General features: G+C 37.2%; 1 protein-coding gene across 2 annotated transcripts; it reads right to left on the bottom strand.

Annotated features, from left to right (window-relative positions):
• Positions 1-3,971: 3,971 nt before the first annotated feature.
• On the bottom strand, positions 3,972-70,274 carry LOC131048350 (SAC3 family protein B). Of its 2 annotated transcripts, none has more exons than XM_057982278.2 (12): positions 70,167-70,274; positions 69,383-69,876; positions 69,085-69,290; positions 21,157-21,257; positions 20,857-21,072; positions 20,526-20,753; positions 20,349-20,440; positions 20,085-20,178; positions 7,796-7,888; positions 6,871-7,661; positions 6,666-6,780; positions 3,972-6,582 (listed from the first exon to the last, which is right to left on the bottom strand). In XM_057982278.2, exons 2-12 carry the CDS (start codon positions 69,631-69,633, stop codon positions 4,207-4,209), a joined length of 4,563 nt encoding a protein of 1,520 aa, XP_057838261.2. In that variant the 5' UTR covers positions 69,634-69,876; positions 70,167-70,274; the 3' UTR covers positions 3,972-4,206. The 2 variants fall into 2 exon arrangements, with proteins under 2 accessions (XP_057838261.2, XP_059065574.1); XM_059209591.1 differs by having other exon boundaries at positions 70,171-70,186.
• Positions 70,275-144,179: the final 73,905 nt, after the last annotated feature.

The raw sequence follows: 144,179 nt of genomic DNA on the forward strand, positions 1-144,179 counted from the left end.
TAGACTCCAGTAGTTTTTCTTTTAAAAGACATATTCATGAAGAGGAACGTTCCTTCAATTATGATATAATTTGTGCCATTTCTGAAATCGATTCAGGGTGATAGTTAGGCAGTCCATGTAAACAACTACAAAAAAGATCTTTCTGATTGAATCTGCTCCTCTCTATAAAGTGTTGTAAATTTATTCAGACTTGAACTCTCTTTGTGGTCAACCATCATGAATGGAAGATAACAGTATGCCTTTGACAAGGTTTTTAAAGAACAAAGAGAGGAAAGACTGAATCCTTTTGTAAAATGAGAATAGGTGAAGATGATTTGTGAGGGATTGAAAGAAGAATTCCTCAACGAAAACTAAGGTAATTCAGGTGTCCTTTGCACTGTCTATCATTGACCCAAAGAGAGAGAGAGACGAATCAACTTGCTCATTGAAAAAAAAATTAAAAAAAGATACATGTTTATCTCTGAGACAGGGTCATGCTTCTTTGTACTAAAGGTTGTGATTTTTCAAAGAAGGTCTTAATTTCATAGAATTTCATGGCATTTATAAGTGTTGCCATGCTCAAACTTAAAAAAAATGTGTCTTGTAACATTGAATAAGGATGATGAATTTAGAAACATATGGCAATGAAAGAGAAGGATTCATTTATAAGTCCTTTTATATTAGAATCGACATTTCAAATGTGAATTTTTTTTATCTTATTAAGCATTCAAATCCGAATTGGGAAGATCAAATGAGGAGGAACTATTGAGTCATATTTTATTATTAGTATTCTTATAAGATGATGTGGTGTTTATTGATATTTTGTTTTCTATTTTTTATTTAAAGATCAAGGTCATAATGATAAGATAAAAAGAATTATTAAGGTCACTTGAGAATTGGTAATGATGAATCAAAAAAAAATTAGGCTATAATTTCATTTATTTTGATGAAATTTCTATCTCAAACTTCTCTACTCCAAAAAGAAATGTAAATTAAAATTAATGTGTGATTTATTTCAAAATAAAAGGAAATTTATGATATCTATATAAAAATTCATTTTGTTTTCTTTATTTTCATAAGAATAAACAACATTCTTCACTTAGCAATCCAATAGATGTTAATATGAAAAAAAGTTAGGTATCACCTTAAAAAAGAATGATTAGAATTTTCTAACTTAGCCTTGATGAATTGATTTTAAAAATAATAGAGATGGCATACTAGATGCATTTCAAAAAAAAAGCCTTACATATGTGTTGATTTACCATAGAGAAATTTATCGTCAAATTATATACATCTAGTATAACCTGTAAAAATGATTAGTATAGCCTAATAGGCTCTGATACCATGTTAGACATTAGGATCTTAGGATACTAATCATTATAAACAAGATCATAAAGTAAATGAAATGAGAAACATGCATGCATAAATGTACACATTACACAAGATATACATGGGGAAAAACCTTTCGGGTAAAAATCCCCATAAAGCATCATTTAATTAAAACACTTACAAATATTGTCTATCATAAAATAGACATGAACCTCGGGATATTCCTCTAATAATTCTACATGGCCAATAATACCTCGTGTGCATAGTGATACAACTCACCATAAAGCTCCAAATTCACACAACTCTCAAATGAGAGAAAACCTCCTTAAATATAGGAGGAATGGTGGCTTCACTAGCCACACATTTTCAATAACCCCCACTCATAAATAATTAAGAATCTAATAGTTATAAGATTATAATTATTTCAAATGGGATATGCTTATAAAGCATATAATATATAAGGATTTATAACCTTATTTTAGAACATTATATATAAATGTTATAAGGATGTGATCCCTAATAACATTATGTTCTAACACCCACCTACCTCGCTACACATCTAGGTCATTTATGAGTAGATTTGACGCAACTACTACCTTAAAAAAAATCCTTGAAAAACACTATTCATAATTTGGGTGTAGATTTACAAGAAATTTCAAGTAATAATGAAGAAAACCACATAAGATTATATTAATGAGCCAATATATCTTTAAAACTATAAAATCAAATTTGATAGCACCCAAACATCATTTTTTTGTGCTAAAGCATATATATTCAAGTGGTAAACAAGGTAATGGACATGACTTAATTTTTTTTTATGATTAAAGAGTGTAGAGCCCAAACATTTATACCATTTCCTAAGGTTCTTTCCAACAAATTTTGGGGGTACTCTTCTACCCTATATACATAAATGTTGAGGTTTATAATGACCAACATGACGGAAAATCATAAGATCATTTTTTCATGTTTTTAGGTGCATTTTTTGTCTTGAGAGGATGATTTTAGTGGATGGGCATTGAAGATAATGATTTGACAAGCATGGTTGGTTGATTGCTACAAAATGAAGTGGTCATGTCTTTTCTTTTAGAACCATGTGCCCTGATTGTAGATTTATACATGGGTTTATATTTTTCACGTAAACGGTTGGTCTTTATCATAATTTAGGCAAGTTCTAAGTTGTGAAGACTCTTCAAGGCTATTTTCATAGACCATTAGTATAACAATGTTCTACGAATATAATCATAGTTTGGTTTCTATTTAAAGTTTTATTAACTTTATAAGATTCATTTTGTGTGTGTAGAGAGAGAGAGGGGACATCTTCTATGTCATTCGTGCATACCATCATCATTGTTGTTTAATTATTGTAGTGAATTCAAGTTCCTTAGTTTACATTTTTTACTTTTGGGAGGTCCATCTTTTTTATAGATTACACATTTATGTTATTTTGATTATTATTATGATGACAACCTTACATTACGACTTACTATTATGATGATTTAGACATCGGATTCAATATTAGATAATGATTTGATGATTGCTTACATGAGTAGAATAATTTTAATTATGTTTTAATTACATTCTATGCATGAAAGTTAATTAGAAATCATGTTTCCTAGGTGAATTTATATGAATTGCTTAATGATGCTTAATTCCTAAGATGGGTGAAGATTAATGATGCTTAATTCCTAAGATGGGTGAAGATAAATTTTGCTTAATTCCTAAGATGAGGATGAGTGAAGATTATGTATGAAATTAAGGTGTCTCAAACTTTGAAAGTACTATAATTTAATTTTGGTTATTTATTTTATCTTAATGTTTTATGTATACTATGTTGTACCACTTTGTGGGATCTATCGAGTGAGGGATCTATCGAGTGAGGTGGCATCCTACATATAGGTAACTTGTATGACATAGAAACACAAATTTGGAAGTAGGTGCCCCACTTATTGAAATTACGACAGACCATGCCAACCACTTTGATAGTGTAAGAGACATGACTAGTAATTTTGTGGCAAGTGGTAGTCTTGAATATGGCAGGCAACTTGTATGTCAAGTAGAACATCTTGCATGCATGGAAATACCTCAGGTGTTGAGATTGTTACAAAATTGCATAAAACGAAAAGACGAACACCTTGCATGTTGGGTTTGGTGACAATTTGCATAGTAGGCGAACTTTAATGCCTTGCATGTTCTCCTTTCTGTTTTACATGCATGTAGTGAAGAGGATGATGACACATGGTAATCTTGGGAGTCCAACTTAGTGGTCTATAAATATGTGATGATTTATGCTGATTTCTATTACTGATTGAAATTGCTCCAGAACCCTGTTGCTATGTGAAGTCTCTTGAAAGAGTACAGCTCTAGAATTGTATTGTAAACTGTTATTTACTATTAATACATTGTATTGTGATTTGGATTATAGAGGTTTTCTCTTGAAAGAGTTTTCCTATGTATACACTGTATTATGGTCCTTATTCTATTTTGAATATCTGTTTAAGTTGATTTGAATGTTCATTTGAAATCCTTTTCTTTTCCACTACTTGTATAAACTTCATGTTCGAATTTTTCTACTCAGTTATATTTAAAGTAATACAATAAACGTGGATTGTGGATGCACTACAAACAAATAAACTGTGTTCGCCATTGTGTCTGGGTAAAATGGATGAGAGAACCAAAAGACAATTGCCATTATGTGCTTTGTGGCCATACAGCAACATTTACATGCCACAATGCATACAATATTTGTCATCAACATTTTGTCATTTTCTTTCAAAAACGCTCCTTAATTTGTTATTACTTTTGTCGTGCTTACACTCACAACAAAGGGATCCATTTTCAAATCGGAAAAGCTCAGTTTGCATTCACATATATAGAGAATTCAAATTCAGCCCATAAATATTATTTTTCGCCAAAATGGCCTACTAATTTCTTGTCGAGAGAGATTTGAACAGCACTGCACTGCTCCAACAAGTTACTCAACTTATCCATGGCATTGCTGTTTGACCTAGGTGATAAAGAAACAGCCGACCTGCAATCGATGGCATTAGAGGATAGACATTCAAAACCCCAACCCTGTGATCTTCTGATCTCTTTATAAGCAGATTTCTCTTCTTTTGATATACATAGAGTAGGTGCTCGATTCAATTTAGGTGAACAATCTGCCATATTTGTCTCTTCTATTAGCGAAGCAATCCTCTGCTTTTGCTCATTTACCTTCTCACAGAAGTCAGTTAATACCTGATTAAGCTGAAGTTCTCCATCTGTCTGACCAAATTCTATCTGGTGCCGCACCTCATCACTATCTGGAATCTGGGATTCCACTTCCATTGCAATATGTTCCGCTGATTCAGAAAACTCCATTAGAGGATTGTTTTGTCTAGATGCAAACTTCTGTTGACCGTACGAATTATTGGCAAAATCTATGAAAGCATTTTTCACCATAGATTCTGGACTAGAGTTCTTTGCATGCTGCTGGTATTGGTCTTTCACAGTTTGCACACTAGACTCCGAGCTCGGACCTCTGGAGATAACCTTACAACTTGATTCTACCATTTCATTTGATGAAGAGGCCACTTGATATGCATGCTCAGAGGTCATAAAGATCTGATATACAGGAGAAGGAAGATGCTGCTTTTGACCATATGAGTTTTTGGCAAAATCTATGAAACTATTTTTCAACGTACACTCTGGAGTTGTATCCTTTGCATGCTGCTGGTATCGGACTTTCCCAGTTTGCACATTAGGCTCCAGGCCTTGAGCCCTGGAGATAACCTTGCAACTTGATTCCAACATTTCATTTAATGAAGGTGTAACTTGATATGCACGATCAGAGGTCATAAAGATTTGACGTACAGAAGAAAGAAGATGCTGCTTTAGTTCATCTACCAACAAGCCAATTTTTCGTGGACGAGAAACATAAACAATAGCAGCAGGTTCACTCTCTAATAGCATCAACTGCCAGTTGTAAATTCTGCGAAATATGGTAGCCCATTCGGGAACAATTACATGCCTTGAATTAATGCACTCACAGGCAGTATGGTTTTGTACCATTAAATCAGCTTCTTTTAATGTCAGTAAATCACCTTTGTTTGCAAAGCTTATCTGGCACAAATATTGATACAAGTACTTCTGAAGAGTGAGTTTTCGTTCTTGGATCTCATCTCCAAATTCTTGCGAACCAACTCCACAGAAAATGGGATTCAAGTCGAATGAAGAAAGCTCAGGGAGTCTACATAACCTAAGAGCATGAACAATAGCATCAATATTAAAACCCATGTTCCATCCAGATTTAGGCATATATGACTCTAGATATCCACCTTCTACTCTCACATCAAGATCCTTTATTTCAGGAGCAGGCCAGCCAGGAAGACTGTTCTGTGCTGCTAAAACAATATCGCTTTCAGTTTCATTCAGTGCCTGATTAAAAGCATGAATGCAATAGCCAGGTGTTACCTCTAAAGGATTTGCATTTAAGAGAATGTTCAAATAAGGTTCCAATGACTCCAGAACCAGATTCCGGACATCAGAGGGATAAACATTAGGTTGTTGTGGAGCATGATCAGCCAACCACAATAAACCCTTTCTTAAACAATCATCACTGAGGAATCCTTTGGCATTGTCATGTTCATTCTCTGTAACAAGGATGACAGACCAGCTACCGATCCTCATCCTATCCAACTTTTGAAGCTCTAACTGATTTTCTATGGTGCTTATTTCAACATTTACAGAGCTCAATATAAGGAGAGGCAAGCAAGAACCAGGTTTCACACTCCCTACAAGAGACTGCAGCCTGCCTCTCTCAAGATCCCAGTGAACTTTATCAACCAACAGAAACAGAAGGCCACTTGCTCCTAAGCTAGCTTCCTCATTTTCAAGTCTGTCAACATTGAAGGAAACGTCTCTTAATATAGACAAACAAAACAATCTATTAGAGTCTCTACGCTCAGTTGTAGCCACTTCTGAGATAGAGACAGATGACTGTTCCCTGTCTGTTTTATCATTACCCATCATTTTAAACCGCAACCATTGTCCGACAATTTGGCTGGAATTTGTACATGACTTGTCATCAATTCGAGAACATAAAACTAACTTCCAACAAAGACACATGGCCTGAGGATTTTTCTGACTCAGAATAGGTCCAATTACTTCTGGTACATCCAGTTTTGACCACATTCTAGTGTGCATGTTGTATCTTTCCCTTACAATCTGATCAATGTTAAGCTCTACCATTGATAAGTTCTGTATGCCTCCCAAACGCTCCTCATGGCACACAATCTGTCACAGCCAACTGAAATACATAAACGTAGAATAGTGTGGTAATTGTATCTTAATGAAAACTGAAGAGCATGTGTAAATACCTTTTTATTAGATCGAACAGGAGGGCCCACCAAGAGTGAATTCAAAGCTGCATTGGCCTTCAATCGTCGCATATGTCTACTCTCTGCAATTTTTGATGCCTGACGCTTCCACCTCCTGTTTACAAAGTGCAAAAGCTATCAGGAACAAGCAAGTATAAATACCTTATTACATAGAACAGAATCAAGATTCAGCCAAGCAGCTAACCTCAGAAGAAGCTTTAACTTTGCAACTTCAACCTCAGCCTTCCATATGGCCAGTTTTGCTTTCTCGTCTTGGTCATTTGGTTCTTCAACTGCAGTCCAATCCTTTACTGTCTCGATTCTATGCATTTCATTAATATCATGAACTATTGGTCCTCTTGCATCCTCCCTTTCAATGAAATTCCCAAAATGTTCCTTCAATGGAAAGAAACTCTTTTTGATTTCCAATTCTAGTTCAGGAACATTTCTACGTAATTTCTTTACTCGCTGCTCTTGCAGTGGCTTTGACTGATGTATGGTATGCTTTCTTGCTCCAGAACGGGGTATGACAGGTTCTCCACCAAAAATTGGTCTTGGGGACCTCATTTCCAGTTTATCTGCTTCCTCAAACTTTTTGGTTTGTTGACTTCCAAATGGTTCTTGCATCTCCCAATCTTTAAACTTCTCACCATCAATAGGCAGGACATCCTCCTCATAATCAGGCATCTCTTCTTCAGGAGGAACAGAGGAATTAAATGCAGGTATATTAGGATATATGGCCCTTTTCGATAATTTGTCAACTTGAGCATCCAAACTTCTAATTGTCTGCAAAGTGCCATCCATTTCTGGCACCTGACCTGGAGAAATCACATCATGGAGTATCTTATCAGACCTTTTCTGATGTACAAGCTGGGAACACTTTGTCTGAAAATCTACATCGCCATTCAAGAATGGGCCTTCTTTCACCATATATAAATCCTCAAACTGCTTAAGGGAAAACCCATGGTATTCAAAAAGGCCTTCAGTATCCTCTCCCTGTAGAAATTCATTATTTCAGCCCAGTGGGACAAAGGAGACCAGACATGACAATCTGGATTGTGAAATGAATAAAATTGATCAAAATAATCAGAAATTAAGAGAATTGAATAAAACTTCAAGATGAGAGTTACCTCCATGGCTAACCACTTCACAACCTGAGCAGCTGGAATACCTTGATTTTTCTGTAACCCACTGTGCAATGAAGCTAGTGCTTGAGTCCGCAACTGAGGAGGGAGATCATACTTCAGTCAAATGAATTTTTCTCCAATGCAAAAATAAAGAAAGTTAAATTTCCATGCATATTATCCATAATAATGCAATAAATATTAAATATTACAAATACACACTGTAGTTCACTTTTTGCTTCTTCAGAGAAACCTGTAAAAAGTGATCAATAAATCAATCCTCATCCACGTCAACTGATGTCTAAGGCACCATGAAACTTAATATCGAGAAAATATGATGGCAGGGCAAGGCATTATACTGCTCCTTTCAAGGGAAAATGAAACTTTTTCATCATGATTTTTGATTACTCTCAATTTTCATAATGGTTTCCTATTTTAATTAAATTTTTATCAAGACTCTAAAAGGCACTCAATTTCCATGATCGTCTGTGATTTTGGTTGAATTTTTCATTGGTAACACCTGTTGTCTGCAAATTGCTCTTCCTTACATGCAGGGAAGAACATTTTTACTTTAAAATGCCTTAGAAAAGAACACCTTTACATTTAAGATGTTTTATGAAGCCTTTATGCCGTGTTAGTAACAATTTCCTAATTACATTTTTTTTTTTTGTTCTTTTGTAATCCTTCAGGTCTACTTGTCATGGTTTGTGCTCTTTTGATTGGGTTCAAATCTTATTTATTATTTTGGGAGTGGCCCCTTGCCCCACATTGATAAATAAAAAAATAGTGTGCTTAAAAACATAGTTGGAACTTGTTATTCTAGGATAAGGAAGTCAATTTGCTTCCCATCTTACTCCTTATCATGCACCTTAATCAATTCAGCAATTTGGAACAAATTAGAAGACACGCCAAGCAAAATACAAATGCACATTTCAAAGGAAAGCCCCTTGATCAATTCAATGATTTGAAGACACACACCAAGCAAGAATGCAAATGCCTGTCTATCCTTAAGATGTATAGTTGTTCGTGCAATTAATGGTCTGAAATCTCTTGTGATCGAATCATGAGTAATGGCAAAGCTATACAAACATCTTTTGATCATCTAAAATGATCTAGGGCTTTGTCCTTTTATATAACACCCTACCATGCAAATTTACACATTTTGTGATTGAGTCAGCAGACAATGGCTAGTTAGAGGATGGCTAGTTAGAGGCAATAAGAAACATAATATTTCCACAATCATGATTAAATTCATATGAGTCAGCAGACAATGGCTAGTTAGAGGCAATAAGAAACATAATATTTCCACAATCATGATTAAGTTCAAAGAATATGAATTTGCAATTTTTATAATTTTTATAATTTTTACAATCTAAGAAATAAATTCACAAGATTGTCAAAACAGGTAAATATTATACTAAGTAGATTTGAAAATTATATCAAAGTTTCAAACTCAACTTGGCAAAATTCAAAAGACCCAATTTTGACTCAGACAATAAATTCACAAGATTGTCAAAACAGGTAAATATTATACTCAGTAGATTTGAAAATTATATCAAGGTTTAAAACTCACGACTGGGCAAAATTCAAAAGACCCAATTTTGACTCAGACTCAATAACTCAGCAAATTAAAAAAATAATCAATTTCATTATCTAAGCAAAAATTGGATAAAACTTAGCATAGGCAAGTAAATGGGTGAGTTGCTCAGCAATGATAGAATGGACCTTGTATACATGATTGTAACCTTGAACCTTTATGATGATGTTAAGAAAACAGGAACGATATGGACAATGAGATATTTTCTAATAAGAATTAGATGAATAGAAGGTTCCATGGTATGATTGATGCATTCCATCTTACACTTGTACCACTACAAAACTAAATGCTCTACGATGTGTATGCAGCCTATGTTTAGAATATTTTGTCTTAAACATTTTAAGTGATACCATGTAAGGGGTTATGTCCTTAGTGACTTCTAGGAGGAAGTCTAAGCTAAGGGGAGGGGGATGTGAGGCCTGTCCTCATCTGTGAATAATGCAATTCCACCTTCAGTATATATGTTACAATATTGCCAGTTAGTTAGGCCAAATTGACAATTAATTAAGATGTGCTCTCTCTCTCTCTCTCTCTCTCTCTCTCTCTCTCTCTCTCTCTCTTCAAACTTATATTGGAAATGTATCATAGAAATCAAGAAATCGCTTTTTTATGTTATAAAGCATTTAATGGGAAACTAAAAGTTTAGATATGTCACTACATGCGCAATGCACTCTTGATACACCAGATTTATATAATTGTGTGATGATCCTTCTAATGTCTTTAGCATATAGTATGTAAATGTAATATGAATTATCAAGTGGAACTGAAATCAAAATAGCCTCAAAAGAAATCAGGAATGATACTATATCTAGACCTACCATAAATGAATACTAATGTGCTTCAAAGAAATCAGGAATGATACTATATCTAGACCTACTATAAATGAATACTAATGTGCTTCATGTGTGTGAGATGGATGGTAGCTATAGAGAGGACTAGGACCTTCGACATCCTTCTAGTGGTTGAAATGGATGGATAGACAGGGGTGTGCAATTGCGAGTAACACCAACCAAGCTATTGAAGAAGCTATGGTAAGTGTTGTCACAAAAGTTTGCACCCTTGTTGAGCTATCAATTCAGCAACCTTGTGAAACATGGAAACAACTACGAAGTGTGGGACTTGTGCAAGGAGGTTGAATCTCCGGAGAAGGCCGGCTTCCTTCTCAATCCAATTGCAAGTGTTGAACCAACTCAACACTCCAAATTCTACTTCTATACCTATCCTAACAGCTTGCAGAGGAAAAGGGAAGAAGGAAGAATTTAATAATAAATAATAATAATAATAAAATTAAAAATAAAGATAAAATTAAAATTAAAATATATAAGAATAAAACGAAATATAATTAAAATGTAATTGAGTTAATGAAGGGTCAAAATACATGGAAGGAAAAGTTGTGACTCCCTCAAACTTATGTTACCCCAAGTTTCCGAGACGGGGGGACAGGGAAATGGGTTTCCAAGACCTCTTTTTTTCCCCGGAATAGGGGACGGCAGGGGATGGAGATAGATAGATAGATAGATATCTATATCTATATCTATATCTATATATCCATCCCCTGTCGTCCCCGGAATATAGATAGATAGATAGATAGATATCTCTATCTATATATCCATCCCATATATAGTTAGATAGATAGATATCTATATCTATATATCCATCCCCTGCTGTCCCCTATTCCGGGAAAAAAAAAGGTCTTGGAAACCCATTTCCCTGTCCCCCCGTCCCGGAAACTTGGGGTAACATAGGTTTGAGGGAGTCACAACTTTTCCTTCCATGTATTTTGATCCTTCATTAACTTAATTAAATTTTAATTATATTTCGTTATATGCAATATTACCACCTATTTTAATTTTAATTTTAGAGTCTTGATTCTAATTCTAATAACCCTTTCACTTCTGAGTCTCTGACTTCATGTTTTCACCAATATTTTTTTAATTTTCTTGAGCGCTATCATGAACTCCTCCCATCTGCCAAGCAATGTTCTTATTTTTTTTGTTTGGGAAAGCATTATGATATCGATATAGTATTTTATCGATATTATATATGATATCGATAATAGAAAAATAGACAAAGAAGCTTGCAGAATATTACACTCGAATATAGTGCTCGTTATCTTACTTTTCGTTCAATACAAATTACATACTTATTGGATTCCAAAATCTTATTTTATAGGAAACCTCTTATAACAACTCTACTAAATATATGACTTGATTTAACAACTCAGCTTCCTACAACTAAGTACGTACAACCAATATACTAACCTATTAACAAACCATGTGACTAATAATAATATTAAGTTGTTTCTCAACAACTTAATATTAATATGACATTTATTTACAACACTTATATCAACATCCCCCAAAATATTTAATGCTTAATTATTTATGCATCCTATGATGCAATATTACCACCTATGTGAACACTAATTCCCAACAATCGATATTATATTATATTATATTGAAATACAGTGAAACAGAAATGAAACTATTTTAAAAAAAAATTAAAAATTAATCACTTACTCAGTTTGACAGTTTATAAATTATTATACTATATATTATTTATTAATAATTATTAATTATTAAAAATAAAAAAAAATTTACTCGCTGCAATCAAGGATTTTCTTAAAAAAAATTAATTGCTTTCTTTAATAAAAAATTTTAATGGCAGTGTCTAAAAACTGAAAAATACTTTTTATAAAAAAAATTGTTTTTAATTGTCCCTACCGCCAGAAACGGCTATCCGTCCCCGGGACGGTTAGGGGACGCTTGGGTGTCCCAAGCCATCCCGGGGATGCTCAACAATCCCCCGAAAAAGAGTTGACCGTTTCCGAGTTTCTGGGACGGTTTCTGAAAATTTTTTGGGATCAGGGATGGCTTGGAAACGTTTCCAACTGTCCCTTAAACGGTTTCCGTTTCTAGAACGTGTGCCTAAGGCCGGAAACACGTTTCCGAGTAACACTGATATATATATATATATATATATATATATAGTTAGAAGCATATACATGTGTTCTTATGATCTATAACAAACAAGCAGTGTGCTTCAGAAACTTTTGTTATTCCCCTGTTTCAGGCAGCACAGATAAGCTTCACTATAATTTTAATCCTTCTACAAGCTATGATAAACAGTATTTATAATCTCATTGACACTAGAGGACCAATATTGTTTTATGTACTTTAATTTGCATATTTTAGGATAACTCTACTTGACCATACAAGAAATATCCCTGACCTATTTTTATCAAGGAATTTTTCTATTGTTGCTTTCAGAATTATACAGAATAGAATAATCACCAGGAAAATGCTTTCAGACATACGAATTCAGACTGCCGTTAGTTTACTCCCTCAATACAAGCAGCTAGAAACTTACACATTAATACAGTCTTCAATAATTGTCAGATTAATCAACAACCAATATTCCAACAATCCATAAAAGAGAGACAAGGCAAAATGTATTATTATCAATCCAGAGAATATCTTTATTAACCCTTAGTACTTGGTGACTTACAGATCAGAACAGCTCCTATGCAAATCGTTTGTCTGGCCTTAGAAAAAATGGCCTATAACGCCACACAGTTGCAATTCTGAGAATTATATGATCCAGATTCACAGCGATGATCCAACTATATGCAGCTGCCAGTCAACTGCTTAACTCTCCCAGTGAATTGTATGTGCCTGTTCACTTTTACGACCTGAGCCCTGTCAAAGACAAAGGCGAAGGCGGAAGTTTGATGCAAGGTGCTAGAGTTTCCAAATCATTTTGTTGTGAGGCATTCACACATCGCCCCTTTGCAAATGGGGACTCCCACTTTTTCCTGCTTTCTAGGATGGTGTTAGAGTTCTTAGCTATTAGCCCTTGCATTGAAGAGGTATACATTGTCAGGAAGCCGAGAATCAGGAGGATAGCTCTTCTTTTGGGGGTGAAATGAGGTCAAAATAAACATAAAAAGAAAGAGGTCTGATGGAGGAACTCTTCAAGATCAAGCTCAATCAAGCAATGCAAGGAAACTGTTATCACAAAAGCTTGCACCCTTGCTGAGCTATCAACTCAGCAACCTTGTGAAACATGGAAACAACCCCGAAGTGTGGGACCTTGTGCAAGGGGGTTGAATCTCCGGAGAAAGTCGGTTTCCTTCTCAATCCAAGTGCAAGTATTGAACCAACTCAACACTTCAAATCTTACTTCTAAACCTATCCTAACAGCTTGCAGAGGAAAAGGGAAGAGAGAAATGCTAAAAATGAAAGGAGGTGATGCACCAAAATAAGAGATGTTTCTCTCCCCACCCGAAATGGCACAAAGAATCGACTGAATGACCTTAACGCACGTATGGAGGTTAGGACTTGATGAATGTCAAGAGGAGAGAAGGTTTCCCACAAGTCACACCTAGAAACAGGTTAACACAGCATATATGTGAAAGAAAGCCACAAACATACACTTACAATGAAAGTAAGAACACATACACAACATAAATAAGTTGAAGTAAGGCAAGAATGATGATTTCAATTCATTGTAAAGACCAATGGCCAAACTTACAGTTGCAGAAATGCAAGATAAAGACAAGTCTTTAAGAGAAGTGAAAGAGCATAGAATAGCTCAAGCCAGCAGAGAGAGAACCCTTTACAATGAGGCATAACAGCCTTATATAGAAAACTGTTTGCAAGAGTTGTTGGAGCATTAAAAGCCTTGAGTGTTGATCACGCCATCTGGAAGTGTTGCGAACCGAAACGAAGTTGGGAAGACTTCAGAAACACAGGTTGCCCAAGTTGGGAAGATTTAGGCTTGGGATCTCAGAACTTCAGGATTCCAGAGTTCCAGGGAAAAGGAAAGGAGACTAAGGAAAGGAACTTCGGAACCTCGAGGTTCTGGAGTTCCAGGGAAGAGAAAGGAGACTTAGGAAAGGAACTTCGGAACCTCGAGGTTTCGGAGTTCCGGAGAAGAGAAAGGAGACTTAGCAAAGGAACTTCAGAACCTCAAGGTTCCGAAGTTCCGGTTCCGAAGTTCCGGGGAAGAGAAACTTAGGAACTTGGGAACCTGGGGGTTCCGGAGTTCTGAGGAAGAGAAGACTTAGCAACCTGGGAACTTCGGGGTTCCGGAGTTCCGGGGTTGAGGACTAGAAGACTTAGCAACCTGGGAACTTTAGCGTTCCGGAGTTCCGGGGTTGAGGACTTAGGAACTTAGGAACCTAGGGGTTCCGGAGTTCTGGGGTTGAGGACTTAGGATCTTGGAAACCTGGGGGTTCCGAAGTTCCGGCAAGACAACACTTCACACTTCATGATTCCATTGTTTCCTCTTTGATCAAACTGGGGCAGCGCTGGTCCACAGAACATATCTCTAATCGGTTCTCACTGATGGACCAAGGCTGTCATAAAATGACAACAGAAACATCAATTGGGTCAAGTACGTAGGCAACTTCAAGTGCCCCTCTCTCAGAGCAAATTTCACTCTTATTGCCTCAGGTTGAAGGTGAGATCATATGAAGGTGAGTTTTGAAATCTTATAGTATATAGAGGCATAAAGTAATAAGGTTCAACTCAAAAGTGCATTTTCAAGCTACTTCAAGTGCTTAAGGTTGAGGGCGAAAAACTTCAAGTGCTCCTCTTGAGGAGCGAAATTCACTTCAAGTACCCTTATTTGAGAGCAAAATTGTTCCTAGCACACACTATGCTCCTAGTTCAGCAAGCTTGAATTAATGGAATGGAGGAGGGCGAATGAGAAAACACTAAGTGCCAAATTTCAATTAACTTCATGAGACTCTCTCTCAGAGCAAAAGTTCATCCTAAGACCTCATGTTGAACATGGTATCACACATTAGAGTTGAGAGAGTGAGTGAAATAGAGCAAGGAAGAGTTACAATTCTGATTTGAAATCGCTTCATGACCATCACTTTTAGAGCAAATTTCCCCTAGGAGCCTTGTTTGAGTGTGAATTAGAGTGTATGAATGAGGCTAGTGAGTATGATTTCGATTTGAGATCACCTCAAGTACTCCTTCTTTAGAGCAAAGTTTACTTCATGTATCCTTTGATAGGAGCGAATTTTGCATTTTAGGCCTTCACAAGGAAAGTTTGACATGTTTTTGTAGATGAAGACTTGAAAAATCTAAGGATTGAGTTGATGAAACAATGAAGTGATTGAAGAAAAGTTTATTTGAAATTCACTTCATGTGCTTGCCTTGAACAACGAACTTCATGTGCTGAGGAAGGAGAGCGAACTTCATGTGCTTGCCTAATGGAGCAAACTTCATGAGAAAGGGTAATGGAGCGAATTTTCCTTCATGTACTCCTAAATGATAGTTAATTTCCTTCATTTGCCCAAGAGATGATGTGAGAGTATTTACCTTGAGCCGATTTGATCTTTAGAAAGAGTGATTTTGAGTTGAAAGTAACTTCATAAGCAAGGTGATTGGAGCGAACTTCATGAGCAAGGTGATTGGAGCAAACTTGATGTGCATAAGCCTTGGAGCGAATTTGTCTCATTTGCCCAAAATAAGATGCAAAACTGCTAATAGATCATTTCCTTGAGCTAAATTGACGTCTTAACATACTTAGGAGAGAATAATTTTGAATTTGAGATAATGAAGGGCAAGTTAGAGGGTTACTTCAAGTGCATGGATCATGGAGCGAGCTTCATGTGCATTGGTTTAGGAGCGAGCTTCATGTGCTCACCTTGGAGAGCGAACTTCACATGCTGGCCTTCAAGAGCGAATTTCAAGTGCAAAGGTTATGAGGCGAACTTCATGTGCATGGCATTTGGAGCAAATTTCCCTTTCACTACTCTTGGCTAGGAGCGAGATTGATTTTTAAGCCTTCCTCAAGGTTGATGTGACACTTTCATATGCATGGATGGCGAATTTCCCAAAAGATGACAAGGCAGATTTACCTAAGGCAAAATTTCAAGTCACAAAGATGAGAGTTGGAAGATGAAAGATGAAGCTTTCAAGTCACATGGATGAAGGTTGATATCAAAGTCAGATTGCAAAAGATGAAAGACATCGAATTACTAGGCCAGTGAGATCAAGAGAGGAAGCACACACTTGAAGGTTAAAAGAGACGAATTCCAACTTGGGCGGACATAAGCTAAAGAAATGCAAAATTGCAGAGATACCAACTGAGACATAAAGTAATGAGATTCAACTCAAAGGTGTATTTGCAAGCTACTTCACGTGCTCCTTATTGAGAGCGAATTTGTCCCAGACTGCACATTGAGTATATTTTGAAGCATTTGAATGGATGGATTGAATTGATGAAGCAATGAAAGTGATTGAGGGCGAGCTCAATTTTGGTTTGAAATTCACTTCATGTGGACGCCAAGAGGAGCGAACTTCATGTGCAAGCCCAGAGGAGCGAACTTCATGTGGAAGCCAAGAGGAGAGAACTTCATGAGCATGGGATCAAGAGTGAATTTGCAAGATTGTTTATAAGAACATTGTTTTGAGCCGATTTAATGCTTGGAAAGAGTGATTTTGGAGTCAAAGTGATGATGAAAGGCGAAATTTAAGACTAACTTCATGTGCCTTGGTCTAAGAGCGAACTTCATGTGCAAGCCAAGGCGAGCTTCATGTCCAAACCAAGGAGAGCGAACTTCATGTGATGGCTTCCAAGAGCGAACTTCATGTGCTGAGGTTGGAGAGTGAACTTCATGTTTTGAGGTTGGAGAGTGAACTTCATGTGCCAGCCAAGAAGAGTGAACTTCAAGTGAAAGGGCTTAGGAGCGAACTTCATGAAAACCCTCATGAGAGCGAAATCCTTTATATTTGAATGCACTTTAAAGATTAACCAAACATTACTTTGGCGCCAAAAACAAAATTCAAATTTGAATCAGAAGATGTAAGTCGGCCAATATTAAAAGATAATAATAAATTTTCTTTATGCTAAATCAGGTCAGCCTTCATAGGAAAAGATACAACTTTTGTCCTAAGCGCCTATAAGATCATTCAAACAATCATTCAAGCATCAAATCAAAACATTTTCTTCCTCTTTAATTAGCAAATTTCATCAGCAAGATAGCAAATTCAATCAGCATCAAGGGCGAATTTAAGCATTGAGTTTACAGATAAAGTAGAGAATTTCATCCTCCAACAGCAACATCCACCAAAGAATGAAAGCGAATTCAATCAATAAAGTGCAGATCCACTGATTTAGGAGGCGAAATTCATCAAGGGATAGCAGCAAACTTCATCACAAAGACAACGACCTTCTCTTATCAACCTGCAAATCACATAAAATCGGAGATTATATCAAATTAAGAGATTGTATAAGCTATGTATCATGTGTGCTTAATACCTTCTTTTGTTTTATTTTGCAAGAATAACTAATGAAAAGGATGGAGAAACAGACTGGAAGCAGCATCAAGAACACTTCAAAGGCACGGAGAATACTCAAAATGCTAGGACTTCAAACATTTCAATAGCTGCAAAATGAAGCAACCGCAATAACAAATGGAGTAGGATACCTTCTAAGTTCTCATTCTATCATGATGAAGAGATCAAAGGAGTGCGAAGGAGAAATCATACAATCACCCCAAGGCAAGCGGGCGAGGATGGAGGAATGACTCAACTACATCAATGCTTCCCATCAGCACTACTTTGAGCGAACTTGAAATGATGAGTGTCAAGACATATCTCTCAACGTCCCTTCATGATGATCTACCAAGTATACAAGTGCAAGTTAAAGTGGTATCCTAGCCATCATCCCAGTCACTACTCCACCAATCAAAGAAGTTCCACATCAACATGTCTAGATGCAATGTACCTGACTCGTCCATGATGGCACAAACTTCGAGGCACCTGCCCCCGTTATCCATTGGTCAAATATTCCAGAGATCACATGAGTCAAAGTGTTGTAATTATTTCATTGGCCAGAATTGAGTTTTTTGTAACAAACCCTAATTAGGGTTTTGATTGTAAAATCTCAGCCATTGATCTCAAATTGATCTAAGCCATTGAATTGTATTGAGAACATTATAAAAGGCTCAAGCTCTTCATTTGTAAAAGTTAAGAGAGAGATAATAATAGTAGTAGGAGAAGAATAGAATAGAAGATAGAAAAAAAGCTAGAATAGATTAGGAGGAGAAGAAATTGTTGTTAAAGACTTGTAAATGAGATACTCTTTTCACTGAAGTTATGGTGAAATGTATTATTTCAACAAGTCTCATGGTTTCTATTTCTCATTTGCTTTCATGTTGTTTAGATTGAATGGGAGAATTTGTTGAATGCATTTGTGTGGAATCCATTTAGTCCATACCACTAGCCTCTTGTTGATTGTAAGTGTGCCTTGCGTGGTCAACTAGAATGATATGAGCTTAACTTCAAATTGTTATATGTTTGTTGTTTATGCATTAACTTGGATGGTGATCAATGTTTGATGGTAATGATTTGAATATCTTTGAATTATCCCTTAGAAGATTGCATTGATCTTGTGTCAAATTGTTCAAATTGATGGTGAGACCTTGCCCAGTAGGATCACCTATCTTCTTACATTTTAGGTATTAGAATAGACTCTCTCAACCCTTCATCTTTTTTGCCTTTTTTTCAAATCAAGCTAGTTTAGGATAAAAAAGCATCACAAGATTGCAACATCAGATGATCTAGTTCCAATGATTCAAGCATTCAACAATTCAACGTAAGTCCCCTCATGATTCCAGCATAATCACATCAAACCACGAGCTTATCCACACGTTGTGACCCGACATACAAGAACCTTGGAGTTGTCTCAAGTGATCCTTAAGCTAATCTTCAGCATTTGAGTAACTTTGTTCAAGAGAGGATAAGATACTTTTGGGTATTTTATTATGTGTTCGCATGTGTATGAAAAACACATCAACACGATCCTTCTGTTGTTCGTGCCTCCCTCCCGGTCTTAGCTTCTTGGGGATTTCATCTCAGTTAGCATTCATGCGCTAAGGCAGAAATACGGTCATCCAAGCATATGAAAACAAATATCACTCATTCCATACAAAGTATTAAAGAGGTCTTCAATATATGCAATGATTTATATCAATAGAGCACGTTGACAATATAGACTAGCAATATATCTATCCTCATTCCAAAACCAACCATAAACCTCTATAAATTTGTCTTCGAATGAAGACTTCACAACTTTGGCTAGCCCTTCTTCGATCTCCTGAAGGTTTCTGCCTCCAGTAATCATAAACGTTTATCAATTCCAAAAGCATCCTTTGCTACAACCCCAAGACTTCCTTATAAAGCCCTCTAGGAAACATCTAGAAGGTCAGGCCGACTAGAGAACTTTATTAAATAAAGTGACCTTATAATAATATATTATTATTTTATTGTTTCTTTTAATTAAATTAATTAATATTAAGTCATCATATGAATATTTTATTTATACTTTGATAACTTAATAAAAATCAATTTAATTAAATGTCACCTTAAAATTGAGGACATTACAATACATCATAAAATATAGACAATGCATATGTCGCTATCAAAAGCATTCACATAATAATCTATAACAAAATACCTTGTAAATTGCTAGCACACACTATATATGACCAAAATAGAACTCAAACAGTTATCATAAAGTAATAAAGCTGGTGATCCAAAAATCCTACCAATATGTTTCCAAACATATAAGCATTTCTTGATGTTGAAATTTTCTGGGTACGTTCTCTTCTAAAGCTTATAAGTAAGCCATGGAAATGTCACACAGAAAAAATATTCTGGAATAAGTAAAACACACCTTAGCAAAATGAGCATGCATCAAGCATGCCTGCAAATAAGTTGCTCTTCTTGCAAGTCGGAAGAAAGCTATATAGTTTCCCGACCTAGAAGCTCTGAAATCACAGAAAGCAAACAGTTAAATTGCTGCCTTGTTATGAACATTGTTGAAACTTGGAATCCGTAAAACCTACTTAAAAAGCGAAATTTAGTAGAATGCAGAAAATCTAGTAACACTCAATATTAAAGCAATATGCATAGTTCCTCAAAAATAATTACCACCAACCTTGCTACCTCTCGGGCAAATAAAACTTCTTTTGTGTTCCTCATCTCAGAGGTCATCTTTGCCAGGTCAAGAGACAGCTCTGCAGGTTCGACCTAAGTAAATAAGCAAATGTGAATGAACACTACAATCAAAACTTTTGATTCCCTAAAATTGGGATAACATTAGGATGAGAATCACCTTGTATCCAGGATGTTTGTCTAGCTTTAGGAGTGCATAGTAGCCTCTAAATTCCTGCTCAGTAAGAATAGGATTTCCACGCTTTCTATGGTCATCATACATTTGAAACAACTCTACAGATGCTTTATTCATCTGTTCTATGTTGAGGTGTGCATCAAAGCCTTCAGAAAATCCTTCTCCTTTTGTATATTCACATAGCTCGTGCATAGCTACAATATGAAATCGTATCTAACATGGAACAGAAGCAACAATGTTAGCGATGACGTTGGATGATAAGTATGTTACAGTTTCTGAGGCACAGATGGCATTAGAAAAAAGTTTCAAGGCATACCATTTGTTCATGCATTGTTATAGCATCCTGGTTAAAAATGTGCTGAATTCTGAGGTCCATCCGAATTGCTCTCATTCGATCCCACAGGAAGTTGTAGATGCTCAAAAATTCATCATCATAGGACCGGTCAATGAGAGTAAGAATATGGTCCATGGTCATTTGCAAAACTGGCAATGGTCGTATCAATGAAGCTTCCCTTTCGGCTGTTCTATTGTACTGTGCAAAAAGGCAAATTGTGGTGAGCAATACAGCATTGACAAACAAAAATGAGAGAAATGCCAAAACAGAATAGAATTTTACCTTTTTCACAGCAAGGGATTTGTCTGTCAGGTTTCTATCTCCATGTAAGCGCTCAAATTTGTCAAGGTCACCTTTCCGTTCACGTTCTCCCCGTTCAGATTCTGTCAGATCAAAATGGCCAGAATCATGCTACAATTGAATGACCAAATAAATATTCTCACACCCTCTCAGGTTTAAACAAATGTGTTTATTGGACTTGTTACATATATGTTTCGAAGGCATCTGGAAATCTTTTGCTGTGTTCAGCAACAGCTGTAATGGAGTTGAATAGTGAAAATGGTAACTTATGGCAATTCATATGGACATTATCATACTACAATTGAATGTATGAATGGATCAACTAGCATCATCTTCAACCAGTTTCATTTACAGGATACATTAAAAATGTATTCTAGAGTATCCAAAAGGGTTATCTCATGTTCAAAAACCTCTGCCATGAACTTCACTGGCGAATGCATCAATTTGACATAATCAAAAAGGCCTGCTATGAACTTCACTGGCGAATGCATCAATTTGACATAATCAAAGAGGCCATGGCTGTGCCATGATTGAACAAATAAGTCAATTAATCATCATGGAGCCCCTTAAACAAATTCAGTCTTTCAGGTTAGATATATATTTGTATGGCCAAAATCCTTTGCAATGGAATTATTGTAAACATATTTACCTGTAATAATTGAAATACAGACAATAATACTACAACTGAATGAAAGAGAGTACAAACTATCTCACATCCTTATAAACCAGTTTAATCTATTGGGTTCACCCCAAATATGTTCTGGAGCATCTGATAGAATTTTCTAATGGAATACACTAGGGAATATATCAATTTGTGACTATTTTAAAGGGGAACAATTATCTACAATTCAATGAGTGAGTATTTAGGCAGGGGTCCCATTAGGGGGGCTTAAGCTCTATTTTTAAATAAGAGGTGGCCCCATGAAAAAAAAAAAATTGTGCTGTGGGATTATTTGGAATCTTTTCCAAAAAAAATGGAAGCCCCTACTTTTTAGGCCTACAAATTTGAGCGGGTGAAAAAGGGGTGGAGCTAGAAATTGCCCCACCAGCTTAGGGATGTTATCTGCCACTTGTCAAACATCTAAATTTAATTTCTATTAAAAAATAGTTTTGGAAGGAAATGAATTATTTCTACTTGTTTTTATTATGCACACACAAATATATATTCATGAGACCACCAGGTTCCTTAAATTTTGGAGCTTAATTTTTTAGCTGAACTACACTACAAAATTCATGGGACCACCAGCTTTAGAATTTTCCTAAAAAATCTCAGCAGCTCCAGCTCTATTTTTTAGGAAGCCCCCCTCCATGGGACCCCAGCCTTAGAAACCCTTGAAATGTATTGAATGTGTAACAGCAAAGCTTAAGGTGTCTTTAAAGTGTTGTGTGTTCAAAAATCTCTGCAATGGAATTCACTGACAGATATATCAAGTTGTAATAATCATAATAAAGACAAGTGCAGTAAAATTGAATGGGTCAATTACTTAATTATTTCATCACATCACTTTATACAGACTGGCTTGTCAGATTCCTTACAACTACAAGTATATTTTAAGGTATCTGAGAGGGTTCTTCTATGTTCAAGAGCTTACATAATGGAATTATCCAGTGGATATATCATGTTGCAACAATCAAAATGGACAAAATAATACAAACATGGAATAAATGAATTATGTAACATCCCCTCAAACAAGTTATGTCTACATTCAGTTTGAGTGAAGGCACAGTTTGACACACAAAGCCCTCTGGCCAGGGCATGTAAAGGAAAAATTTAATAAGTGATCATTTGCAGCGTTGAGACTATCCTTTTTGCAATTAGGTGTGATTATCAGCTCCCTAGAGTTGTCTAGACTGAGGTGATTGTTGTGTGGTCCCCGCTAGAGAATTTCTATTCAATTGAATTTTAAATTTAAGCCTCAAAACGAGTGTGGTTTAGCAGTTGAGCCCTAACTCTCACAATCTTAAAATCAAACAAATCAAACATTCATTACAAATAAGTTGTCAAGGCAAGCGAAAGGCATTCCTATGTTCAAAAAATTTTGTACTGGAATTTGCTGGTAAGCATATCAAATTGGGATAACACATATGAACACTTTCATGCTCAAACAAATGCATTATTGAATTATGAAGTGTTTGCTTCAACCAGTTTGGCCTATCAGGTTTATTTAAATGTAAGAGAATTCATTAAAAATATATAATTTTGTGATTAAAAAAAAAAAAGATAACCATACTGGAATTGAAAGAATGAATTATCTAATATATGATTAGATGAATCATGCCCATCAGATTCATTACAGATGTTCTTTTAATGCATTTGAAAGAATTTTCCTATTGTCAATTCACTGGTGAGCATATCATTTCCTGATTATCAAAATGGACACGATCATGCTACAGGTGAAGGAATGAATGAATTATCTAACATCTCCTTAAATCAGTTAGCCTTGTGGATTCATAAAAAACATGCTTCAAGATACTTGAAGGGGGATTTTCACATTTTCCATGCTTAGGATCTTTTGTAGTAAGTCTTCTTGGTTGGGCTGTGGCAGGAAGACAAGTCAGAAAACTTGCACTGTACTGCCCTAGATTCAACTGGCATGCTCCCTGTCACTATACCATAGTTATACTCAAATTGGATTGATATGTGGTGATATGGAGATAAGTAACCCATCAATTGTTCCAAAGGTGTAACTATGCAATAGTTGTACTTAATTTCAAGTGATATGTGTTGATATGGAGATAAGTAACCCATCCATTGTTCCAAAGGTGTAACTATACAGAAGTTGTACTCGAATTGGAGTAATATGCAGTGATATGGAGATATGTGCCCCATTCATTGCTCCAAATGTGTAATGGAGAAGCAGTACATCAGCAATCTATTGGAGAAGCAGTGCATTAGCAAGAGCAAAAGGTACAGCAACCAGTTCATCAACCACTAATGGTGATGACTGGAAGTGCAAAAGTTGCTCCCCCTCAAGCAAGATCAGCAAGAGATAATAATGGCACAACAGTAGAGAAGAGCGAAAAAGCAGAATAGTGAATTGGAGCAGAAATCTGAAGTTGCCCCTGAGTGGCTTGCACCCTGGGATGATACCAGAAGCAAATCATTGGACATAAATGTATAGGGATTGTCAATCGTAATGTGGCTGCTCTTCATCAGGCAGCTATAGTCAGAAGAGAGTTAGAAGGGTTTTCTGCAGAAAGGAAATTAGGCAATGGATCAAGAACATTTGGGATAATGCTGCCGAAATTTACTTTTTACCTAAACACTTCATTTTGGTGGATTTTGATCAAGAGAAGGGTAGAGATGCAATTTTGGATAAGGGGCAATGGCGCTTTAATGATCTCTTTGTGTTCACACAGAAATGGGCATTTAATTTCGTTCTAGAAGCGATGAGCCCATGAAATGGATCCTTATGGATTAAGCCATATAACCTATCATTTGAATACTGGTCTACGGAGGGTTTGAATCAAATTGGCAATCAACTCGATCAAACCCTAGACACCGATATGGGTGATGGAGATTCAACACTCTATGCCCGAATCCAACTTATTTCAACTGCAAAATTACCCCAAACAATTCAACTACACAACACCTCTACTGCTGTTTGGACTCAAAACTTTGAAATTGAAGAGAAGAAATTATATTGCCTCAGGTGCAGTAGCATGTCACATTCAGAAGTAGGGTGTATGCAACCCCCAGTTAAAAGATGGACTCCAAAAAAGAAACATGGTCTTGGAATCAGTGGATACCGCAAAGGAAGGGTGGAAACCTTCAGTGATCTGGATGAATCGAATACACAAAAGGATGAAGATGCATCTCCTGCCAATCCCGTAATGGAAAATGTTTTGGATACTATGAACACCAACAACCTTAATAAGGAAAATAACAATCCAAAGGTCTAAGCGAAAGAAATTGTGGCGATGGAGGACAAGGAAGAAGTAATGGCTAAGGATTCATCTTTAGATCAAGAAATTGAAGATGATGTGTTGGACATCATTGCCCAAGAAACATAAGCCAGTCTGCCACTAAATTGTTAGACTCTAGACCTGTCAAGTCAAAGAGAGGATGCTCTACTCCAAGAGCAAACCTCAATCAAATCTTATATGTCGAGATCCAAGGAAGGAGAGCCCTCCCTTAGAGGACAAAGAAGATCCTCACTTGGAATGTCAGGGGCTTAAATGACCTAACAAGCAGTGCATGATCAAGAGCCAATTGGACCAATCAATTGATCAACCTGGTTCTTATACAAGAATGCAAGCTTTCCTCAATAGAGGCAGAAATCTTCGTCAAAAACCGCAAAGGGTGGAAAGGCCTTTTCAATGATTCTATTGAGGCTTCCAATGGGATCGTAATAATGTGGAAACCCAATAAAAATTTACTAGATCTTTTGGCTATCAATCAAAATTGGATGAAGGTTAGTGTTAAAAGTTTATCTTCTAATGTGGTAGCATTTATAATATATATGGTCCAATAAAAACAGCAGACAAAAAACTCTTTGGGATGATCTTAGCTGTGATTTCCAATCGGCTGCAGACAAATTCATAGTGGCAAGGGACTTCAATGCAATTTTGGATCCAAGTGAAAAGATTGGAGGCTTAGGGAGAGTGGCTCAAAGACAAATAGATTTTCCTTCCTTCATGAACATGAACAAACTAATTGATGTTGTTTCAACTAATGGTAAATTCAAATGGAACAACAAGCGGGACGGCTTCACCAACATCGCAGAAAGATTAGATCGGTTTCTCAAACTGATCAATAGATGGGCACTTCCCTTCAACCGACATCTCATATTAAAATGATCCCCATTTCTGATCACTTCCTAGTTGATCTTAATATCAGTGAGGATTCTCTCCCGCCAAAATGTCAATTTCGATTTTAAAAAATGTGGTTCAAGAGGCAGGATCTGAAGGAGCTTATGATGAGATGGTGGGCCAAATTGAACATTTACTCTAGCACCAAGATGTTTGAATTCAGCAAGCAACTACAATTTTTGAAAGATAAACTAAAACATTGGAATAATGCATCCTTCAACATCTTTGAAGAAAAACAATGAATTGAAAAAGAAATGGAGGATCTAAGTGAATTTGTCATAAGCAAAGGCATGACACGTACAAAATATGAGAAAAAAAAGGAATTATTGGCTGATTATGGTGAAATATTGGCAAGAGAGGAATGCTATTGGAGGTCCAAATCAAGAGAAATATGGCTAAGGGAAGGACATCTCAACACGAAAAATTTCCACAACATGGCAAAAATGCAAAGGGATGGAATAAGATCACGCAACTACAGGGCTCAAATGGTTGAATTTTGAAGGAGCCCAAAGATCTACAACAGGAAGGAGTACACATTTTTGAAAATCTGTTGGGTGGTGTCGAGGATGCGAAGCCTCTTCAAAATGTCTTGGTAGAATGCATTCCACGGCTAGTCTCGCTTGAGGACAATGAATACTTGATTCCCCCAATTTCAGTGGATGAAGTTAAAGCGGCCACCTTTCAGTTGCACCCAGATAAAGCCTTGGGACCCGATGGAATCCCAACTCTAGTTTTCCAGACATGCTAGGATTTCATGGGGATGCACATATGGGGGGTTGTGGAGGAATCAAGGAGGAAGGGCAAGATTTTGAAGGATCTAAACAACACTAATATTGCACTAATTCCGAAGAAGTAAGATTGCTCCTCTACAGATTTTAGGCCCATTTCTCTATGCAATACCATTTACAAAATCATTGGCAAGGTGATGGCAAATAGACTAAAATCGATTTTACCAAAAAACCGATTTCCCATTAACAAAGTGGTTTTGTTCTAGAGAGGAACATCTTAGACAATATCATTGTTGCACGAGGTTTTGCACTTGATTAAGAAATAGAATTTGAAAGGAATGTTATTAAAATTGGATATTAGCAAGGCATACGATAGAGTTCGAATGTGCTTCCTCATTAAGACATTAGGGAGGTTCGATTTCTATGAAAAATGGATCAAATAGATTTTTGGCTACATTTCTTCCCCAAGATACTTAATAATGATCAATGGGATTCCCTGTCGATTCTTCGAAGGAGCATGTGGTCTCAGACAAGAGGATCCCCTATCCCCCTTTTTATTTGTTCTAATGGCAAATACGTTAAGCCAGAAGATTGCATTGGCACAGGGCGGTGTTGGTGTACGTTTTATCATATACCGAAAATTAGAATAAAATATCAAAGGATACTCTATCCTCTCCTGAACAAAATCACTACTTGTGCCAAGATTGCGAGAAAGACCACAAGGTCACTCCAAGGTCTATATGTGTGAACGGGCAACTTTATGTGGATAGATTCTTGGGTAGTGTGTGCTGAAATACAAGGGGGACTTACGCTTGACAACTAGTATCTTTCATAAGCTGGACTTAGGCGAATTTATCAATAAATGCTCTTTGTTTTTGGATTTTTTGATTTGGGATTTCAAAAAATAAGATAAAAGGATAAGGGTTTAGGAATTCTAACTATTGCTAAGAACTCAAGAGACGGTGTAGATTGGGTGAAACAAATAAACAACACTTTGTTTCGCCACACTTAGGACAACTCCACAAAGTGTGTGCAATCTTCTAAGGTTGTGCTCAAGATTTTCACACATGAATTATACGAACAATTGAACAATATTACTCAAAGTAGAAGTTAAGCATCCACATCAAAAGCTCAAGCTAACTTTACACATTGAATGAAAATCATCCATCCAAAAAAAGTACGAGCGAAATTTCACCAATCTAAACTATCAATCCTTCATTCATCTAACAACTTCAAAGCAAATTACTCAAAGCAAATCTATTCTAAGTGTTGAAGAAAATATGCAACCATGCAACCACTTGATAACAATAAGACTTCAAAACAATACTGATAATGAACTTTTTATTACACAAGTAGCTCTATGCAACAGTTTCATAAATCTCTCCACACTGAAATGAAATGAGAGAATGAGTTTATATAGAGTTTCTGAAAACAAATGAATGGCTGAGATCAATCTAAGATCAACGGTCGAGATTAAGACAACCTAACCTTAAATAGGGTTTCCCAAAATAAAACTAATATCCAGTGCATGCAAGACAAGTGGCACCAGGTGCTATCTTTTAGGATTGCACCCCCTTCTCCTGTTGAGAGGTAGAATGTTCAATGAACTTGGACACAATCTAATCAACCCCTTCCATCGTGACATGTGGCAGCACATTGACTTTGAATCCTAATCCTTCCATATCATCTGCACATACAGCAAAAGTGATTTCCCAATCTAATTCTTGTTTTTGGAAAACATCTCTAATGGACAAAGAGGTTTGATGCCTTAGCCAGATTCTGCTTCAAGACTGGTCCAGTGGTGAAGATCTCTTGCGTCTTAGTCTTTAGATTTTCCAACTTCATGTCCTTCTCTCAGATAGTTTCCTTTTCAAGTACCTCTGCAGCTACAAGGTAAACCTTGTCTTGAATTTCTTTTATCTACTCCTCTGCTCTGTCAGCATCTGCCTTCACTTTCTCCAAGACTTCACTGCGTGCAACCAATGTCCAGTGCCAACTGTTGAAGTCATATGTAGCTCCTGCTTCAATTATATTTCCATTAATTAGTTCTTGCTTCAAAACTCCTTTCAATTCTCTAAGGTATGGGACAATTTTGTCTTGAATATCCTGGAGATCAGCACATGCTTTTGCCATGCTTGCAATCCTAGAGAGTAAAGAGGAGGTTTGTCCATATGTTAGTGCTAACCTTTCCACAAATGTGTCTGCCTCTTTACTTGTGCTTTCCATCCATGCCTTGGTCTCTCTAGCTATTAATGCTTCTTCCTCAGAGCTTCTAACTGTTTCCTATGAATTCAAGAGAGGAGGAGCTTCTGGATTTGCTTGATCGAGCGGCTTAGTCAAATGCTGAATATAATGGCTTAGGCGCTCAACTTCTTTCTTATATTCCTTCTTCTTTTCTACTTCCTTGTCCAGTCTTGCCTTCATGGAAGCAACTGAATTATCCAAGTCTTCAGCTTCCTGCTTCTTGGTAGTTGGTCCTAAACTGATTGTAGTGATTTCATATTCATGGGGACCAATATCTCCCTTTGCCTTGTCCACTTTTGGCATAGCAATTTGCACTATCTTGCAGCTGGCTTCATCTCTCTAGATGGTGGAAAACCTTCTGGCTGGCTTCTTTGTGGCAACCTGTTCTAATTTGGCCAAGAATTCTGCCATATTATCCTCTTCTTGAACTTCTATTTCTTGTGTTTTTACTTTCAATCTTTCCTTCAACCAATCAGGAATAGTGGGCTCCTCAATGCCTTCCACTTCCTGATTGTCTTCTTCACATGTGATACCCCGAAGGGTGGAAATCATTTCTTCTTGAAATTCAGCCTCCTCAACATCCATTTCATTGTCCAACTCTAATACTTGTGTGCCGGTAGGAGACGGAGGCTGCTCATCTTCTTGATGGATTGACTCTACGTTTTCTTCATGAACTGGGGAAGGAATTTCCATCTCTGCCAATGACTCATCAATGGCCAATATGTCATTTATGTTTGTTGATGCGGCAGAACAAGATGGTTCTAGCCTTTGTTTCTTGTGAGCAGGTCCTTCATTCACAATTGCCTTCCCTTTCTTTTTAGCACTTTCAATTGGCCTAGCACTTTGAGATGCCTCAGAATTTGAAGAACATTCTTCTGCTTCACCCATCGGGTCATAAGTCAAGGTTATATTTCTCCATCTTAATCTATGACTCTGTTGATCAACCCACCACCTGGAATAGTTCATAATTGGTTGCATTAAGGTGGTCAAGTCTGCATGATCTGGTTCTGACCATTTGATAGGAGAAAAAGGCTCATGCTCATCAAAGCTAGGCTGAGTATATTCTGCATTGTCTTCCAGCTGATCCAACACAAGGAAAGGTTCAGTCGTTCTGATCAAGCTTACTGGCAGTCTGGACCATAGTCTTTTCCTGATGTCAAATTCATTTGTAGCATTTGCCCAAAAATCCTCTATGTCTGAATCTTTCTCCATTCACTGATCCAATATTGTTGTGAGGATCATAATTAGCTCTGGGTCGGTAGAATGTAAAGGGATACCACTGCATTTCTAGCCTAGCACTTTCAGCTGCTTGTGCTATTGGACAAGATTCCTCCATATTTCCAATAAACAATGGAAAGGATATAGTTGCCTTCTGTCTTATTCTTTTGAAGCTCTGATATGTTTCCAGTTGTCTGAGAACTTCAAGTAGAACCATCCTGTTGGTTGGATAGATCGGAAGTCGATAAGGATGACTGTCAAAACCTTGAATTCTTATGTATGTAAATTTCAGAAACTGGATAAACCAGGATCCATACATGTTGATTAAACTTTTGGCTTCAGGAGATAACCTTTGGTGAGTTCCTCCTTGTAATGTCCTTGTGATGTACATCAGGAATGCATCATTGACTTGCTTGAAGTGGCTCTTCTCCTTAAGTTGCAGCTGCGGGTAACAGTCATAAGACTTGAATTCATTTTCTCCATTCCCAACTACGCCTCTACAGATCAGTCCGGAATATCTAAAGTTTATGGCCAATGAGTAGATAATGTAGGAGCTCATGTAGAATGACTTTGTCTTCTCCAAATTTATCAACTGTTCATGAAGATCGTTGTTGATTATGCGGGACCAATTGAACATCTTGACTCCCAAGGTAATTTAATCTATGAAGTAGTACATCCACTCTCGAATGGTGCTCCCTGAGGGCTGCCCATTACTCTATTCAGCAGTAGGATGATATCACCATATTCTTCTTTGAAGTTGGGCGCAATAGATTCTTTGGCACTTTCCCTTGAGGTCTTTTCTTTTCCAACCATAACTTGTAAATATTTGCCGCATAGAGTTCAGACTGGTTATCATAGATCCTTTTGGTATCTTCTTTAGTCTTGTAGGAGGTTTTATTGTAGTTTGGAATTCCAAACGTCTCTTGAATGGCTAACTCTGATAGATTAGCTAAAACCCTTCCATCAGGTGCAATGATCTCTCTTGATTGTGCATTGTAGTAAAAAAGCACATTCAACTATTAGCTTAGCACATTCTTTAGCCGGAGGAAATCCAGTTGCCCGGATGATGCCATTTCTCATCATCCGGCAAGCAATGGGTGTCAATAGGTATCCATCATGCCCATACATTCTCTTTTTGAATTCATCTAAATCCACATGTCCAAGGTCAATGTCTGTGACATTCTTCCATTTAGATTTGATCTTTGATTTCGGTTGTACTCCTTTCCTGGCAAACTTCATTGGTGATTTTTTGGAAGGTGCTCCTTTGGTGGTCATTAACCTACATAACACATAAAAAATCAATATTATTTTCAAGACGACTTGCTGATTTGAATTCTGATTTTCAGACCCTTTTACTTGAAAATTTCACTTTTAGCTTGTCAAAAGGCTAAAATTCTGCAAAAAAGCAGACTGAAAGTGAAGAATTTGATCTAGAAATTGATAAATTTTGGGAGAAATGAGACAGAAAGGTGTAGAAGGATTGATTGTTGTGACTGAAATTCACCTTTAATTCTGATGATTATGTCTTAAAATCAGAAAAAAAACACTGTGTTCTTGTGTTTCAACACTTGGCAAATTTTACTCCTTCAAAATTCCTCTTCAAAAATCAATTTTCACAAAAATCTGAGAGAAAAATTCTTCTCAATTGCTCTCCAAATTTCCAACCTGAATAGTGAATTTTGAAAGTGACAAGTTCAAAATATATAGAGTTTAAGGATTTTAAACTTAGAAGCTTCATCTTTGTGTTTTTTTATTTTTTCTAATTTTTTATTAGTTTTTTGTGTTTTAATGTTTTAATCTTTCCAAAATAAAGAGTTTTATTTCTTTCTCAAATTCCATCCTTAGCTAAGTAATCTTCTAGAACTTTCTTTCAATTTCTAAAAAATAATTTAAAATATTCATGTGTCAAGTTTTATTTTCCAACCCATTCGTTTGATTGACCCTTGATTCCATGTGCTTATTTTCTCAAACTTATATTTCCTTTAGCCACTTTTCTATCTTCGTCATAGCGAGTTGATTGTCTTTGTGTCCAATCCATGGGCGAATTTTTTCATGCCTTGCTCAGGTATCTTCACATATTCCATTTATGCCTAGGTTGAGTGCTGAAGGTCTAAGTCTTATCTTTCTTGTGTTTCATCAAATTTTGTTTTTATGTCTAAAATTTGTAATTTCTTCTTCAAAGTGGACTTCCAAATTACTTGGACAATTCTCTTCTTATGCCTTTCATGTTTCCTCGGTCTTTGCCATGTCTTGGCAAACCTTTTTTTATCTTCTCCTTAGCCTAGGCGGACTTCATGAAGTTCCTGCCATGTTCATACTTCCATACCCCTTGAGCGGACTTCAAGTATACCTCGCCATCTTGCTTCTTTGATCATGTTAGGACATGGGCGGACTTTAAGGTTTGTTTGCCATATCTTGGCAAACTTTGCTTTCTTTTGACCATGTTCAAATCCATTGCTTTCTTCTTGTGATTGGCGGACTTCATGTGTCTTTAGCCATGTTAACTTTCATCTTTCCTTAATCATTGTTTTACGTTTTACCTCCTTGTCTTTGCCAACCCTCTCCCATCATGGGCGGACTACAAACTAGCTTGGACAATCCTCCCAAGGCAGACTTCATGCTCCATTAGCCAAGGCAGACTTTGAAACCTTTCTGACATGTTGCTTTATACATATGCTAACTTTGGAGGTCTCTTGCCAACTTCAACTTAATTTCTTTTCATGTGGCTAGGGTGGACTTTGGAGTGCATTAGCCAAGGGCGAACTTGGAATGTGCTTTGCCAATTTATGTTTTGCTTTAGTCTTTCTCATTGAGGGCGGACTTTGACAATCTCTTTCCAAACTTGCCTAGGCAGACTTTACCAACCTCTTGCCACTTTATCATGGGCGGACTTTGGAGGTTGTTTTCCATGTGCTTTAGGAGGGCAGAGTTAGAAGTTTGATTGCCATTTTTGTTTGCTTGACCTTAACCAAAGGTAGGAGTTTGATTAACCTCTGCCATGGGTTACTTAACTGAAGGTAGGAGTTTGACATGTGCCTGCCGAGTTCATTTGGACATGAGGCAGACTTGGAAGGTCATTGGACATGAATGCTTGAGCGGAGTTCATCTTTTCCTTGCCATGCCAACTTGGAAGACCTTACACCAAGGCGGACTTTGAAGCTTGTTGGACATGTCCAAGGCAGAGTTTGAGAGTCTCATGCCAAGGCGGACTTGGCTTACTTCACGCCATTCTTGAATGTGCTTATGCTAGGACATGATTCCAAGTTGATCAAACCTTCTTTTCTTGTTATAAGCGAATTTTAACCTTTATGCCACTTCTTCACACTCATCCAAACTGCCATATCCATTTTTGACTTGTCATGTTTATACCTGGACTATCTGGAATAAAAACCTAATTAGGGTTTCACCTCACTTTTTGCACTTAAAGACATAATTTTTCAATTATGAGGACATGGGTACTGATCATATGGCTTGAGGAATGATCTTCTAGAACAAAACCCTAATTAGGGTTTCCAACTGCTTTTTACACTTAGAGGCAAAATCCTTTAATTCTGACAACATAGGCAGTAATGATATGATCTGAGGATCAAAACCCTAATTCCACAAAAAAGCAAAAAAGACATAACCTTGCTTTTTGTACTTAGAGGCAAAAAAAATTGAATCTGAAGATATGGGCACTGACCAAATGACCTGAGAAACAAAACCCAGGTTCTAATTTCAAAAAAGCAAAAAAATGCAAAAAGCAATCCAAAAAAAGCTGCTTCTTGGATTGTGCCCAAAGTGCCAAAAATTAAACTTTCTAAATTTAGAAAAAAGCAAAAAAATCCTAAAAATAGAAAGTTGTCAGAAATGACCCAAAGCAATTGCGATCCTCGTCCTTCAAACCTTCTAAGCACTTTGACAACATTCAAACATGATTCTGCGAAAGATTTCACTACTTGGCTCAGAACGACTTCAGAAACTCTGACTCAAAACTCTTAAAGAAAATGGATTTATGAAACTGCAAGCTAGGACAAAACCCTAAAAAGTAAAAATAGGGGGGTCCCCATCTACGATGGGGCGATGTGTGAAATAGGTCTCAACAGGCGGCTATAGAGAAGTATTAACGTCATTCACAGCTTAACAATTTCACACACCAATTCTTTGTTGACAATACTCTATTATTTGAAAATTCTTCATTGGAGGAAGCCGAGACGATAAATAAAGTGCTAGAAGAATACACTCACACTATGGGCCAAATTATAAATAGAGACTAATCAAAAAAGAATTCTTTAACACCAAAAATGCCAATCAGCGAAGGATAGCTTATTTTCTTGGTTTTAACATTGAAATATTCCCTTCCTCATACCTAGGTGTCCCACTATTCAATGGAGCAATCAGAGACAATCTATGGAGCGAAATTGCAAATAAGTGTGGAAAAAAAATGGAATATTGGAAAGGGCAATGGCTCTCACTTGTTGGAAGGATAACTATGTTAAAAGGCTACAAGCCATGGTGGCTGCAACCCCAATATATATGCTCTCCTGCATTGAAATTACCAAAGGCATGGCATAGAAACTCTCATCTCAACTGAGGAACTTTTATGGGGAGGCTCAAATGACATGAAAAGAATTCCATTGATTGCATGGGAAGAAGTTAAAAAAATGTAGAGTGAATGGTGGGGTTGGCATCCATGATATTCAACTTCAAAACTTAGCTCTAGCAACCAAGCTTATTTGGCGATTGTACAAGAATCCTAATGCAATGTGGTGTAGAGTACTATAGAAGAAATATCTAGATGAGGATACACCCAATCGAATTTTGACAATTACAAATCTCTCACACAACTCTATTTGAAATTTTATGACAAAGTACAAGAGCCTAATTACAAATCATCTAGCATATAAAATTAGGAATGGATGCAAAGCTTCCTTTGGCTCGATTCGTGGAACAGCTATTGTCTACTATCTTCCATACCTAGGATGGAAGGTATAAATCACATCACCGTAACAGCATAAGACAACAAAGTACATGATCATATGGATATATTGTGGGACCGTGGTGTTGGATCCTTTAAATGGAAAGATTTTGAAATGATAAACCCGAACAGCTGAAAGATATAACAGGATGAATTGAAAAACCAACATGTGATACTCTCAAATGACGAAGATGAGATTATAGTGCGAGGCAAAGACAAGGGAATACTCAACAAAGCTCAAGTATGAAGTCACCTCAAGGGAACGCAAGTCATGTCCTTGGCCCACAAAATTATGTTGGGATCAAAATATTCTTCCTAAAGTGGGTGCATTTGCATGGACTGCCCTTCACAACCGAATATTAACTAGAGACAAATTAATGAAGTTGGGATTTTTTGGCCCATTTCGATGCCCATTGTGTAAATCCCATGATGAAACGATGGATCAATTATTCGTCCAATGTGAAATCGCCCAAGCTTGTTGGTTTAATTTTTGGGAAATGTTAGGATGGCAAGGTCCCTTCCCCAACAACATTTGGGGGATCTTTTCAAATTGGCCAATTTTACACAATGGATCCCTATGGGCCGCCATGTGGCTAGCGATCCCAACTATAATCATTTGGCAAATATAGAAGGAGAGGAATGCAAGGATTTTCAAAGAAATTGAGTCCCCAAGTGAAACAATACATAGTAAGATTGAAATCGAGATTTGTGAACACCAAAACACACAGTTAAATCAATAGAAAATGTAAGTACTTTACTGCTTGGGATGATCAAATAACAAATGTTTGGAAGCACCTTATTCTACCCAAAGGCGATTTTATCAAAACCAAGAAGGATCGAAGCTTGATAAGACAGGCACTTCCCCCATTGGGAAGGTTGAAACTTGTAGAGTCGTAAATTGTACACCTTAATTAGGGTGTCCAATTTCACACTCTCCTAGCACTCATTTTAGTATTTCCCATTCCTATATGCATTATAGGACCTTTTATTGTAATTAATTAATATTTAATTCAATATTATGAGTCCTATAATCCTATTCCACTTTAATACATCAACATTTTATTATTTGGGCCCTTAATTCTAGGTGTGCCCTTTATCTTTTGTTATCTTGATTTATCATAGATCCTGCCCCACTTCAAATCTCAAAATATGTTTCCCCATCTAAACATTATATATCTATATATATATATATATTGTCACACAAAACTATTTTCGGCATTAGAACCCTATTATCTCACATCCCTAAAAATTCAGGCTAAAACTGTCACGACTGAGATGCCCAACGCCCACACAGTTCCACACTTTTTGCCCTGAATTTCGAGAGGATAATAAGACAGTCTTATCTTATTCAAATCTAGCTCCATGTGAAAATATGACAATTCTAAGTTGGCCTAAAGGTAATTTTATTATGAAATCCCTATATAAGGCATCCTTCTCAATTCATTTCATCATCTATTATTATCTCATCCTTATCTCCTCATTATGCTATCATTCCAATTCAAGAGCAGATTTGATTCAAGGAGCAACAAACTACATCAAAGCATCTTCATTTATGTTTCAATTATGATTTCATGATGGATTTTATGTGATTTATCATGTTATTGCATCAACACATGGAGGACTTATCCTAAGAGAATGTCATCACCTATTGAAGGTATAATTAATTAAGTCAATCATTTCAATTCAAGCATTTCCAATTCAATTTCAGTTCAATTCAAGGGTTAATTCCAAACCCAGAGTTTGACTTAGGCAAACCCCTATTAACCACTCAAACACCATTTTTCTCCTCTTGTGTGCAGCTACAGGTTTACGGCGAAGACAAGAAGAACAAGGGAAATTCAATAGACAAATACAAGCCAGTACCCAAAACCAAGACAAGAAAACCCTAGACCAGGGCGCCCCTATCGAAGACCAAGGCACTCTGGGCATCCTGGTCCCCAAAAAATTGCATCAAATTTAAAGGGAGCAGATTACAACATCTCAAAAAGTCTCAATTAAGTTTGTGTGCAAAAGTTGAAAGACCATTACACTCTAGGCGCCCCCGATTCAGTAAAATCAGCTCCAAATTGCAATCACAAGTGCACCTCTGTGTTTTCTGTCCGATTTTGTACCTATTACTTAGTTCCTGTCTATGTATTAGTCTATTACAGTTTTCCAAGTTTTCAATTACATCGGACCTAGATCTTAGTTTGATATCATCTCAAATCCATGCACTTTCCAAAGCAGCAAAGGAATAGAAGCCCTATGGTACTATTTGACTCTCTTTGATAAGAGTTAGTCAAATTCAATTACATCTTTGTGGCTTTGTATTCCAATGTTTGTAAGAAAGCTCAATTACCGAGTTCGCCTGTTTGAGACCCCAAAAACGAACCGAGTTTGCGTGGGTCTTGGTTCGTGTCGGGTTCGTGTTGGGTTCGGCCAGGGTTCATCCCAGGAGCCTTGGGTTCTTTGTGGGTTTGTGGTCACGAACCCACAAGGAACCCAGGGCCCCTGGGGTGAACCCTCGCCGAACCCACACAAACCCGGGTGAACCCAAGCGACCAGCTAGGTTAAGTCACATCAAAGTGACTTTTACACATTAAAAATTTAATTTTTTTTGCCTTTTTAGATATTTCTTCAACTTTTTGCATATAATATATATATATACGGACGAACCCAACCCACAAACCCAAAAGGCAAAAAAAAATTTGCCCGAACCCTCGAACCCAAACCAGTAGCTTAGTGTAAAAGTGGATCTTGGCCCTAATCCTACCTTTCTCCATTTTTACACCAAACAAAATTATATTTTGATGTCGCTTCCAGGGGAGAACTTGGAGCATCAAGGGCCGGTTACATCATAAGGGATAGTCTTGGGAAGCTTGCCTAGGCGGGATCCACCAAATTGCCAAACTGAACCAACAACATCGTCAAGATTTTGGCACTTCTAGAAGGCCTTAAGAAGTGTAGAGAGCATAATCTAAATCACATTGATATTGAGGGAGACTCTTTTGTAGCAATCAAGGCAATTATCTCAAATCAGACCCCAGCTGGAAGTTTAAAATGTGGATCTAAGGTGCACGGGCTTTGTTGGAAGGGATTTCAGGTTATTCAATAAAACACATTTTCAAAGAAGTGAATTCGGCTGCTAATCTTCTCTAAAAGCTTGCCATCAACTAGAATGATGCTTATGTCGTTTCGGACAATTGTTTGTCTTGGGGTTCCCTCCAAGAAATCATAGACAAGGATGTTGGGGACAATATGGAAGAATTTTTGAGATCACAGCACAAACTAAAATCGCAATAAATTGAATTAGAATTGACATCTAGGGAAGAACGGATGAGAAGTTTGAATGACAATTCGACAGCATCCTTCCATCCGTTACTCTATCTTGAGCTCCATATTGCGTACTTGGCCATCATTTATCATGCATTGACAATGGACTCAGATATTAAACCTCTTGATGGCTCTTCTTGATGCATAGAGGGAGTATGGCGAGTTCATTGATGGCAGCTAGCTCAAGGGAAGAAGAGTATATTTCAATTGAGGACTGTGATGTAACTGCAACCAACGGTCTATAATTGATCTAATCAAAGGAATCTTTCCGATCAAAGATGATACAGAGGAAGGTGTGATGTGGCCTATAATAGGGGAGCAAATTCTGGCACAAGCTCACACCACAATGTTGAGCTTTTGGAGAGATTTATCTACAGTATCGCCCGTACCTCTAGTAACCATGAGTGGGCAAAGAGAGCAATTAACAGAATGGTGAATCCTGCTTTTCGTGCATCAACTATTACTACTCTTTGATGCCTTAGAAAGAAACTAACTATAGGGCTTGCTGGGGATGCAATATGCATTGCTATAGCTCTGAAAAATGATTTGTTGTGAGAGGCCATTGCCATGTTGTGTGATGGTTTGTCAAGGAACAACATGGAGACTTATGCCTATTTCATAAATTTCAATTAAAATCCTCTTTCTCCACCTCAAATTGAGAGAACCCAAGAAATCATAGAAGACAACATATATTGGTCTTCTCTCTCTACAACTAGGATACTGTTGTAATTTTCTTCTTTTTAATATAATGGGAGCTATCCCCACTGGTAGTAATTTGCCAAAAAAAAAAGAGCAGCAAGAGATAAATCAACCATTGGTTGACTATTCTATTACTAAGGAGATTGGGGAAAATGTGATTGAAATGGAAGAGGTACAACAAGCCATTGCCTCCCCTCAGAGAAAGGAGTTATATAATGCTCGTCTAGAAAGAATGTCGGTGGGCCTCGAAGAAGGAGGTGTAAACAATGTAAGGGCCTTGGCATGTACTGAATTCCTGTGAGATGACAAATTTGTCGAAGCTAAGGAATTCAAAAATCTCCTAATTAAAAAGAAGACAGAACTCTTCATGCAAAAATTGAATAAAGAGAAAGGAGAGGTAAATGATGAGGAGAAGACAGAAATGACAAGAAGGGTCATGGAAGAAGTTGATTTTGATGTCAACAAGATCACTCTTATAAAGGGGCGGAAGATAGTTAAAGAGAGTGGTTGCTTACTATTGTCTGGGTGGGATATAGTATCTGCCATTGCTTTAAATACAATCCAGTGACAAGATGCTAATGAGGATGTGCAAACTTCTGAAGACCGAGCAAAGGAGTTATACTTTGGTTTAGGATTTAGCACAAAATTCGGGACCTTGGCCATATGGGCAATAGCTCCTGAAAAATAAGAAAACCCAGGTGGCAAGGGATATAAATGAGCTTGCAAGAAATCTAATTGTCAGAAGGTTGAAAGACACTACTACAGGTAGCATCCTTAGCAGTAAGCACAGCCCTATTCAGTGATGCAGCGGCCAAGAAACTGCAAGCTGACTTTGAAAAATTGCAAAAGGACCACATCAAGCTACTGCAGGAGTACAACAAAATAAAGTCATTAACCCCTCCCCCTCAGAGCATAACATCAGAACCTGCAACTCCACAAACTAGCTCAAGAGACACATCCTAGCAGGACAGAGATACCTTTATGTTAAGGATTGCAAACTTGAATGAGAAACTCAAGCAAAGCCAGGAAGCACAAAAGGTGGCAAAAGAAGAGGGAGATAAAAATCTTATTGATTTAGTCAACAACCTTTTGGGTCATAGGTTACCTCGCATTTTGCACAAGCTGGATGATACATGTGTTAATTACGATAACTTGAAAAAAGCATACCTTAGCCATGTAAATACTGAAGCAGGTTTGAGAGATATCTTGAGTACTTGGATTCCATGTGCACCAATAATGGTAGGTGTAAATTTGATCCAAGTACCCATGTTGAGCTTTCAAGGACATACGAGGTGACAAGATTGTTGCATGGTATCTCTACTTGTTGGTGTTGGAAATAAGCCACACCTGGACCGACGATGGACTGTTCCAAGAGGGGCCAGTAGCTCAGTGGTAGAGCACTCCAGCAGCGTATGGAAGGTCCTAGGTTCGAGTCCTAGCTGGTCCATGTCTCAACATGGTATCAGAGCCAGGTCCATGCTAGGAGCCCCAAGCACACAAGAGGTGTGGCTTAAGGGGGTGTGTTGGTGTTGGAAATAAGCCACACCCGGACCGACGATGGACTGGTCCAAGAGGGGCCAGTAGCTCAGTGGTAGAACACTCCAGCAGCGTATGGAAGGTCCTAGGTTCGAGTCCTAGCTGGTCCATGTCTCAACACTACTTTCCAAAGCAAATTAGATATACTTTTAAAAGAGAACCTAAATTCTTTTGAGAATTGGGAAGAAATTTTGATGCCTGGGATTTTGGATGATAATGGTGAAATAAAGACATTGAATGATTGGAAAGCAGAATTCAATAATATTTTGTCCACTCTAAGTACATCTATATTTTCAAGTAATGAGGTGGACTTGATTTTGTGCATAGCTAGCCTGAATAAGTTTCTCAAGTTGGAACTAACCCTTGATAATCTTATCAAGGAAACTAAGGCACTTGTGGATGCAAGGTATGTAAACCACACACATAAGGTGGAAAAAGTTTTGACACACCAAAGGCCTTCAAAAGAGGTGTATGCAGCATGGTAAGTGAAATACAATCTGTGAAAGGGATCTTTCATGTCATTGAGGTATTGGAAAATTTTCCCGTCAGTCTTTGTGATGTCCCCATCCAGACAATCAAAACACGATGATGCCACTCTAGAATAGAATTTTAAAATTAAATAATAATACAATTAAAATATGAAATATTTATTTAACCAACAGAGAAGATTTAATATATAATTTATATTTTATTAAATATTAATATTAATTTCATACTTATTAAGAAATAATAATAAAAGTAATATAAATAAATGAATAGTAATAAAATAAATATCTAATGAGAACATTCGAGTAAAGACAACTATGATACATGGACGATTCACCATATGCTAAATAATATCATGACTGAGACAGCCATATAGAACACGTATCACCATATCCATATAGACGTTGCCAGATGTGTATCGTTAGGATTAATATCGATCAATGTTATACGATAGTCCTAGCCATTTATTAAAGCCGAGTCGAAGAACGGATGCTCCAAATACGATTCCATACAGAGGTCGATGGTCAGGAATGTATTCTCAGCAGCACGGCCATGATTACGAACATGAAGGAGATTACTTTTATCGCTGAAGACACCAAGCATTTTATGGTATGGCTCAGCAATCGATTAGGTATATACAATGAATTGAAACACGTATTGATGTATTGATCAATAATATTAAACAACGATTATGATTGTATCAATGGTGAGCAATACCAATGATGAATAGAGAGTCTCCTTATCCAGACAAAATAATATGTAAACCAAATATAATTTAAGGTAAACCAACTCCGGCATCCAAACCAGCTTCGATTAATGATAAAAATCAATATTAATTGGAAGATAGCAATTCGTAACGAGAAGACTAATTGGTGGTTTGAGATGATTATGTTGGCAATATGGAAAGGTGTGATTAGTTAAGTTTGACCAAATATAAGAAGAGATGCGATTCGTTTGTGTTGTGAAGAGATGTAATTAGGAAGGGATATGTTCTTTCATAACTCAAGAGGTGCATCCCTTCTATCTAGCAGGGTATAAGAGGAAGATCAAACTCGGTCATTTGGGGATCATCGAACATTTTCTTCTGATATACATATCCAAGGTTGATCTGCTCTTTGAGCATATTGCCTCTATGCAAATCAGTGGCAGACATTATTGTGAATCAGACACAGTCAGCCAATTACGTATACATCAAGATCAAATCAGACACAGCAGTTTTCTTGAATCTCAGTCCTATTAAAGGACAGTTATAGTATCAGACCCTCTTTGACAGAGAATTCAGATCAGTTATTAATCTCGCTATTTCTATTAAGATATAGATATGTGTTCAAATGTCAAACCATTACTAAAAGACTTATTTCTTTAAGCAAACTGGAAGTGATTTCCCTGTATCTGCAAGCTTTAGTATTGCCCAATCTAGGAATATTAATAAGGGGACATTACAGTCTTCAACATGAATACATGTTCATATCATTATTCCACTGCAACGGCAATGGCAAATTTGTCATCTTAAGTTGTTGAAGGCTCCCAATGGTTACAAGCTGTTGCACCCGTTCTGTTTCAACATAGTAAAGGTTTGTCAAATGTAAAAATGACAAGTGTCGTTTGTTCATGAGCTTGCATGCTCATTTGACCTTTAAAAGGGGGATTGCAATTCATTGTAAAAATGTTTTGAGAGGTTGGAAATTGGCGAGATGTAAGAGTCATTTTGGTCTGCTATAAGAAATGGTCTATTGTGTTTGTACAAATCCTCTATGGCAACATATAAAATGATTGAAGCTCATATGACTACATGCTTCAATGTGTAATCGTCTCCACTTTGCGATGAAACAGTTTCTTTGAAGAATATAATCAATGATTATAGAGCTCTTCATACACATTTGCTGCACTGAATTATTTTAATTGTTAGTTTTCTGTTCCAGGAATAATATAATTGCTTTCATGAAAATAATGGCAATATTTTTATCACAAATGGATCATTACGTAGGATCACATTGGAAGCCTTCTACAGGTCACATTATTATTAGGTAATAGTGTTCAAATGACCATCAGTATATGTTTAGATGATGTCACATTATGATGTATGACACTGTAACTCTGTAACCCTGAATAGGCACTAGTCTGTCTCTATGCATTTCCTCAATCTCAAAATTGGTTTCAAAATGAAAAATCTTAAACCAACCATAATTTAATTGTAATTATTTGCTTTCTTCATACTTAGATTTAACAAATTATAAGGAAATAACCAGTCTAGGGAATTGAATTACAAATCCTTGCTAATGTGTATGAAGTTTCACATCTGCTAGACACCATTCTATAATTCTGTCATATGATTGCATTGGTGAAGGTAAACCCACCTAGGTGTTGCAGAGCCTAAAGTGCAGAGAAGAACAATTAAAAAATCTGTATCCTATTTGTGACCAAGCTTTCAGTGTCTTTGAGAATACAACTTGGCGAATCTTTGTGAATTACTTTAAGAATGTACCTTGTATGAGTAAAGTAGAAATCTCATAAGTAGTTGGAAAACCCTATTTCCAAGGATCAATGCCTTAGTCTAAGATTACATCCTTCTAATTTTGCATCCTGTTGTGACCATTTCACACATCGCCCCATCAAGATGGGTACCCCCTCCTTTTTTCAAGTCCTAGCCTCTTAGTCTAGTCTCTCCCCTTTTTGCAAGTGAAATGAGTAAGTTTATAGGGTTTAGATGTCATGCCAGTCAATCAGGAGCTCAGCTAAAGAGTCTAAGAAGTTGCTAGTTAGCGACAATGCAAGAGTTCAAGGGTAAACTCCAATCACTTTAACTATCCTTGGCTGAAGTTGTTTCCAAGGGGCCTCATCTCGCAAGATTGAAGGCAGAAAATGAATCAAGGCGAGGTGCAAATAAGCAATTGTAGATTTCGATTCACTTCATTCTCCAAGCCCCAAAACCTTAGCTTCATGTTCGAGCGTAAGTGAGCACACTTCATGTTGAGAGGTAGATGAGCGAATTTCCCTTGAGTGCCTTGTTTGAGAGTATGTGTAAGTAAAAGTTTGAACGTTTGAGCGAGGTAGTCTAAGAATTGAGGTCATGTGCAACGAAATGATTGACAAGCTCATTTGCAATCTACTTCATCTCCAAGTCTTCCAGAGGTTTTAACTTCATGAGTTGGGAATTTGGAGCAAACTTCATGACTTAGCATTTTGGAGCGAACTTCTTGAGTTGGGAATTTGGAGTGAACTTAATGACTTGCACTTTTGGAGCGAACTTCATGACTTGCACTTTTGGAGCGAACTTCATGACTTAGCATTTTGGAGCAAACTTCATGACTTGCACTTTTGGAACGAACTTCATGACTTGCACTTTTGGAGGGAACTTCATGACTTAGCATTTTGGAGCGAACTTCATGAGTTGGGAATTTGGAGCGAACTTCATGACTTGCACTTTTGGAGAGAACTTCATGACTTCACAATTTGGAGCGAACTTCATCAATGAGCACACATGAGTGAGCCTACATGAGCGAAATTGCAAGAGAAGCGAAGGATGTTTGATAGCACTAGCCTTGAATGGATTCAATTTGAAATGAACTTCATGAGTTGATGATTTCAAACGAACTTCATGAGTTGATGATCAAGAGCGACTTCATGTGTTGAGAATTTGGGACGAATTTCATGTATTGAGAATTTGAGGCGAACTTCATGTTTGGGAAAAATGGACCGAATTTCACACAAACAAACTTCAAGAGTTGAGAAAGACAAGCAAATAAGCTAGGTGAGAAAAGCAAACTTCATGAGCATACACCCTTAAAGCGACTTTCATATTTAAGCTTGCATCAACGACTTTCAACATCACTTCATGAATTTGAAAATTGGAGCGAACTTAATGAATCAAGAAAATGGAGCGACTTTCATACAAGGCAAACTTCATGTGTTTTAAAATTGGAGCGAACTTCATGTTTGAGGAATTTGGAGCGACTTCATGAGTTAGAGATCAAGAGCGAACTTCATGGGTTGATAATTAGGAGCGAATTTCACACAAGCAAACTTCATGAGTTGAGAATTTGAGGCGAACTTCATGTTTAAGGAATTAAGAGCGAGCTTTTCATGAGTTGTAAATTTGGAGCGAAATTCATGATTAAAGGGAAAAGAGCAAACTTCATTTGCAATGCATTAAAATTAACCAAACATGACTTTAGCGCTCAAGATAAAATTTGAAATTAATCAAGAGGTAAGTCGGCTAAGGCAATTTGTTATTTTGTTTTAATTTAGCCAAGTCGGCCTTCATAGGAAAAAAGATAATTTTCAATTTAATCACCTATAAGAGGGAGTTAGAATCATTTCATTTTACCATCAAATCAATCAAATTATTCCTTCTTTCTTGAGCGAATTTCATCAGCAGGCAGCATAGCGAATTTCACCATCAGCAGTTAGCAGATTTCAAGTGCAGATCAGCAAAGTGCATTAGGAAAGGCGAATTCAATCATTAGCAAGACGAATTTACCCAAAGAAGCGGCAATTTCATCCTCTCAAGGGCGAATTTTAACAGATTGGAAGGCGAATTTCATCCTTCAGCAGCAAAGAATTAAAGAGACAGCGAACCCTTGAGCATTAACAGTCATATCATTAATTAGATTTTGAGCTCAAATATTAGAAATCAGAAGTAAGTGCATCATTTAGACTGATGTAAAGTCAGGAGCAGGTCTGATTTAGGTCTGATTGTGATTTTGTTAAAGCAAATTAGACCTTCCTAATGCATATAATGAGTAAATCAATCTTATTTAGCAATTGATTTCATATTTTAGATGCAAGATTCAGTTCATGCTTGAGTAAATAGGCTTTAATACATCGATATTTCACCACTACTCTAGCTTCCATATCTCTCATAGGTGAAAGATGGCAGCTCCTAAACCAAACAAGACTCTCCCCCACCAAGTGCTCATCAAGGAAGATTTTAAGGGAAGTGCATACGAAAGCAAGATCACGTCACATTGGAGCAAAGTAGGAGACACTAATCTCGGGAAGTTCGACACCAAGAAGTTCCGCCATTCATCATACATAAATGAACCTACTGCTACAGCCAAGAAGATGATTGAAAGCCGGATCATAAATGTAGTTGGTTTTCCTCCCGCGGTGCAATGCTACAAGCTAATTGTAGAATGTGCTCAACACTATGACTCTGCCTCTTGAAGAATTGTGGCGAAGGATGGGACAGTGCTTGCATAATTCTCAGAGACAGCAATCAGCGAGACATTTCATCTACCCGAGCCCAAGGGCATGACCTACATAAGCATAGAAGGAGCTAAATCCGCATATGATGATGATCCAGATGCTTGTGCGAAGATCACTGACAAGTTTTGGTTGAAGAAGAGTAGAGGTAGAAGGAGCAGATGGCCCGATAAGCTACATAGTATAGACTTCAATGATGAATTCAGATACTTCATCACCTTACTCCATCGATTGGTTGGTGCACCTGAAGCTTCATATTTTGAGGATTGGATGTTCTACTTCATGGAGACTGTTACTCATGGCAAGAACGCAGTCAACTGAGCGAGCCTCATCAGCAATAGCATTAATCTACATTTAAAGAGGTTGATGCGCACCAGAACATTCTATATGAGCTCCTACGTCATATACTCCATTGCAAGAAATTATGAATATCCAGGATCAGTACACGGGCGTAGTTGGAAGAAGACCCGGAGAGATTAAGGTGTATGATTGTTATCCACAGCTTAAGCATCCACCAAAAAAACACTACTGGAGAGTGAATGATGCTTTCACTATGCATATCACAAGGACACTTTGAGGTGGCTTGCAGCAAAGACTCTCTCCAGAAGCACACGCATTGATAGAACAACATGGTGCATGGTTCATCCAGTTCCCGAAGTTCTCATATATCAAAGTTCAAGGATCTCCTGTTCCTCCCTACATGTTGCCGCACTACCCAACGAATAGAGTGGTGCTACTTGAGGTGGTGAGACAGTTATTGGCGTATATCAAGGCATATAGGCATAAACATGGAGTCGATGTTTCTTTTCCTATCATACTTGGAGATTCCATTGAAGTATGCCCATCCACTCATGCAGCGGAAGATGCCGAGAAAGAGTTAGCATTACATTCATTCAAGCCATTCACAGCTAGAGATTGCCTCGATCCATATGGTAATGTGAAAGAAGTTCTGGGAAGAAAGCATGGACACCGGTGGCATCTTGAGGATTATTGGATGAACGTTCAAAATGATGTGGAAGTGAAGAAGAAGATGTATTCCAGGCTACCTCTTGATTTCATCCGAAAATGCAATTTGTTTCATGTTGCCGATCAAGTTCAAGATAGTGGCAAATATCTCCAAGCAGCCTATGCCAAAGAAGATAAAGAGATTGAATTCAAATGGGCAGATATGGAAGTTGATGACTTGAAGGAGTTAATGAAACCAGTTTTGGAATACACTCGCATATGGATAGCTATACAGCACCAGAAGTTGAAAGAGCAGAATATAACACCAACATTCCACTCAGAAGAAAGAGCAGAAGATGAAGATGAAGCAAGTGCAAGTGTGAGTGCACCTCAACCATCTCATTCAAGAGGATCGTGGAGAAAAGGAACCCTCAAGGAAGAAGCATAAATCAAGTACGAATCATCCTTCCTCCATACAAGAAGAACAAAGGAAAGAAAAAGAGTTGAGTCAAGGAGCCAATGAATCAGCAGAATCTACAGTCCACAGTGATAAAGGCAAAGAAAAAGCATCTCAAGAACAAGAAGATCTCACCCATCTCATTCAAAAGATCGAAAAAGGTGAAGAAGAGGAGAATGATGAGACTACCTCACCACCTAGAGATGAGCAAATGCACGAGGAAGCACAAATTCAAGAAGGAAGATCTTCTATTCCGGAGTGACTAAAAGAAAGACTAGCTCAAGAGGTAATAGTAGTTGAGGAAGAGCAAACATATGATATAGCGAGTCTTCTAAGCCAAACTCAAGAAGTTACCGAGAAGAGGAAAGCTACGAAGATGTCAAAAGTGATTAGAGATGATTTGGGATCAAGAAAGTTACAAATAGCTACTCTGAGGGTTGAGAACTATGAAGGTGAGATCACAGTTGATGAGTATGATATGGAGACTATTGATTTAGGTCCACTCACCTCCGAGCAAGCTATAGGTGATGCAACCGATTCATTGAAAGCAGTTAATGACATGTTGAGAGCTGAAGTAGAAAAGAATAGAAGGGTAGAGAAGGAGATAAGTGCATTGAGGAACTATGTCCAGCAATTTCAGCAACCATTGACACATCAGAGCCCAGCAGCCACGCCACCACCTTTGCTTCCTGCAGAGTCAATTGATCATATGGAGAAGATGAGGAACTCTGCACAGTTGATGGATGCATGGATAGAGGATTCATATACTAGAGTTAGCAAATTAATGAAGGACATAATGCAAACACTCGATAAAGTCATAAAAGTCCTTGGGAGAACTCATGTCCTCATAGAAGCCTCTGAAGCATTTGCTCATGCTAGAGATGTCATCATTCGAGTACTTCAAGTAATAAGGAAAACACCAAGGGAAGTCCTATCAAGAGAGAAGATAAGAAGAGAAGGAACTACGCCTAGCCTTCTACGATGGAGTAGCCTACTTCGCACAAAGAAGATCATTTTTGAGGAGATTGGAAACAAATGTAGTCAAGTTTAAGATGATATGCACCAAATCCATGATAAGATAGTGGAAGTAGCACAGATTGTTTTGGAAAAAAAGATTGATCTCAGAACAATTATAAAGGCTAAGGAGTTGGAGGAAAGGATAAGAGTCATTTTCCATGGGACTGATGGAATGATCACCAAGGAATAGTTGAATAATATGCTTGAGTTCGTAGTTTTAGCAAGCAAAACTCAAGAACTCAAACCTGAATGGGAGGATGCCATTGTCAAAGCTTTCGACAAGGTCATGCACATGGAGGAGCAACTGAAGTCTCTGCCTGAGATCCCGATGACAGAGATAGATGATATGGTGACCAGATTCATCGAATATGCCAGAAAGGAAAGTGAGAAAGGGAACCAGATTCTAGAAGACAGTTTGTTATGATTCCATTCGGCATTTTGTTTTCTTATTGGAAGATGCTTCCACGATTTCCGTGTCAGCACATGTTTTCTCATTGGTTGTTTCCATGATGATGATTATCTAGATAGGGTTTCATTTGTATCAAACCCTAATTAGGGTTTAGGTGACAAGATCTTGGCCCTTGATCTTCATTCGATCTCAGCCCTTCATTGTATTTGGGAGTCCTATATAAACTCCACTCATTTCATTTGTAAAGGTTAATAGAATAATAAGGGAGAATAGAAGAGAGAGTAATGATAGTGCTAGAATAGTAAGTAGAGATTTTGATTAGAAGTCAAAAGTGACAAGAGAAAGACTTGAAGAATTGTTGTTGTTTGGCTATTGGATCAATAAAACATTGAAGTTATGGTGTTTTTATTCGATCTTTGAAGCCTATTGCATGGTTCTTTATCTTCTCAAGTCAATCTTTGATATTAGTTTAAGTATTTAGATTGAATGATGGAATGTTGCACTTGATATATTGTGAAACTCATTATCCATCAAGAGAACCTGTATTGAGAATACAAGATCAAACCAATTTGTCTCAAACTCCATCACTCCGAGAGCAAGTTCAAGTTGCAATTCAAACAAGCATTCAAGAAGTCACACAATCAGTAAGTCAAGCAAGTTATACTTCGACAAACTCTCAATCAACATCACAAGCAAACTCTCAGTCAGCCACCCAATCAAGTTCACAAAGCGCAGGAAGTAGAATGGCTCATTTGAGACCACCTCCTCCTCCTTCTCTTCATGTGCTCAATGTAGCTACATGGATGGTCAGCAATCTATCCCCGCTGAAATTTGCAGTATATCATGAAATGCCCAAAAATCCGGAGAATTTCTGCCCTAAGTTCAATGCAAACGATTTCAATTGGACAGCAGAAGATCACATTAAGATGTTCGAAGATCTCCTACGCAACAAGCAAATTGAATATGGAGATGTAGCTTGTAGACTTTTCCCATACTCGCTAGGAGAGGAGGCATACTTTTGGTTCATTCATCTACCTACAGGATCAATATGAACATGGGATGCGATGAAAGATGCAATCATTGCAAAATTTGGCATTCCAACCACTCATGTTCAGCTATACAGACAATTCGTAGAGATCAAAAGAAGAGAACATGAGCCTATCACCTCTTTTAATAACCGATTCCATAGAGCTTACACAATGTTGCGAGCTTTGTATCTCATCGCGAATGCAAGAGAAATATACTATGGTGCCTTAGATCATTTGACTTCCACATTCATAAGAGCCTACCCCACACCAAACGATTTGAATACAGCATATACAAAGGCTATTGAAGTGAGCAAGAATATCGCACAAAACATCGTTGGACCACTGCTTCACATGGGACCTCCTGAGGCACCGAATCAAATTCAAGCCATAAGTCAAGCTTTGATGCATCAAACCCCAGTCCTGAATGCAATTCTGCAAGCAGCATATCCTAACATGCAGCCATCTAGCCAATTGGTTCTTCATCCATGAGTTGCACTCTCTCAAGCTCCACCAGTGCATCCCGTCTATCTACAAAATGCATCAACATCTACAAGAACACGGGAAGAAAAGGATGAAATGAAGGAACTAATTGAATAAGTCAAGAAGTTGTCTACCGAAGTAACATACTTGAGAAATCAAAATAATCAGTTGCAAAGCATGCAAAGGAGTAATCAGAACTATCAAGGAAACAATCAAAAATTATCAAGGAGGTAACAATCAAGGATTAAGGAGTAAATATCAAGGATTTCAAAGAAGAACATGGAATACAGCTCCTAACAATGGAAATGTAGTTTCACTACTGGATAACCCGCCTAGCTCACAAAATCAAGAAAATCGTCCAGCTGACAGAGCGTTCTTGGCAGAAGCAGCATTATCTACTTGGTGCAGATTACATAATACAAATCAACACTTGAAGCTCCAATGCCCCGAATTCAAAATAGCTGCTGACATATTTCAACAAGAAATGTGTAATACAGAGGCACTTGAAAATCCTCCAACAACAGGTTATGAAATGGTTCATCCAACGCGATATGATCAAGCACTAGTTGTTGAAATCTACAAGCTCCAATACAGAGGCACCTGAAAATCTAATGGTTGATGATCAATACCCAAAAGCTCCATGGTGCCACCAGGTTCTCCATTTCCACCCGCTTCTGCAAACGGACCTGTTGAAGACTCAGAATATGTTTTTCCACCTTTAAACAACAGCGTCCTAGTTGAAGATATAAAAGAAGTACATACATTGCAACAATCAGCAGGAAATCAAGGAACAAAAGTATATCAAAGGAATCATAGAAATCTAGATCCATTAACAACGTCGATTCCTCCGAACAATTTCTCTACCCCGCCAGATCCAAATGCCAGCAATGTCCCAAGCTATCCACAAGATGCATCAGAATATAGACAAAGGAACATCCCTTCTCCCCCCAAGGATGAATTGAAAAAACTCAGCTTGCACGTGCTCGAAGAGTTTAAGAAGGTCAAAGTCAGCTTGTCACTATCTAAGTTGATGAAGGTATCTAAGATCAGAGAAACATTAATTAACAGCTTGAGTGATGCTACAGCAGCAAGGCCGAACAGTCAAAATACTTCCAATATTTCAAGAGGAACAACCAACACTCCTCAAGCTAGCATAAATGTGATTCAAGAAGAAGTAAATGAAAAGGAACAACCAGCTAGCAACGAATGCATGGTCCAAATTTCATCCTTCTTGCCAAAGAAAGAAGATATGTTTGAAGGAAAGACATTGCTTAAAAGAGATAACAAAAGGACCCCGGAGACAATGAAAGTAGAAGAAAAGCCTACTTCGAGTGAGATTGTTCCAAGGAAAGAGACTACCACCAAAAGGGATCCAACTAAAGGGAAAACATCAAAGCAAGAAAACAATGTTGAGGGTGGAAGTTCAAAAAAACACGACAAAATTGATGAAAGTGAAGCAAGTCAACAAGAACAGAAAGATAAATCTACAGTTCTATGTCAAGGGAAGGATAAGCCAGCACCATTTCTACTTTCAATAAGAATCTTTGGGAAACTCCTACATAACTGTTTGTACGACTCAGGAGCCTCAAGTAATGTAATGCCATTAGCTATCTGCCAGAAGATAGGTATAACTCCTACACCTACTACAAAGAAGGTAACTCAACTAGACAAGACAGAAGTTCCAGTGGTAGGATAGCTCAACAATATCCACATGCAATTAGCAGCAGACCCAAGAGTTCAGCACTTCATTGATATTTCAGTTGTAGAGATCCCTGATACCTACGGTATGCTATTGAGTAGGGATTGGTCACGCAAATTGAATGGTTATGTTTCAATAGATTTTTCCCACATGTGGCTACAATGGAGAGGGGTTCCCAACCAAATCAAGATTGACAGCACTCCTAGACTGAAGCTGATTATAACAAAATATGGTGAGAGCAATGAAATTATATTCCTTGAGACAGATCTGGGGACCTATAAACCCAAAGTTGAAGAAGTCCTAATGCTACAAGGACCTGATGAAGAAGATAATGCACAAGAGATTATAGAGTCAATTGAGGCTATTGTAGAAAGTGACCATGACTCAGATAGTGAAGGAATGTTTGAGAATTTCAGGAAATTTGTACATAAGAACATTCAACAAGGGATTGAGCTTGGAAGTCTGGCATGTATCCAAGATCTACTATTGCCAAATTGGTGTAGGATACATAACGCCTTCCATTCCGAACTTTCATGTGCCATGTGCAAGATTGCTTTGGAGCAAGTTTACAAGAAGATTCCTGAGGCTGTAACATTAGAAGAAATCAAAATTCTAGAGACCAACAGTTCATCCAAAGAAGACACTCCATCCGATTCATCAGAGGAGAGCAACAACGAAAATCAAACTTTACCAGGAGAAGAAAAGAAAGATGAAGATCAAGCCTAGACTCTAAGATTTGATGGATCAAAATCAAGACAAGGATCAAGAGTCGGCTTTGAGCTAATCAGTCCCTCGAGAGAAACATATTTGGCTGCCCACAGATTACAATTCCCTTGTACAAATAATGTTGCCGAATATGAATCATTGATTCATGGGTTATTGCTCGCTATCAAGAAGAAAGCAAAGATCCTACATGTGTTTGGAGACTCAGAAATTGTCATAAGGCAAATAAAGAAACAATATGTGTGTCATGACAAGAGGTTAACAAGATACTGCAATCGAGTGTGGGATCTTATTGAAAGCTTCGATGCTTTCAACATCAAATCATTATACAGACACCAAAATCAAGTAGCTAATTCCCTTGCTCAAGCTGCCAACTCATTAGCTCCACTCACCATGGAAGGATTGAAGAAATTCATAGTAGAGTTGATGCCAGTGCCTTTAGTTCCAGATAATGTCACAAATTTTCAAGTATTTGAAGACGACAAACATATATTGGACTTTTTGACCAATACAAATGTCTTCTTAACTCAAATCATTGATGAAGAAGATATAGAAGGAGCAGAGTTTGATCCAGAAGGTATCTTGAATTTGAAAACAAACACTATTCCAAAGGGTATGATAGAATTGGAAAGAATTTTCGACCGAGATAAGTTGGAGGCAATCAAGAGTCATAATGTAGAAGGAAATGCATGTGAGACCGTCAACTTGGGCAATGAAGAACAAATCAAGAATGTATTCATAGGCAAAGCTTGCACTCCACAAGAAAAGGAGGGTATTTTGAAGAACATGAGAAACTTCCCAGACGTTATTGCATGGAGCTACGAAGATCTCAAGACATACGACACTTCAATCATCACCCATACAATACCTTTGAAGCCAAAAAGTAAACCATTCAAACAGCAGCAAAGACATGTCAACCCACTTTTGGAACCCTTAATATCCCAAGAAGTCAAGAAGCTACTATCAGCAAAAATCATTTTTCTAGTAAGACATTTGACGTGGGTCGCCAACTTGGTTCCTGTACGAAAGAAGAATGGAGAAATCAGACTATGTGTAGACTTCAGGAATCTCAATAGAGCATCAGAAAAGGATAATTACCCGCTACCATCGTTAGATGAAGTATTGCAAATAGTTAACAAGTCACAAATGATGTCCTTTTTAGATGGATATTTAGGATATAATCAAGTGATGGTTGAACCAGAAGACAGAATGAAGACAGCCCTTCACAACCAAATGGGGAACATTTGCTTACAGGAGAATGCCTTTTGGACTTATCAATGCAAGAGCCACTTTTCAAAGATCCATGGATATAGCATTCAGGGACTTGATAGGAAAATGTATCATCATTTACATGGATGATATCATAGTATTTTCAAGAAAAAGAGAGGAGCATGTAGAAGATCTCAGAAAGGTTTTTCAAAGATGCTGGAGATATGGTATATCATTAAATCCTAAGAAATGCATGTTCGGAATCTGTTGTGACGTATTCACACATCACCCCATTGCAAATGGGGACCCCTGCTTTTTGCTTTCTAGGGTTTGTTTTCTAGGTCTTTTAAGGTTTTGTCTGTTAGCCTTTGCGGGATGAGTGTCGTCGAGGGGATCGTTGGATTTCAAGCTTTGCTTGAGCCAAGGGAGTCAGCAGGTGCTCCAAGTTAGGGTTTCTTTGAGAGTCTTCCTTAGGGCCTGGTTTTGCTCTTGTTGCTAATTGTGTCTTGCTTTGTGAGTGAGTATCATCCTTGAAGGTCTAAGTTAGGTCAAGTTGGTGAGTGATAAAGTCTGGAATGTCATCCTAATCTTCAAATGCCCTGAAATTTGGCTAAGTCTGGAATGTCCTGATCCTGAAATTTGGCTAAGTCTGGAATGTCCTGATCCTGAAATTTGACTAAGTCCGGAAAACTGAAGAATCCTCCAAAAACTAGATTTTGCAATATAACTCCTGTAGGTCCGAAACCACTCTCAAACATCCTGAAAGTATATATAGAATATAACTTAAAGTATCACTTATACTTAAATGTTATATTCCATAAAATTATCCTGACGGAGAGTCCAAAATGTCAAATTTCACTCCTAACCCTTCCAAAGGGTCCAAAGCGAATTTCGCTCCTGACCCTTCCAAAGGGTCCAGAGCGAAATTCTCCATAAGACATTCTACTTTGACCAAAACCTAGAACTAATGCATTCCTAGGCTTGAATGAAGGCAAAAGCACTTGTTTGAATGAAGAAATGCGAAAAAATGAAGTCAGGATCATGGCCTAAGGTGATTTTCGGTCCTGACCCTTCCAAAGGGTCCAGAGCAAAATTCATATTTCCTCTATTTTTCTCCTTAGCTTGACCAAGTTTGTAGACTTTTGAGGCATAATTGAGAAGGTTTGATGCAACTTTGCCTTGGAGAAGAGATTTTAGACCTTGGGATGATGGATTCTAGCCTGGGAGAGGAATTTCGCTCCTGACCCTTCCAAAGGGTCCAGAGCGAAAATCCTTATAACCCTCATTTTCCTTCCTTGTTTTGGATGGGCGTTGGTTTATTAGGCATTGTGTGTGAGTCTTGATGTGTTCTTGCCTTGAGAAGTGTTTTGAAAAGTGAGGATCTTGTCCAAAAATAGGAATTTCGCTCCTGACCCTTCCAAAGGGTCCAGAGTGAAATTCTTCATAAGCCTCATTTGCTCCCTTGTTTTGGATACCAACCTTGTTCCATGGGCAAATTTGGGAAGGAAATAACATGTCTCTGCCTTTTGAGGTGATGGAACGTAAAAATGTGAAGGATTTTGGCCAAGATTAGGAATATCGCTCCTGACCCTTCCAAAGGGTCCAGAGCGAAATTCACTATAATCCTCATTTGCTACATTGAATGGGCTTAAAACCTGGTTCGTCAAGTGGAAAACAATCTATATTTGCCTCCAGGAGAAGATTGAAGTTTGAAAAATGAGCAATTAAAGCCTAAATCAAGATTTTCGCTCCTGACCCTTCCAAAGGGTCCAGAGCGAAGTTCACTATAAACCTCTTTTGCTACTTTGTTTGGGATCCAATCCTTGTTCCTTAGGTGGAGAATGATCTAAGTTTGCTTCTTGAGGTGGTTTGGAGTTGGAGAAATGGCGAATCAAGCTCAAATCATGATTTTCACTCCTGACCCTTCCAAAGGGTCCAGAGCGAAAATCTTCATGGACCTCATTGTCTTCCTTGTTAGGCCAAGTTCTTAGTGTCCAAGGCATGTTGGAGGAAGGATAAACATATTCTTGCCTTGAGGAATAATGGAAAGCAACAAAAGATGAAATTTCAAGCCTAGAGAGGGAATTTCGCTCCTGACCCTTCCAAAGGGTCCAGAGCAAAATTCCTTGTAAACCTAGTTTTTTGACCTTGCTTAGGCTTCAATCCTTGTTCTTTGGATGAAAAATGATGAAATATATCTTGTAAGGAAGAGTGGGATTGTAAAAATGAAGGATTTTAGCCAAGAAGGTGAATTTCGCTCCTGACCCTTCCAAAGGGTCCAGAGTGGAATTCCTAAAATCCCTTATTTTCCTAGCAAAGTCAAGTCAAACTTGGGTTTTTGTAGCTTGGATGGGTGAGGATAAGTGTTTTCTTGCCTTTGAAGGTGGATTCAAGTTGAAATGATGGAGGAATAAGCCTAAAACAAGATTTTCGCTCCTGACCCTTCCAAAGGGTCTAGAGCGAAAATCCTAAAACCCATCATTTTCTCCAAAATTTGTACCAAGCCATGCCTAGACCAAGGTGAGGGATGCCCTTGAGATTGTCCTTGAATTGATTGTTGTCTCAAAAAAAATTATGATTTTGGGCTAGAAAGGGAAATTCGCTCCTGACCCTTCCAGAGGGTCCAAGGCAAAATTGTGCAAAACCTATCTTTTCCCTTAGTTTCATGCCAAATCTAGTGTGGATCATGATTAAAGAAGGCCTTAGGAATGACTCCAAATTGCAAATTATTATCAAACTTGAAGGAATTGAGCCAAAAAGTGATTTTCGCTCCTGGGTCCAGAGCGAAAATCTTAAAATCACCTATTTTCCTTGCAAGTCTAGTCAAACATTAGGTTTTCATGGCTTGGATGGGTGCGAGGAGACATGTTCTTGCCTTTTGAAGTTAATTGATGTTGAAAAATGATGGAAATTAGCCCAAACCAAGGATTTCGCTCCTGACACTTCCAAAGGGTCCAGAGCGAAAACCCTAAGCTCACCTACTTTCTTTGCAAGACAAGTTAAAATTTTGATTTTTATGGCCTAGATAGGAGTGAGGCAATGTGTCCTTAGTCTTGGAGGTGAATTGAAGTTGAAAGGATGGAGGAACGTGCTCAAAACAAGAAATTCGCTCCTGACCCTTCCAAAGGGTCCAGAGCGAAAAACACTAAAACCATCCTTTTCTCCAAATTTTGTGCTAAGTCAAGCCTAGACTAGGGTGAGAAAAACTATTTGGAATGCCTTGGAAAGATGTTTGACCTTCAAAAGTGTGAATTTTGAGCTAAAAGGTGAATTTCGCTCCTGACCCTTCCAAAGGGTCCAGAGCGAAATTCTTCATCTACCTATTTCCTCCTTGTGTCAAGTCAAGACTTGGAGTCCTACGGCATAGTTGAGGTTGAAATGATGTTACTTTGCCCTACAAGAGGATTTTGAAGTCAAAAAATGGAGTAATTGAGGCCTAACCAAGAAAATTCGCTCCTGACCCTTCCAGAGGGTCCAGGGCGAAATCTTTTGAAACTACTATTTTTCACCTTGTTTGGGTCAGGCAAGGAGCTGGTTGTGAGGTAACGTTGAAAAGAGGTCTAAGTTGGCCAGGAATGCTAATTTCGCTCCTGACCCTTCCAAAGGGTCCAGGGCGAAATTCTTATAGGGCCTGTCCTTGAAAAGAGTCTTGAACTAACTTCATGTTAATATCTTTTTGTTGATGATTTAAGTTGAAAATGCTATGTTGAAATGAATTTATCATATGTCCTTAATCATCTTTTGATTTGTTTTTTCAGATGAAAGAAGATCAAGCCAAGACAAGGACGACCTTCTCTAGTCCAGCATCAACAAGGACGGCCTTCTCTAGTCCAGCATCAACAAGGACGACCTTCTCCAACCCAGCATCATCAAGGACGGCCTTCTCCGGTCCAGCATCATCAGGGACGACCTCTTCCAGTCCAACATTCGAAGGAAAGGTACACCATCCATCCTGCACATCGAAGACAAAGGAAGTTAAAGCAAGGGTTCGTTGAAGAAGCAGACAGTTTCAGAAGAGTTAATTAAAGCTAGCTTCTCAGCAACATCAAATTGAATATCTGATGCAGAGGAATAAGGCAAAATGAGTAGTTTGTCTTGGTTTCTTCTCAAGGGTTTACAAATGGCACCATCCAATGGTCCAATCTCCAAGACCTTCCAAAGGCCTTTCAAGCTTGTCTCTGATCCTTCCCAAGGATCCCCACAACACTGACAACTTGAATCAAATGAGGAGTTTCCCAATCACAACTCCAACTACCCTTCTTTACCAAGCCTACTCACTACACCAAACCCTCTACCAAGTGGATCTTTGAACAAAGGTGATTGTAGACATATCTATGGATTTTTTGAATGTTTGGGATGAAAAATGAAAGGTTTATAAACATTCAAACCAACCCTTTCAACCCCTGATCACAAAATGCCCTTAGCAACCTAGTGGATAGGGCTACAAGGAATTAGGCCTAGTTTTGCTGTTTTTTTGACTTCATTTGAATTTTACCTGAACAAGCCCAAAAACAAATTGGATATTCTAATACCCTTTTGGAAGAATCAAAGGATTCCAAAGAATTGCATCTGGGTTTGGTCGGAAAGTATCTTAACCCCAATATGGCCTATTTGCCATTCCCTAGGTGGTATGGGGTATTCGTTATGAAAAACTTCACCAGTCAAAATGGATTGCAATAAAACCTTTTGGAAAAGGTCTGCACATGTTTATGGGTCACTTTAATGCCAACTTGAGTCACCGTTTGGTCCACCTTCATTGGTTTACACACCCTTTTACCCCTGCACAGACTTGTCACATAGAGAATGCCAAGTCTAGGGCATCATCTTAAAAATAGAAAATCACACTCCCTGCTCTCAAAACCAAGTGAAACAATTAGTATACATGTTATTTCATCATTCCCCAAAGTTTCAGATTTTTCCCATGGTGGAATGATGAAATATGGCTCTTTTTGCATCCAATCCCTAGGTTCTAGGGCTTTTCCCTGGCAGCGGCGGTATAAATTCAATAACTTCTTTATTCTGACGTTTCAGAAGCCCACACTAGAATCAAATGAAAGATAAAACACAGGAGCACATTTCCCAATGGTTCAAACTATGAATAGATCCGTACAATTCCATACAAAACTGAAAGAACAGCAAAAATGCAGTAAAATGACAGTTTTTTGATAGTTTGAAAGCAAGAATTCTTCTTCTTCAACTCTAAACGAGCCATAGTGAGTTCCAAAGGCTTATATGATGCCTTGGAACAAGTTACAACCTCCTCCAACAGTTAAGAACAACCTTTTAACCATTGGAAACCACTTTTTGAATAGTGTGTCAATGTTGCCTAATGCAACATGACAACTTTTGACAACAAAGCAAAACATGAAACATGCCTTCATGATGACAATATAAAGTGGACCTATAACCCATATACGACCCATAAACACAAAAAAACATGAATTAAATGCCCAAATAAGGCCTTTGACCAAGTTGACCAATCTTGGTAGCCTTTGGGCTTATTACATAGAAAAATAGCTCAAACACAAATGTAAAGTATTAAATAGGACCTAGCCATCAAAGGCCCATCCTAACACATTATTGGACACCTTACAACATATGTGGAAGAAGGTAAACTCCTTTGTGGTGCCCTTGCACCAATATCTACCAAGTTACAAGTGTCAGAGAAGGTGGCATCCCAGTCATCACTCCTCTAGTCGGATTGGTCCACCTCAGCATGTCCAGATTCAATGTACCTGACTCATGGGAGATGGCACAAACTTCAATGTACCTACCTTGGCTATCCATTGGTCGAATATTCCAGAGAAGACGTGTCCAAATAATGCAATTATTTCATTGGTCAGAATTAAGTTTGTTGTAACAAACCCTAATTAGGGTTTTCATTGTAAAATCTCGGCCATTGATCTCAAATTGATCTAAGCCATTGAATTGTTTTGTGGGCACTATATAAGCCCTAGCTCCTCATTTGTAAAGGATAATAGTTAGTCAAGAGTTAGAAGGTGAATAGTTAGAATAGTGAATAAGTCAGTTAATAGTATAGCAATTAGAGTAGAATAGAAAGAGAAGGCAAAAGATTGTTGCCAAGATGTTGTTGTAAAAGGCTTGTAAAACTTCATTGAAGAAATGGTGAAATCTATGGGTTGATTCAACAATTTCCATGGTCTTTATACTTCTCGGTTTTGATTTCATGTTATTAGATGAGTGGAAGAAATGTGTTTGATTGATGGTGAAATTTGTATATCCATACTACTAGCAGTTTGTTGATTACAGACTTGCCTTGTGTAGTCAGCTGGAATCATTCAGCTTGAGCTTAACTTCAATTGTCGCTTCTTCATTGACATGCATCAGCCTGATGGTGTCTATGCCTGTAGTGATGATTTGAACATCATAAAGCTTTCCTCCGAAGATCGCACTAACCTTGTGGAGATGGTCCTGGGATGTCAAAACAAGACTTAGTTAGAATTTCATCAAAGGTCATTCATTGCTCTTACACTCTTAGTGTCAGAATTAGATCCTTTCCTCGCCCTCATCCTTTTTTCTTTTTTCAAAATCTAGTCTAGTGAAATCCTGTGTTCCAGTAATATTCAAAGCAAATCAGACGTTTAGGTCGTCAAGTGTAAGTCCCCTTGTGATTCCAGCAAAATCACATCATACCACAGAGAGCTTATCCACGAGTAGAGAACCTACAAACAAGAACCTTGGAGTTGCCTCGACTGATCCTTCAGCGAGATCTTCAGCAATCAAGAAACTTTATTCAAGAGAGGATAAGGTACCTTTAGGTATTTTATTCTGTGTTTGGTCGTGTACAAAATACACATCAACAGAGTCACAGAGGGAAAACTGTTAGGACACGTTATTTCAGAGAAAGGTATCTCAATTGATCTTGACAAGATGAAAGCAATTTCAACAATTAACCTTCTCGCAAGCAAGAAAGAGCTCAAGTCATTCTTTGACAAAATTAATTTTGTGAGAAAATTCATTACTGGTTTCGAAGAAATAATCAGGCCACTAAATGAAATGTTGAAGAAGGATGCTAAGATGGAATGGACTGCACCAGCTAAAAGGGTGTTTGAAGAGATTAAGCAAGCAATTGTTGAAGCTCCCGTATTAATCAACCCAGACTACACAAAGCCCTTCAATTTATATTCTTTCGCCTCAGAGCATACGTGTGCAGCTATTCTCACCCAGAGAAGCGAAGAAAAGGATGAGAATCCTATAGCATTCACAAGTGCTCCACTCAAAGATGCTAAATTAAGATATCCAAATATTGAAAAGCAAGCATACGCTTTAGTAAGAGCGATCAAGAAGTTCAGACATTACATTCTAAGGAGCAAGGTGTACGCAATAGTGCCTAATGCAACTGTAAAGACTCTCCTCATGCAGAACGAACTAGGTGAAAGAAGAGGAAAGTGGGTCGCCACCATCCAAGAATATGATATTGAGATCCAACCAATGAAGCTAGTTCGAGGACAAGCTCTTGCACAAACTCTAGCTATAGAAGGACCAAGATTGATTCAACAAGTGTATGAATTGGATGATCTCACACCAAATGAATGGTATAAAGATATTGTGACCTATCTGCTCAACCATAAATGTCCCGCACACATGACTCCTACACAGAAGAGAGCACTTAGATTGAAGAGTCAACACTATATGCTCCAAGGCTCGGTTTTATACAAAAAGAATCATGAAGGAATTTATTTAAGGTGTGTAGGCAAAAATGAAGCAAAACAAATCATGGAACATTTTCACAACAAATTCGGAATAGGACATGGAGCAAGCTTAGCTACAACGCATCAGATATTAAGGGCAAGATACTACTGGCCTACACTATTCAAAGATACTCATGAGCACATGAAAACATGTCACACTTGCCAAGTAGCAGCTTTTCGCGAGAAGAATCCAGCAATGTCGCTGCAGCCGATAATAGAGGCCCGACCTTTCGCCAAATGGGGACTAAATTTCATCGGTATGATCAATCCACCTTCCTCAGCACAACACAGGTATATTCTAACCACTACCGACTACTGTACTCGGTGGACGGAAGCTCAAGCTTTGAAATTTTGCAATACTGATGTTGTAATCAAGTTTGTAGAAGAAAATATCATAACTAGGTTTGGATGCCCTCATGCTTTAGTATGTGATAATGGTCCTGCTTTCACAACATTAAGATTTTCCAATTGGGCTTTTGAATAAGGAATAACGCTCAAATTTTCATCGAATTACTACCCACGGGGCAACGGTTTAGCGGAATCTACAAACAAGAACCTGATGAGCGTAATCAAGAAGCTATTAGAAAGGAACCCGAAGGATTGGCACACCCAGCTAAGATTTGCTCTTTGGGCGGATCGAACTCGAACTAAGAATTCCTTAGGGACTTCCCCTTACTTTCTAGTTTATGGACAAGAACCTATTTTTCCAGTATAACTGAAAATCCCAACATTGAGATTCATGCAGAAATACATGGAAGGCGAAGATAGAGTACAAGCTCGTTTGACACAACTTATGAATCTGGAAGAAAAGAGAGACAGTGGTGACATTAAAAGTTCATTCTAAGGCAACTTCAATACTTCGAAACTAAGATCTATACCTTACACTTCCATGGTTGAAGCCTTCGAGAGGATAGTTTCAGAAGAGTTAATCAAAGTTAGAAAATCATCATCATCACCGCCGAAGTTGGATAATGTTGAGTATCAAGAAATATTCCTTCATGATGATCTATCAAACCTACAAAGTGCAAGTTAAAGGTGGCGTCCTAGTCATCATCACACCAATCAAAGGAATTCCACCTCAGCATGTCCAGATTCAATGCACCAAGCACATCCACGAGGGCACAAACTCTAAGGCACCTACCCTCATTATCTATTGGTCATGCCAAAGTGTTGTAATTATTTCATTGGCCAGAACCGAGTTTGTTGTAACAAACCCTAATTAGGGTTTTCATTGTAAAATCTTGGCCATTGATCTCAAATTGATCTAAGCCATTCATTGTAATGAGATCTCAATATAAAGCTCAAGCTCCTCATTTTGAAAGGGTTAATAGTGAATAGTTGGTAGCAAGAGAAGAATAAAATAGCAACTAGAATAGAAGTTAGAGTAGATTAGGAGAAGGAATAATTGTTGTTATGACTTGTAAATGAGATAGTCTTTTCATTGAAGTTGTGGTGAAATTTGTTATTTCAACAAGCCTCATGGTTTTGCTTCTCATTTTGTTTTCATGTTGATTAAATTGAATGGAAGGATTTGTTGAATGCATTCGTGTGGAATCCGTTTCATCCATACCACTAGCCTCTTACTGATTGTGAGTGTGCCTTGTGTGGTCAACTGGAGTGATATGAGCTTAACTTCAAATTGTTATGCGTCCATTGTTTATGCATTAACTTGAATGGTGAGCAATGTTTGATGGTAATGATTTGAACATCTTTGAAACATCCTTAGAAGATTGCACTGAGCTTGTGTCAAATTGTTCAAGATGATGGTGAGACCTCGCCCAGTAGGATTCTAGCTAATCATTCAACTATCTTCTTACCTTCTAGGTCTTAGAATAGACTCTCTCAACTCTTTCCTTTTGCCCTTTTTTAAATTCAAAGTTAGTTTAGGATCAAAAAGCATCACTGCATTGCAAAATCAGATGATCAAGTTCCAGCGATTCAAGCATTCGACAATTCAGCGTAAGTCCCCTTGTGATACCAGCAATCACATGAACCAACAGAGCTTATCCACACAAAGTGACCCTACATTCATGAACCTTGGAGTCTTCTCTAGTGATCCTTAAGCTAATCTTCAGCATTTGAGAGATTTTGTTCAAGAGAGGATAAGATACTTTTGGGTATTTTATTTTGTGTTTACATGTGCCTAAAAAACACATCAGCACATCCCCACCTAGAGGTGCAGGTTAATCTAACCTCTATAACCCAGTTATAGATTTGTTTCAAAAGAGGATTCATCCTCTCAAAACATTAATTTACATGTAGAGAAGTCATACTTGAATCCCATTTAATCCTTTGCTCACAGTAGTATTGGCATAGCCAATTGACAAAAAACTCTTCTAGTTCTGGAGAGTTGAGTGTTTTGTCCATGACTTAAGTCATTAGAACCCTCTCAGACCCGCCAGTTGCAGAACAGTCTGTAATGTCCTATTTTTTGATATCAAGCCAAGTTAAAATCGAAAAAGCACATCATAAATTTTCCATGGATTTTGAGAATTTTACACTAAGGAATTGGGGTTAAAATTATAGTAGAGAGGGCCCCAAGTAAAGTTAATATATAAAATAAGGAGGTCTCTTATAATTCAAGTTTATTTTAAATAACTCCTCTCAAATATCAATCAAAGATCATGAAGGAAAATTGAAGAGTTATGCATTTTGGAATAAAACTATATTCAAGAGAGGACAAGCAAGGATTCATCAACCATTCTATTTTCTGATTTCCACTCCTTGTTGGAGCATTGGACTTTCTCAATTATCCTAAGGACAAAAACCCTCTGCGCAGGAGATTGAAGGACAAAAACCCCTTGATTTCCATCACTGAATTAGTGAATGAACCCTTGATTTAGAGTTGGGGTGATCTCATCCAGAGATTTCAGATGAGCTTCAAAGTGAAGGAAAATTGGAATTACAGTCAAATCTTGTAGCGCTATATTTGTCTAAGTTCTGGCAGCCTTTGATAATGTCATAATTAAATTGTCTGGAGCAGCTCTTACAGTGTCATTGTTGGCATAACAGGTTGCTAGTAAAAGCGCTCATATCTTAAGATAACAGGCAACAAATATTCAGTGTACTGGATTGTTTCTGGGCATAAATTCATGAAGTTCAATGAGTTATCACGGGCATTTAGCAGTACTTTGCATAATAAATTAAATCAAAATTCATGATCAATAACTCTGGTAATGTTATGATGTTCATATATGATTAATATCTGTGATCTATATATATATGATGTCTGGCATAACAGCACTACACAGTTGGACTGTATTATTATGACTAAGAGCAGATTGATTCCTGCAATTTTATATTCTATATTTGTTCAAATAGACTTGTTTTGAGTCGGACTTCCTTTGGGAATTAGAAGATTTAACTTAGGCCATCTCCGCAAACTGGAATAATAAGATTATTTTATTAATTTCATTGTCTATAACTACTGTAATAAAATTTCTAGTTGTATAGCAATTAGTAGGATGTGGAGCTCAACCCTGGAAACTATTGAAAAGATTAGAAATTGATCAGATAATCATTAGATAATCAAGTGGGGATATTACACAGTCAAGCCTTCATCTATGGTTGATCTGAAGAAAGTCCACAAGACTTTAAGTTCTCTATAAGTCAGGGACTGGCAAAAAGATCATTAAGTTGTTCCCCAAACTCAAAGAAATGTAAGATCTTCATTATTGTTAAAGTCTCACAGGGTCACCATCAGGCTTGAGCTATTAAATAACCCAGATAAAACCAAAGTGTGACTGGCAGTTGAAAAGTAAAAGGACCAGGCTACATGTGCAAGATTGTGCCACACAAACAATTGTCCCAGTACACGATAGAGACAAATGTCTATGTCTTGAGGCCTTGGAGCAATCACATCATCAAAGGCAAACTTGTAGACAAAGTCTTCTGTTGGGTCCTATATCATGTTTGGATCCAAGCTCCCCTAGGAATTCAGTTGAGTCAGTTTAAATATTCTGCCTGGAGGATTAAATAACTAAGTTATTCAAAAGGCAGTGGTATGAGATCCTTCCACACGTCCCTTGTGATGATGCAAAATGTCATTGGGTGTTTGACACAGTCTACAAACACAGCCCATATTGGCCAAGTGTAAATTCGTCAAAGTTCTATAATGTATATCCTAGGACCCACAAGTAATTTGAGTTCCACAAATCTATCTTGGTATGATGTCAAACCAATTTAATTAAACAATATGATCAAAATCTATGTTGGAGGTTCTCAGAGTGTTTCCCAATACTTTGAGTGGGAGTAAGCCAGAGTTAATAAGTCTAATCCAGATCTCTCAACGCATTAACCTTGAGACAATTTGGAATCCACGTGCTCCAATGGAGTAGCAAATCCAATAGCAGTTTTCAACTAGGTTTATTGAAAGGTCCAAACTAGTGGACCCACTGCATAGAATCTTTGTCATTCATTGAATTCCTTAATGCCGTGTGTCAAACGGAGTCTAAGCAAGTTGGAGGTCTAATCCTAAGATTAATCAGATTCCAACCCTGAACCAAATTTTATCAACTGGATTGGGTCCATCAGAGTTGTTGAAACATTCAATTTTCTAGGGAAACCCCTAGGGTTTTTCTGTTGTCTATTGCTAAAACCCTAAACCCTTTGAGTTTTGGCATTTTATATATTGTTGTTGTAGCTTTTCTAATTTCACATTGACTGGTTTATGCGGCCTAATCACTCAAGTGCTACAGTAAATGCCCTTGAGGATTGTGGTTTTACTGGCCCCGTGTCTTATTCATTAATATATATGCCAATATTAATTGTTTGTTTTCTTAAAACTTCCTAGTCACGGACATTTGAGTAACTCGTGCAACACTCTTATTGGTAAAATATATTATCCATCTCCACGGTGACATTCAATGTATAGCTAGAACAAAGATTTTGATGCCCTGTGAGTCATTTTTATAGCCACAACTATTTATTCATCCATTCAGCGACTACAATAACAGCCATGTCCACCATTATGGCTTGACTTGAAGTGCGCCATTTCAAATCTATACTTCTCAACCAAATGAAGGAGATCTAATGTTGCAAAAGTTATTGCAAACACATTTTTTATTGTTTTGTTAAACTATGACACGAGCTGCCATCAATGTAATTGGTCGATTTGAATTATAGGAGCCATTGCAGATTTATGCAGATTTTCTGAGTGGTCATTTTCCATTTTCTATATGTAAAAGTTCCTATTTCATTTGAGGCATTGGTCATTGCGGTTTTCAGTGGACTTCTTCGAATGTCAAGCTCTTTTCAGGGTTTCTGATGTTGAATGTCAAGTTTTCAAGAATATAGTGGTTCTAAAGCATTTAAAGGTCAGCAACTATTGTGGACAAATGGGATAGAATGTCTCTAAGGTTGTATTATGTCTTCAAGGGAATTTGCAACAATTTGTCCAATTTCTCTATTCTCACATTAGTTGACATTAATGTAAAGAATACTTGATAAATGCCATAACATTTTTAAGACACCATAAAACTTGCAGTGATCTTTTATTTCTTGCATATGGATTCATATATCATAACTTTGGATGATTAGGAATATTTTGTGTCTAATATCTACTCTCTGTTGTATTATCGTTTAGATCACCCTTCTATTTTTCCATTCACTATTTCTCCCCTCTTGTAAATTGGACTCTGTTACCCATTTGAATAGGCACCAGCCCTAGGAAACAAATGATTCAATCATGCTTCTAAACAAACAAAATCATTAACTAGTTATATTAAAGTAAAGTTAATTATCATAATTTTGAAATTCACAATTCAGTTATAAAAAACAAGGAAAATACTGTCTGTGACCATTTCCACCAGAAAATACTTTGTGAATCATGTCCTTGTTGCATCATCTTACATATCCTGCAATGATATTATTATCAACTCTATAGAGATCTTATGCAGCTAGCTATACTTGACTTAGTGACAAAATTTGGGCTCAAGTATTCATTTGGGTATAGTTGTTGTTTGTTATTTTTAGTTGTTCATTTGTTCATTTTGTTTGATTTAAATACTTGTTAAGGTATGCATCTAGGAACACCCTCCTGAGTCTAAGTTGAACTTGAAGTAGAAGATAGATTACCCTCTCTTATCAATTGACCTTATGAACCTTGGTTTCACTTTCATGATGACAACCCTTATCCTTAAAAGTTAAATTGTGTTCTAGAATTTTAAAGCAGTGCTTTCAAGACCCAACAAGATCAATATTATCATCAGCCCAAATCTAGCATCTAATGTGGTAATTCAGGTCCGATATAAGAATTCAACTTGATTAAATTTGGCATCAAGTCCAAACCTTGAATTGCTTAAAATTAAAACCAATATATTTCAGCCACCAAAGATTTAAGTCTGGTGAGGACCATTAATTTAAATATAGTTATTCTGGATTAGAATGATGATGAACAAAAGTATTGCAGAAATGTTTTCAAAAAAAATTCCTGGAAATCCCCTGACTTTTCGCCTCAGAGAGTTACACGGCTTTATTGTTCCAAAGATGTAACTACAGAATAGTTGTATTCGAATGGGAGAGATATCAACTTATATGGAGAAAAGTACCACACCCATTTTTCCAGAAGTGTTCACCTATAGCATTCAGCAATTAGAGAGTTAAAGCTGCCACTGTCCGTTGAAATTGCAAGAGAAAATTTTCAGGATGTCAAATATATTTATCGATGATAACTTATTGCAAATCTTGGGTCACATTGCGGCTCATTATCATCTGGCCAAGAAAATAAAATGAATTGCCAAATTAGGGTTCCTTAAATAGACTACATTTTTCCTCTTAAGCCCTAGAAAGTCGAAAGGACTAAAAGCCATTAAAATACATGCGTAGATTAGATGTTGCATTCACCTGACTTTTAAGTGTTACTTGAGGACCCATCATCACAATGAATAATGAATAAATTACATAACAGAGCTCCATATATATGCAACTTTGTATAGGCAGAAAACTCTGTGCGGCAAACTGGACAGAATAAAACAAAAACTAAATAAAGCATGTAATGAAGTCCTCCTTATGAAATTCGATGGCACCCTCCTTACCTGGGCACATATCTGGGCAGGATCCCAGAATGGGCTCTGAATCTTCACAGTCCATGGTCTCATCCACCTCCTTCTTCTGCAGGGGATTCAGTTGCTGCTGCTGCTGCTGCTGTTGCTGACGTCCCAACGGAGGAGAAGAAGAACGAATTGGCTCACTTAGCTCGGTATTGAAACGAGCCAGCCTCCTCGCCTTAGCTTCGATTTCTCTGCAGGTCCAATCATTGCCATAGAGATGCATACATATACACATTGAATATAGGCGTATTATAGAGTGCAAGCAGCAGGAGCAGAAAAATACCTTTGGTGTTCATCATCATTAAGAGGAGGAGGAGTGGGAGAGCTAGACCTGGCTCTGGGCCTTGGCTTCAGGGCTTCATGAGGTGGAGAAGGTGAATTCCTGGGTTTGGGTCGAGACCGCGGTGGAGATGGAGAAGTTCTGCCTGGAATATTTGAAGGGCGAGGAGGGGATTGATCAGAAGAGCCGAAGGAGATGGATTTTTTAGGAGGCGCCACGGGACCTGAATTCCCAACAAAGCTCTTGAAAGCCATTTCCACCCCCACTGCTACTGCTGATTTTTTTCTTTTTTTTTCACTTAACTCCTTTTTCTTCCGTAGCAGGTGTGAGAATTAACCCTGCTCCAGGAATCAGCGTTACGGTCCCAGCATTTCACCGCCAGAATCGACTGATGATAATGGAAATGTGAATAAATTTGATTCAACTAGGTTTCTTCATTTCAGCTTTTCCACTGCCACCGCTCCTGTCGTTGCTGATACTGCTACTCCTGGTGTGCTCTGTAATCACACAGGATTCCATCCAGGGTTCAGATTCAACACTGTTTTCCTTTCATTCTGATTATAAGATTTTTTATTCTTGTAAAAAGAAAAAGCTATATTATTAAGTACAATGGGATGATTTCACATTTGAATTGTAATCGTAAAAGTAGAATGCCAATTGATTGGAGAAGTTTTTAATTATTATTAAAGTTATTATTATTATAGGAGGATCGAATGAACAAATGCAGAGTTCTAATTCAGGAGCAAAACCCACATGACAAAACAATGATCACAAAAGAATCACCAACCTACAAAGTCAAGAAGCGAACATCAAAGCGGTTCTAATAAGCTGATGAAGTTTCTTCTAGGCTATCTTTACAATTCTTTCCTCTTTATATGGTGTATATGCTGAGAATGTATCATAAGCCGTAGTCCATGATGTAAATAAATCTTTCATATAACTGAATTTTTTTATTTTTTTTTATTTTGGGCAGTTTAGATTGTTTTATTTTATATGTCCATTAGTATACAAGATATGTATTTTTGTTTTAAAGTTCGCAAAGAATTTTATAGATGGCATAATTTGTGTATGTTTATTTCATGGACGTTTCATATTTTTCATTTTTTTTCATTTATAATATAGATTAAATTTGTAATTGTAGATTTTAAAAGTTATTTTTATGGTCATGGATTTGAATCTTGAATCTTTAAATTTAAATCACTTAATTTTTTTTATGTTTTCTTCTTTTACTAATTAGTATGAACAAATTAAATTGAACTTATTTCAAAATGTATGCCAAAATTATGTATTTAAAGATTGACTTTAAATCATTCAAACAATTGAACAAGAGACATGTGCTATAAAATTTGCAACATGTTGTCTAGTTAAACAACATTGTAACAATAATGATGTTTGCATGGAACAAAAATTAGATTTGTATTATAGAGATTTTGCAAAGAAAAGGAATGACAAATTAGACTTAAATTCCATGTACAATAATTTTTAATCATTCTATTAGAATTAATTAATATATAATAAAAAATCAATATGCAATATAATATGTTTAATAATAATTGTCCAAGGGGTTGAGCTTAACTGGTTAAAACATTGGGTTCTCACTGTGGAGACCCAAGTTCAATTCCCAATAGGGACATCTGAAGTGGAATTCTAAGTTGTGACTCTTGGCCTTCCATAGGATGGGGAATGGGGATGGGGCCCCCTACTGTGTCCCCACTAGTTCATAGCTCTAGTCATAAGCTATTCAGGCTTCGACCAATTACCGATCAAATATATATTACATCATATGATACATATCAACTGTAAAAACCAATTTTGCTATTATGACTGCATATAAACAAGATACCCACATAAAGCCATTCATGTACATACTATTGTTCATCCACAACCACCCTATCGAATTATTGGTTGGCCTTTAGCCATGATATGCTTTTAAAGACTCTGTACAACTCATATTATAAACAAAATTGGGGGAAATTAAAACTAATGAGATACCAAAATCTAGGCTTATGGCTCAAACTTAAACACAAAAAATCAAAAATTGTGGGTATGAAACCCGTAGAGCCTTACTCCTTGTTGTTTGGTTGCCCCTTCCAGTAGTCCTCCGTAGAGAACTTGATCTTTTTACGAATAGGAGCCAACCCCGATTCCAATGGCCTCACCCTTTCTTGTTCCCACTGTGCAACATAATCTTTCAAAAAAAATCAACCAATTATGGCATCTTCACTCCTTTCCTCCCTATTACTCCCTGCCTTCCACAAGAGAAATGGTTGCAGAGACAACTTCCTCCGTTTGGACACACTCCCCTTCCATGGCGTATAAACCCTTGCCCAGTATAGCCATCTATAGAAACTCCTCCATGCCACCACACCACTCTCCCTTCACCACCACAAACATAATCCATTTGGTGCACTCTAAACATTATGCCACAATAATGACACAACATCCACATTGGTGTGATACCTAAATTTTGACTCCAAATACTCCTCACTCAAAACCATTTGGATGATTTGATACAACACAAGGTCATCAAAGACAAATAAATTTCTCATATGCTCATCAGAGATACACCCTCTAAATTTCAACTGCTATTTGGTAGCCCAAAGTGAGAAATTTGCTTCCATTTCTCTCTCTCACTAAAACACCAACTCACAAGATTGCACCTTGTGGGAAAGCCAACACACCATCTCCATTTATGTTACTTCGCACACTTCTCTAACTGATGACTTGGTGCAATATTAATTCAAAATTAACCCTCGTCCCATCATACCATTGTTGGTACCACGAAATCCCCACTCTGCAAATCTCGAAAATCACACCACCCTAAATCATGATTAATCTTGTTGAGGTTGCATGCCCATTTCACCAACACATTCACCACCATATTGCCACTCCTTTTAATGTGTGAAAATTTGAAGTCTCTTAAGGATTTGTTGGGTGAAAATTTTGCAAACTAGGGAGGGTTTACAAAATGTAAGTTTCATGACAATATGTGAGATAATACCTCTCAGAAGGCAAGGTACAATCCCTCCTACTTGTAAGGGAAGGCTTCCCCTTTAAACTGCAAACTATATCTAATATTATCCTACCTGCTAACTTTACACCAATCCAAAATAACATAATTACTTTACTCTCTTTCTAGACTAAGTATTTAACCAATTCTCTGTTTAGAATAGATTAAATTACCCAAAGCTAAAAACACTTCTTATTTGCAACAATATAAAATCTATACTAACTTGGAAGGGAAGTTTCCACAAGAGTACAAAGCCTCTTGTTGCTTCCTTTTTCTAAAAATAGCTTTTGGGATGAGAAAGTGACAATGAAGCACAAAGTCTTATTATAATTACTATCCTATCGACCTTTTATAAATAACTTCCTTATAAATAGTTTCTCCAAAATAACATCTAAAGCACAAAGTCTCCAAGTTGCTATTCATGTACAACTTAACAACAAACAATATAGATAATAAGCAAAATCTGAAAGTCTTCAAACTATTGAAGCAACCACCGACGAGGAGGGACCTCAAAGAGATCAGTCCAAACCGGTCAACAAGAGTTAACACAACGGAAACACACAGATATGATGGAGGCAAATGCAGAACAAATTTCTTTATTGCATGAAATGTCAATTACATCCAACCGATAACAACCAGGTTACAACATACCAGCACATGGGCCTGGTAGAATAGGTCTCACAGGGGCCTCGAGTCGAAATATCTATCTTCTAAGCACTATTTATCTGATACTCCTTTATCTCCAAATTGATCCCCCCTCCTATTGCAAAGCATGATTACAAATATATATATATATTGATCCAAAGGATCAGGTCGGCCCAAAAGGATCAAAACCCTAACGTGCAAAAATGAATAAAGTCGGCCTCTGGAAAAATCCCAAAGGATGAAATGTAGAAGGTCGGTCACATGTTAAGAAACATCAAGATCAACATCCAAGGCTCCGCGAGCATCAGAATGGGTTCTGGTAGATCACCAGAATAGGTCTCAAGCAACCGGTAACAACAGAACAATCAAGTAACAAGAAACTATCGAGGAAACCGGTATCGATATCTTGCCGGAAAGTGATCCAAATGAGATGTAGTTAGAGAGAAAGTAGGGTGATCAGGTCTTCAAGAAGAATCCAACTCCACAAGAAACCGGTGTGCCAAAACTGGGACACACAAAAAGGAAAACTGAAACTGCAAACAGAAAAAGAAAATGTTTTTGGTTGATGCAAGATTGCTATGAATCGGGGATGCTCCTGCATCAACTATTATCCACACCAATTTCTTATTCTCAAAGTAACACAAAGTCTACTTGTATGAACTCAAATTACTCTTCAATATTTCGCAGAAATAGCAATGCTCAACTTAAATCTTTTCAAGAGCATACAACATAAATGACATAAGAACATCTATATCATACACAAGATTGATTCCAACACAAATTCTGATAGCCAAACTTGTCTTCTCTTTGACTAAGTTTGCAAATTCACAATATGAACGCAAGTCTCACTTTGCTTTTCACTTCGACAAAGTTTTGTTGCATAAAATAATGATGGAAAAATATCCCTATTGCAATGAAATCCCATATATATATAGAATAGGGATGATGCACAAAAATAGGAAAAGTTAGAACTAATTGTGACCAAGATAAAAGTATAGACCTATTTGATGTAGAACATGTGCAATCCTACATGTGTACAAGACCATATACAAAATGACACTTAAGGTGTCGATTGACATTACAAAATGCTACTGGAAAATCAGAAAAATGACTAAGTGTCATTTTCTTCACATTGATCCCAATTTTGAAATTCTTCAAATTTATGTAGAACAATCTTCATCTGAGCTTCATCGGGTCCTTGGGTATGATTGGTGATTCAACCTTGGCCCGTATGATAGAATCTCCTAAATCAACACAACTTTTCTTATGTTTCTTTAGAAGTGAATCCAGAATGAATTGTAGATCAACCAGTTTTTCAATAGATGACAAAGGCAAGTCCTCTCACTCAATCTCAGCAATTAACAATAAATTGAATTCCTTGATAATCACATCAACATCTATTGCTTTATGATTTTCATCAAGGAAAGTACAAGGAATTTCTAATATCTTGTTAACAATCTCCTTTTTTTGTCGGTGCATTCCCTTTGAGCTTTCCTCATATCCTTGATAAGTCGTTCTAGAATATTCATTTGAAGCACAAAGTCTTCTTATAATTACTATCTTATTGACCTTTTATAAATAACTTCCTTATAAATAGTTTCTCCAGAATAACATCTAAAGCATAAAGTCTTCAGGTCGCTATTCATATACAACTTAACAACAAACAATATAGATAATAAGCAAAAGCTCAAAGCCTTCAAACTATTATCCACACCAATTTCCTAGCCTCGAATTCTCAAAGTAACACGAAGTCTACTTGTATGAACTCAAATTACTCTTCAATATTTTATAGAAATAACAATTCTCAACTTAAATATTTTCAAGAGCATACGACATAAATGACTTAAGAACATCTATATCACACATAAGATTGATTCCAACACAAAGTCTGAAAGCCAAACTTGTCTTCTCTTTGACTAAGTTTGCAAATTCACAATATGAACACAAATTCTCGCTTTGCTTTTCACTTCGGCAGAGTTGTGCTGCATAAAATAATGATGGAAACGTATCCCTATTATAATGAAATCCTTCATATATATAGAAGAGGGATGATGCACAAAAATAGAAAAAGTTACAACTAATTGTGACCGAGATAAAAGTAGAGACCAATTTGATGTAGAACATGTGCAGTCCTACATGTGTACTAGACCATATACAAAATGACACTTAAGTTGTCGATTGACATTACAAAATGCTACTGGAAAATCATAAAAATGACTAAGTGTCATTTTCTTCATATTGATCCCAATTCTGAAATTCTTCAAATTTATGTAGACAAAATGATATTTAAGGTGTCGATTGACATTACAAAATGCTATTGGAAAATCAAAAAAATGACTAAGTGTCATTTTCTTCACATTGATCCCAATTCTGAAATTCTTCAAATTTATGTAGAAAAATCTTCATCTGAGCTAAACCGGGTCCTTGGGTATGATTGGTGATGACCTTGACCCATGTGATAGAATCTCCTAAATCAACACAACATTTCTTGTGTTTCTTAGAAGTCAATCCAAAATGAATTGTAGATCAACTAGTTTGTCAATAGACGTTGTCAATAGTATCTTTCTTTTTGTTTGTGCATTCCCTTTGAGCTTTCCTCATATCCTTGATAAGTCGCTCTAGAATATTCATTTGAAGCACAAAGTCTTCTTATAATTACTATCTTATTGACCTTTTATAAATAACTTCCTTATAAATAGTTTCTCCAGAATAACATCTAAAGTCTTCAGGTTGCTATTAATATACAACTTAACAACAAACAATATAGATAATAAGCAAAAGCTCTAAGTCTTCAAACTATTATCTAGACCAATTTCCTATTCTCGAATTCTCAAAGTAACACAAAGTCTACTTGTATGAACTCAAATTACTCTTCATTATTTTGCAGAAATAACAATGCTCAACTTAGTACAACTTGAGTTGGCCTAGTGGTGGAGAACTTGTGCTCTTGAAATAGATGTTAAAAGTTCAAATCCCACAAAGGGGGTAGGGTACACCTTATCGACTTTGGCCCATTACCTATCAAAAAAATAAAACAATGCTCAACTTAAATATTTTCAAGAGAATACAACATAAATGACATAATAATATCTATATCATACACAAGATTGATTCCAACACAAAGTTTGAAAGTCAAACTTGTCTTCTCTTTGACTAAGTTTGCAAATTAACAATATGAACACAAAGTCTCACTTTTCTTTTCACTTCGGCAGAGTTTTGTTGCATAAAATAATGATAGAAAAATATCATTATTACAATGAAATCCCTCATATATATAGAAGAGGGATGATGTACAAAAATAGGAAAAGTTACAACTAATTGTGACCAAGATAAAAGTAGAGACTGTTGGGAAAAATGGTGTCTCAACCTTGCATTTATGTGAGGTTACTATTTATAGTAAGTTTTCATTTGAGCACAAAATGGTGTGAAACTCTCCCTAAAGCTTCTGGTTGGTTAGATAAGCATTCCGGTAAAGTTGCGTCACAAGGTCATAGCTAGTTTTGAAGATATTAATGTTTTCGTCTTGGAGGGGTGCAATAAAATGTTTAAACTTAATTTTGGGGACTTTAGAGGCTCCTAAATGCCCTGAAAAGTGGTCGTAACCGACGAAGCGGGTTACAAGGTGATAGAGCACTTCGCGAGCTTTCCGGCGCTTCAAACGGTTCGTCAATCGGACACCCGGTTCTCAAGTTATGGCCTCCGGAAGTTTGTACTCCTGAAATAGGAAAAATAATTTGTATCGGATACATAAATGAGCTGTAAAAGGGAGCGACACGTGTTGATGTGTGCTTTAACATGTCATAGAAGGAAGATAAGGTCGGCTACACCTTATTGGGTGGTTTTAGCCCATGGTTTTGTAATACCGTTTGACGGTTTCTTGTATTGTATCTCCTATTTATGAGGTGTGTGAGATAGAGGTTGTGTGTAAGAGTCCTATGGCTATTGAGTTGCCTCTGAATCTCTGATTAGTGGTACTCCTGCGAAGAGCTTGCTCTACAAGTATGTTGTAATCTGTTTTTTATTGCTGAATAAAATATTGAGCTGCTTTTGGAGGGTGGGGTTTTTCTCCCGAAAGGGTTTTCCCCACGTAAATCACTGTGTTGTGGTATGAATGCTATTATATCTATTTCTATTTTTTGTAACTGTTGTAACGATCTAAAAAAGTTTTGCATTACCCTCCTCTCAAGGTTAGCGTAGGAAGTTGTTTCCGCTACTTAACTTCCTTACAAGTGGTATCAGAGCCTGATCACCTTTGGTTTCAATTGTGGGCAGTTGGGTTTTTTGAACTAATCCAGATTTGAGTGGGAGCTTGTGCAGAAGACACTTTTTGATCTTGTTGCAGGAATATTCAGATGGCGAGTTCGTCAGGGAGAATAGAGGTGGAGAAATTTAACGGAAGTAATTTTGAGATGTGGAAGCTGAAGATGGAAGATCTGCTAATAGATCGAGATCTTTGGGATGCTGTTGATGCGAATGTCCAAAGGCCCTCAGATCCTACTGTGGCAGCTCAATATGATGTTATGGACCGAAAAGCCAAGGGTCTAATCAGACTGTGCCTAGCAGACTCTGTTCTAATCAATGTCCATGAAGAAAACTCTGCAAAGAAGCTATGGACTAAGCTTGGTGAGATGTATCAAGTGAAATCTTTATTAAATCAAATTTTCTTAAGAAATAAATTGTATTCCTTGAAGATGGAAGAGGGTGGACGAATTGCAGACCACCTGGAAGCATTCAATATGTTGGTGGCTCAATTAGTATCCGTCGGTGTTAAGATGGATGAGGAGGAGAAATGTCAGATCTTGCTTTGTTCTTTGCCCGATTCGTGGGATTCTCTTGTTATGGCTATCGGTAGTACTTCTGTTGTTTTGAAATCTGAAGACGTGGTGGGTGCCCTACTCGGTGAAGAGATGCGAAGGAAGGTATCCATCAGTTCAAAGGAAGCCCTAACCGTTCGTGGAAGACCTAAGGAGAAAGGCAAGAAGAATGAGAAGCGCAACAAGTCCAAATCCAAAGGGAGATCAAAATCTCCTAGAAAGTCCAAAGTCATTTGCTGGAACTGCGGTAAACCGGGTCACATCCGTAAGGACTGCAAAGAAGAAAAGAAGAAGAAGAAAAAGAAAAGGTTCGATTCTGATTCTGAGTCCGACAAGGAAGATGGCGATGCATTTATTGCGGCTTTGGCGACTCATGCAGGTAATGATGCTTGGCTAATTGACTCAGGTGCATCTTTTCATATGACTTCCAATAGAAATTGGTTTTCTGAATATGAAGGATTTAATGGAGGTAAGGTGTACTTGGGTGATGATTCACCTCTAGACATTGTTGGTCGAGGTAAAGTTAGAATCAGGTTTTCTGATGGTAGAATAAAAAGGATTAATGGTGTGCTGCATATCCCTGGATTAAAACGAAACCTGTTATCTGTGAGCAAACTGATAGATGCGGGTGTGCAGGTAGTCTTTTCTAAAATAGGATGTAAGATGATTAAGGGTGCTATGGTAGTTGCTAGAGGTGTCAGGTTTGGCACTTTGTATAAGCTTGAAGCATACACTGTTGAGTGTAATAGCACTTCTGTAAAAAGTAAATCTATGGATACTTCACTGGAAGATTTGAAGGTTTCACCTTCAGCAGATGGAAATGGTTTTTGGGTACCTAAGGGTGCTCTTTCGTCTGAAGCAAAGTTACCTGCAGAGAAGACTATGTTATGGCACCAGAGACTTGGCCACATTGGAGAAAAGGGTCTAAGGGCCTTGAAAAATAAAAATCTTGTTGAAGGTTTGAATGATTGTAATCTTGACTTTGATTTCTGTGAGCATTGCATTTATGGAAAACAAAACCGCGTTCAGTTTTACTCGAGTTCTCATAAAACTTGTGGTGTTTTGGATCTTATTCATTCTGATGTGTTTGGTCCAGTAGATGTCTCTTCGATTGGAAAATCCACATATTATGTTTCATTTATTGATGATTTTAGTAGAAGGACATGGGTATATTTTCTAAAGAGTAAATCTGAAGTTTTTAGTCGTTTTAAAGAATTTAAAGCAATGGTTGAGTTGCAGACTGGAAAGAAAATAAAATGTTTGAGAACTGATAATGGCGGTGAGTTTTGCTCTAATGATTTTGATAGATTCTATAAAGACTGTGGAATTAACAGGCATAAGACAACTCCGTATTCTCCACAACAGAATGGAGTTGCAGAAAGAATGAACAGGACACTGATGGAGAAGGCTAGGAGTATGTTGAGTGGTGCTGGTCTCGAACAAAATTTTTGGGCTGAAGCTGTTGCCACTGCTTGCTACCTGATTAACAGGTCTCCTACATCAGCTCTTGTTGATAAAACGCCTATGGAAGCATGGTCAGGTCACAAGCCTTCATTGAGACATCTTAGAGTTTTTGGTTGCGAAGCATATGCACATGTGTCAAAGGAGAAACGAACAAAGTTGGAGAACAAGGCTGTGAAATGTATCTTCATCGGGTATAGTTATGGTGTGAAAGGATACAAGCTTTGGGACCCTGTTGCACAAAAGGTAATTCATAGTAGAAGTGTTATTTTTAGAGAAATTAAGTCTCCTTCTGTTACATTGCAGCCAGAACAGACTAAAAAAGAAGATGTGATTCAACTTCCTTCTACACCTGAAAGAGTTGAATCAAGACCCCTAGATAGGCAAGAATTTGAGGAGAGCTCGTCTAGCTCTGAATCTTCAGAAGAGGAGGAAGAACCTCCAACTCAGCTTGTTCGAAGGTCTACAAGACATAGACAACCACCTGAAAGGTATTCACCTGATGATTGGAGATTTTTTTTTGCTCTGAATACTAGTGTGGATGAACCGAAATCTGTAGAAGAGGCATTAGGTATGAATGATGCAGAATCCTGGAAGATTGCTATGGAGGAAGAAATGGCAGCTTTGAAAAAGAATGATACATGGGATCTTGTACCATTGCCTGAAGGACGAAAACCTGTTGGTTGTAAATGGGTGTTTAAGAAAAAGATTGGTTCAGATGGAAGCATTGAGAAGTATAAAGCAAGGTTGGTTGCAAAAGGCTACTCTCAGGTTGAGGGTGTTGATTACGGTGAGATATTTTCTCCTGTTGCAAAAATGACGTCCATTAGATTTTTGCTTTCTATTGCTACTGCTTATGATTTAGAGGTTGAGCAAATGGATGTGAAAACTGCTTTCCTTCATGGTGATTTGGAGGAAGATATTTATATGACACAACCGGAGCACTATGTGGTGAAAGGCAAAAGTAATTTGGTCTGTAAATTGAAGAAATCTTTGTATAGCCTCAAACAAAGTCTTAGGATGTGGTACCAAAAATTTGATACATATGTGTTGAGTTTGGGATTTGAACGTTCTAAATCAGATCACTGTGTTTATTATAAATCTTATGGTGATCATTTCTTATTCATTGCATTGTATGTTGATGATATGTTATTCATTGGCAAAGGGAAAGGTATGATTTCAGAACTGAAGTCTCAGCTCGCTGCTAAATTTGAAATGAAAGATCTTGGTGCAGCAAAGCACATTCTTGGGATGGAAATTAGAAGAGATAGGGCGAACAGAAAGCTATGGCTAGGCCAGAGTAAGTATGTGAATTCAGTGTTACAGAGGTTCAACATGCAGAATTGTAGACCATTGAGTGTTCCTTTTACAGTTGGAATGAAACTATCTATTTCAGATTGTCCTACATCCCCATTGGAGATGGAAGACATGAGCAGAGTGCCTTACCAGAGTGCAGTTGGAAGCTTGATGTATGCTATGGTCTGTACTAGACCAGACATTGCCCAAGTAGTGGGAGTACTTTCTAGATATATGTCTAATCCTGGTAGAGTTCATTGGGATGCAGTCAAAAGAGTCTTCAGTTATTTGAAGGGTACTTCAGAGTATTCTTTGTGTTATCATGGTAATTCAGTTGGAGACATGACTTCCCTTGATATCCATGGTTATGTGGATTCAGATTGGGCAGGTGATATTGATAGCAGAAGATCCACCAGTGCTTATGTGTTTACTTTGTTTGGTGGTGCAATTAGTTGGATGAGTAAGCGATAGGCTGTGGTTGCTCTATCCACTACTGAAGCAGAGTATATGGCAGCTACTCATGCTTGTAAAGAGGCCATTTGGCTTAAGAGACTGTGTTCGGATATTGGAATAAAACAAGGTACAATGACAGTTTACTGTGACAGTCAGAGTGCAATTAGCCTAGCTAAGAACCCGACATTTCATGCCCGGACCAAACATATTGATGTTTAGTATCATTTTGTTAGAGATATGGTCGAAGATGGTAGGGTGAAGCTGGTTAAGGTGGAAACTTTGATGAATGTTGCAGATGCTTTAACTAAGGCTGTGAGCACAGAGAAGTTCAGATGGTGTTCAGAGTCTATGGGCCTTATGGCCCCTAGCAATTGATTCATTGTGTTGACATTCCCTTCCACTCTTGCAAGGTGTTCGACAAGTGGGAGATTTGTTGGGAAAAATGGTGTCTCAACCTTGCATTTATGTGAGGTTACTATTTATAGTAAGTTTTCATTTGAGCACGAAATGGTGCGAAACTCTCCCTAAAGCTTCTAGTTGGTTAGATAAGCATTCCGGTAAAGTTGCGTCACAAGGTCATAGCTAGTTTTGAAGATATTAATGTTTTCGTCTTGGAGGGGTGCAATAAAATGTTTAAACTTAATTTTGGGGACTTTAGAGGCTCCAAAATGCCCTGAAAAGTGGTCGTAACCGGCGAAGCGGGTTACAAGGTGATAGAGCACTTCGCGAGCTTTCCGGCGCTTCAAACGGTTCGTCAATCGGACACCTGGTTCTCAAGTTATGGCCTCCGAAAGTTTGTACTCCTGAAATAGGAAAAATAATTTGTATCGGATACATAAATGAGCTGTAAAAGGGAGCGACACGTGTTGATGTGTGCTTTAACATGTCATAGAAGGAAGATAAGGTCGGCTACACCTTATTGGGTGGTTTTAGCCCATGGTTTTGTAATATCGTTTGACGGTTTCTTGTATTGTATCTCCTATTTATGAGGTGTGTGAGATAGAGGTTGTGTGTAAGAGTCCTATGGCTATTGAGTTGCCTCTGAATCTCTGATTAGTGGTACTCCTGCGAAGAGCTTGCTCTGCAAGTATGTTGTAATCTGTTTTTGATTGCTGAATAAAATATTGAGCTGCTTTTGGAGGGTGGAGTTTTTCTCCCGAAAGGGTTTTCCCCACGTAAATCACTGTGTTGTGGTATGAATGCTATTATATCTATTTCTATTTTTTGTAACTATTGTAACGATCTAAAAAAGTTTTGCATTACCCTCCTCTCAAGGTTAGCGTAGGAAGTTGTTTCCGCTACTTAACTTCCTTACAGAGACCTATTTGACGTAGGACACGTGCAGTCCTACATGTGTACTAGACCATATACAAAATGACACTTAAGGTGTTGATTGACATTACAAAATGCTACTAGAAAATCATAAAAATGATCGTGTAATTTTCTTCACATTGATCCCATTTATGAAATTCTTCAAATTTATGTAGAACATTCTTCATCTGAGCTTCATATCCGCTTCATCAAGTCCTTGGGTATGATTGGTGATGACCTTGACTCATGTGATAGAACCTCCTAAATCAACACAACATTTCTTATGTTTATTTAGAAATGAATCCAAAATGAATTGAAGATCAACCAATTTGTCAATAAATGACAAAGAGAAGTCCTCTCTCTCAATCTCAGCAATTAATAATAAATTGAATTCCTTGATAACCACATCAACATCTATTGCTTTCTGATTTTCATCAAGAAAAGTATAAGGAATTTCTAATATCTTGTCAATAATCTCTTTCTTTTTGTCTGTGCATTCTCTTTGATCTTTCCTCGTATCCTCGATAAGCCACTCTAGAAGATTCATTTGAAGCACAAAGTCTTCTTATAATTACTATCTTATTGACCTTTTATAAATAACTTCCTTATAAATAGTTTCTCCAGAATAACATCTAAAGCACAAAGTCTTCAAGTTGCTATTCATATACAACTTAACAACAAATAATATAGATAATAAGCAAAAGCTCAAAGTCTTCAAACTATTTTTCACACCAATTTCCTATTCTCGAATTCTCAAAGTAACACAAAGTCTACTTGTATGAACTCAAATTACTCTTCAATATTTTGTAGAAATAACAATGCTCAACTTAAATCTTTTCAAGAGCATACAACATAAATGACATAAGAACATCTATATCATACACAAGATTGATTCAAACACAAATTCTGAAAGCCAAACTTGTCTTCTCTTTGACTAAGTTTGCAAATTCACAATATGAACACAAAGTCTCACTTTTCTTTTCACTTTGACAAAGTTTTGTTGCATAAAATAATGATGGAAAAATATCCCTATTACAATGAAATCACTCATATGTATAGAAGAGGGATGATGCACACAGATAGGAAAAGTTATAACTAATTGTGACCAAGACAAAAGTAGAGACCTATTTAACGTAGAACACATGCAATTCTACATGTGTACTAGACCATATACAAAATGACACTTAAGGTATCAATTGACATTGCAAAATACTACTGGAAAATCATAAAAATGACTAAGTGTCAGTTTCTTCACATTGATCCCATTTCTGAAATTCTTCAAATTTATGTAGAACAATCTTCATCTAAGCTTCATCAGGTCCTTGGGTATGATTGGTGATGACCTTGACCCCTGTGATAGAATCTTCTAAATCAACATGGCATTTCTTATGTTTCTTTAGAAGTGAATCCAAAATGAACTTTAGATCAACCAGTTTGTCAATAGAGGACAAAGAGAAGTCCTCTCTCTCAATCCCAACAATTAACAATAAACTGAATTCCTTGATAACCACATCAACATCTATTGCTTTTTTATTTTCATCAAAGAAAGTACAAGTATTTTATAATATATTGTCAACAATCTCCTTCTTTTTGTATGTGCATTCCTTTTGAGCTTTCCTTATATCCTTGATAGGCCTCTCTAGAATATTCTTTTGATGCTCTAGCGCCTCTCGCTACTCAACATACATATTTCAAGAAGGTATGACACTACTTTGCACAAGATCATCTAAATCAAAATCGTCGAGTTTCAACCATGCATCAAAATCCTTTTCCTACACTTCCAATTCTTTAGAGAATATGGCTATGGTGTTGTCCAACTCAGTTTTCACGGCATCAAGATTGTTGACTAAGGTAATTACTAAACTCAAGAGTTGTGTGCCTTGGCTAAGCATCCTATCCATCCACTCGCCCACTGCTCTACTTCGTGAAGTTGCTTACTTAGCTTTATTCATAACCTATTCATCTAGTGATGAAGTCACTAGTTTAATGGCCTATAAAGACCGAGTCACCTTAATTAGCACTACGGTGAGATGCTCAACCTATTCTTTGAGCTTATCCTTCTTTATTTTATCCTCATCGTATCTAGCAACAAGAGCATCTAGAGTTGTTTGAGCATCTCCTATGGCAAAATCATTAGTTTGTTTTCCCAAATCAACCTTGCTAATGGTATAATCTAATTCTTTAATCTGATCAATATCTTTATCAAGAGGAGGAATGGAAATCTTTGCATACTTGTTCTAGCTATATCCACCTTCACCCTTGATATGGTATTGGATTTCTAGTGATCTTAGGCTTGCTGGAGATGAACTGACTGGAAAAAAAAATCATCCGGGGAAACAACTTGTTTCTTCCTCAAAGGCGAATTTGAGAATAACCATGGTGGAAAGGAGGAAGCATCATCAACACCTATGACTAAGGCTTGAGAGGGGTCTATTTTCTCTTTAGTATTAGTCATGTCATAATAGGTGATGTTGTGGTAACAACAATAGGAGGATTTTCTAAAGATGACTCATTGGTTGTAGGACCTATCTTTGTCATGGACTTATCAAGGTCATCCAACATGGTAGTTGACACTTCAAACAAATTTGGAAAAGTAGAGAAAACATTATTTATATTGTCATGCGGGGTATCCAAGGTAGATTCACTAGCACTAGTGGAAGAAACATGTACAATTGTCCTTGACACATGTGACAACAAATTCAAAAGGTTCTAACTCTGAAGTAGAAATAGGAGCATGCACCATGGTAGAAGAAGAAAGAGATACTATTGACTCTAAATTTTGCTTTGGAAACAAACAACCTTATGGGAAATTCAGTGCTAGGGACTGATATGCGTAGGTTACACTGAATGACCTCCGGGATTGAGAAGTCGGCTCTTCCTTGGGTTTTGAGAAAAGGGAAAGAAAGCAGACACCCTTAAAGTAGTAACACTAAACTACTGAGGTGATGCGCTAGATCATTAAAAGATAATGAACATATAGAAATCAAGAAACATATAACTTCTAAAAGCTCATTCAACAATCTACAATCCCGGATCAAGAACATAATCCGAAGTTACAATCAAATTTATCTGCAACATAAGGAAATATTCATCATGCATTTACCAGATAACATGTACGAGACATAGTTCAATCAAAAAAATCTTAGATGGATATATTCCCAAAGTTATTGGAGTTTTAACGCAACAGCACAAAAAATACCATCAAAAGCATACTGAAAGAGGCATCATAAAGGCCGCAGGCACAATTTGAATAACCTTCCTCAAGTAGAACCACAATAGTTTTAAAAGGCTGGAAATAAAGACTGCTACTTAGAAAACTTAATTGTCTTTCTTTTCAAAATTCTGAACCCCTTCGCAGAATCACAGAAGGAAAAAAAAAAACATTTAAAGAGCTCCCGCTCCTGAAAACAACTCCCCCAAAACGCCAAAATGGTATAACCTCCTTGAACAAAAAAACATGTCATGTCGCTATGGAGGTCACACGCAACAAAACGGCCCCTGAAATTCTATTGTTCGCCCGCAACTATCCGCATACTACCATGAACTGGAAAGATTTGGCTAACCGTGGACGGGATGCTAAAAATGACATGAATGCGAGGAACCGCTTGCATACTGTGCTAATGGGTGGGCCCGTAAAAAATAATCAGCATGCGTTGCCATTTGTCACCATTGCGCTGCTTTAAAAACTGTACGCCAAAAAAGCACCGAGGGAGCAATGTCGCGATGCCAAGTGTCCTTCGCGCCCCACGCTGCTGGATAAAATAAAAAACAATTGGGCCCGCTGAAAACTTAGACCGGGGAAAAATAAAGTGAACGTTTCCTGGCGACTAACATGGGAAATTCTACCTACGGAAGAGGAGAACCCAAAAATACTAGTTTCACAGACCAAAACTCAGACCACAACGGGACGAAACAAGTCGAAAGCTTGTTTCAAAGGCAACCATTCGTCCTCAAAGAGCATAGCTTGCGCCTCTAAATCTTGAAAATATTGATCTAGGAAAATTACTTCATCAAAGGACAGAGGTACAGGCTCGTCTTGGACCTGTTTCAGGAGAGCAGAGAGTTGGGCTAGAGGATGCAAAAGACACTCCACCTCATTCATCGAAATGGGATTCCCCAGTTGCGGCAGGAAAGCTCTATCCTGTTGCAAATTTTTGACTTACTGCAATACTTGTTCAATCCCTAGCACATAATCATTTGTAGGGAGAGGAGAAGGTAAGCCCAAAGAAACAAACTTCTCTAAACATCGTCTGATGTCTGGAACTGAAAATTGCAAAGGCACCAGGGCAGCTGAAACCTGCATGATTGTCCTGTGTCGGTTTATGAAAACATTAGTCTTTTTGATCAATTATCGACGATCTGCAATCCCTTTCTTCCTAAGTTCCTCATCCTAAGCAGAATATAGCAACTGAATAAGATTTTGGGCTACTGGGAACTTAGGCCTGATGACAACCATAAAACTGTTAATAAGGGCATTGGCTTCAGCACAGAGGGATTGTGCATCACTAAGAAATCTTAACACCGGCTGTAGGGATGGACAATATTGTTTTACCTTTTCCCAATGAGAAACATACAGTTCTGTCAGCATGATAGAGAAATCTGGAGCAATATGTTGCGGAGGTGAAAGACTCAGCAATCGAGATATTTTATTATCTTTCACCGTCATCTCCTGCTAGAGTTGATTGCGCTTGCTTTGTTCAATGGCCACTTGATTCTCCAAGGCCAGGATCTTTGCCTCCCCAGTCCTGATGACCTGTTGCAACTACAATGTACGATCCTGATCCTGTCGTAGAAGAGTCTCCAAATTTGAGACATGCTCATCGAATTATCTAAGGCTAGTCTCTCTCTCTTTCAGCTCTACCTCGAGATTCGTCTTTACCTCCGACTGTGATACCTGGGCTTCACTTAGTTGATGGGCATAATCCTCTTTGAGAAGGATTTCTTCACGCAACTGCATATGGACCTGGGCGACATCCCTAGAGGCAGCCTTTAACCATTGTATTTTTGTGTTCTTCTCTTGTAATTCCTTTAGAGCCACATTTCTTGTCGCTTCTTGACCTTTTAGATGAGAACTTACGTTGTTAAGAGCCGACTGTAACTTCTCTTTCTTTGAATTAGCCTGAGTTAGCAGACCTTGCAGACAATTGATCTCTGAGCCCCGAGCCTTATCTTCCTTCCTTTGTTGGGTAAGGGAATCACAGAGACTAACATTCTATGCTTGGAGCTTTTCCAAACGATGACTTTTCTTAATAAAGTCTGTGGATACCACTTTGGAAATCTCCTCCATAATTCCAACCTTGTCAGACGTTGTGGCTCTGTGGAGACTAACGTCGATGGCCTGCAACGCATTGTCATCAGGTCTCATTTGAGATTCTGGCTTGTCAACCTTGGGAACTAGATTTGCAAAGTAGAGGAAATCCCTTTGCTCACTGAAATGTGTTTGTAAACGAGGTCGGGCACGACGAGCACCTTCCTTCTCCTTTCATTTGTTGGTCTTACTCAAGCTGGCAGTTCTATCATAAACAACTTGCTGCTGGAACTCATTTGGATGATCGATGGCTTGACCTACAAAAGCTGCACCAGGAGGGACTGTAAAAGGGAAATGCAAAAAAGGGGCAGCGAAAGCAAGTTGGATGGGATGGGTTACAGCCAGTGAGGAAAATAATGAGACAAAGGGGAACCTACTAATGGGAAAGGGCTGGAAGACGTTGCGACCATAGCCTGGGGAGATGACTCTTCAAAACCTAGCCTACGTGATACATGGACTGCTTCTGATGCGGGCGATTGAAAAGCTGTGGATATGAGAGCTGTGTCTGGGAACGGGACAAAAGCCTATATGAGCACATCTTGGGGATTAACCGACATAACCGTCAGGGCTAAAGTTGTTACTATTTACTAAGTTGTCATTAGTTTTATATCCAAAGTCATTCTATATACTCTAGTCGGTTATTACTACTGAAATATTCAGTCGGTAAGCACATAGCAGTCAGTTACAAAAGTTACAAGTCACAAAGTTTAGTATACACCGAGCTGTCTACCGAGTAACATTCTATGACTACCGAGCAACAAAGATGGTATACCGAGTTAATACACACCGAGTGAAACGTGTTACCAGATTCATTGAACCTAGACACATATGGGAAACGTGTTACAAAGATCGAGGAAAAAGAAAACCATTAACACATTGGAAATTGCACTTATAGATTTTATATGATTTTGAGGACATCTATCCAATGAAATAATTTTGTATGCTTATTCATTTAATGAATCATGTTTGTAAGATCAAAGCATGAACAAGATCACCGTTACAAGAGATCTATTTATACAACATGAATTGAGGATCAAAGATATGTGTGTGAAACAAGACATATGTGAAAAAACAAAATCATGGGAAAGCACTGAGTGTTATGACTGTTACGATTGACAGAGATACACAAAGGTCACCGAGAAGGATTTCAAAGAACAGTCAATGAACAGAGTAAATAGAAAGGTTTACCGAGTTAATTTATGATTTACCGAGGTATGCTATATATAAGCAAGGTAATTTCATTTTGAGCACATAGAATCTGCTATAACATTTCAGATATGAAGTTGCAGATATTTTGTAAGATTTTGATTGTAATATTTTGAGTTTTAAGAGAAACCTTTAACAAGGTAAAAGACTCTAACAAAGTCTATAAATTGTAAAGCCTTTAACTAGGTGCATCATTTAGAATAAGTGTTGTAAAATCCTCTAGCAAGGTAGATCTAAAGATCTTGATACTCCTAACAGGGTAAGCTATCAGAAATAGCTAAACATGTAGCTCTAACCGAGCAACCTTTATTATTGCAGTAGTGAAGTTGTGGGTGCCATCCCCACCACAGTTTTTCTCTCTAACCAAGAGTTTCTGCGTAGCCAAAATATGTGTTATGGAGTGAATCATGTATGATTGTTATTATTTGTTTTAGCATTATATTATGTTACAACAGTTTTCGGTTTATGCTTAACAGTAAAGTTATTGAAAAAGAAAGGATTTGAAGTACTGATTCACCCCTCCTCTCTCAGTACATTAGCTTTCCATATTAGGCCTAATAATTGGTATCAGAGCTCTAATCTTGGAAAAGGGTTTAACAGCCTAAAGAGAAAGATCTTATCAATGGAAGGCTACAAACAATCTTGGAGAATTGTGAATCTTCAAAATGAATTGGATCATGCTAATCAAGTGATTGCAGACATGCAGAAACAAATGCAAAGATCACTGAAAGTTAGAAGAAGATTGTCTAATGATTTGTAGGACTCTCAAGAGCTGGTGGAACAAATTGAGACATCATCTGAGAACAGTACATCTGAAGAGACTGAAGAAATGATTGGAGCATTGAAAGAAAAGAACAAATCACTGACTGATCAGCTAAAAGCAATGAAAAGAGAACATGAACATTTCAGCACACAGATGACTGAAAATCTTGATGCATTGAGGACAGCTGAAGATAAATTAAGAATCTAGAAAGAGAAAAAAATAGCTTGAAGCATTAGTATCTGAAAAGGATGTTGAAATCACAAGGTTGATTGGAATTCAACAAAATCTGTCAGATCAATTGGGTTATGCACATCATGAAGCAAATCTGAAAGATGATGAGAATCAAGTATTGAAACTTGAAGTATCAAGGTTGACTGATGAACTTGAAACAAAGAAGAAATCCAAAGAAACACTAAAGAAGAGTTATGAAGCATCAAAGATGTTGGATGAGCAACTAACTACAAGAAGACCCAACAAAGATGCAGGACTCAGTTACAAAGGAAAAGACTCTACCGAGAGAGGAGAATCATCAAAGCAAGTTGGAAACAAGAAGAACATCATAGGAAAGAAGCCTATTTGCAACTACTATGGAAAACAAGGACATACTGCCAACATGTGCCAAATTAGAAAAGGTAAGGAACCGAATGTCACTAGGTCCAATGGTTATTGTTACAATTGCAATAAATATGGTCACACATCTAACCAATGTAGGACAAAGTCTGCTAGCAATTATCAAAAGGCAAAATTCAAAGGGTTTTGTAAAAACTGCAATAGATATGGACATAGTACTAAGAAGTGTTGGTTTAAGCAAAAGAACTATATGTGGTTTGCACACCAAGCAAATACTAGAAGCTACCGAACTCACACAGATCTTAACCGACAGTATACTGCAGTACCATGGGATTATAATACAAGGATATGGTGTGAATGTTGTGGAAGATATGGACATATAAGTGCCAACTACTTTATAAGGTTTGGAGTGAACAACCGAAGATCATGGAGAAATCCTGGTATGGCATGTTTTCATTGTCACAAAGCTGGACACTTGGCTGGAGATTGCAGAGATCAACCTAGAGGAGATATTAAAGAAATAAAAAGCAAATTCCAGATGATTTGGAAAAAGAAGGAAATTGTGTCAAATGAAGAAAGCACCTTACCTACCGAGTTAGGTGCATCTATTCCAAATTAATCGGTAAAGGTATGAAGGGACTGCATTCTCTCAAGGTTAAATCTTAACAGTTCCTATTTTATCATGTACTTAATTCAAAATCTGCATAGCTAAGATGCATTGGCAAGTTTGAAATTTTATCAAGTCTTTTGGAGCACTAGTCAAGTCGGTAAATGTAGGAAGCTTGTCAAGTCGGTAAATGCAGGAAGTCTGGCTACTCGGTAAAAGCATAAAAAGGGAGGTGAATCAGTTTAGTGGAACTAAGTGCATTTAATGTTTTATGACCTAACTGCACAGAGCCCGATAAGGTAAAATGTGTACTTAAAGCTTTTGCGTGGTCATTTTACACTTACCAAGTTTTTAGAAAGCAGAGTGAAGCGATTCAAAGGCGATCAAATCTCTTCCGAAGCGAAATTCAAGGTATTTATATCAATCACAACGCATTGTCAAGCAAGCTAACCAATCATATCAGTTGTGAATATCTGTTTATATTTACTAAGTGGAAAGCGTCTGTTGGTTAAAAGTTTTCAAACCCTAAGGCTCTTTCGTTAGTGATTATCCAAAGTTTGAAATGGCTCCTAAGATTCAGAAACCCGTTGTTATTGAGAATATTGAGAAGCCCTCACTAAAACACTCACTACCTCCCAAAGTAGCATCTGAATCGGATGATAAAATTGCATTTTCACTCATTCTGGATAGGGTTTTATTAGTTGAGGATGTCAGATTCTTCACTAAGTGTCATGTTGAGGAACTAGGACACACAGAAATCAAGGACACATATGATGAATTGTGTACTGATGGAAAACTGGATAGCAAGTTTGAACATATTAAAGTCAAGGCATTGACCGAAGCCCTAACCTACCCGCAAGTCTTCAAACCCCAATGGGTTAAATTAGTTTTGAGCAGAGTTCATGATGACTTTATGTGGTTAGAGGAGCAACCATTCAAGATCACCAAGGAAATCATCCACTTAATCACTGATTATCCTATTTTTTACCATGCCCGAGCTCAAAAAATGATTTCACAGAAGGAATTGATCACTTTAATCGGAGTTGAATCTGATTGCAAAGGTCTTAAACTGAACAATGTCACAGATGCAGAGCTGAAGTTTGCAATTAGAGTCATAGGTTATTTCTTTCAATCGGCAAGGGAAAACAATGTACCCTGTGCTGCTGTTGATTTAGGCTATAAAATTGTGAAGAAAGGTATGAAGATTGATCTATGCGAAGTGTTTTTGAAAAATCTGTTTGAAAATCTCAACACCATAAGGAAGCCGAAGAAGAACAACTCGGTAAACACACTGAAGTTTGGATCACTTTTGGTATGCATGTTTTTCTATTTTGAGAAATTCCTTCCGTCAGTCGGTAATGTAGTTTGGGAGCTACATCGACCAATCACCCATCAAATCAATGACTTCATCAAACAGCTAGGTGATAACTTCAATGAGATTATGGATGATTATTTTAGCAAGTTTCAGGAAAAGATGCATAACATGCATAGGATACCACCCCAGTTAGTGGAAAAATATAAGGACAATATATGTTTTGAAGTGGAGACCGACTACTACTATGTCAATGCGGTAGAACTGAGAACTCAATCTTTGCCACCTATGGATTATGAGATTGATTTTGACATTACACAACAGCAGATAGATGCCTTTCTTGCACTGCCAAGGCATGCTACCGAGATCAGATATGGTACATATGAAGAAGTTAAAGAAAAAGTCAAAATGAGCATTGTAGTACCAAAGGCTACAAGGAAAGCAACAAAAATGATTAAAGCATTAACGAAGAAATTTGGAGAAGGTTCTTCCTCCACTCCTATCAAGAGTGTTCAAGTCATCACCGAGGAGGAATCTGAAACCAAAGAAGCAGTTATTTCATTGAGCATCGAGTTGCCAAAAGGGAAAATTTTGAAAAGGAAGAAACAGGATAGATCACAGGTATCACTGACTCCTTCAGTAAAGCACCCAAACACTAGATCATCTGCAGTGTCACTGAGTAAGAAACAAAAAAATGTTGCAGTTCCAAAGGTAACAAAAACTTATAAGAAGTCTACTCGGAGACTCATTTTAAATAAAGAGTCAAGTGACACCGAATCTGAAGACAAAAATAAATTTTAGATTATCAAAAGCAAAAAGGAAGATGTACATAGTGTTGATAACTTTTGTGCCAATTTGAAACAATATGGTGGATTTGGAGCATTTAGATATGTAAAATATGACTCTAGATCTGATGCAGAAAAGAGACAAATAGAAGAAACTGTAATCTGCACTCTTCTGAAATTCCGATTAGTCCCATTGGAAGTAACTAATTCTCTTCCAAAAGAATTGTATTTACATATTGATAATAGGCGGAAATATGCCATGGACTCGGAAAAACAAATAAGAGAAAGAAGTCTGGTACATCTCTTTCCAAACATGTCAGTAGATGAAGTAAATGATAATCTGAAAAAGTACTTGACTAACTTCCTAGTCAAGCAAAGAGCCTTGAAATTGATGAATGGCCTCTATCTTGATGTAGAGAAGGAGGCAAAAGAACAATGGCAAGAAATTTTTCGGATCAAGAGTATTGATGAGCAAGGTGAAGTTGAAATAGTGGATATCACCGAGCAAGATCCTGCTGAAACTATACAACTTGATGAGGATGTCATGGATACCGAGGTACAAGAACAAGAAATGATAGAAGGGAATGCTTATGCCAAACTGGTATCAAGTGAGTCAGTTTTGGAACAAGTCAAGTCCTATCCTTCGGTAAGTCAACATGTTTCAACCGAGACACCTCAAGATACTGAACAAGGAAAAGAGGGTCACCAATCTATAGAAGGAGAAGCTACTTCTCAGGCCATTGGGGAACAAACTTCTCAAGCCCCTTCAAGTACTGACAATGTTACAACTGAGACCCTGAGCAAGGATTCACCGAAGGCTACATCTGAGGCTAAAGAAATTAACAAAAGTGTTGCCTCTACCGAGCAACCTACCAAGGGTGAACAAGCCTCCCAAGCCATTGTATTAGTTCAACTGGTGAAAGCCTCCTCCTCTAAAGAAAAGAAAATGAAAAAGCATAGTTTCAAGTTAGATTTGTCAAAATCAATTGTGTTGCCGAATCTAGACATATCCAAATTAAAAGGGCAAGCACTTATTGAATTTGGTGAACTATGCAAAGCCAAGCCGAACAAGAGAAACAAATGGCTATACAAAAGAAAAACAAAGTACTTGAGAAGGTCAAAGCACTATTAACAGAAATGCTACCTGAAGCTACAGTGACAAAAGATGCAACCATCCATATTCAATTGGATGAACTCCTCAATAAGATCGAGACATCTGGAGTAGACGTATCTGAATACCTGAGCAAATTGAAGGACAAAGAGCTCACTGCAAAAATGATTGAAGAGGTACAGAAAGCCATTGCTCTCGGTAAAGTAAAACTTGTCAAATTTATTGTTGAGTTGTCCCCTCAACTCAAGCACATTCTTTATTTATTTCAGAAACTCTATACATTTTCTTTATTCATTAAAGATATCAAGAATAAAATAGAAGTGATTGAGAAAGAGATCACTGATCTCTCCAATAAATTGACCACTGAGCCAAATTCTATTTAGAATTTCTATACCAAGTTACAAATGCTCATGGCTCAACAATTGGAACTTAGGAATGAAGAGCACAAAATATGGATGGACATTATGACTCTTCAAACCTTATTCATTCCACACTTGTCCTTCATCCAAGAACAGATCAACAAGGCTACCTCCTTATCCACTCAGCCAGAGGGAAGCACTTTAGATGGTTTGATTTCACTGTTTGCTGATATTACAGCTCAAAATTCGCTCATGGATAGTGTCAAGGATGCACTCCTTGTTGCTCTCACTGATGCAAGAACGAAGTATAAATCCATTTTTGACCAGTTGCCTCCACCGAATGGTAACTAGTTTTGATGTTTGTCAAAAAGGGGGAGTATAGTGTATATTCGAGCACACAAATAATTTTGATAGGGGGAGCAGTGATCACCGAGCAATGAACCAAGTAGTGAATACAGAAAGTGCATGCATAATCAAAGTTATGTATAGTATATTGATAAGGGGAGTATATCTAAGTATACTATTTTATTGACAATTGTATATACTGTCAGTTTAGTCAAATTTTGTAAGTATATTTTTTTTATGACTTTGAAAGAAGTTTTGTCAAACATTTCAAAACTAATGTGAAAAGGGGAGATTGTTACTATTTACTAAGTTGTCATTAGTTTATGTCCAAAGTCATTCTATATACTCTAGTCGGTTATTACTACCGAAATATTTAGTCAGTAAGCACAGAGCAGTCGGTTACAAAAGTTACAAGTCACAAAGTTTAGTATACACCGAGCTGTCTACCGAGTAACGTTCTATGACTACCGAGCAACAAAAATGGTATACTGAGTTAATACACACTGAGTGAAATGTGTTACCAGATTCATTGAACCTAGACACATATGGGAAACATGTTACAAAGATCGAGGAACAAAAAAACCGTTAACACATTGGAAATTGCACTTATAGATTTTATATGATTTTGAGGATATCTATCCAATGAAATAATTTTGTATGCTTATTCATTTAATGAATCATGTTTGTAAGATTGAAGCATGAACAAGATCACCGTTACAAGAGATCTATTTATACAACATGAATTGAGGATCAAAGATATGTGTGTGAAACAAGACATATTTGAAAAAGAAAAATCATGGGAAATCACTGAGTGTTATGACTGTTACGATTGACAGAGATACACAAAGGTCACCGAGAAGGATTTCAGAGAACGGTCAAGGAACAGAGTAAATAGAAAGGTTTATCGAGTTAATTTATGATTTACCGAGGTATGCTATATATAAGCAAGGTAATTTCATTTTGAGCACATAGAATCTGCTATAACATTTCAGATGTGAAGTTGCAGATATTTTGTAAGATTTTGATTGTAATATTTTGAGTTTTAAGAGAAACCTTTAACAAGGTAAAAGACTCTAACAAAGTCTATAAATTGTAAAGCCTTTAACTAGGTGCATCGTTTAGAATAAGTGTTGTAAAATCCTCTAGCAAGGTAGATCTAAAGATCTTGATACTCCTAACAGGGTAAGCTATCAGAAATAGCTAAACATGTAGCTCTAACTGAGCAACCTTTATTATTGCAGTAGTGAAGTTGTGGGTGCCATCCCCACCACAGTTTTTCTCTCTAACCAAGAGTTTATGCATAACCAGAATATATGTGTTATGGAGTGAATCATGTATGATTGTTATTTATTTGTTTTAGCATTATATTATGTTACAACAGTTTTCGGTTTATGCTTAATAGTAAAGTTATTGAAAAAGAAAGGATTTGAAGTACTGATTCACCCCTCCCCTCTCAGTACATTAGCTTTCCATATTGGGCCTAACAAAAGTGAGAGCAGTAAGGACTGAGGTTTGCATCATAGTCATGGGGGCAGTCGAAAGAACATCCAGAGTCTAAGAAAAAGGGAAAAGAGGGCGTACCTAAGCAACAAAAGGATGTGACGACTGAAGATCTGAAGATGTTGTTGTTAATGTATTAGGTGGGATCCCTCCTGGCACGCTGGGGTGTGGCTTCTTCTTTGGAGGACCCTCAAAATACTGCTTCTCGGACCAACTCTTACTAGCTTGCGAACGAGGCCTGCGAGTTGCGCTATCTAAAGGAGGAAGAATTTGTGGCTCTGGCTCCTGTCCTTTGATATTTATAATCCCAAACTCCTGTTGGGCGGCTACCTCAGGAGACGAGTCTCCATGGGAGGAACTGTCACCTATCTCATCGTTAGATTTATTTACCTTGCCCCATTCTTGTTCAAAATGTTCATCCAAGGGTACATTCCCGAGGCTGACTCTAAGCTGATTTACCTCTTGACAGTAAACCCAAAAATCTTCCCTTTTCTTTCTGGACCAGGATAAAGTCTTCATGTTTTCCAACAACGCTCGAGGAATAGGCTTCACGGGGTTGAACCTTTATACTAGAGAATAAAACTTTAACCATGAAGGGCGTTCCAGAACAGGAAAATCGTCAGGGCCCACATATTTGCTAGGGTCATCAACCTGGGGATTTATGCACTCGGTCCATAAGTTCTGAGGTTCATGCCTCACAACATTTTTCCTTTTACTTAAGAGCCATTAGGGTCGTAACTCCAAGAGTCATCAATTACTAAAAAACCCAGCCGCACCAATTTTGACGTCAGGGTTTCCTCAGCTACTTTTCTTCTTACTAGAGTAATTTGGCCAATGGCCTTGTTATCTTCAATGATGGAGGTATCATTCTTTCTCGTGCCAATTGCTTGCTCAATTATTTCCAACTGCCTTGCCATTTCCAGAGCCAGGGTTTGGTCAATTACATAAGTGGGTAGCCGGAAAGGTTCCTTGGAGAACGCATGCACGCGGATAAATGAAAAATCAGGGCCCACGAACCAGTCGCAAGGAGGGCATTCATTCTGCATCCAGTTCATCTGAATTTAGGAGAAACGAGCTAAAGGTTCATCGGGAATCACTCTAAAGTCTTTGAGCACAGGAGCCATGAACAAATATGAAAACAGGTAGGTATCATAAGAGACCAGCAATAGAGGTGTCCAACAAGACACCGACATTACATTTCCCGACTCATCGTAAGTAGCCAAGTGCATGAACTGTGCGAAGAAAGTTTCATTTTGATGCAAAAGTAGGTGTACCAATACTGAAGAAAATTTGAAGCGCCGCAACTGTTGGAACTTAGATAACTGCTTAACGATGACCTTAGTGATAGTCACAGAGAAGTCGAAGTGGAAAGGCTCTGTTTGCTTCCTACATTTGAAAAGAAAACCCATCATGGAAGTTGTGACATCCCGATCATTGTCATGACCACACAACCATGCCAAGGTAGATGAGATATCCTCGAGGTCATCTTGTTTTAGATCGTTGTAGGACAAAGAGAACTTTGGAAGTCCAGCCGATAGGCTCCGATTGAGGGCACTTTGACAGAAAGACAAAGTGTCTCTCCTGGTACTCCAGAATTCCTCCATGGATTTTTCTGAGAAGACCTCTGTATTCTCAAAGATGGGAAGCATAGCATTTCCCTAATAGCTTCTAGAGATATGGTCAATTTCAGGTGAGAGCCACTAACGAAGCACAAAGTGGGATCAAAAGCCTCTGCACAAGTAGCCACGAGCTCAGGGCAGTATGGAACTGCGTGAACTAAAGATTGAGGAGCACCACTTTTCCAGAAACGCACTACTACGAAATGAGGATCATTTCTGTGATGCAGCATCCTCGAGCAAGCAACCTCTCTAAGGTTTTTTGGTTGCCTTCGGACCTCGAGCTCATAGATATTTTCTAAAGAATCCAAAACAACAGACGCATTCTAGGTCGTTGTTTTAGCCTTGGCCTTCATCTTTGGATACTCCTTCCTTGGAGGGATAGCATGCGAGGAATAAGATAACTCTTCAAAAACATTAACCCAGAAACCTTTGGGAACAACACTTGCGGACACAGCCTCAGAATCCATATATGCAGACAATCGTCCTTTTCCTTTTGCTAGAAAACTAAAGATGGGAGATGGAACCCTACTCGTCTTCCTCTTGCTTCATTTTTCAAAGACAAAAAAAATAGGTCAATGACAGAGAGAACTTTTGAGCTTTAAAAGCATAACATGCCTTGACTTTCGCGAAGACCAAGTGCTTAAAAGCAAGGATTTGTTTACACGTGCACCAACTCAAATTGCTGCTACGATCAATCCCCACGAATGAAAGGCATCGTCACTCCTGCTTTCCTAGAAAACACTTTGGTTACCTTGACATTTCTCGAGAAACATTTCTCAGACAACTTTCTTTGATCGAGGCGATTAGTCAGAAATAATGGCCATGCGTGGCGAAATAGGCTAGCGGAGCTTAACATTTAAAGCGCGACGTACCTGAATGTACGCATGACTCCTTGCTTCCATCCATTTCTCTCCTCGAGGTGACTAACAAGACACCATTATTTTAAAGGTAATCCTATTCGCATGACGTGAATTAATGGAGACATGACAAAGACATTGGAATTAGGAATGCATAAGCTCTGGTTGTTAGCCATCTATCTGCCAGGATTTTTGCTATAAATATGTCTTTTCAGATTTTTTTTACCACAATGCGAGCTCTAACGGTGGAGCTTTTGAAGAGATGGATACTCCTGTTTGGCTTGTCAGCAAAAGGGCATAGGTCGCTTTCTTGGGAAACATATCAGACCGGAGGCTGCAAGGGATGATGCGCAGGAAGAATGCCTTAATAATAGCCGCAATCAAATGGATACTTAGGGAGGATTTCATTGGCAACCCAGACCGATATAGGGTAAATACGGACATTTGCTCGCGCTCCATAGCCTCTCTATTGGATTGCGGTCAGTTCGGGTTGCTAACGATGCAGTTGACTCAGGCATTTTTTCCCTTAGATTACCTGGGTGGGCTCGATGACGTAGTCGCATACCACGTACCTTTTCTAGGACTCCCTGCGGCGTCTGATTTGGAGCAGTTCATCACATATAATGAAGAAGTGGCGTGGCATCCACTTATCGGTGGTTTGAAGTCCATGACTTTGTCTTCCCATTGGTACCGCGTTGAGCTCGCTACAGAATTCTTTCTGCGTGTTCATATGATAGTCCCAATTTTGGAAGGCACGAACTGGTACACTGGGTTCAAAGATTACATTTTTCCGAGAATCTTAACACCGGATCAGCAACCAGAACTAGTGGTCATCTTCATGTCCGGGGAGCCTGGGAGCTCTTTTGATTCAGAATGGCTAGGGGAAGAAGAAGACTCCGACACCGACGAGGGAGACACCAAAGAGAGTCACTGAAAGGAGTGGCGAAAAAATGACCTGTGCTTGAACTGCAAGATGTAAACAAAAAGAGAGGCCAAGGGCCCACATATTTTGTAACAAGAATATGAGAAACTCTTAATATAAACGATTTTACTTTTCTCTTCCATCTAACCTCTCTCTTTTGTTCACTTTTCTCTTTCATGCTTGCTTGGCTGTAAATAATTAAAATAAATAAGCACTATATACATCATGCACACAATATACATTATTTACTTGAAAAGGGAAGGGGACCCTTAATGAAAAGGTTTGAGGTGGAAACCATTAACCGGGATGGAGAGGGGATCTCCATTCATATCTTCTAACTCAAAAGAATTGAAACCTTTATGACCTATGATGCGAAAAGGACCCTCCCATAGGCCGTCGAACTTGGTGTGCTGACCAGGTTTCACCATTCTCTTGTTGTACTTCAAAACAAGGTCTCTGAGGGAGAAAGTCACATCAGAACTCTTTTTACTGTCGAACCACCTTTTTACAACTTCCTGTCTATCTTGGAGAGCTGTGAAAGCTACTTCTCTCACTTCCTCTAGCTCCATAATCTCTGCCAACCTTATGACCATTGGACCATTTTGGGCGATATCCATGGATTTTAGGAATTGCAACGCTAGGATTTCGAGTGACAAAGGAAAAAGTGTATCTTTCTCATCTACCAGCTTGTACAGGGAGTTTTTTAGAATCTATTTTGGCGTTATGCGGTCTACCCATAGTGCGTTTCTTAGGTGGTGGTGCCACTCCCTCTTATATTCAGAACCCATCTTTTTGATAAGTCAGATCAGGTTCTTATTAGTAGATTCGGCAAGACCATTCCCTTGAGGGTAGTAATTGGAAGAGGTCTTGAGATAAATACCTCTACTGAGAGCAAATTGTGTGATTCGTGAGCCTATGAATGCGCACACGTTATCTGATATAATGGTTTTTGGGGGACCGTACCAAAAAGTTAGATCTTCTAAGAAAACCAACACTTCGCTTTCAGATGAATTCCGCAGAGGGATGACTTTAGACCATCTGGTGAAATAATCAGTGGCGGTCAGGATCCATTTGTGTCCAGCTGAACTTGGAGGGTTGATCATCCCGACAAAATCAAGGCCCCATCGAGTGAAAGGCTCTTCTACTGACATAGGCCTGAGTGAGATGGCTGCTTTCTTACCTCTTCTCGTATAATATTGACACTCTTTGCATCCTCTTACCAGAATGTGTGCATCTTTGAACATGGATGGCCAAAAATATCCCGCTTGGGTAATTTTGATAGCAGTCGTGGGCACGGAGAAGTGGCCTCCTGAGGAGCCTTAGTGAAACTCATGTAGGATTTTACCAGCCTGGCTCTAGTCCACATAGCAGAGTAGAACTCTATCAAAATTCCTTTTGAAAAGAGTTCCATCTATTAGGCAGAAACTGTTGTTTTGGAGTCGATAGAACCTCCTCTTAGCCCAGGGAGATTTTCGAGAAAAATCTCAATCTTCATGAAATGTTTCCTTTTGTCAATCCAACTGTCATTGGCGATCTCGGGCATAAACATAACCGCTTCCTCTGCAGCGACTCTATCACCCCAAGGTTCACTGTCCTGCACTATATACTCGCATAGGCCTCTTCCGCGGACCAACTTTGTAGGCTTGATATCGACATCATATTCTAGAATCTTTGTGATCTAATTTGCTCTTTTTTTAGTGATATCACCCTCCATGATGTACTCCCTTACTGCGGGATGAGCTACATACACCATGATCTTATTACAGGCAATGAAATGCCTGAATTTCTTTAGTCCTTTTACAGCGGCTAAGGCTTGTTTCTCCACAAAGTTGTAGTGAAGCCCATAATCTTTAAGAGTTTTTGAATGGAAAGCTATGGGGTGCTCTCCTCCCTTTTGTGTGTCCTTTTGAGTTAATACCATAGTGATACTATGCTGACTGGAATAGACATACATTATGAAATCCTTGGACATGTCTAGATTAGCTAATACTGGGGCTGAACAGATGGCGTGTTTTATTTGGTCAAAAGCCTTTTTAGATTTAGCAGTCCATCTGAAATGTATATCTTTTTTTAGCATGAGAGTGATGGGTCATTATTCTAGCAAAGTCGGAGATGAAGCGACTAACAAAGTTGACCCTTCCTAGAAAGGATTGGACTCCCTTTTTGTTAACCGGGAGGGGGAGATCCTTAATGGCCTTGACCTAGTCTGGATCAATAGAGACACCTTCCTTTGAAACTATATGCCCAAGCAGTTTCCCCTGAGGAACCCCGAAGATACATTTCTTTGGGTTCAAGGAGATCTCGAATTCAAGACATTTTTGTAGGACTAACTCGAGGTGATCAAAATGATCCTCCCAGTGTTTGGAAAACACAGTCAAGTCATCTAAATATATTAGGATAATCTTGTTAATTAGCTCTTTGAAAGCTAAATCCATGGCCCTTTGGAAGGTGGCCCCAACGTTTGACAAATCGAAAGGCATCTCCTGGTATGCAAATGTTCCCCACTTGGTAGTGAAAGTCGTCTTGTGCTGGTCCTCCGCTTTCACACTTACCTGGTTATATCCTGAGAAACCGTCAAGCATTGAGAACATTTCTGATCCAACTACGGTGCTCAATAATTGTTCCATCGACGGCAAGGGATAATGATCCTTGAGTGATGCTCGATTCAGGTCTCAGAAATCTACATAGAGTCGGATATCTCCATTCCAAATTGGACACCCATGTACTGTGCTTTATGGGGTAAATAATCTTTGATTCGATCAGCTTCTTCAACTCTTGAGCCATGAGGGATTCGATCTTGGGGTTGATAGGTCTTTGCTTCTGTCGAACCGGCTTAGCTCCATTTGCAAGTTCAATGGTGTGTTGGATGATGTTAGGATCATACCCCTTTAAATCATCATAGGACCACACCATGACACCTTCATTTTCATCACAGTATCGAGCCAACTTCTTTCTGTCCTCAGAGGAAACACCTTTTCCCACCTTGAGGATTCTTCCACTTCTGACTGACATCTTAGCATAATCTCCTTTATTTGCTATGAGCTTCCGCTTATCCTTTTTAGCATCCTCATGGTCAAACAGATTTTCTAAGGTAATCAAACCATTAGGGAGCTTGTTGGACTTTAACCGAATAACCTTGTTCCTGTAAGCTTCTTTGATCTTAGGTTGTAGTTGGTTAGCAAACTCTCCCAAGCTTTGGATAAACAAAGCGATCTGCTCATCACTTTCAAACACCTGCCAATATGTATCATTATCAGGGATAGGCGGGCGAACCACTACACTGACTATTGGGGAGCCAATTAGGAAGTTTACAACAGGATCAAAATGAGCTCCTATGGTAGCCATGTGGTCCGCTAAGGTATTTAGTTTCTAAGGAATGCTTATGATATTGAAAGCATCAAAACTTTCTATTAGATCCTAGACTCTAGAACGGTAAGATCTCATGCAGACATGCTTGGCACTGGATATCCCTCGAGCTTGGTGCACTACTAGCTCGGAATCGCCAAGGACCTTCAAATTTTTAATGCCCATCTTTTCTGCCATGTTCAAACCTTGAATTAGCCCTTCATACTCTACTTCATTATTCGAACATGCAAACTGCAACCGAAAAGACTTTCGGATTTGATCACCCGCAGGGGGGTGAGACAAACTTTGGCTCCGGAGCCCATTTTGCATTTGGTGCCGTCGAAGTGTAAGGTCCATAGAGCCGAAGACAACTAATCTTTGGAGAACAGATCTCTGGTGAGTTTTGGGATCTTCTGATCTTCTTAAAAAATGCAATAGGTACCTAGGCTGGTGGCATGGTAATTAGAGAAGGGATCTGAATCTATGAACTCGTTTAGGAAAGCTTCTTGTTCGGGCGAGATTTCCCCTGTTACTTCTTCATCTTCTAAAAGCTCTACCACCTTTTGTTCATCATTGGATATAGAGGTGTGGGTAGGCTCAAAATTAATCAAGGCCTGGTTAGCTATGTGCTCAGCGTGAAGGGGTTCTGAAAGGATCTTCATCTTAGCGCCATGTCAGGTACGGAGGATAAGGTGAGACCAATCCAGAGATATATAGCCTCCTATTTTAGCAGTAAAGTCTCGAGACAGACAGAGCCCAAAGACGGGAGGAATATCGATGACCACTACTTCCTAAGATACTGTTATACTTGGGCATGCGAATAACATCAAGGGTAAGCTTTTGATGAGACCTATCTGAACCCTATTACCATCAAGTTGCATTACTCCTTTACTTAAAGGGTCATACTTAATGTTTAATACTTTGACAATTTTCTTAGGCATGACTATGGTACTAGCCCCGGAATCTATCACAGAGTTATGCAAAAGTTTATCTCCAACTATAAGGGTAAGGTAAAAAGGATTCAGTTTGGGCTTACCTTCTCCTTAGGCAGTGGAGGGCGAACTCTCATTTGTCAATATGGCAGGGGAGCGCGTTTTACTAACAGCTGGGTGGCGACCCATTCCATCAGTCTGAACGGGTGGTAGAGCTACCGCACCTGCGTCCTTTTGATCATGAGACAATGCCTCTCTTAGCTTGCTCTTCTGCTCTGGGGTACTGAGGAGGTCCCATAGAGAGACATTAGTTGGAGCTTTCTTCAACTATTCCACTACATCTAGCATCGGAGGTGTGAGGACCTTTGGCTCTTTCAATTTATAAGGGATGAACTCTTTCTTGGGATAGGCGGAACTAATGACTGGTGGCTCCGAGGGCCGGTTTACGGGCACTGATCTCATATTGTTGGCGTCCTCCCTGGTCAAACGCCTTTTAGAGTGAAGATTGTAATTTGAATGCACAATAGGGGTTCCATCTTTTGGAGCACCTGCATCATTGGTCAACACTGTGTCCTCGTCCTCCATCCATGAAAAAAGCACATGATCAGGGGCGATTCCCGCTTCTTGTTGTAATGAAATTCCTTGCATCTGAGCGACAAAAGCTGCATTGTCCATACCCAGAGATGTGTACATGGATTCATCCGACATCATGCCTGAATTTCTTTGTTCCGCGACCTTCTGTTACAAATTTCCCCTTGGGCAATTCCTCAGAGTATGAGCATTGTTGCATGGGAAACACCAAGAGTTGTTGTCGTCCACCAAATTATTTTGACCTATAGTCAATTCTCTACCAACGGTCGGGTGGATGGCCTGCAATGGATTGGGAACTGGGACTATTTGGCCATTTGATGGAAGAGATTTCTCAGCCTGATGATTAGGATGTTGGTATGGAGGTCGGTTTCCTTGGAAACTTTGCTGAAAAGGAGGCTTGGTGGGCGAAACCTGGGCCCTTTTTAGGGTGACAATTTCATTGGAGAAGGATCTCAAGAGATTTTTCATATCATTGACTTCAATAGCTAGAGAAGCAGCTTGGGGAGTAGCGAAAGAATACATAGATTGTGGAGCGGAGGTGCTCGGAGCGGTTTCCTCCATGACTTGGGTAGATATTTTAGGGAAAACTGGCATTATAGGGTGAGGGGCTAGCTTTCCAGCGTCAATAAGGTTATTTTCAGCTTGAACCACTATATCAAATGCTTGCGGAAGAGTGTTACCTCCTAAGGATTGAATCATTACTGATATGTCAGAATTAAAAGCTTTTAGATAGAATACGAAAGCCATATCTGTAGGAGGGCGGGTAGACAATGGTATCCTTTTCCAGGTTTGTTGAAATCTCATATTAAAATCAGTTAATACCTCCATAGGAGCCCTCTTGATTGTAATGAGCTGGTGCATTACGGATGATCTGTTGGCTTTGTCTGAGAATCTCTGAAAGAAACGATCCCCCAACTGATCCCAATCCCCTATAGTACTGGGGCCTAAAGATTTAAACCAGTCCAAAGCTTTTCCTTCGAAAGACGCTACGAGCAACCTCAAAGCTATATTCTGCTCGGTGATGCCATGGACAGTGTAGACAGTAGCCATATCTTGCAGATGCTCCCCAGGGTTTTTATGGCATTCTCCTATAAACTTGGGAACGACTTTAAGTGCAGCTGTTGGAATGGCTCCCCAGACTACGGGTGGAACTGGGGGAATGAGGGGGCTACCATTGTCCCAAGTCACAAAGTTTCGGGGAGGAACTTGTGCCATCATAGCTTGTATGATTGTGGGGAGGCCCTGAGAAGGTGATACTGCGGCTGAATGGATGGTCACCAATGGAGGAAAAAGAAGGTGAAGGTGCAAGGCCGTTTGACTCCTGGTGATAGGCCTATGACTCATAATCTAGCTGAGATGTATTTAAAATAATTAGGTCCCACCGGGCGTGCCAGAAAAAGAATGATTGACTCTAAATTTTGCTTTGGAAACAAACAGCCTTATGGGAAATTCAGTGTTGGGGACCGATATGCGTAGGTTACACTGAATGACCTCCGGGATTGAGAAGCCAACTCTTCCTTAGGTTTTGAGAAAAGGGAAAGAAAGCAGACACCCTTAAAGTAGTAACACTAAACTACTGAGGTGATATGCCAAATCATTAAAAGACAATGAACATATAGAAATCAAGAAACATATAACTTCTATAAGCTCATTCAACAATCTACAAGCCCAGATCAAGAACATAATTAGAAGTTACAATCAAATTTATCTACAACATAAGGAAATATTCATCATGCATTTACCAGATAACAAGTACGAGACATAGTTCAATCGGCAAAATCTTAGATGGATATATTCCCAAAGTTATTGGAGTTTTAACGCAACAGCACATAAAATACCATCAAAAGCATACTGAAAGAGGCATCATAAAGGCCACAGGCACAATTTGAATAACTTTCCTCAAGTAGAACCACAATAGTTTTAAAAGGCTGGAAATAAAGACTCCTACTTAGAAAACTTAATTGTCTTTCTTTTCAAAATTCTGAACCCCTTCATAGAAGGGAAAAAAACAAATTTTAAAGAGCTCCCGCTCCTGAAACAACTCCCCCAAAATACCAAAATGGTATAACCTCCTTGAACAAAAAAACATGTTGTGTCACTATGGAGGTCACACCCAACAAAACGGCCCTTGAAATTCCATTGTTCACTCGCAATAGTCCGCATACTACCATGAACTGAAAAGATTTGGCTAACCGTGGACAGGCTACTAAAAATGACACGAATGCAAGGAACCGCTTGCATACTGCGCTAACGGGTGGGCCCGCCGAAAATAGTTAGCACGCGTTGCCATTTGTCACCATTGCGCTGCTTTAAAAAATGTACACCAAAAAAGAACCGAGGGAGCAACGCCGTGATGCCAAGTGTCCTTCGCACCCCGTGCTGCTGGATAAAAGAGAAAACAACTGGGCCCGCCGAAAACTTAGACCGGGGAAAAATAAAGTGAAAAAATACCTAGGGTAGGGATTCATGGGACTTATCTGATCATGGTAGTCCTTCTTCAACATATTCATTATGCTCTTCATTGTCTTCCTACGCACCTTCAAGTTGATCTACATCAATGGGATCCAAATCAGGATATTCATTATCCAAATGCTCATCTTGTGTTTCAGACTCTTTTGTCTCCTAAACATTTGAAGCAGATGGTTCTCCTTGAGTCTTTCCTTTGTTAGCCCCAACTGTAAATTTCAACTTAGGAGCCTTCTAAGGAGTGGACCGATCCTATTTATTCTTTATCTAATCTTTGGCCTCTTACCAACAAGTCTAGTTGTATCGTCATCAGAACTAGTAGAGAAAGGCTTCAATTGAATTCCCTTGCTTGAAAGCCAAACATTAGTATTTGCAAGGATACTCTAAAATTTGTCTCTGATAGAAGTTGACTCCTTTTGTGACCATTTAATGAGGGGCAAGGGAGTTGATGACACTTTCTTTTCAACATAGGTAAGGTCTAGAACATTACCATCTTCTTCAAGGTCATCTAGGATATCAGTAAGATCAAACTCTCGAATTTGATCCACTGTGAACTAACAATAATCAAGCTTCCTGATATCATGTTTCATCCTACAATCAATCCAAATATCTTCAATGCGATGAACGTGAACATATACCCTCTTCAATTTATTCCTAATTCCCCTGTAGTCAAAATCTCTTCTTGCCTTGAATAATCTCATGGTTACTTTCCTCATCTCTTCCTCCATTGCCATAGCTTTGAAGATTGAATTGATAGATTACCTACCAATAGTCAAAGACGACATCAAACCTATCTTGTGTGAACCTGATTGAGCCTCGTGTACTCCCACCATCTAAAGAGCCAATTTCATCAAAATAATTTTATCTGATGGATATCTAGGGAGCATGAAAGGTTCACCATTGAAACATCACACCCTTAGATAGATGAATGTGGGGAATTGTAGGAATATGCACCCATATTCATTCACAACTTTCCAAGCCTGATCTAGACACTCTCTTGTTGTATAAATCTTTATTCAAAATGCACATGTGATAACCAAAGAATGCATCATTCACTCTTTGAAAATGATTGAAACTGGTCTTTAGTACCAACTGGGAGTAGTACTTATATACAACAACTTGCCTTTAGTCTCTCAATGTAGACACTCCTAGGAAATGCCTCATAGAAGTTGCCACATATACTAGATAGGATGTCATGTAAAACTTGAGAGTATTTGGCACTTTGGTGAGTTTCTCACATATAGCATCACTTATCTGCTTCCCTAAAATATCTTCTCCTTGTTCTATTTGATGACATGGAAGTACTGATACATCCATTCATAATAAGTACTCGAGGTAGGGAGTCCTTTCACCCGACTTAAGAGAGTAATCAGGTTATTGACCTCTTCAATGAGGTCACTCCTAGGAAAGGTCATTGGCCACCTAGAAATTGTAGGCCTCAGGGTGTTTAAGCAACTGTCATTCATGTTCTTCCTACACTTTTCTGAATTCTAGTCATAGTAGGCTTGTGCTAACTACATAGTGATATCAGAGTACTTTTCAATGTTAATACACTTGAAGATAGTGTCAAAGAAGTCCTCATCAACTCTAATTAACTTTTTTCCACTTGTGTCTTTCACGCTTCTCCTAATAGGATCAAAATGACTCATAGTTGCCATGAAAAATTCAGGATCCTGAGCAGACACAGGGAATTTTAAAACTAGATGAATACCACTATTGATGCTGGATTCTATTGAGGAAGTGTGCGTCAATCTTACTGGTTAAAACCTCTCATAAAGGACTAGTTTCATAAAGTTCGACGTGACATATTTAGTGTCTTGGTGAAGTCGAGCAGAACAATGATTTTGGTGTGACCTTGGTGTTCAACAAGTCTTTATAAGAAGTTTGCAAAAACCATATCTTTTACCGATATCAGTGAAACATTTGATGGGGCTTGGCAACATTAGGGAGTTCGATGTAACATGTGATGTTGCTAAGACATTTAAAGATGATAACCAAAGTTATGGTTCTTGCTAATGAAGGTCGTGTCGACGAGACTTTGCTGAAATCTTGGCGACAAGGAAGAATATCGATGGTTGGAGATCAGGTGGAATGTGGAACAAATCTTCATGAAAATGAGTTACCTTTTCCATCAGGTGGCGATATGCCAATAAGACTAATTTGATGTAACATAACTTGGTCTTGGCAAAAATAAGGTTATCTGTATAACATCATTTTTTTGATAATGCAATTCTTGGAGATTGCCGAAGTGGGATCTCTTGTCGATAACTCATGTGACTAAGTGGGGACCACGTGTGACTTGTTTTGACTTGTTGAGTTGTCTGCTAGTGATTCATCCAAGCTAGAGTCTAAGGAATTCGATGAGAGTTCACAAAGACAGTTGAATGGAGCCATGGAAAATGAAGCAAACCATTTTTCATAAAAAGAGATATAAACATCTAAAAAAATGGTTGCAATGATGATCCAGCCAGTTGGTGATTCTATTATATGTTGAATGTAATCAGTTGCAGAACAATTTGAGACTGTGATATGTGGATTGAATACAATCTGTTGTTTGTATTGCTACCTGAACTAAGACTAGATCAGAGCATGAAATCTGTATCTTGTATGTAATTTGAAATAATGATAATAAATGTGATTTGCTTTGGTGTGTGGGTTTTCCACTTGTAAAGGTTTTCCCACATGAAATTTGATGTACTCTGTGTGATTGTGAATTTTTCATGTTGCTTTGTTTTCCTGCATTGTATACCATCATGACTGCAATTTGAAATCAAAATGCATCCCTGCTTCTCTCCTCTAAGAAATTAATATTTGGAAGGCATTTTCCTCACTCTTCTTTCCTTACAAGTGGCATCATAGCCAAGTTAGTTGTGTTATCCTTATGGGTAGGACGGTTTTTTTGTGTTAATTTTGTAGTGAGAGTTTTGTAGAGGACTTGTATGTGAAATTGAAGATTGAAGATGGCGAGCACATTAGGGAGAGTAGACATTGAGAAGTTCAATGGTGGCAACTACAAAATATGGAAACTCAAGATGAAAGACCTGTTAGTAGATAGGGATCTTTGGGTTACAATGTCTGGAACTAAACCAATATGCATGAAACAAGAAGATTGGGATTCCACGGATAGAAAAACCAAATGGCTGATTAGATTATGTCTTGCAGATTTTGTTCTCTTTAATGTTCATGAGGAGAAGATAACAGATTCTTTGTGGAAGAAACTTGGTGACATTTATTAGGGAAAGTCTCTAGTAAATAAGTTGTTCCCAAGGAAGAAGTTGTACTCCTTGAAGATGAGACAAGGGACATCAATTGCAGACCATTTGAATGATTTCAACATGATCGTTGCATAGTTAACTTTTGAAGGAGTAAATATTAAGGATGAGGATTGTTGTATGCTTTTGTTGTGTTCCTTGCCTGACACTTAGGACCATCTTGTGATGGCTATTGGAAGTTCAACAACCAATTTCAAAATGGAAGATGTGGTTAGTTTGTTGCTTTAAGAAGAGGCACAGAGGAAGTTTTCTGAAATGGCCAAGGAGGCTCTTGTTGTTCAAGGTAGATCAAAGGAAAAAGGCAAGCAAAAGGACAAGAAATCCAAATCCAAATCGAAGGAGAGATCAAAGTCTCTTGGCAAGAAGTCCAAGGTGAAGTGTTGGATTTGTGGGCAGTCTGGCCATATCCAAAAGGATTTCAAGGAGGAGAAGAAGAAGAAGAAGAAGAAGAGCCTTTCTAATACCAAATCTTCTCAGAGTGATGCAGATGCCTTCATTGTTTCCTTAGCAACTCAGACAATTGATAGTGTTTGGCTAATCAATTCAAGTGCATCTTCCACATGACATCTCATAGAGAATGGTTCTCGAAGTATGAGGAATATGACGGTGAAAGGTATACCTGGCTGGTGAATCATCTCTTGAAATTGTTGACCGAGGAAGAGTCAGAATTCTATTTCTTGATGGAAGAATTAAGGGAATTGATGGCGTAATGCACATACTAGGTCTGGCTTGAAATTTGCTTTATGTAAGTAAGTTGAATGATGCTAGTGTACAATTTATATTCTCTGGTGGTGGTTGTAAAATGACAAGAGGATCCATAGTGTTGGCTAAGGGTGCATGAGTTGGTACTCTGTTCAAGTCAGATGCGTAGTTTGTTCAATGTAACAGTGCCTTTGGAAAATCTGAATAAACTACATGGAAGGAGAACGTTGCAAGCTCAATGGAGGTTACAATTCTTGCAGAGAAAACAATGTTATGGCATCATAAACTTAGTCACATAGGAGAGAAGGGCTTAAAATCTCTAGAGAATAAAAATCTGGTTGAGGGGCTTGTTGCTTGTAATTTTGAATTCAAATTTTATGAACATTGCATTTATGGAAAACAACACTATGTTTCATTTTACTCTAGTCCTCATAAATCTTCTGGTTTGTTGGTTTATGTTCACTTTGATGTATTTGGTCCAGTTAATGTTCCTTCATTATTGAAATATAGATATTATGTTTCTTTTATAGATGATTATTTGAAGAGGGCATTTGTATACTTTCTAAAAAGTAAATCAGAAGTGTTCAATCAGTTTAAAGAATTTAAAAACATGGTAGAAAATCAGACTGGTAGAAAAATTAAATGTTTAAGGATTGATAATGGCGGTGAGTTATGTTCTGCAGAGTTTGAAAAATATTGTAAAGACCATAGAATTAAAAGGCATAAGACCACAACAATATGGAGTTGTTGAAAGGTTGAATCGAACTCTTATGGAAAAGGCGGGAAGCATGTTGAGTGGTGTTGGACTGGAGTAGAATTTCTGGGTTGAGGCTGTGTCCACAAAATTTTATCTACAAAATAGATCTTCCACTTCAACCTTGGTAGACAAAACACCTATGGAACTATGGTCTGGTAAGAAGCCTTCTCTGAGACATATTTGTGTCTTTGGCTATGAGGCATATGCGTATGTGTCTGATGTAAATAGATCCAAATTGGAAAACAAAGTTGTTAAGTGTGTCTTCATTGACTATGGCTTGGGTGTGAAGGGATACAAACTTTGGAATCCAGTTAGTGAGAAGGTATTGTACAACAAAAATGTAATCTTTCATGAGCTGAAGCCTACCTCAATTGATATGTAGCCTGAAAAAATAGAGAAAGAGGAAGCAGAGGTTGAAATTCCTCTAACTCCAAAAAAGAAGGAACTTCGAACTCCATGTGTACCTGAACGAGAGGAGAGCTCAAGCAACTTTGAGAGTTCTGATCAAGAAGAAGAAGAAGAACCTCCACCTCAACCATTGAGGAGGTCTACACGAGAGAGGAGACAACTTGATAAGTATGGTTATTCAAAGTTGGATTTGAATTGTGCCTATGCTTTGATTACTAATGTTGATGAGCCTAGGACTATGAAGGAGGCAATTAAAATGTCTGATTCAGATTCCTGGTTGGAGGCTATGAATGAAGAAACAACTTCATTAAAGAAGAATGAAACCTGGGATCTAGTACCCTTGCCTGAAGGTAGAAAACTAGTTGGCTGCAAATGGGTATTTAAGAAGAAAATTAGTCTAGATGGCAGTGTGGAAAAGTACAAAGCTAGGTTGGTCGTGAAAAGTTATTCCTTGGTTGAGGGAATTGACTATGGAGAAATATTTTCTCTTGTAGCAAAGCTAACATCTATCAAATATCTTATGTCACTTGCAACAACATATGACTTTGAGATCAAGCAGATGGATGTGAAGACAAAATTCCTTCATGGTGACTTGGGGGAATAAATCTATATGTCCCAGCCCGAGCATTTTGTGGTAAAAGGTAAAGGATCCTTGGTTTGCAAATTAAAGAAATCTCTTTATGGTTTGAAATAGTCTCCTAGGATGTGGTACTAGAAGTTTGACACCTTTGTGTTGTCTTTGGGATTTGTAAGATCAAAATATGATCATTGTGTGTATTACAAGATTGAAAATGGTCATTTGCTTATCATTTCTTTGTATGTCGATGAAATGTTATTCATTGGGAATGATAAGGGTGCGATTTCTGATTTAAAATCTCAATTGTCAACACATTTTGAAATGGAAGACTTAGGTGTAGCTAGGTATATTTTGGTGATGGAAATCAGTAGGGGTAGGAAGAATAGAAAGATTTGGCTCAATTAGAGAAAGTATATTAATATTGTCCTGAAGAGGTTTAATATGTCAGATTGCAAACAACTAGTTGTTCCAGTGTTGCAGGAAATGAAGCTTTTTGTTGAAGATTGTCCAAAATCTCCTATTGAGATGGAGGACATGACCAAGGTGCCTCATGCAAGTGTTGTTGGTAACTTAATGTATGCAATGGTTTGTACTAGGCCAGAAATTGCCTAAGCAGTGGGAGTATTAAGCCAGTTTATGGCAAATCTAGGAAGACCACATTGGGATGTTGTGAAGAGAGTTTTAATATCTGAGAGGTACTTCTTAGTATGCTTAGTGTTACCATGGAAACAAGATTGGATCGCAGAGGAGTATTAGAATTTAGGGATATGTGAATTTTGATTGGGCAGGGGACATTGACAACAACAGATCCACCAGTGGATATGTATTCACATTAAATGGTGGTGCAATTAGTTAGATGAGCAAGTGACAAGCTATAGTCACTTTCTCTACTATAGAGGCAGAGTACATGGTAGCAACTTGTACTTGTCGAGAGGTTGTTTGTCTTCAGTGTTTGTCTTATGATGTTGGTTTTAATGCAGGGTAGATTTCTATCTGTTGTGACAGTCAGAGTGACACTTGTTTAGCTAAAAATCCCACTTTCCATGTTAGGACAAAACATGTTGATGTGCATATCACTTTGTTCATGACATGGTGGAAGATGGAAAGGTTAATCTTGAAAAGGTGGATACTCTGAAGAATGTTGTAGATGTGTTGACTTAAGTTCAAATGGTGTGCTAACTCTATGGGAATTGGAGCCCATGATTCTTAGTAGTCTCTAAATGCTCTAGAGGTACTAGTAAGTTCTTCGTCAAGTGGGAGAATGTTGAGGAAGTGTGCCTCAATCTTACTGGTTGAAACCTCTCATAAAGGATTAGTTTTAGAAACTTCATTGTGACCTATTCAGTGTCTTGGTGAAGTCAAGCATAACAATGATTTCAGTGTGACCTTGGTGTTTGGCAAGTCTCTTCAAGCAATTTGTAGAACCATGTCTTTTACCAATATCGACGAGACATTTGATGGGTCTTGGCAACATCAGGAAGTTCGGTGTAACATGTGATGTCGCTAAGACGTTTCAAGTCGATAACCAAAGTTATGGTTCTTGTCGATGAAGGTCGTGTCGATGAGACTTTGCTAAAATTTTGGCAACAAGAAGGAATATCAACGACCGAAGATCAGGTCGAACGTGAAACAAAGCTTGGTGAAAATGGGTTACTTTTCCATCAGGTGGTGATATTTCGATAAGACCAGTTCGATGTAACATAAATTGGTCTTGGCAAAAATAAGGTTATTGATATAACATCATTTTTTCGATAATGCAGTTCTTGGAGATTGTCGAAGTGGGATCTCTTGCCAACAACTTGTGTGACTAAGTGGGGACCATGTGTGACTTGTTTTGACTTGCTAAGTTGTTTGTTGGTGATTCATCCAAAATGGAGTCTAAGGAATTCAATGAGAGTTCATAGAGACAGTTGAATGGATCCATGGAAACTGAAACAAACTAATTTTTGTAAAAGAGATATAAACTTCTGAAAAAAGGGTTGTGATTATGATGGTCGATTGGTGATTCTATTAGATGTTGAATATAATTAGGTGCATAATGATTTGAGACTATGATCTGTGGATTGAATAGAATTTTTTGTTTGTAATGCTGCCTAAACAAAGACTAGATCAAAGCATGAAATTTGTATCTTGTATGTAATTTGAAATTACGATAGTACAAGTGATTTGCTTTGGTGTGTGGGTTTTTCACCTGTAAGGGTTTTCCCAAGTGAAATTTGGTGTACTATGTGTGATTGTGAATTTTTCCTGTTGCTTTGTTTTCTTGCATTGTGTATCTTCATGACTATAGTTTGAAATTGAAATACATCCCTGCTTCTCTCCTCTAATAAATTAATATTTGGAAGGCATTTGCCTCACTTTGCTTTCCTGACAGGTTCCATCTTGTAGTATGAAGTTGGTTGCTCTATTCTCTGAATAAACACTAATAAGTCAATATGACCTATCTCAATGTCCCTTATGTGATCAATATTTGATGAGACCGATGATGGTGGGAAGACTAGATGTGGATCTTTCTTTTTGAACTTCATGGCCTTCTTTCTTGGGGATGGTTTCGTTATCTGTACAGTAATAACATTGTAACATGGAGAAATCATCAGTACTAGAGAAGGGAAAACATCAATTATCGTGATAATCTTGAAATGAGAAAGCTCATGAATGAGTTGCATTTGGTGTCATAGGGTTACAAAAACACTGATTGCATCATGGTAGATCAAGTGTAAATTAGGCATATGAACACTATTTATGTGTGTGCAATTCATGTAATTCAGGTTCATAGGCCCGAATTACATTAAGGCAAGGTGTGGTTCAAAGGTGTAGTTTAGGTTCGTAGGCCCAAACTATACTTGCTAATAAGACTAGGTGTAGTTTGGACCTATGGACCCGAACTGCAACTTGGGAAAAGCTGGTAATGTGTATAAGGCAAGATTAGTGTAGGTTGGACCTATGGGTCCCCCATACACCAAAGAGGAAAAAACAAAGTGTAAGGTTGGCCCATAGGTCCGCCATACACTTAAAAACACTGGGATTTCAAACTGGTGTAGGGTGGGTTTATGGATCCGCCATACATTATGTATAAGATTCATGGTGTAAGGCGATGGTGTCAACCTGCCCTACACCAAGCATCACACAATGCAATGGTGTAAGGTGGAGGTTGGACCCGTAGACCTGCCATACACCAAACAAAGGGCCTATGGTGTAGGGTGGGCCTACGACCCTGCCTTAACCGCACATGCAATTGACAAGGAGGAATCATGGAGTGTTGGTTCGTAAACCTGAACTCCACCAAAGGTTGGTGTAGTTTAGGTTTACAAACTTGAACTCCACCTTTGGTTGATACAAAATGCAATTGCAATGGTGAAAGGATTTTCCTCGGGTTCATTGACCTGGGCGACACCATGAATGTGGTGTTGTTCAGGTCAATGAACCTGAACAACACCCAAACATGGTGCATAGTCAAAAATGTCGTGAAGGAAGGGAAGAACAAGGTGGATATTAGGGTTGATGAACCCGAATACCACCTTTCAATGGTGTGGTTTGGGTTGATCAACCTGAATACACTATTTACTTGATGAAATAACAAAGGAAATGATTCAAATAAAATCGTAATCCATTAATAGAAAAAGAACTAGGGTTTGCAAAACCCCATTGAATCAAGGAAACAACTCATAATGGAAAAGAATTTAATCAAAATAAAAAGAAGGAAACTTACCAATAATGGGGAAGAAATTCACAAATTCAGAGATGAAGGGCACGAACTCCACAAAGACGCCTTAGCACGAAATGGGAAAAAATGAAAATGCAGAGGAAAGATATAAAATTGAAGCAATAAGACTCCTATTCAAACTTGTAAAAAGAGAATTAATAACACATCGATGTCATAAATGAGTGTAAGTTAGGTTTGTAAACCCAATTTGCACTTACCATTGGCAAGGTGCATTTTAGGTTTACAAACCTAGTTTGCACCTAGTGTGAAAAAGTGACACAAAGAAGGTGTAAATCGAGTCTATGAACCCGATTTGCACCATGAGCCCAAAATGGTGTAAATTGGGTTTATAGGCCTAATTGACACCTATAACTCAAAGGGAGATTAAATGGGAAAAAGTAAGCGATGATGAAGTCATCTCAAAAATCATGCATAGAGCGATAAAACCACAAATAGACCAAAAAATTGTGGGGCTACCTCAATTTTTCTCAATGTTAAAATTTGGGATAACATTAGCTCTAACTGGGGAACTACCTTTGGCCAATCTTTCAAATGAGTGAAGGTTGTAGAATCCCAGTTCTCTATGTGTCTTGATCCATCCATTGGGCCAAATTTTGGCAACGGGGAAGAAACAAAAAACTAAAGGACACAAAACAAAAACTAAAAAGAATCAATGCACTAAGGCATTGAAAACTTCATTGAGTAAACAACTTGAGATGCTAGCCACCATTCAGTCGTGAAAATGGAGTTCTATCAATGTACGCACGAAGATAACTTCCTTCACCATAGATCTGATGAATAGTGAAAGGCCTCATCCACAAAGAATCAAATTTTCCATGCATCCATTTAAGTTCACACCTTCTATCCCAAAGCAGGACAAGATCTCCCGCCTTGAAATCTCTATGTTTATCTTTTTTGTCAAAAAGAGCTTTGAATTGATTCTGGTGTTATGAAATATGATCCACTACTTGAACTCATTTTTCCTCAATTTTTGAAAGGAACTGTTAGGAGCTCCAAAATTTGCTAAATTTTGAGGTCCCATGTTGAGAAATTTACTTGCAACACTCAGAGACACCCCTGTAGAATCTTGCCCAAGTAGCCCACTTGGAGGGGTAACATTTTAAATCCCATTTATTATCATGCAAAATGCCTTTGGAAATATGTTATGCACCTTTCAGTAGGCAAATTAATCATGTTACAACATCCCACAATCAGATTTAATGCATTTTTCAAGCACTTGATTTGTGTGGTCAACAAGGGTTCATTAAGTGTGCATTTCAGAAAATACTGAGTAGCCTACTTTGGAGGCTTGCATCTTGTATTTAGATGATTGTCATGACAAACCACTTATTCCCCAATATTCACTGCAATTTTTGGTGCCCCTGCCCATTCTTAGATTCCCATGACCCCGTTTGATATGTTTTCCAAGCCCAAATCATTTGCAATTTGTCAACTTTTGCACTTTACATAGTGAAATACTTTTGAGCAGAGCTCACTTTGAGCATTTATAGATAGCTCCTAGTTTTATATGGAATACGTTGAGAAATACAACTTTAGAGATCTCAAGAACACTTGCAAGCAAAATACCTATCACAAGAGAAGAATGGAGGTAAAAAAGCAATAATGGCTCTGAAGAAAAAAATTATCATTCAGATTGGGAATGGATAAAGAAATACAATACAATCCTTATAAAAGGAGACTGTGCAACCCTAAAGAAACCCTAAAGGGATAATGTGTATTTAATAATTAGACTACAATATTATTAAATGCCTAAGTATATCTTAAGTGTAGAGGATGATAGACTAATAATTACATAAACAATTATTAACTAATACATGATAACTCTAACACCCCCTTAAAATGAGCTTAGGGAGTAGCTAAAATAACTCTGGATTAAAAAATGCATGTAAACAAAATGCATGAAAGTAACAATGGGTTCCGACAACTAGGCCTGATCAGGTACCGAAGTACAAAAGATCTCTCACAACTGGAGAAAAGGAGAAAACCTAAAGGGAAAAACTCCTCTCCTAAAGAGAGAAATACAAGTGAAGGACTGAAGAAGCCTCCAAACAAGAGAATGTGCTAGAAAAAAGGAACAAAGGATGAACATGAAGAACTTCACTGAAGCATGAAGGGTCAGTGCAAGAAGATGAGTCCACTTTTTGGCCAAAAAGTGGAAGTGTTTTCCCTGTTTTTCAGATTTTGTCTCACTTGAGCTTAAATTTTGAAACACTTAGAGATTGAAACTTGGAAAAAGTCAGTAATATAAAAGATATCTCTCTGAGTTTACTTTTCAAATATGTAATTTATTTTAATACCCACATAATAAAAAATAACTTTTTGAATGGAGTTCTAAAAACTATGTTTTAAAAATGCCTGTTTCAGGACCATACCATGCATGTGTACGACCCACACTTTTTGACACAATTAAAATTATTTTCTCAAACCGTTTTGAGAAATGGTTTGTAACACACTGAAGATTGATGAGCATATTTTTCTGTATTTTTTTTTCAAATATATATTTTTTAATTAATTTTTTAATGGCCGTAATTATCTTTTTAAAAATTTGACGTGTACGACCCACATAATTTGACGTAAACTTAGCATTTTTTGATTTTTTTTTTTTTAAATTGAAAATAATTTTGTCTAGATTGATGACATATAATTTTTTTTTCAAAATTCATTAAAATAAAAAAGTTATTAAATTAAGAAAATTAGTTAATATTTCAAATTTATGAACCTAATTTAGTATAAATTAAATGAAAAATAGTTAAAATAATCAATTTTTAAATTAATTTACATATTTAGAATCTAGACAGTATAATCTGAAATGGGTTTCAATTTCGTATAAAAATTCTCTGATTAGAGGCACGTAAACTATTTCATTTCATCATATTTGTGCTTTCATTCATGGAGCTTTGAATTTGCAGGTTCATGTCTCAGGTGTGGCCATCCCAGGCCTATCCCGGGCCTAATCCGGAGGCAAGTGGCGGGTTGTGAATTCAAATTTTGCATAACGGGGGCCCGTTTCAAAAACGGGGGCCCGTTTCGAAAATGGGGTCTCGTTTCATTTTTTGCCCGTTGGATTTAACAACAGGCCCCCGTTTTTAAAACGGGGGCCCGTTATTTAAATAACGGGCCCCCATTTTTAAAACGGGGACCCGTTATTTAAATAACGGGCCCCCGTTTGTAAATAACCGTTACTGTAAAAAAAAAGATAGATTGTATCGATTTACCACACTATCATTGAAATCCGTACTGACAAAGATTTTTTACATCATTTGGCAGTACTTTTTAATATTTTTTACACGATTTTTTGAAGAACTCAATAAAAAGATATTATTTTTTGAAGACGAGTTTGTAAAAATGGGTTCTAAGCAACGTCAAAATAAAAAAAAGAGGACAATGGCAGTGGACGAAATTCAAGCACAAAGAGAGAAGGAGGCAAAACGCCAAAGAGATCGAAGATCACAACAACGACAATTGAATAACACTTCTGAAGCATCTAGTTCAATGCCCGAAGTAGATGAGACCATTGAAGACATCATGATGGATGCAAGAAATGTAGAACCACACACGGGTATGACTGTTGATGCAAATGTTGATGTGGATGCGAATCCTGGTATGTTTTTAAATCCCGATGACTATGATGCCAATCAAATTGCTGATTTAAATGAAGCTGGATATAAATTTCATACACCAATACGAAAAGAAATAAAAATTGAAAATATTACACCACCTTCTCTAAAAGAAAATGAATGTAATTTGTTTACTATTGATAGCAATGTGCTAGATAATCTTAAAGGGTTAGTTTCTTGGAGACAAATCAGAACACATGCAAATAGATTATATAAACAATTTTTCTATAATAAAAAGTTAGGATTCCAATGTCAATTAATGCTACAATTAATAAAAATATTAAAAATACGTAAAGTCATGAAAAAAATAGGTATTTATGCAAAACCAAAAAGAAAAGATGAATCATATAAGCAAGTTGTATCTACTGTTGTCAGTGCCATCGATTCTATAGGAAAAACAAGTCGATCTAAAGATAAGAATGCAACACGTAGAGTTATAACGACTGCTATAGTTGACAAAATGATTGTTAGTAAAAGAATGTTAAGTGATATAAGTGGCTATTTGAACTTACATCGTAGAACCTTGTCAAGAGCGGCCAAAAGAAGAGACACAATTGAAATTGATCCACTAAACCATTGTTGGAGTTTTAGTGGTAGACTTCAAAGGTCGGACATGAAATTAAATGATGAAACTAAACAATTAATTGCAAAATTTTGGCATGATAACACTAGAGTTTCATCAAATACTAGAGATGTTTTAAAGTTAAGGGTGGGATCAAAAATTCGTGATCCTCATCCAAAACATCTTCTTGACATGACTCAAACTGAATTCTTTAAAAAATTTAGTGATGAATCTATGTTAATGAATTTACGAATTAGTCAAAGATCATTTGAAAAATGCAAACCCTGGTATGTTAAAATCAATAAACAAAGAATATCTTGTTGTTGTAAAACTCATGTCCAGTTTCGTTACTATTATGATGTTTTTCGATATATTCGTTGTATGTTGCATGGTAATGATCTTGTGTAGGATTGTGGTGTTTATGTTCCACCTGAAACTATAAAAGATTTTATTGGAAGTTTATTTTGTAAACCACCTAATGAGCAATTATTTCTTTCCAGTTCATGCATTTATGGTCTTTGCAATTAATGTGGGAACTATTCTTCGATAGGTGAATGTTTGCATGAACATGTTTCATCTGAGTTTGGACAAAAAATGGTTGATGTTAGGAGATTTAAAAATATAGAATACCCTCTAAAGGATGGAAAGATGGGGAAATGTTTAGAATTGATTACAGAACAAAATAGTGTGAATGCATTTATTAGTGAGTTTAAAACTCATATTGTTCCAAAATATGTGAAACATTCCCAACATGCCCGATGGCTTGATGGACAGTTTTGCATATGCAAGAACACATTTCCAGTTGGAACAATAGTATCAGTTGTGGATTTTGCAGAAAATTATACTCTAAAACCACAAGAGGAAACTCAATCACAATACTACAACTCAGTGCAAGTGGCCATATTTGTGCACATTATATATAGACATGACCATGATAGTATAGAAGATAACAGAAATTTTTTGAGGGAGTATCATTTCTATGTTAGCGATAATCGATTACACTCTTCAGAGTTTGTCCAACATTGATTTGAGGTATTTTATGATAATCTTAAGGAAAGAGAAATTGACATGAAACAACATATGATATGGTCAGATAACTGCACTGGACAATTCAAAAATGCAAGAATGTTTTATTGGCTATGCAAAGTTCACAAGATAACCAATGTCCAACATTTATGGAGTTTTTTTGAAGCGGGACATGGTAAGGGGGAACACGATGGAGCCGGTGCCTGTATAAAAAGAGCTCTTGCTAGAGAACAATTGAAATTCGAGGATGCAGTGAAATTCAGAGATGCTCGTGTAGTTGTAGATTGGTGCAATTCAAAGTTGTCAAAAGGATCAACTGAAAACTCTGCAATTCGATGTTTCTTCTGGTTGATAGAGGAAGATAGTATTCCTATTCGGCATGATTGTAATACCATCATTGGATCAGCTAAATGGCATTCGTTTAAGAGTTCTAATTCAAACACATGGACTATATTCACAAGGCAACTTGCTTGCTTTTGTCAGTTTTGTGTTTCCGGAGATTGGGAATTTTGTGAGAATAAAGAATGGGTTGAAGAATGGCAACAAAGATCATTGACACCCATAGATGCAAATGATCTGCATGAAAGAACTGATGAAGATATGGATCAAATGTTTGCATCAAATGACTATGATCACATTTCAGATCTTATACAACAAGGTAAAATTATTTTTGAAATTTGTTTTGATTTATTAAATAGTACATAAATTTATGAAATCTTACAGTGTATATTTTTGTTTTTATTTCTCATTAAATATTAAAATAAAATTGTTTTGTGCACAGGACATGTCTATGCTATTGTTGCACTAGAGGACAATGAAGAGGGGACAGAGTATTGGTTGGCTCGATGTGTAGAGCCAAAACATAAGCTAACTACTCCTCGAGTAGATGATGATGGTTATGACTATCCAACAGGATATGTGGTTGTTGTTGGCACTTGGCTACACAAATATCTAACAAGAAAGAATGGATTGCCCGCATTTGAAGATTATGAATTAGAGAAGAAGATTATACATTACTCACATTTGGTAGTGGCAACTAATATAAAATTGGATAGATATCGTGGTAGGCCTGCTAATAAACAATTATGGACTCTCTCTATGGAAGAGCATGAGACAATTATAGATGCTTTGCAAAAGAGAGAGGATGTAGATGGTATAACGGAATGAATCTAGTAAAATTTTGTTTCAGGTCTACCACAAGTAGAAGGCATCAATGAAAACAAAGTTATTTAAATAGACTATTTATTTTATTTTGGATATGTCTTCTTGATTACATTTTGTGTACAATATACATAAATGAGAGACTATTGGTCAAATTTATGAATGAGATAATTATGTTTTAATCAAGTTCTATTCATTATATTTGTTAAATGATACTTTTTAAATTAGAATATGTTATTATTATAAGATATGTTTCGATACTTAGTTCATGATGTATGCACATTTAGTTTATCTAATCACAAGAACTATTTAAATGAAATTCCAAAAATAAAATTACAAGTCCACATAATGTCTATAAAGTTGTTTAAGCACAACTTCCATAAATAAAATTTCAAGTCCACATAATATATAAAGTATGCACAAAATTTCAAGTCCACATAATTTCAAGTCAATATATATGATCTAACGTGCACATAATATCAAGTCCACGTAACATCTAATGGGCACAATACACATAAAGTATGCACATAATATATATGATCTAATCCTATTATGAAACTATCCATATATATAAAGTATGTGTGTGCACGTGTAAACAAATATGTAAAGCCCGTAAAATAGTACATATCAGAGCCAAATAAACAGTAAAATTTCAAGTCCACATAATCCATATAATATCTAATCCATATATATGTCTAGATGGTAAAATGATGTTCACTCCACATAATATCTAATGTGCACAAAATATATAAAGTATGCACAAAATATATATGATCTAATCCTATTATGCAACTATCCATATATATAAAGTATGTGCACGTGTAAACAAATGTGTAAAGTCCATAAAAAAGTACATATCAAAGCCAAATAAACAGTAAAATCTAAGTGCTATCATCAATAACATCTCGTGGTCTCTTGTCCCCGGGACGTGGTCCAGATCCACCTGTCTCATGCTGTACAATAAAAAAATAATATTAAAATATTAAGTTTGAAATTAACTATTAAAAGAATCATTTATCAAATATAGTAGAATTCATAAATTAAGTTACAAACTTACCATATGCTCATCAGATCCTCTAGCAGTATCTCTCTTGTCCCCGGGACGTGGTCCAGATCCACCTGTCTCATGCTGTACAATAAAAAAATAATATTAAAATATTACTTGAAATTAACTATTAAAAGAATCATTTATCAAATATAGTAGAATTCGTAAATTAAGTTACAAACTTACCATATGCTCATCAGATCCTCTAGCAGTATCTCTCTTGTCCCCGGGACGTGGTCCAGATCCACCTGTCTCATGTTGTACAATAAAAAAATAACATTAAAATATTACTTGAAATTAACTATTAAAAGCATCATTTATCAAATATAGTAGAATTCGTAAATTAAGTTACAAACTTACCATATGCTCATCAGATCCTCTAGCAGTATCTCTCTTGTCCCCGGGACGTAGTCCAGATCCACCTGTCTCATGCTGTACAATAAAAAAATAATATTAAAATATTACTTGAAATTAACTATTAAAAGAATCATTTATCAAATATAGTAGAATTCATAAATTAAGTTACAAACTTACCACATGCTCATCAGATCCTCTAGCAGTATCTTGTGCAGTATCAACAACAAATGTAGTGCTAGCTAACTCCTGTACAAGGTCAAATTCAAAGTGTCCAATTAAATCTTAAATTAAGAGTCAAAATAAGATCAAATTAAGTATTACATATTAATACCTCAAAGGGTGTCAATGTGCATTCAAATTGGCTCTGATCAAAATTATGAGGATAACCTATCCTAATGGTAGTGTCCACCTGCATACATGCATTTAATGAAATCATATTTAGTGAACATATATATATGTGTACTAAATAATTTCAAGTTAAGTTACAATATTGTAAGAGTTCATATTTAATTTAAGAATTATAAGATACATACCATAGATGGTGTCACAATAGTCAGACCCTCTTCTCGATGTGATGTAGAGAGTCCCTCATGACTTGAATCCTGGAGAAAGAAGCATTCAATGTATCAACATGAAAATTTATATAGTATACGATGATAACATATTAACTTAAAAAGATCTAGTACAATGTCTAGATAGAAATTTATACTATACCCCATAAGGTGTGCCGAGTTGTGTTCCAGTAGATGCAATATTGACTCTAATATTAGGTGTAGTCCTTATCTACATAAACAAAATTTATTTAATGAAGTATTAGATTGTATAAAAAAAGAGATGCACTTAGTTTATACCTATATTTAATGAAGTATAAAAATATTGACATGTACATGTATATATATCTATACCTAGTCAAGATGAACATCCGAGCAAAGAAAATCCATATAAGATGTCATCATACTATCATCTGCTGCATCATGCTCATCTGGAACTGAAGTAGATCCTGCGGTAGTAGTAGGACCTACACACGTCTCATGACAACTCGAACACATATGTGGCATCCATTGAGGAGCAAATGCCATGTGAGCACCTTGCTCACTCAGGTTACCTGTGAGGGAAGTCAAAGCATCTAATGTCGAAATGAATGATGTATTTTGGACATCTGCAGGAATCGATGGAGCAACAAGTGGAACTATGGGTGGATCCGGTAGGGGATTATTACTCCGTGCCCCTAATCTATGCTGTGGCATTCCACGACCAACACCCTGGAATGACTTAATATCAAAATAATTTGGTTTTTGGTTCATTACAAACTCACAGTATAATTTCTTCAAAAAATAAAAAGGGACCTCATAATTATGATGTGGTGGATAATCAAAAACCATCCACCATCTATCCCAAAAGTATCTAGCCATTTTTGGATGCACACACCACCTAATTGAAATTCTTTTCTGGTTAGGTTGCATTGGTTCTCTTGTTTTTGGGTTGGTAAAGTATGGACATAAATGAGCTTTGGTTATTTTCAAATCAGTGATTTGCCTATAAGTTAAACCATCGGCATAAAAATCATGCAACTCTTGTCGTCGTCTATGAAATTGATCTAATTGAGAATCAATAGATCTAACTGACTCGACAACAGTTTGCATTGATTTTGCAAAGTCTACGAGATGGGGTGGCGTGACTTGCTCATTTTGGATAGCAGCAATGTTTTGTTCAATCACTTGTAGGTTTTCATTAATTCGTTCTCTTAAACGAATTTCATCCAATCTAGGGGGTTGTGGTGGTGGTGGTGGTGGAGGTGGAGGAGGAGGAGGAGGGGGTTGTGGTGGGGGATTTTCACCTAATAGTTCATCTATGTCAAAGACATCCATGATAACAAATAACTCATGCATATATAAAGATATACATGAATTATATACAACTCTATGTCAAAGAAGAATCTATTTTACTAAATTAAAAAAAAAACATTTATAAATAGTAACATTTCTATGTTGTTGAATGAGATACACATGAAATATATAATATAATATTGAACTTAAAAAAATATACATGTACATACTATTGAATCTTGAAATATAAAATTTGCGCACAAAACTTAATAAAAACTTTCAATGAAACATCATAAATCTATTATATATTCAATTTAATAAATTCATTTCTTGTAAAATGCATCAACTATTAAAATCAATATAAAATATTTCATACATAAGATCAATAAAGAAGTGAGAAATAAGATGATCCTCCTTCTAGTGTAAGAATATATAGAATGGAAACAATATTACTAAGACAACATAATATTTTGTTAACTTTAACTTAAAGTTATTTTGAAAAATGCACGTGTGTGTTTGGATGCTCCATATTTCTAGTGTTTTAGTGTACATGATAATTTATTAGAATTCAATTACATAGTTTTGAGATAATTGCCATCAATTCATATTACATTGATTAGTCTTCAGACAATCTTAAAAAAAAACTAATCTCCCATGACTATAAATGACATACTTAAAACATATTATATTCTAAGTGGTTGTCATGTAAAGACAAAACATCAAAACTTTTGAAGAGTTAAGCATATTTCACCATTAAATTTCTCCCATAATCAAATCTACACAAGATTATAATTTACAAAACCTTCAAAAAATATTATTTCCTATAAATCATTTATTATAAAACTCCGCAATCATTTGTTTTCATATATAATCTTTCTATAAAATTTAAGATATCAATTCATACACAAATTCTCTTACAAAGTTGAATAAGAAATGAAACTCTTACATAAAAATCAACACAATATGCCAACAATTAAAAACAAAATTAACCTTGCAATATTTACTTTTAAAATAATCAATTTCAACAATATTTTACACATGCATTTATAATTATCAACTAGAATATTATTTTGACTAACATTCCAAATAAAATTCCTAACATACTATATGATCCTCATTCCTAAATTCCACTATCATACTTGCAAGCACTTAATTATTAAGTCAATGAACAAACTACAACTCAATGAAGCTAAAAAAGTGATGCAAGCCTATTTTTAAATATCCCAATTCCTTTCGCTGACCTAATACTTTTAGTGGCAACCATTTTAAAATTTTGTATTAATCAAAGAGAATATTTTAGGGAAAAAATGCAGTGTTGGCACTTTATGAAAATAAAGGTTTTTAAGACTCTAGAGACTTGTTCATCACAATATTTTATTGTTTAATATGCAAAATTTTGAAAGATTTTGATATGTACAGACAAATTAAATTTTTCATATAATTAGAGGTGAAATCAATTTTGAATTCTACCTCAATGATTGAGGGGATCCTACAATTTTGACTTTAAATATAGCTTCATTTATACTCTTTCATAAATAAACTAAAATAGAAGCTATAAAGAATTGCTAAATTCTAGCAATATATGTGTATGCAAGCAAGCATAAAAAATCAATAAAGGACTTAAACTATGAATTTCAAACCATTATGCTATGCATAAGTACCACCTTTACATCGAGTTAAAGGATAATGTATAAAAGATGAAAGACAATAGTATCTCAGAAAGAAAACTCTTGTTGTAGCTAAAGGTTGATGGCTTCAAGATGGATTTGTGACCAAGATAGGATGTAAGGTGCTTAAATTGGCAACATAACATTGCATTACAAGAGTTCTTGAAAATAGCTCATATAATGATTTATTTATAGTCATGAAGGATAGAGGATTAAAGGCTAAGATTGTTTTGAGAGATCAATGGAGTAGATTGATTGAAAGGATTGTGTGCATTAGAAGCTTCCAAGTGGCAACTTATGTTTGGTGCACATGAGGAGTTCATGATCCAAGAAATTTTTGAGGAAAAGGTCTTCTTAGGGGCGTATACACCAAGATGTTGTAAAAAAAGGTAGCCAAATGACCAAAAAAAGATAAACACGAGTGCGTTATTGGGAAATTCATTTAACGCAATTGAGGTCTTTTTTGTAGTGATTTTTTCTTACACTATCCTAGGCTTGTTTACACTATCGTAGGTTCATTAGGACTATCCTAGGTTCATTAGGATTGTCCCAAGTTCATTATGGCTTTCTTAGGCTCATTAGGACTTTCTTAGGTTCATTAAGACTGCCCTACATTCATTAGGATCATTTGAGGCTCATTGGGACTATCATATGTTCATTGTGATTGTCCTAGGTTCATTAATTTAATTCATGTGTTCATTAGGACTATCTCACGTTCTCAAATAGCTTCAACTAATATCTTAAATTAAATATTTAAAAAAATTTAGCTCCTTAACAATTTAATATTATATACAATCGAATATGATTTCAACTTCAAACCTTGTGCACCTTTTAAAACCAAAAGATGTTGTTAAAACCATTCTTCTAATATTAGCTTAATCATAACATAATCTAATAAATCTTCCTCAAAATATCTACCAACTTCAAATCATATATCAAATCTTTTATAATATAAATTACATTCTAGATATACCAATATACTTCTAAAGATATTCAAAATACTTCTTGGGAATTATATTTTTCAAATCTTTCGGATGTATATATAATTAGCACCTGATTTAGAAAACTCATTATCAATCAACATTATAAATCAAGAATATTTTTTATTTTGTATTAATGAATTATATATTTGGCATATTAGCTTCCTTTATGAACAGGTATGTAAACGAAACTCCAATTTTAGTAACTTATCTAGCTTTGCTCTAAAATTGTGTCCATAATTGATCCTTTTATACCATCACATGACATAATAGGACCATAATAGGACCTTTATGCCATGACATGGCATAAACCTAAGCCTAAACTTTCATATCTAAAATTTGAAGAGTAATGTTAATTACTTTTAAGGTTATACTAATTCAGTGGTAACTTTTGTATTGCCTAATGAGGATTAAGAACAATTTAGGTACATATGTTCGGTTTTATTTCAATTTCATTTTCGAACGTTTTTGTTTTTGTTTCCATTTCATTTTCAATTTTTTGTTTGTGTCGATTTTGTTTTGTTAATTATCTAGGTTTGGTTTTGGTTTCTAAATTTGTTGATTACGGTTTAGGGTTAACTGTTCAAAAATATTTTAGATCAAAATCAAGAATTTACAAATATAAAAAATAATTTATTTATATGCTACTATAAAAAAAAACTAAAATAATAAAAAAAAAACTAAATAATACACAAAAAAACAAGAAAAATATACAAGAAAATTATGAAATGTGAAAATAGATGACTGAATGTGTACCTGGGATAGTGGTGGAGGCTTGAAGTGGAAACCACAGCACGGGGGCCCGTTTTTTATCTCTTCTTGTCAACTCACTGTCACGGTGAAAATGAAAAATTGTCCAAAAAAATGGTAAAAATAGAATTTCAAAACGGGGGCCCGTTTTTTAAACTTGGGCCCCCGTTTTATTTAGCTTCGGCACCCTGTGACCTTTCGGCTCGGGAGGCCGAACCATTAACGGGCCCCCGTTTTTTGAAAACAGGGGCCCGTTTTGCGGAGCGTGTTTTCCAACACACAGACTTCTGCGAATTTGTGACTCATTAGCTTGCACATACCCTGAAGCTACAAACACTATCAATCTAAAGGACCTCCATTGAAATAGAAGATGATCAAGTAGAGAAGATTGTAATATGCATGAGTTCCCTCAAATAACACTACTCGAATTAGATGGAAAACAAAGGCAAACAACTGAACTCAAAGATACAGATGGCAAAAACACCAAAGTCTGAAGAGCTAATCAATTAAAGATGGAAGGTTGCCTCCTAAAAAATAGGAATGAAAGAGTGTCCATATGGTAAATGATCCATCTCACTGAAATGCATAGGTAACCAACCACTGCATCCGCCTAGTACATAGGAACAGATACTGAATACATAGCTCACTCCAACGAACCAAGGAAGCATTAGAACCAACAACCAACAGGAGAAACCCCCCATAATGCTGACAAGGGAGAGGTGACAAGTACACTAAAACTGAATGCCAAGAAAAACTGCATGACGAAGAACGAGGAACATCGAGAGTGCAGTAGAACGTACAAACACATATAAAGGCTAGTGTCATGGAAGGAACACTCACTTGACACACATCATGAGGCTAATGTCATGGAAGGAACACTCAGGTGACAAAGGTAGATGGTAACCAAAGGCAAACATCAAACCCCCCATGGCACTTTATAATGGAGTGTGAGTACAATAAGGCACAAGATGTGCAAGATCCCAAGCATAGTGGCACTTTATCTCAGTGTGTTTGCAAAAAGGAAAATGCTTTCAAAATGATGTATATAATGTTCAAAGAAGATAAAAGACTGGAAATACTTGAAGAAAAATAAAAAAATAGTCATCCCACACAAACCAGAAGTTTCCACGAGGTCATATGTCCAAGTAATTCATCAGAGTGTGAAAACAAAAAAAACTAAATAAAATATACTTGGAGTGAAATTTGAAAAAAGTGCATGGATGGCTGTGAAGATCTCTGAAACACCGTCCTAACGACATTGGAATCACGAAAAACAAAGAAACTGGTGAAAAGATACGAGCTCACAACTGAAAACAACACCTCTAATTTCAAATGGTTGTAGAATGTACCAGCAGCAAAACCAGGTGATGAAACCTATACATCTAGAAAGTAGAGGAAACCAGCTTTCTAACGATATCTCGTTTGCCAAAAAACGATATCGTATGCCCAAAAGAAAAAACCACCTCTTTTAGGGCACAAAGAGGGTCAAAAAGGGCCAATATGTAGTTCGTACTGCCAACGTCAGCAGAATATTCCCTGCCTGTCGGAAAAACACGCTAGAAAAAAATTTGCAGGCTGTTGGAAAGGGGGCGGTCACCAGAAAAGCCGTAGGCTGCCAGAAACACTTGGTGAGGGCCGGAAAAGGGACTGGGTGGCAGACCCAAGGCAGCGGAGACTTGGCATGAGGGCAAGAGGTCGACGACGAGTTGCATGAGGGTGGAGGGTCGGTGGGGTGAAAAAGGCACGGGGGCCGCCGAAAAACGGTGAACTGCGCATGAGGCAGGTTCGTGGTGCAGGGCGGGATGGGTCGGTGGTGGCAGGCAGGGGGTAACAATGGTGGTTGTCGCCCATTGGGAAGGAAGTCACCGACGGGGGTGGTACAACTGTAGGACCACCCACGCAGGGCTGATAGTACCTATGGGATACTGTCAGTACCCTATGCAGTAGTACAACCGATGCAGAGGGTACACCCCCTCTAAAAACCTTTTTTTAAAAAGAAAAAAAACTTTTACATAAAAAGTTTTTGATATGCCCTTTTTTTAAAATAATTTTTTTTTGGAAAAAATTAAACCAAAAAATAAGAATACTCGATTTTTTTTATTGTTTTTTTGCAAAATCCACCTCAATTCACGTGCAAAAGGGGTTGCACGACCCTAAGCAAAAAAAAAATTGCCCTAGAAGTCAACTTTGCTCAAATTGGACAAATTATATATGGAAATAGGGGGTTTTGGGCGCTCTGAGCACAAATGTATGGTTCGTTTGAGCCCAAAATGCCCAAAAAAAGGGCTACCCCCAGATCCAATAGAAAAACCTCTTAAATCTGAAACTCTCAAAGCTCCAAAAATTCTTCTAAAAAATCAAGAAAAGGCAGCAGTTGATCTGAGCTCTGATACCATGAAAAAGTTGAGAAATACAATTTCAGAGATCCCAAGAACACCTGCAAGCAAAATAGCTGTCACAAGAGAAGAATGGAGGCAAAAAAACAATAATGGCTCTAAAGAAAAAAATTATCATTCAGAGAGGGAATGAATAAAGAAATACAATACAATCCTTATAAAAGGAGATTGTACAACCCTAAAGAAACCCTAAAGGGATAATGTATATTTAATAATTATTAAATACCTACAATATTATTAAATGCCTAAGTTTAGCTTAAGTGTAGAGGATAATAAACTAATAATTAAATAAATAATTATTAGCTAATACATGATAACTCTAAAATATATCATTCCTTGTAGCTAAATGAGCTTGTATGTAGGATCTCAGACCTTCGCGATGTTATTTGCTATTTTTCCAAAATAGATTTGAAACAGGGTTTTCACATATGATAGTGCAGAAATAGGTGAGTAGTGATCTTTGGCGATTAAAATCTTGTAAATCAGGAAGAGTTAAGAGAATCTGCTTTGCAGAATTGTTCCAAATATATCAAACTACATCCTAGTCAGTTGCCATGGTCTCATGAGGTCGTTTGATCAATTTTTGAAAGCGGTTTACAGAGGCCCCGAGCTAGATTTGGCGTCTCGAAAAAGAACTACAAATTTCAAAAAATGGAGAATGTCACAGGTTTTGGTATGGTCTTAAAGGTCTCCAGTTTTGATCTCATGAAATTCTGAGTGTGTTTGGTGTATTATTTTAAAGTTTACATTTTATCGCTGCTAGTCGCCACAGGTTAATTTACAAAGGAAGTACCCTAATTTGGCGAGCTGTTCAAAATCTGGAAAAAAACCCATGTTTTATTTTAATTATCATAGCCGTTTGCAAGCTTTCGTGGCTTCAGGATACCTAGTTAGCCCGCAGTGAAACTTCACTAGCCCGTAGTGAAACTTCACAATTTACCCGCAGGTGAAATTGGAAAGTGCCATTTTTCAAATATTTTAATATGCAGATTTTAAAGAATTTTTAAATGTTTTAAAATAAAGAATAAAGGTATTTGATATGGTCTAAAGGTTTAATACATCCAATTTTATGTAAAATTTGAGCTTTACAAATGATTGGGCTTCCATTTTTGCACGAGAAGGTTTTTCCTCCCTACATACCGGCAAGCAACATATGAAAATTTGAGAAAAACATCCTCACTAAATGGAATTTGATTCACAAAGTCTGACAATCTGATATAAAGAGTAGGAGAGAAAATGTTGTTTGGAGATTTCCTTTTCATAATTGGGTTAAGGTGAATTTTGATGGTGCAGCTAAAGACAATCCTGGGAAGTCTGGAGGGGGAGGAGTCATAAAATATTCTTATGGTTTTTGTGTTGTTGCAATTGCCTCTCCCTTTGGAGTCCAAAACAATCATGTTGCAGAAGCTCAGACAATGTTAAAATTCCTCCAGCTTGCTCAGAGTTTTAACTAAAAAAAATATGGCTGGAAGGGGACTCTCTCAATATTATTCAGGCTATCAAAGGCATTAGTTCCCCCTCTTGGAATATTTATAATATCATTGAGAGTGCTAAAAAATTATTAGATGCCTATGATAGTGTTTTCATTTCCCATACTCTAAGGGAGGGTAACAAGGTAGCTAACTTATTAGCTAATGAGGGGGTTTATTTAGAGGAGGACAATAAGTATATCAAAGAAGTTGCTTGTAAGAAGGTAGTCTGTGAGCAATTATTATTTGATCAAATCCATGGTACAAGTTAAGTTCATTATTACTTTTTTGGGTTCGAATATCAAAGACATATATTGGAGTTATGTGAAGTGTCAGCTGATGATCATTTTAAGGCAGTGTGATTATGATAACCGGTGTGATGGGGCTAATCATATTAAGTGTTGGTTCATTTTGAATGTCCTTAAAGACTATTTGAATAATAAGGAAATTACCCTATTTTTTGAATCCAACGTTTTGTTCTAGAGTCTGAGCTTAAGTCCAAATATCCCGTTTCTTCAGCATTTGAGTATCTCGTGCTCTGGTGAGCATTTCGACTTGAATCACATTATGGGGGGTAATCTTAATTGAAATGAGCCCTCCATTTGTGACAACTGGAAAAGTGAACAAAAAATATGGTGGAGGCTGCATAGATATGGTTTCACTGACTACATGGAAAAACTGCACGGGAGTAAAAAGTTGGTGTCTCATGGTTTCGCCAAGGGATGGAGCAATAACAAAGTCAATCTATCTGGGCAGACTTGGAAGCTGGATGAAGACTTGGTGGTGGAGGTTACAGGTTTATAGAAGGAAGGTACCAAATTTTACAGAGACCGCAAGTTCTCGGTGGAAGCCACCAAGAACTTCCCTAAAAGTGATGAAGAGAGGGTTCAACTCGCCAAGAAGGACAATGTGTCCTAGTATCTCCCTCAACAGGTAAAATATTTCTGGCAGAAGATGTTAAGAGTTTTAATGGAATACCTAATGGTTGATGGTAGGTTTTCGAAGGTTTACAATTATCATTTTGTTATCCTAAACCATTTTTGTCATGGATTGAAGATCTCTTTGCCTTTCTATTTAGCTTCTTCTCTTAATGATAGCTTGGCTGACCATGCCAGAAAACCTAAATCCTATCCCATTGCTCACCAAGGCCTTATATTGCTAATTTATGAGCATTTGAAGGGTAAAGCTCAGGCTAATAGGGAAGATCCTTTGGTGGAAAATGCCCATATTTCTGAGGGTCATGAGGGCTCTGAGTCTGATGAAGACTCGTCTAACATTCCTCTTCACAAGAAAGTGAGGGTTGCTGATGAAGCTAAAGATGACATGGAAGTGAAAGCTGGTTTTGAGGAGGAACAGGGGAAGGCGGTTGATGTTGAGGGAGAGAGTGAGAAGAAAGAGGTTGAGGGAGAGGAAGAGAAGGTGCAGAGAAAAGAGTATTTTGTAGAGCCGAAAGTCTCGGATAGCAAGAATGAAGCTCAACATAGTATGAAGGAGGTAAACCCTAGGTCTGTGAGCTCTACTCCAGGTATGGAGACCGCAAACACCATTTTGAACGCTGCCAGAAACAACACTTTGGAAATTTTTAGTTTCCAGAAATGGGTGATTGAAAATATCTCCAGTATTCAGAATAAACAGAGAGATTTGGATGATAAAATTCAAAATTTAATTAAGGATACCAATACTATAGGTAAAGAGGATGCGGCGGTGGATACCAGTGAGGCAGAGGACGGAGAAGAAATGTAGGATTGGCCAGAAAAAGAAATGATTAAGGGAGATTTGAAGCATCTTGAAGATGTGATTAGAATCATCAAAGAAAAGGGAGAGGTTGATAATGAAATTATCATCAACCGGATTACTAAAACTGAGAAGGCCTTGAAGAAATTTATAGAGCATAGCCTTGAGGTTTTGAAGGTTTTGTCTCAAAACATGAACACTTTGGTTGCTTGTTTGGAGAAGAACAAGAAAAACAAAGAGATGGTGATCATTGATGATGTGCCGGCCACCAGTTCTGCTCCTCACTCCTCTAGATGAAGAAAAAGGCAAACTACCAGTGATCTGGAGATGAAGATTAAAGACACCCATCAGATGTAGGATAAAAAAGACCTGAAAGAAGTTGCTAATGCTATGATGATGTTGGTTAAGGATGCGAAAGAGTTTATAAAGTTTTTATCTGACACGTAATCGAGTCTTTGGTTGCCATTCTCTCGCTGGCTTTTTGCTGTTCTTTTCCTTAGTTGTTGTTTTCTCTACTGGTCTTTCACAGCTTTTCTTACTATGTCTTTTTCTCTCTAGTTTCTTTTATGCTTATCTTCTTGTTATGTAAGTGGGTTTCAAGTCCCTTAAAACCTAATTTTCCTTAATAAAAAACATATGAAAATTTGAAAGTCAAGTGTGGAGTTGCGGATGAAACAAATATATTTTTTTATTAAAGTTGAACTCTCGCATAACCGCAAGTAATGAATATTTTTTTTGAAACCAACTACAGGGTTGCAGGAGAGTTTTGTTCCTTGCATGCACAAAGGGGAAATTAGGCCAACAAAATGTTGGAAACACAAGCATTATGGTATGAAGCTTATTTTCAGTTTTGTGTTCTCCACATGCATTTACTCACTAGTTTCCTTGGCAGCCACTGTAGATGGTGATGATCTTGGTATGAAAGCAATGGTTAAATTTCTTATTGGAGTTGCAAAGCATCAAAACATTGAATAGTTTAAAGGCAACGATAAGATTTATTCAACATTTAATGGAGTTGCAGTCAGATGTTTGTGCAACAATCTGAAATTATTATTCTATTCAAAATGAATGGAGACCAGTTAGAACTTAAACATTCTCCTTGTTTATTGAATATAAAATGACAAGATTTGCTTGATATCACTTATGTGAAAGAGGGATGAGATTTATGTTAAAACGATGTGCTTGGGATTTTACATTTTCAACAATTAAATCAAATGATATTGTGCCTGGAGCAGCATATCTACGTCTATCACAACATAAGGAATTTTTGACAGACATTAAATTGTGATATGTTTGTACAAATACACATACAAAAATGTGAAGGAATGGATGAGAAACAAAGTTGTGTCTTCTTTGTCATAATGAGGATTTTTAAGGATTTTTGTCAGATATTATAATTGGAGTTGACCTGACAGTAATAAATGCAAAATGTAGAGGTAGCTTGAGGCAATTGTTTTCTAGAGGGGGCTACTGTAAAGGAAAGTTAGTAATCTATTTTGCAAAAGCTCACGAATGAAAATTCGAGGATCCAAAATGATGAAGTAGTTGTGGCTTTGTTCTTGTTAAAATGAATTTTGAATGCACAAAATTATTCGAACATTTGCAGAGGGGCTTATGTGCAACCAAATCTTTTCACCCGATGAAGATAATAAAGGCTAAATGGAATGTAATTTTTATTCCATGATAGATATAGTGCAATAATAAAATCAATTCACTAATGGGTGAATTATTTAACCCAAGCAAAATCTTTTCATCTTTGCATAGTGGGGAAATTTTAATTATGTGCCAAGTGAAATATTATTTTTCCAGCTAGGTGAAATTATTTGCCCAAAGGAATAAAATGTAGTAGTTAATGATATTTCACTTAAGTGAAATTTGCTCGGGAAAGGATGTTGCATAAGTAAAAGAGGATAAAACTCACTTACACATGATGGCAGAGTGGGGTAGTTGTTTTTATAGAGGCAAAGATGCAACTACAAAATAAGTTTATGAGAATGTCAGGCACATGGGAAAATTGTTGCAACTAAATATTTCCTTTTTATGTGAAATATTTTTATGTGGGAAAACCCAAGTGTATGGCTGCATTATGTTCTCCATCAAATGTGAAATGTTTCTTTCACGGGAAAGGCAAAACAGGGAATATCTTCAGTTAAGAGCAAAAGGGGGAAAAAGTGCAGATCAGGTTGTTAAATTGTTAAAGGGGCAGAGTGTTTTTCAGTTGTAAATAAATGAGAGAAGAAGGACAAGTGGTAGAAACAAAATAGATTTGAAGAAGACATATGGCATAATTAGATCAAATCTGGAATTCTTCTCCTTCATTTTTATTCTTCTCCTTTCTCAGTTGTAAGGATTCTGAATTTTTCATATTCCAAGCATGTAAATAGAATAGTTTTGAGTTTTGAGTTGCAGGTTAGATGTTGATACAATAGTTTGGTTTTGTGAGCAAATGCATTAGTGTTTGGAATTGTAATGTTGTTATCATGGAATTATCTTCAATTTTGCATACTTTTGGTTATATGAATTAAATACCTTGAGGAGGTTTTGATTCAGATTTACAGGTCTTCTATGAATTTATTGTTTGCTTCACTAGTCTCTTTCAAGGAAAGAGTTAAATCCCTTTGTTCAAACAATTATAATCTCAGATTTTGTACTCAAATCCATATAATTTCTGAATATCAAGGGTATGTGAAAACTGTCTTCACAGAGCTTTATGTGAATGTGATGTTCATTCATGGGTTTCTTCTAAGGGAAGATTTAAAAAACTTTGAGTAAATGTTTATGGATTTGGGTGCACAAATTGGATTTATAAAAAGAATTAGAATGACAAGATGGGTAAATTTGTTAATGTGAGGCATTAACATCTACAATAACATTGATTAAATTTCATTTGTTCATATTGTCCCTGATATGGTTTCTTGTTTGACTCTGTAACAATGGATCAGACATTGGTCTATTGAGGGCTTGGTATATTTCCAGAAACAAATCAAATTATTAAATCCTTCTAAACCCTCTTGTTGTTAGGTGTAGGTTTTAAATTATATTTGCTCTTGGTTATGTGTCAATGATATATAAAGTTAGAATACAACCAATTTTGAGGGAATCCATGTGTTTTGATTCATTCCACTAAGAGTCATCTTTTGAAGGCAACATTCATTATGAAATTGTTTTTAAGATTCATAAATATTGCAAAAGGGTTACCCCCTAGGTTCTGTAGAGCTTGAAGTGTAGGGGAAATGATTATTTACTATTAGTTGGCCAAGTCCAGTGTTAGGATTGAGCATAAAGTCTAGCTGCCTTTTAGATCTTAACATTTTGTTGATTTGGAAAAAACATTAATAGGAACATGATGCACTTATTCAAAGAACTCTCATAGGTTTGATCTTCAATTGCTTTTGCTAACTTCAAACCTGGTGGCTCTAAAGTGACTGGAATTTCTACATTAGTACCATAAAGAAGCTGGAAAGGCGATAAACCAATAGCTCTCTTGGGTGTGATATGATCTACTCACAAAGCATCACTCACCGCTTTATGCCACAAACGTTGATTTTCATCAACCAATTTCTTGATAATGGTGACTAGATTCTTATTGCTAGATTTCACTTGGCTATTCCCCTGTGGGTAATAGTCTAAAAAATGGGCAAGAGTGATGTGATACTCAAAACAAAATTGGGTCATCTCATATGAGGAAAAATAAGTGGCATTATCTGCAACTATCTTATTTGGAACACCAAATCTACTCACAATGTTTTCTTTTATGAAGTCACACACCACCTTAGATGTACTATGCTTAACGGGTATTGCTTCAACCCACTTGGTAAAATAATCTGTTACAGTAAGGACATGGTGATGACCTGCATTCGAAAGACGATTGAACAAACCAATGAAGTCAATACCCCATTGTTGGAAAGGTTCCTCAATCACCACTGGTTTGAGAGGAAATGTTGCGAGCTTGGACTTACCAACGAATTTCTGACACAATTCACATTTCCTAACCTAATCATAGCCATCATAGAAGAGAGTAGGCCAATAATATCTAGCTTGCAAAATCTTGCGAGATGTCACAGGGGCTGAGAAACATCCACCACATGCCAAGTCTTGAAAGGATTCTAATAACTTAGCATGTTGAGATTTATCTACACATCTTAAGAAAGTACCATCCAGACTCCTTTTATGCAAACCATTTTCCCAAAGAGCATAGTTAGCTAATTTTAGTTTCAGAGTCCTTTTCTCCTTATATGTGAGATGTGTGGGGCGTTCACCATAAGTAAGAAAATAAGCAATATTAGAACACCATTCATCCACGGTGCTTACAAATAACATTGTAGGGATATTGCCATGTGAATCTTTTTCAAGGGGAACAACTTCTTCAGATTTATTCTTTGCCATCAATTGACACAAACCCTTTCCTTGAACCAAATTTGTAGGTTAGATCTCCAAGTCACATTCTTGGATTTTTGCTATCTAGTTACCCCTCTTAGTTCCAAAATAATGTTGTGTCAAAATTGACTTGACTACAGTATCTAGGACTAAACATATGACATGAGAATTCAAGATGTAAAATTGAAAGTGCTTCATTACTTTGACAACAACGAAAGCATGCTTATCCATTTGGGAGTACTTAAGCTCATTAGTTTTAAGGGGACAACTCATGAAATCTATGGGTGATTCAATTCCTTATGAATTCCTCTTAACTAGAATTGCGAAAAAGTGTATGATCAGAAGCATAACTATTCATTATTAAGTCTTTGGTATAATCAAGACATACCAACACTAGAGAATGAGCTATTGCTTCTTTGATTTCATTAAATACTACTTTCCCTTTAGGAGTCCTACAAAAATTAATATTCCCTTTCATCATATTCATAATATGATGAGTTTTCTCAGCAAAGCCTAGAACAAACCTTCTCAAGAAGTTAACTTTGCCAAATAATGAGTCTACAACTGTTTTACTAAAGGTAAAGCCAAACTTTGAATTACATTGATCATTTTCAAATGAATTTTAGTACCTTCTTTGGACACTATATGTCCAAGGAGTTTACCTTCTATAACCTCAAAAACTGACTTCTTGAGATTTAAATAAATATCATGTTTACAACATGTTTTCAAGACATCTTCTAAATGAAAAAGATTATTTTCATGATCCTCTATTCGAACTTGTAAATGAACAATTAATAACACATGAGTGTCATAAATGAGTGAAAATTTGGGTTTGTAAACCCATTTTGCACTTGTCATTGACAAGGTGCATTTTGGGTTTACAAACCCGATTTACACTTACTACAAAAAGGTGACACAAAGGAGGAGTAAATCGGGTTTATAGGTCTGATTGACACCTAGAACTCAAAGGGAGATTAAATGGGAAAAAAACAAGTGATGATCACGTATGAGATGACAAAGTTATCTCGAAAAGCATGCATAGAGTGATAAACCACAAATAGGCCAAAAATTTGTGGGGCTACCCCAAATTTTCTCAATGTTAAAAGTGGGGATAACAATATTTAAATTTTTCTTTTATAATTTTTTATAATTTTATTAATTTTATAGCTTCGACCATCAACTTTTAATATAGCATTAATAATTATTTGTGAATCCCCTTCAAAATAGACTTTGGGAACTTTCATCATGCTTGCCATTTCAATAGCCAATATCGCCACATTACCCTCAACTTCATTATTTGTGTACTCTAATAGTATTTGTGCTCCTAAAGCCAATATGTTTCTTTCTTCATCTCAAGCCACACACCTTGCTCGTGAGGGACCTAGGTTCCCTCACGAAACACCATCAAAAGTAAATTTGATCCATCCTTCATTTGGTCTTTTACACTCTATCTCTTTCTTCTGGTTTGATGATGGATTAGCCCCACTAAGGCCCATTAATAGACTGAAACTTAAGAAGAGGCCACTTCTCTTACAACTTCGACTTTGGTTTGTCAAAGGGATTCTTGGAATAATTGTGAGAAGAGGCAACTACACTAACAATCTCAAATATCAGTCTTACAATATTTGTATATATTCCATCTAAGGGTTCCTCTTGTTCTATAAAGACTCATCTATTAATAATAATAAGATTTGTAAATTCACTTTGTGATGCTAAAAATGTGGTAAATAGAATAGGCATACATATATAATGAGACAACATAAATGGAATTACAAAGCAAATTGAAAGTAAAACAAAAGCTCCTTTGAGATGTCCCATTTTACTCTATTCTTGAGGACCTTGAAGGTGTTGAATTGTTTGGCTCTCAACGGAGCAATGATCTCCAAAGTGGCAATTCAAGAGTTGAGTAGCTACTTCATGATTGATTGTGCAAATGGTATGAAATGCATGATCTAAGAAACTAGATTAATATGCTATGATTAATCCAAAATGCTAATTACTAGATAATTGAAATGAAAATGTCTATAGTAATGATGCTAAAACTATGAATGCAAGGGATCCTTCTTGCTCCAAAATGAAGGGTATTTATAGGAATTCCAAGGCCAAAGATGAGGTGGTAGGAATCGATGGTCCAGATTTGATTTGAAGATATCAAGGGTCAAGATTAAGAAAGTTGGAGAGGAGGTTGGAGGAAGGGACACTTGTCATCTCTGTGGTGACAAGTGTCAAGGAGCCTTGCTCATGAGAGGGCAAGTTTCCAAGGGAGGAGACATGTGACAAAAGTGCCATGTGTCTCAAGGGGAGAATATCCAACCCATAAGAGGTTAGAGTAAAAGAGGTTAGGATGTGAAAGAGGATAGGGTTAGTTAGACTCTAGGATTAGATAGAATGGGTTAGGTTAGGAGATGGTTAAGTTAGATGGTTAGAAGTTAGGAGCCATGTGCTCATTTGAATTTAGAAATTCAAATAATTGGAAAATGGTAATTAATTTCAACAAATCATGATTTGATTTGTTTTAAGTAATTATGAGATTAGAAGAATGAATTTAGATGGGGGAGGATTAATTAATTTAGATTAATTAATCAAAGGAGACTATTGAAATGAACTTATTAAATAAATCCTTATATTTATTAATAAGCAGATGAATGGGGGATTTAATCAAATTGCTAATGAATTCAATTAAATTGGGAAGGGGGATTAATTAAATAATTGCTTATTTAATTAATTATCTTCAGGCCATTTTTAGGTGTATACATTTTGCTCCTCTTTGAAGCAATGTGTGACGACGTGTTGGTTCAAAGAAAACTCGATTGATGATGTTGTTGATATTGATTTTGATAGGACACAGATTTGATCTTGATTTCGATGCGGATTTGGTTTCGATACGATATTGATTCAATTTGAGATGATAAATCTTGATATGATGCAGATTTGATGCAGTTTCGATTTTGAGATGATAAATCTCGATATGATGCTCAAACGTTGATTTATAGATTATGATGTGAGGATGCCCCCTCGGGAGATGAATCAGATAATTTTTCATTGTGTTTGAAGTTTTTGTGATTTTTTAATTTTTTTACGATTTTTAGATTTTTAATGATATTCTGATTTTTAGATATTTTTAGAGCTGATCCGATTCATTTCCTGATAAGAAATTTGAAAACACTACCCTGCCAGGTTGATTAGTTAATTAAATGATCGAAAATAAGTGGAATAAAAATCCCACCAAAATGCCCCACTTTGAGTTTAAAAAGGGGAATTATTTTTACCACTCTTCATTTGTGCACTTGAGTTATTTGAAAAATTTGCTCTAGAGGAAGGAATGACGATCTTGTATCACTAGCACAAGTTCGAGCGAGCTTAGTGACACGAGCGTCCTCCGACCTACAGTCTACCGGTATGTACTCCAAGAAAAACCCAACTTTGTCAATTTTTAGTTTTTTTTTTTTTTTTAAAGATAGTTTTAGAAAAAAAAAATGCTTTTCTCAATTTTTGCCATGTGGGTTTTAATTTTTTTTATGTTTTTGAGATGGGTTTTGCATGCTTTAAAATGGGCTTTTGAAATTTCAAATTAAAAAAAAAAAATTCAAAGTTTTGCCCTTTTGCATTTGGGTTGGGGGGGATGTGATGCTGCCCCAAAAAAATTAATTTTATTTTATTTATTTTTAAAAGATTTTTCGATATATATATATATATATTTTAAATGATTTTTGACATGATTTTTTCGATTTTTTATTTTAAGTTTTGATTGTTGCGATGACTGGTTATTCAAATTCATTTTTTTATTATTGACTTTAGACTTTTGATCACTTGATTATTTGAGTTTTTGATTGCGATTGGATTTTTGATGAATTTGGATGATCTGATTTAATTTTCAAATGATTAATTTTGATTAAAAAAAATGTTGCTCCTCTGACCCCTAAAACATCACGATTTTTGATAAAGATGTTGAAATGTTGTCAATTTGATTTGATTTCGATAGGGTAAGATAGACTTGATTAGCTATGTAATTGATAAAATCAGATACTCTTGATTGATGAAATTTGATGATCAGTTCTGATTATCTCGATTTATGTGCGAGATGAGATAGGATTGATAATGACCTCATGATAGATGAGCGTCATTGATAGGGGCTCAACGAGTTTTGATAGAAATCTCAAGTGAACAAGATAGATAGATAGATAGATTGATTTGATAGATAGATAAATCGAGATACTGATATGATGAGATGATTTGATTGCAGGAGCACTTTAGTGTCCTTCAGTCTTGGGAACGCTTCTCGAAGAAATGGATGCTGATACCTCATCTTAGCGAGACCACATTGGTAGGTATGGTTTAGCTTCCCTTCTTGATATGCCACGACCTTTGATTAACTGGGGATTATTGACAGCCTTAGCAGAGCGTTAGCATAGTGAGCACAATACTTTTCACTTACCGACTGGTGAGATAACAGTGACACCTGAGGATGTGTACCAGATACTATGCATCCCTGTGATAGGCGAGCTAGTGTATTATGATCTTAGCGAGTAGGGTGGGACAGATGCACTTTGCAGAGTTTTTGATGACGATGAGATTGGTGGATATGACATTGCATGGCAGGAGATGCTAGAGTTAGGTTAAGCCACATTACCCATTGTTCTTGTCAAATTCATTGGGGGTTTTCTTTATCCTAATCACAGGTCAGGGATTATCTATTGGATGGGGTCACCTTCTTGAGAAGTTGGTGACACAGGGGACCCAATATGTGTGGGGGTCATGCATGCTGGCTCACTTGTATTATGACTTGCATCGAGTAGTTTACCAGG

Source organism: Cryptomeria japonica, chromosome 8 (genome assembly GCF_030272615.1).
Source record: "Cryptomeria japonica chromosome 8, Sugi_1.0, whole genome shotgun sequence".
Lineage (NCBI taxonomy): Eukaryota > Viridiplantae > Streptophyta > Pinopsida > Cupressales > Cupressaceae > Cryptomeria > Cryptomeria japonica.

What these genes read in the sequence shown, in the direction of transcription:
- LOC131048350 (XM_057982278.2), bottom strand. Translation starts at nt 69,633, where the DNA reads ATGGCTTTCAAGAGCTTTGTTGGGAATTCAGGTCCCGTGGCGCCTCCT. An exon ending in AATGATGATGAACACCAAAG is followed by an intron (nt 69,291 to 69,382) that starts GTATTTTTCTGC and finishes TTGGACCTGCAG; the next exon opens with AGAAATCGAAGCTAAGGCGA. An exon ending in CTGCCCAGATATGTGCCCAG is followed by an intron (nt 21,258 to 69,084) that starts GTAAGGAGGGTG and finishes TTGATCTGACAG; the next exon opens with AATCTGAACGGGGAGAACGT.